This window comes from Polyergus mexicanus, unplaced genomic scaffold (assembly GCF_030449975.1).
Source record: "Polyergus mexicanus isolate NDT 795.1 unplaced genomic scaffold, iyPolMexi1.0 SCAF_2, whole genome shotgun sequence".
NCBI lineage: Eukaryota > Metazoa > Arthropoda > Insecta > Hymenoptera > Formicidae > Polyergus > Polyergus mexicanus.
In genome coordinates, this window is record NW_027223322.1 from 10,748,371 (window position 1) to 10,891,592 (window position 143,222).

The 143,222-nt window shown below is 35.0% G+C and overlaps 16 protein-coding genes and 1 long non-coding RNA gene across 35 annotated transcripts in view; 13 read left to right on the forward strand and 4 right to left on the reverse strand.

Moving 5' to 3' along the window:
- The first annotated feature begins 2,004 nt into the window (after positions 1-2,004).
- Positions 2,005-11,037, forward strand: Mtp (microsomal triacylglycerol transfer protein). Of its 2 annotated transcripts, XR_011447867.1 has the most exons (6): positions 2,005-2,168; positions 2,958-2,981; positions 3,720-3,913; positions 5,340-5,993; positions 6,838-10,411; positions 10,639-11,036. XR_011447867.1 is itself a non-coding variant. In XM_070307430.1 (5 exons), the coding sequence occupies exons 1-5, from the start codon at positions 2,093-2,095 to the stop codon at positions 8,581-8,583; spliced, it is 2,694 nt and encodes an 897-aa protein (XP_070163531.1). In that variant the 5' UTR covers positions 2,005-2,092; the 3' UTR covers positions 8,584-11,037. The 2 variants fall into 2 exon arrangements, 1 of the variants encoding a protein (XP_070163531.1); XM_070307430.1 differs by having other exon boundaries at positions 6,838-11,037.
- Positions 9,114-10,492, reverse strand: LOC138939568 (bone morphogenetic protein 10). The gene has a single exon (XM_070307446.1). The coding sequence runs from the start codon at positions 10,302-10,304 to the stop codon at positions 9,237-9,239; it is 1,068 nt and encodes a 355-aa protein (XP_070163547.1). The 5' UTR covers positions 10,305-10,492; the 3' UTR covers positions 9,114-9,236.
- Positions 11,038-12,103: 1,066 nt separating the features above from the next.
- LOC138939575 (long-chain-fatty-acid--CoA ligase 1) lies at positions 12,104-33,564 on the forward strand. 3 transcript variants are annotated; one of them, XM_070307459.1, is made up of 9 exons: positions 12,104-12,189; positions 12,848-12,993; positions 20,968-21,091; positions 22,698-23,034; positions 23,987-24,455; positions 27,476-27,766; positions 29,980-30,201; positions 30,492-30,809; positions 31,385-33,563. In XM_070307459.1, coding segments are annotated over exons 1-9 (2,046 nt in total). In that variant the 5' UTR covers positions 12,104-12,188; the 3' UTR covers positions 31,523-33,563. The 3 variants fall into 3 exon arrangements, with proteins under 3 accessions (XP_070163560.1, XP_070163570.1, XP_070163580.1); XM_070307469.1 differs by lacking the exon at positions 12,104-12,189 and adding an exon at positions 12,251-12,772 and having other exon boundaries at positions 12,856-12,993; XM_070307479.1 differs by lacking the exons at positions 12,104-12,189; positions 12,848-12,993 and adding an exon at positions 19,050-19,263 and having other exon boundaries at positions 31,385-33,564.
- Vti1a (Vesicle transport through interaction with t-SNAREs 1a) lies at positions 31,681-34,470 on the reverse strand. The gene is made up of 4 exons (XM_070307506.1): positions 34,356-34,470; positions 34,165-34,223; positions 32,987-33,334; positions 31,681-32,878 (listed from the first exon to the last, which is right to left on the reverse strand). Exons 1-4 carry the CDS (start codon positions 34,447-34,449, stop codon positions 32,720-32,722), a joined length of 660 nt encoding a protein of 219 aa, XP_070163607.1. The 5' UTR covers positions 34,450-34,470; the 3' UTR covers positions 31,681-32,719.
- Positions 34,471-35,218: 748 nt separating this feature from the next.
- Ergic53 (protein ERGIC-53) lies at positions 35,219-39,384 on the forward strand. Its single transcript, XM_070307493.1, has 10 exons — positions 35,219-35,443; positions 36,178-36,234; positions 36,545-36,815; positions 36,902-37,001; positions 37,081-37,192; positions 37,291-37,462; positions 37,534-37,733; positions 37,823-38,019; positions 38,106-38,287; positions 38,363-39,384. The coding sequence occupies exons 1-10, from the start codon at positions 35,275-35,277 to the stop codon at positions 38,397-38,399; spliced, it is 1,497 nt and encodes a 498-aa protein (XP_070163594.1). The 5' UTR covers positions 35,219-35,274; the 3' UTR covers positions 38,400-39,384.
- Positions 39,385-40,281: 897 nt separating this feature from the next.
- Positions 40,282-42,126, forward strand: Rpl6 (ribosomal protein L6). The gene is made up of 4 exons (XM_070312435.1): positions 40,282-40,353; positions 40,946-41,146; positions 41,326-41,599; positions 41,735-42,126. The coding sequence occupies exons 2-4, from the start codon at positions 40,946-40,948 to the stop codon at positions 42,079-42,081; spliced, it is 822 nt and encodes a 273-aa protein (XP_070168536.1). The 5' UTR covers positions 40,282-40,353; the 3' UTR covers positions 42,082-42,126.
- A 1,948-nt stretch (positions 42,127-44,074) lies between these two features.
- LOC138941819 (glucose dehydrogenase [FAD, quinone]-like) lies at positions 44,075-45,671 on the forward strand. Its single transcript, XM_070311698.1, has 3 exons — positions 44,075-44,141; positions 44,733-45,097; positions 45,207-45,671. Exons 1-3 carry the CDS (start codon positions 44,075-44,077, stop codon positions 45,357-45,359), a joined length of 585 nt encoding a protein of 194 aa, XP_070167799.1. The 3' UTR covers positions 45,360-45,671.
- Positions 45,672-46,799: 1,128 nt separating this feature from the next.
- Positions 46,800-51,127, forward strand: LOC138940704 (glucose dehydrogenase [FAD, quinone]-like). Its single transcript, XM_070309829.1, has 2 exons — positions 46,800-47,319; positions 49,839-51,127. Exons 1-2 carry the CDS (start codon positions 46,800-46,802, stop codon positions 51,125-51,127), a joined length of 1,809 nt encoding a protein of 602 aa, XP_070165930.1.
- Positions 51,128-67,024: 15,897 nt separating this feature from the next.
- Rhea (Talin_middle and talin-RS domain-containing protein rhea) lies at positions 67,025-111,199 on the forward strand. 10 transcript variants are annotated; one of them, XM_070307565.1, is made up of 15 exons: positions 67,025-67,138; positions 76,864-76,981; positions 93,839-94,031; positions 94,485-94,886; positions 95,228-95,498; positions 95,574-96,077; positions 96,415-96,512; positions 97,502-97,590; positions 98,453-98,911; positions 99,036-99,068; positions 99,305-101,118; positions 101,269-103,171; positions 103,249-103,995; positions 106,030-106,668; positions 106,979-111,199. In XM_070307565.1, the coding sequence occupies exons 3-15, from the start codon at positions 93,893-93,895 to the stop codon at positions 108,548-108,550; spliced, it is 8,670 nt and encodes a 2,889-aa protein (XP_070163666.1). In that variant the 5' UTR covers positions 67,025-67,138; positions 76,864-76,981; positions 93,839-93,892; the 3' UTR covers positions 108,551-111,199. The 10 variants fall into 10 exon arrangements, with proteins under 10 accessions (XP_070163666.1, XP_070163676.1, XP_070163683.1 ...); XM_070307575.1 differs by lacking the exon at positions 67,025-67,138 and adding an exon at positions 67,549-67,596; XM_070307548.1 differs by lacking the exons at positions 67,025-67,138; positions 76,864-76,981 and adding exons at positions 86,763-86,948; positions 88,144-88,419.
- A 974-nt stretch (positions 111,200-112,173) lies between these two features.
- Akirin (akirin) lies at positions 112,174-116,686 on the forward strand. Its single transcript, XM_070307615.1, has 5 exons — positions 112,174-112,850; positions 113,890-114,077; positions 114,236-114,398; positions 114,492-114,548; positions 114,670-116,686. The coding sequence occupies exons 1-4, from the start codon at positions 112,661-112,663 to the stop codon at positions 114,500-114,502; spliced, it is 552 nt and encodes a 183-aa protein (XP_070163716.1). The 5' UTR covers positions 112,174-112,660; the 3' UTR covers positions 114,503-114,548; positions 114,670-116,686.
- Positions 116,687-117,126: 440 nt separating this feature from the next.
- Positions 117,127-119,791, forward strand: Arr2 (arrestin 2). The gene is given in 8 exon segments (XM_070307683.1): positions 117,127-117,185; positions 117,187-117,347; positions 117,435-117,556; positions 117,705-118,004; positions 118,178-118,405; positions 118,468-118,656; positions 118,831-118,999; positions 119,215-119,791. Coding segments are annotated over 8 exon segments (1,359 nt in total). The 5' UTR covers positions 117,127-117,141; the 3' UTR covers positions 119,361-119,791.
- Positions 119,542-122,769, reverse strand: Tfiiealpha (transcription factor IIEalpha). Its single transcript, XM_070307749.1, has 7 exons — positions 122,259-122,769; positions 122,008-122,174; positions 121,778-121,906; positions 121,297-121,523; positions 121,017-121,224; positions 120,701-120,929; positions 119,542-120,541 (listed from the first exon to the last, which is right to left on the reverse strand). Exons 1-7 carry the CDS (start codon positions 122,383-122,385, stop codon positions 120,366-120,368), a joined length of 1,263 nt encoding a protein of 420 aa, XP_070163850.1. The 5' UTR covers positions 122,386-122,769; the 3' UTR covers positions 119,542-120,365.
- Positions 122,684-124,420, forward strand: LOC138939711 (rab-like protein 3). Of its 2 annotated transcripts, XM_070307796.1 has the most exons (5): positions 122,684-122,906; positions 123,210-123,419; positions 123,517-123,665; positions 123,754-123,876; positions 123,935-124,420. In XM_070307796.1, the coding sequence occupies exons 1-5, from the start codon at positions 122,861-122,863 to the stop codon at positions 124,112-124,114; spliced, it is 708 nt and encodes a 235-aa protein (XP_070163897.1). In that variant the 5' UTR covers positions 122,684-122,860; the 3' UTR covers positions 124,115-124,420. The 2 variants fall into 2 exon arrangements, with proteins under 2 accessions (XP_070163897.1, XP_070163906.1); XM_070307805.1 differs by lacking the exon at positions 123,754-123,876 and having other exon boundaries at positions 122,685-122,906.
- LOC138939722 (uncharacterized) lies at positions 123,934-131,859 on the reverse strand. Its single transcript, XR_011447892.1, has 2 exons — positions 131,464-131,859; positions 123,934-124,293 (listed from the first exon to the last, which is right to left on the reverse strand). It is a non-coding gene; the product is annotated as an uncharacterized lncRNA (long non-coding RNA).
- LOC138939670 (putative ATPase N2B) lies at positions 124,747-127,838 on the forward strand. Of its 5 annotated transcripts, none has more exons than XM_070307727.1 (8): positions 124,747-124,795; positions 125,177-125,570; positions 126,010-126,195; positions 126,272-126,513; positions 126,653-126,821; positions 126,918-127,058; positions 127,225-127,344; positions 127,422-127,838. In XM_070307727.1, exons 2-8 carry the CDS (start codon positions 125,193-125,195, stop codon positions 127,542-127,544), a joined length of 1,359 nt encoding a protein of 452 aa, XP_070163828.1. In that variant the 5' UTR covers positions 124,747-124,795; positions 125,177-125,192; the 3' UTR covers positions 127,545-127,838. The 5 variants fall into 5 exon arrangements, with proteins under 5 accessions (XP_070163828.1, XP_070163818.1, XP_070163797.1 ...); XM_070307717.1 differs by having other exon boundaries at positions 124,760-124,951; XM_070307696.1 differs by having other exon boundaries at positions 124,761-124,947.
- Positions 128,192-130,149, forward strand: Dera (deoxyribose-phosphate aldolase). 2 transcript variants are annotated; one of them, XM_070307770.1, is made up of 6 exons: positions 128,192-128,271; positions 128,429-128,577; positions 128,727-128,920; positions 128,983-129,127; positions 129,300-129,688; positions 129,747-130,149. In XM_070307770.1, the coding sequence occupies exons 2-6, from the start codon at positions 128,532-128,534 to the stop codon at positions 130,017-130,019; spliced, it is 1,047 nt and encodes a 348-aa protein (XP_070163871.1). In that variant the 5' UTR covers positions 128,192-128,271; positions 128,429-128,531; the 3' UTR covers positions 130,020-130,149. The 2 variants fall into 2 exon arrangements, with proteins under 2 accessions (XP_070163871.1, XP_070163863.1); XM_070307762.1 differs by having other exon boundaries at positions 128,213-128,317.
- A 1,110-nt stretch (positions 131,860-132,969) lies between the features above and the next one.
- Positions 132,970-143,222, forward strand: part of LOC138941826 (uncharacterized) — a 10,273-nt gene continuing 20 nt past the window's right edge. Inside the window, exons 1-12 of the mRNA XM_070311707.1 lie at positions 132,970-133,080; positions 133,377-133,528; positions 135,087-135,157; positions 135,844-136,072; positions 136,303-138,609; positions 139,434-139,437; positions 139,865-140,336; positions 140,981-141,310; positions 141,532-141,590; positions 141,990-142,162; positions 142,280-142,442; positions 142,936-143,222. The exon at positions 142,936-143,222 is cut by the window's right edge and continues 20 nt beyond it. Of these exons, the coding sequence (XP_070167808.1) occupies positions 132,982-133,080; positions 133,377-133,528; positions 135,087-135,157; positions 135,844-136,072; positions 136,303-138,609; positions 139,434-139,437; positions 139,865-140,336; positions 140,981-141,310; positions 141,532-141,590; positions 141,990-142,162; positions 142,280-142,442; positions 142,936-142,992 (4,116 nt within the window). The 5' untranslated portion in view covers positions 132,970-132,981 and the 3' untranslated portion in view covers positions 142,993-143,222. The remainder of the gene's footprint in view (positions 133,081-133,376; positions 133,529-135,086; positions 135,158-135,843; positions 136,073-136,302; positions 138,610-139,433; positions 139,438-139,864; positions 140,337-140,980; positions 141,311-141,531; positions 141,591-141,989; positions 142,163-142,279; positions 142,443-142,935) is intronic.

Below are 143,222 nucleotides of genomic sequence, written 5' to 3' on the forward strand. Positions count from 1 at the left end.
ACCAATGTTATTTTATCGATCTCTGATGGAGTAGCTCGCAATTCTAATGTAATAGTTAACGTCATTTTCTGTGTCCGCATCTATTTCAGTTCAATTTTTTATTTTGAAACAGAGTTTCATTTTTTACAAAATTTTGTAAATTTAAATTGATTTGTAGGGTAAAAATTATATGAAAAATATTTAAAAAAAAACGCTTTGTTATCAAAATAAGATATTGTATCTCTTTAGGAAATACATTGCTGTGCCATCTCAAGGAAGACTCTCTAAACTGGACACTCTATATATCGACGCAAACATTAAGCGCTTATAAAGCTTCAAATATACAAGTCGAAGATTCGCAAAAAATCTGTATGCATGTATGGAACGTAAATTATTAATATCCAATTATTGAAAAAAAAAAAAAAACGTGATTAAAATATGCATATTAATTAAATTAATTTAACGATTAGGTATGTCAAATATAATAAAAAGAAGTAATTAATAAATCATCGTTACGTAATCTATTTTTATATTAATTATTATACTATATTCATATATTATTATACGAAAAAATGATAAAACGTTTATTAACATAAATTAAAAATTAAACATTTGAATTTCATATAAAATGTGCGTTTATCCGTATAACTTATCATGCTTTGCCTTCAAAGGTCATTTTGCATAAATTAATCGACAATATTTGAATTGATATCTTATTGATATTTTGTTGGCTTTATCACATCGTAAGCAGATCAACGAAAGAACTAGTATGGAAATTAGCAGATCGACTGAATGATGATGTCGACGGGGTCATTCAGGGGCCACTGCTGATTGATAAGAACCGCTTCCAGGGACTGAAACTTGATTGTTCGCTCCGAACGGACACGAGACAATCCGGATTCCGTTCTGCCATTGTAGTCGCTTTTGGTCTCACGACAGTTGGTTTCGTAAATTCATGACGTGCATTATATGTTATAGCTCGTACTTGTGCGTGTCATTTCGTTCGACGCTTCCGTGCTCACGAGCCACGAATTTGCTCGAATTACTCGTCAATTTCTAACTTGCCTGAAAGCTATACTTTAACAAAATATATTATTTTAAGATTGCAAAAGCCGTTAAGTTATACATCAACAACGTACTTAAGAATTTGAAAGTTTTCATATACCAATTGTTTGAATACCGTCGCGTTGACATCAGCTAATTTTATTAACAATAAATTTGTTTTGCGACTTTAATTGCGCCCTTTATATGTTCGTCGATAAACAAAATAAGCTTTTTCGCCAAACAGCGATTAAAAATATTTTGAAGACAGGACATATATTTAGGATATATTAAACTTGTACTAAAATCCACGCTTGCGTACTTGAAAGTAAGTGAATTTTTTTTTCTCTTCTCTGTCGATATTATATAGATAATTTAAAAAAAGACGGTAAAGACAGTGTCTAGAATCTTTCTCCTCAAAAAACAACATTGATGCACAATCGGCTTGTAATTACATAGACAGATCTAGGAAACTGAAAAATGAATTTAAGAATTTTTCCTCGCAGCTGAAGAAAGATCGATTTTAAATAAACCAAAGAAAATGCTAAGAACCTGGCGCACACTCAGTATAGCATTCATCAGTCCGGATCGGACAAATTGGCTGGCTTCCGCAGTGGACTCCTTTCTCAGTTTTCGTCTGCGCATTTCGTTCTTTACACGATGATCGCCACTTATCGCCGCTTATTATTATCAAGCTCTCGCGGACGCATATATTACACGTGCCGCGCACACGCGCGCCTGTCATGATTTATATTTCATAGCAGAGTCCAAGTTTGCGGTATCAAAGAGTACTCGTCTCTTCTTCTGTATCGGTCTGAGTAGGGGGAACGACGAGCAAGGGATCTTGCTAGTCCCCGATGGTAGAGGAATGGGCGATGGTAGGGAGCTATGGGGCGAGAGGGGAAGAGAGTTCCTGAGTCTCGCGATAACGCAGGCCTCTATGCCGTCTAATTATTCTTGTTTATCCGCAGAGGGACGAGAGAAGGAGAGCGGACGTGGAACGGGACGGCACGACCGGCGTTCGCGATACGACGACGGCGCAGTGCAGGACGACAGTAGGAGTGAGGAAAGGATGGCCGGTCGTCTTCTTCGGGGCACGCCAGTCAGGATGCTCGCCGTCTGTCTAGTCTATCTTTTCACGCTCCTCGGTGAGTTATCCGCCAGTCGTTGTTACCCCCCTGTTTTTTTTTTTTTTTTTTTTCCTTTGCCCCGTCCGCTCTCACCCTTTCCTACATGAGATTTTCCTCCTCCCGCCCGCACCCTCCCCCCCGCCCGCCCGCCACCCCCCTCCAGTCTCTCAGTATCGCATTCGGATTTTATCGTTCCCTTTGTAGCGCCCCGGTTCCCCTCTCACGTTACCCCAGACCGAGAGTCATTCATTAAAAAATACAACGTACGAGCCGGCGGAAAAAGTGCTACTCTTTCCAGTAAAATTGCAGTACGATTATATAAGAATTTTTCTCTCTTTGTAAAAGTATAAAATAAATGACATACAAAACGATGAATCTTTTCGATTATAATATGCGTGCTACGTGCGTATAATTATCTATATATACACGTATATCGAGCCTGTTTTTTTATGAAAATATATCATTGCGTATTAACGATGACCTCTTCTCATCGTATTAAGAAAACAGCGGAAATTAACTGTGACATTAAATATTATACTAATCATGGCAATAATATTATATGAAAAAATTCTAAGATCATGCATGATATATACATAGTGAAATACTTGAATACTTGATAGTGAAATAATTCTCTCTCTACATTATTTCAATATGCAAAATTATTTTTCTCTGTATGTAGAACCGAGATATGTTTAATAAAAAGACTTATATTTTCTATTTTCTTCTTTCTCACGGGAAGTTATTTTTATACATCAATCCATCTTTCATCGATATATACGTTTATAGAACAGAATTTTTTTTTTACAGGTTCGTACTGTCAGATGGCACCAGGTAATTGTTTATTGAAGAATCATAATAAAAAAAAAAAAAAAAACGAAAAAAGAAAAAAAATATCCAAAGCGATATTATAAAAATTCATTAAATTATTTGAAATATTAACCGGTCGATTTTGTCGAGACGTTAAACGAGAATTACACGCAACGCCCATTCTTGCCCATCGTGTAACATGGACTCCTCATGAATTAACGGTATTCGGTACGACTCACATATACATACGTAGACACACTATTGCATGCGTGCGCACACACGCCCAAGCGTATCCGGCATGGCGTGCGTTCTCTCCTGGATTGCGTTCGGAAACATCATCCGTATAGCACACGGGTGTCGTTCTATCTTTGTTCAACTTTTAGTAAATAACATAGATAGAACGACGCTCGTGTGCAGACCGGTGATGTTTCCGAACGCGGCCCTGAATCTGTTTCGGTAGGAGCGCCGATTCTCGGTCGTCTAGTGCGCTTGTCGGTTGTCGGTTTGTCAGATTGTCAGACGTGGTCAGTCGACGCGCCGCGTCTAGTGCGCTTGTCGGTTGTCGGCTTGTCAGATTGTCAGACGTGGTCAGTCGACGCGCGACGCGACTCGCGATCGGTCACGTAACGTGATTCACGTTGTCGAGCGTTCGATTCACAAATATACAAACGTATAACTACCTCACTATTATCAGCTACCGCGTGAATCGCGCAATCTGCGCGATGACGAGTACCTGCTGGAAATTGTGCGTGATACTTGCAGCCGTAGCCGGTGCCAGCAGAGGCTGGGAAATGGGAAGAGGTCACAAGTATAGATTAACGAACACTCTGATCTTCAGAGAGGCCGGATCACCGAAATCCAGAGGTGACGTCGGCTTTCGGCTGACCGGCGAGCTGGACATCACCGTTGTATGGCAAGATTCCAATGATCCCAATAGCTTCCTACTTAAATTCAAGGTATGAATTTTCTGGGTTTTTTTTTTTTTTTAATTATTTATTTTATAATCTTTAATTTGAATGTTTCCGATCTCGACGGAAGATTTATATCGCTGGCATTGTTATCGTATATCTGTATATTTCTCATTAAAATTTTATGATCGCGTGCGAATTCGTGTCCTTGAAATTTTTTATGGATCGTAATCCTTTAATCTTTGCCAAACAATCGACATTTTTTTTATATCAAGTTTATTTTATTGTACAGCTTAACGTGTTAATAAATAAAATGTTCTCGCGATTTAATAATCTTTTATTTCTTTTAGAAAATTATTTTAGTATAGATAAAGAGTTATCTACAAATAATTGTATAGTCATATTATGTTTCAGATATGAATCTCATGTTTACGCATTGTAATCGTGTAATTGTTTCAATATACATAACACACATTTACTTTTGTCATTTCTAAACTTAACTCAAATAATTCAGATATCCCATATATGTATATATGGATTATCTAAATATACTTAATAAAATATTTAATAAAATATTTAATAAAATATTTAATAAAAATATTTATCCATGAATTCTTATAAACATCAATACGCATGAGATTTGCGCCATGTGTAGATTTCTAAATTTTATATAAGTTACGAAGCTTTGTCTAAAGTTGTACATTTGCTTCACACATGTCCTATATTTTCTGTCTTTCTTATTGTTCCTCAGAATGAACAGATTGTAAGAGACTGCAGTGTATAACAAAAAAAGAATCTTCAAAAGCTTTTATACCAAGGATAGAATATCTACTTTCAATCGAGAAGATCACAGTGCTGTAAAAAACATATTAAGTTTTTTGATAGTCGAAAAAATTATGTCGAGATTGTAAAGAGATTTACTGGATACTGATAAAGTACCCCCGTCTGATAAAGTGATAAAATATTTCTTTGAACTACACTTTTCGGGTGTGCTTTAAATCAAACTCGTTACTATATTATAGTTATTTATAACTTGTTGTTTGATAATATCAGTATCAGGAAAAAATTGAAAAAAAAAAAAAAAGAAAATTATAAATCTTTTTTGCGTAGCATTTATCACACATATACGCACACGAAAAAAAATTCAAATAAATTATTGAATGGATTAATATAAAATAATTAATATGCCGAAATTAATGAAATATAATATTACAATTCATACACAAGTGATATTGCTTTAAATAATTGCTAGAATAATTGTTTATCATTTTATTTATTTATAAATGAAGAGTAAAATATTTTACGCGATACCAATTTCATTCACGGAGCAACTCGCGAGTTGTTTTAAATCGAATAGAGATTTTGATATAAATAATTTTCCCATATCTCAACTTTCGTGATCTTTTTGATTTTTTGCCACTTCAAACTTTCATATGATAAACATATATTTACAGAATATTTAACATTCTTTCAGCTGTTATCGCCGCAGTTATGGATCAAATCCCGCCGAGCTCCGAAGCCGGAGGGCTTCGTGGAGCATTCGTCCAGGGTGGAGGAGATCGCCGAGAAGCCCTTCTTCGTGCTCTGGCGATACGGCGACGTCGAGGCTATTTACATAGACTCGACCGAGACCGCATCGTCCGCAAATCTGAAACGTGGTCTAGCAAGTATCTTTCAATATCGAACGCTCGACGATGAGGTGCGTCAACGTGACGCTTCGGGTATCTGCGACGTGGTCTACGTGTCCGCCGGAGAGAACATCATCAAGAAACGAAAGACTGCTTGTTCATATGATACATTACCGCCGTCTAGACGACACCCGAGTCCGCTTTTCGCCGTCAAGCTCGAAAGTTATCGCAATTCCACGTACGTGCTGACGCAATCGCTACTGCCGGAGCGCGTGGTCGACCATGAGGCGCATAGGATGACATTGGCGTCCAAGCTGGACATCGGCACGAACGTTGTATCGGAAAGAACACTGGAACAGGCGCCGGAAATTCTGAGCGCGAGCGTTATTGAAGCGGATTCCGCAAAACATGCCGTGATGATCCTCGAACCCGGATACAGAGAAATCAGTATCGAGCTACAATCAGAATCCGTTACGTGTCCTGACACCGGATGTCCCACGGTAAAACTTTCATTTCGAACCAAAGTTCATACTCACTGATATCGAGCGATAAGATATAAGAGAGAGGGACAGATTATATACAATATATATATTTTAACTTTAGTGACACGAGAATGTTTTTTAAAAGTACTTCGAACATTGAGAGCGATAGCAAAATTGAAAAATTCCTATAATTATTTGTTTTGGAGAATTAGTAATGTGAAAATTTAATATTGCAAACATACATAATTACGCGTTCAAAATTATTACAGTATAAAGTAAATAATAATATGAATTGTAAATCATTTCAATATTTATCTAAAATACCAATTTGCAATACATTTTTTTATATTTAGTTATTACTCTATAAATCTTTTTATCAATATAAAAAGTAAATAGTTAAACCAAATAATATCGTAGAAAGAAAAAGATAAATGGAGAAAAGATGAATTATATTTTCAAAATTATAGATTGAAAATTTAAGATTGTAGATAACTTCTGAGAAACAATTGCCAAAAATTGTTAATAATATAATAGATGTTAATAAAATTCTAAATATTTATTTTTGGACATATATTTTATTGAGTTGAACGGAAAGTTTGTTCCGTTTTTTTGCTAACAGATGAAGACCGAAAAAAAGGTAGATATAAATAGTGCTTTTTCTGTTTACTATATAGTATATTATACAAGTTGACAAGTTCTTAAAATTCTAATTCTAGTTTATCCTAAAGCCCATCTATCTATCTCCTTATGAAATTATCCTTCATACTATAAAAATCATATTATATTAGTTTTTAGATAAATATTTCGATACTTTAATGTTTTACATTTTATCGTAGAGACTTAAATATATATCTTATTGCAGCTCGATCAGACGATTGAGGAATATCGCGAGGCGCTTACTTCTTCCGCGCTGGGTACAGCGAAATCCGCATCGGCCTTCCTCAAGCTTCTTCCTCTAGTCAAAAACGCCTTACCTGAAGAACTGCACAAAATCTTGAAAATGCCGCGCTATCGCCAGATGAAGATGCAGCTCTTGGATGTATTCGGTTCCGCGTCTACGTTGCCTGCTCATCAAGCGGCTATGAAGATCCTTCGGCAGGATGAGATCGGTGACGAGACCGAGAGGTATCTATGGGCTCTATCTCTCTCACCGACGCCGAATGCCGATGTCACCAAGGACATTCTTAGACGCTCCGAGGAGACAATGCAGAACGACAAAGTATCCGAGACCTATGCACTTTCCGCGGGCGCGATGGCGCGGCATTATGGTTCACCTGCGCTGATAGAGAAGGCGAGGGTTAGTTTAAAACTAGGTCTGGATACTTGCAGCGGTGAAGAGTGCAAGCTCAAGTTTCTGCGGGCTCTACGAAACCTGAAGAGTTCAGCGGCAATTCCCACGTTATTGTCGCACGCACTAAGCAACAGTAAAGCCATCAGCGTCGCCGCTTGGCGAGCTTTGACGGCTCTTCCTCGCGAAGCTGTGACCGATGAGTTGAAGGCCGCGGCTCATAAGGTCTTCTACCAGACCGGAGGACCGCGAAGAGATAGTAGCGCGCGAACGCTCGCGTTAGATATCATCCTCGAGAGCGAGCCTTCCGAAGAAATCCTGCATGATCTCGTTAAATATTTGAGCAGCAATGATCCGGCCTATGAAGTCCGTAAGTATTTGAGTCAACGATTGGAGCAAATCGCCGAGAAGAACGAACAATTCGCCGGATACCTAAGGAATATATATGCGACCAGTGGTGCGACGGTTAACAATTATCACGTACGAGCACAGAGGGGCCTCAGTACCGCCTTTACGAGGAACTTTTTGCGTTCACCCGAGAGCAATGGCTCCTTGGTGACTATTCAAGAGGTAAATTCCGGTTTGCTGAAGCGCGGCATTGTAGATGTCGTGCTGGAGACTAACAAAGAACGGCAAGCGATGTTCTCGCTGGGATTATTCGCGGGTGGTCTCGGCAGCTTCGTCTCGAGCCAGGACGATGGAGCGGAAGCCGACGATGAAGTGGCTACTGCCGGTATGGAAATAGATTTTCTCGGCGTCGGCGTGCGGCCGTTCGTCTTCTTTTCTGGCCAGGGTGAGCTGATGGGCCACGTCTGGTCCGGCACGGCGTCCGAGAGGACCCCTGCTTTCCAGGCTCTCGCTTCCCTTTATAATCACAACGAGTACGTGCCATTGGGATCCGGTTTTGTCGCCGAGATCGACGTTCAGGGCGCCGTGAGCTTTGATCTGGCCGGTCAGATCCAGCTAAGTCTGTGGTCCAAAAACGCACAGTCCTTGGTGGAAATGAATGCCGGTGTGATGATCCACGGTGGCACCAAGGTGCACTCGAGTTTTGTACAAAGTAAGGCGGAGTTCTCGATGGCGATGGAGCCCAAGCTCGAACTGTCCACCGACGTAGACTTTTCTGGGCCGGTGTCGTTGTGTATGAGGCTCAGTCAGCCAATCACCACGGTGAAGCAGCAAGTCTACAAGATCGAGAGAATACCTGGCAATCGGCACAAATTGAGGAAAACACGCCGGATAAAAATTCATTCGCCCGGCAGATCTTACAAGCTCAACCAAAAGAATAATGAAATGTGTGCAAAATTCGCGTTCAGTTAACGGCACCTTAAAGATTGCTCAGTAACTTTTTTAAATATTAGGTGCGATATAAAACTGGTTTTTTTTTTTTTTTTTTATACCATTATGAACCTCTATAGTGTAAGGATAGTTTAAAGATAGAATCTAAGTACGATAATATGGTAGCGTTTATACATATGAAATCGATGGACAATTGAATTATGGATCAATAGATAACATTACACTTGGACCTCAATATAATACTCTAAGTTAATTGAAGTTACTCGAAAAATGCACCCATCGATAGAGGGACGAAATTAATATTGCCATAATAATTTTAGAACAAGAAAATGCAATCTCTGCAAATTTCTGCGATATTTATTTTTTACTTGATATGATTAATATGAGGAAATAATGATAAATTCATCAAGATCTCATTCTATGTGATTACTTTAAAATATAACTTATCTCTTTCATTCGTTATCCCTATTACTTCACATTCTCTTATTTTTATTAACATTACATACAATGAAGAGATAGCGCATTTATTCTCTTCGAGATTTATTATATCGAGGCTCAAATGTATTTATATTTTATATTTTGTACATTCACATTTCTATGACGTTTCGCTGTTAATAAAAAAGGAAAAAAATGCGCACTTTCTTCGCACGGCATACAACTCCGCATGCTATTTATTAGCGACAACCACATTCAGAGACAACCATGTCTTCGTAGCCGTATTCGTAGGTTAAAGTGCCGCTGGCGTCTAGATAGAGCAGACTCGTAGGTGCCAATCTGGTGGGTACGCAGCAAGCTCTGCCAACGAATTTGTTACCGCCGAGATCCTCGCTAGCTTGAAGAGCCCCGTGTATCAATGTCTGCACTATCGCATGCTTGGTCGGACTAAGATGATCGCCGAACGGAAAGTAACACTTGCCGGAGCATTGATAAGCCTCATATCCGGGTGGCGCGACCACCCAGTCATCGTACGCGATCAGGGCGAAATCCACGTACATCGGACGTCGACGGCAGCCGTTCCGACGTCGTCTACGCGGCGTCTCCTCGTCCCAATGATCCTGCTCTTCCTGTTGATCCTCCGCGGATCGACGACGGCGCTGGATTCCACCCGTTTTGCTGTAATTCAGCAGGAGAATCGGACTATCGCCGTAAGGGCGATAGCTCAGTCTGCCATGAACGTGGAGACGGACAATATCATCGCTATTCCTGCCAGCGACGGCGGACGTGACGTCAAAGGCACGCCAGGTATCGTCCTTTCTCGATCTTAAGATCTCGCTTCCGTTCCTTGCCGGCAGATCATTCAATGATCGCACCCGAATTATCGCACCGGCTATTCCAAGCAACTCCGCGGCCTCCAGCGTCTCGTCGATGTCGACCGATGGAATCGCGAACTCCAGGATCTTGCCACCGTCGCGGAGCGGCCCGGAAGTATGCACCGGCTGAATCGCACGGACGACATCGGCGTCCGGACGCTGATGGTACAGTTGTAGCATGTATTTAGACAGAGTGCCCCGATGTTTCCGACGAGCGGACAGTCTTGCGTCGATCCTGTCAAAGAGGGGACGACGCGGAGTGGTCCATAACGACGACGACGAAGATGATGATGACGGGATCGATAGATCGAAGTGGATCAAAGCTTTTGCGCGCATACTCCAACGACTGATCGATCCGGTCTTCCATAAGCAGCAGATGAAGAACGTTCCCGCGACTAGTAGCAACCAATAGTATCCGGGGGTAAATCGCATTGTCCCCGACGTATCGCGGACGGAGGAAGAATGGCGGATAGATCTTACAGGGGAAACCCCAATGAGATATAACGAAATTTAACGAATATTGCACCTTCACCGTAAATGTACTTGAAATCGTTCTAATACATATATATTTTTTTTTATTAAATTTGAGTGAAATTTGTAAAAATCGCGACAGTCGTAAAGACGTGAGAATGTAATTATTTCCACTTCACGAGACTTCCGTTTTAATTTTTTTTTTTCAATAAAATAGAAATCGTACATTCAAACTTCTTCCTTCCACCGTTCTATTTTTCTTTTGCCAATTCGTCTTTCCGACATCGATTTCTAGAGGAGGAACGATCGAACGATTACCGATGCCATCTCACTTTGAACTGCGGACGTCCAATCCTTCGGAGATGAGTAGCCCGGTTGAAGGACCGTTCTCTCTCCAAATAGCCACCAATGAAGACGTTCGAAGTTACCGCCTGGAATCCTCTTATCAACCGCAGACTACCACTCGACCGAGCGACCCTACATACTTACCCTGCCAGGTACAGTATTCTGTACTGTGTTAATCATATTAATCTCTATCTTTATCGCTTTCGATAATAAGAAATTATTTTGTTACCTTGAAGAATCTTGTTAGCTTTATATCATGTAAGCACGAGAGATTTTTAATTCATTACGGGCTATATTTATAATATTATTATATATATAATTTTAAGCACATAATGTATATTGTTCTTCTTTTTTGCACTACACAAATATAGTATATTAGATATATACAATATATACTTGCTTATGTTAGTTTATAAAATTATTAAATATAGATAGTTCAAAAAGATTTTAATACATGATTTTAATACTCTGAAAAGTTTAAACAAAAATTGTATATTATTGACTGTATATACTAATTATTTTATTTAAAAAAAAAAATGCTTTTTTTATTCCACAGATGAACATTAACTGTTAATATAAAATATTTGCTGTATTTTCTACACACACACACACACACACATATATATATGGTATATATATATATATATATATATATATATATATATATATATATATATATATATATATACACACACACATAAAATATAATTTATATATTTTCATTTTTACTATATATAACATATATATCTCTTTTATAGTGGCATAACATTTATATCATATATTTTATAGCATTCAACATGTCCGATAAATCTCCATAAATCACACTTACAGTTGCCTTTATCAACAAGAAATTTATTTAACTTAAGTGAAAATCTTTATAAATTGCGATTTATGGGCTGTCGCGTGATTGTTCTTGAAAGAGGACAAGATATCTAATGAAGATATAGGGGCCAGATACACTAATATGGTAATGCAGAGATGTATACCATACGTCTCTCGTCAGCCGGCGTATTGCAACGATAGCGGCACGCGCGCGCGTGCGCCGCGTGCGGGGGCGATTATCGTTTCGTCAGGGTGGCTGCCGTCGCGGTGACGAAGAAGGGTGGTCGTCGCAGCGCCCGACATCGATTCGCGCCGTCCTCGCCGCCGCGCGTTATGCGCGGGGTGACGTCATGGCGCCACGTTTACGCCAGCAGTGAGGGTCCGTATCGCGTAACGTACATTGAGCCCTACCTGACGCGAGCGAACGAGGAGGGAAATTTTTGTTTGCGAAGAAAAGGTAGTGTCATGACTGTCATGCCGTGGCCCTGACCCTAGGCATCCCTCCCGGCCAGTCAAGCCGACCAGTCCCTGGGGTGCGCCATCCGCTCCGGTTCCCTTCTCGTTTATCGCCGTTCGCGCGATTCCTCAAATCGCGCTCTCGTATTCGGGGCTCGTTCGACTGGTTCGAGTTTTCTTCGCGGCGGAGGAGCTTCATCCCTACTTATTATTCTTTACGCCAGTGAGTACGCAGCTATCATTATATCGACTTGCGTAGAATGGTGCGAGATGCGAGGGGCGCGTGCGAAGAATGAGACGTATCTCACACGCTCGTTCATCCTCTATCTTACACTTTTTCCCTCTTTCTCTCTTTTTTCATTTGAAATTATCATATTTGCATTATTAAGTCGCTCAGAATACGAATATGATTTTGTCCATTACAAGTGTTGTGCAATAGCTGAATCTCAGCGATCTGTATATGTATATGTATATGTATGTGTGTGTTTATAATGTATTCGCTACGTAAGTCACTACACGCTTTAACTCGTGCGATAACAGGTATGTAGATATCCGGGAACAAGTAGACACACAGGATAATGAGATTCGGACTTGGGACTCGGATACATTCAAATCCGAAGCTCACTTCGTTCAGAATATTCGAAGAGCTCAGTTCGTAAGCTGCGCGCACATTGATACTCTCGCCAATCGTTAGCAAAGTCGTCCGACGACTCTCGTGAGAGTAGCACAGTAGTAGATCTCTCATTGTCGGTAGAAATCTCGCATCTCTGCACCTGTCTACCTGCACCCGTACCATCGTTATGCAGGTAATAGTAGCGAGGGCCAAATTACGTAAGTTCGAGCAATATAATCTCGAACGGTTCAAACGATCTTAAACGAAGTGTTACAGTCTCAATTCGAGGACTACCTGCCGTATCTGGGCGGTGTGGCCGGCGCTCTCTTCGTCACCGGGGTGGCTTACTGGGCTTCCAGACCGAAGGCCGAAAGACCGCTCTTTCCGCTCGATGACCAGGCGTTGATACTACCGGTAAGTAAGGAACAGAAACACGTGTCGGTCGCTATTTCCTTTTTTCGCGAGATTGAAAATGCTTTTTCTTCTCGCTCTAACTAGGACGTTTGTGATTCAAACAAAAATAGATCCGCTACTATTTTGAAAATAGATTTAATCTATTAGCCATCCTTCTTACATTGTCTAATGTTTCTTTTTCTCCATTTTTTTTTTCGCCTGAATATGTATCTGTTTAATTGCGAGAAATGGATTACAAATAAAAATTAAAAGGAATAGATCAATTTTCGTGCCATTTCGAAATTTTAAGTAACATCAAATACGTGTTTTCGATTGTAAATTGCAACACTGACTCATATCTCCAGCCTTATCTAATAAATCGCTATCGAAAGTTTTTTTATCTAAAAATCGAAAGATGTCGGAGAAACGCGAATATTTTAATGCGACAGTTCTCAGTGATTTAGTGAATTGATTTATGTATTGCACATTATTAATCAATTCAAAAATCGAGAGATTTTTACTGAAGAACAGAGAATATTTCAACCCGATAGCTTTTTATGGGCGGTTTGAAGCTACCTATTTAAATGACACGAGTGTCATTATAAATATGCGATTAATAGTAACGAAAAAACGACGAAGGTTCTCGTGTGATACATAACAATAAAACATACAAAATATATATAGAGTGATCCGTAATTCATGGTACAACTGGCAAGAGGCGGATTCTTTATGAAAAAATAAATCGAAATTGCGGAATGAAATTTTTTCATATAGAGTTTCGTTTCTAATAAAATCGACTTTAAATATTAGTTGAGTACGCGTAGACTTGAGTAAGACGCGATTGAGCGGATCTCGATACAAACCGATTATTTACTTTTTTGTTTACAGTATACAGTATTTTCTTTAACATAGGATATGTAAATTAAAATGGAGAACACGATATTTCCTTTACAAAACCTCCTAAAAAAAAAAAAAAATTTAATTGAAAAAACAAAATTTAAAAATTTTATTCTCTGCTATTTCGATTTATTTTGTCATAAAGAATCAACCTCTTGCCGGTTGTACCATGAATTATAGACCATCCTATACATATATATGTTGTTGACATTGAATTGACACGAAAGAATTATGACAGATAAAAATATTATTGCATATGCAACGCGCGCTGCGAATAAATAAAAAAAAAAAGATAAAGCAGCATTCATTTATTTGCGTATCTGTCTGTATATCCTCGCTTTTTGAACTCTATTTATTTGTCGATGGAAAATAACGTGATGATTGATAATGACGTTTTATCTCTCAATTGAACAATACTATAGATAATAACAATAATATAGATATAGATAATTTAATGCTACAATCGCATATTGATATTACTATAAATATCGCGTTGAAAACACATCAAGCAGATGATATCAGAACTATTATAATGGTTCAAATTATTCATATATTAGGTTAAATGCTTTTGATCGTGTTTACGATAACGTTTGACGCGAAATAATTTAAAATAATGTAGTTTCTTTCGATAACGATAGCGCTATTTGCTTTGTCATTGCATAGAATACATAATACACTGTGCGTTAATGCGACTAAACATAAAGCTGATTGCCATATACGTACGAAAAATGTCCAATAAGACATACGTGACTTATAAAAAAAATATTCTTTATAAAAAAAAAATACTCTTCAAAACATCAGTTATTATTAATGATAATATACTATCTATGCATTTATGAGAGACATACATATATATACACACATGCAAGCATGGTTATATAAATTAAGATTTTTAATTATATATCAATATATATCTGGCATTAAATCTAGAATTTATAAAGAAAAAAACTATCATATGAATTAATAGTAGATATGTTTAATGGCAATAAATTATTTATACTCTAGTTTTTAATGGACAGTTTAAAGTGGGCTACTTATTTATATGACATGTGTGTTAAGCGAAAAATGTTATTATAAATATTATAGTAATAACGAAAATATGACGAAAAGATTCTTATGTGATACATAACAATAAAGCATGCAACACATATTTATGTGTTGATGTTAAATTAATACGAAGAGATTATGGTTAATTGATAATAAATTAAAGAATATAATCAAAGAGTATTTTTTGTTTTCCGCTTTTATTTAACACACGCTATAACGTGACATTCAAGTATTACTTAACATGATGTAATGTTTATTCAGACAGCATGTGTCTTTAAAAGGTGTCTAAAAAACAAGGTAAAAATGTTTTATCGTCATCTTGGCCTTTCCGTGCTGTCTAGAGGTAAAAATATTGATAGACATATTATGATTTCTTTTCTGATTTTTTAATTTAAATTTATTAGAGAAATCTTTATTTCTAAAATCTTTATTTCTTTATTTCTATTTAAAATCCATTACTTGTGCGACATATAAATCAATGACGTTCATTAATGTGCAAACAAAGATACGCAGTGCATTAGAGATTATTTAATTTTTCGTCGAATACGGAAATAACTTTTAAAAAGTATATATTAATGTGCGTCACACACAGCGTAAGAAGAGCATTTCTATAACATATTTTTTATATTATAACAAAATATAATCTAAATGACATATACATATATAATATTTCTTTTATTTTGTACGCGGATTCTAGATATACATATATCCTAAAGAGTATTAATCTATGATTAGTTAAGTATCGCGATCTGCATAATTTTTGAAAAACAAAGATACATCTTCAAGCTAAATTTTTTTCAAAATAAAAAGAAAAACGTGCGCGATTTATACATTTCCGAATAGAAAGCATTTATGAGATTTAATATAGTAAATGCGAAGCTAAAATGAACAATCGAGAAGTGTGATAATATGCAAAATGAGAGTTCAATTAATATGCAAGAATAAAAATATATCCACCGCACATTATACACGAACATTTTACATAGATGTTAGGGTCACGCGGTTTTACAGAATCCTTTAATATAATATTTCAAGTGTTAAACGCCTTTCGCTAAAGATATTTTCTGACTACATATATACATATACATAGATAATGAGCTTTCCAGATTAACTTTATCAATCGGCTCGCGCAACGACCCTCGTCTCGGTTTACATAGGCTTTCCTTCAAACCCTGACTATCGTCATGACGGATACGATATCGATTTCAGTGAACCCAATGTACGCTTTTTCACCGTATATGTTTACACATAAATATTTGCAAGTGTTTTATATTGATGTTTCGCACATCGTCAATTATTTTTATAAGATTCATAAACTTACAAGTTTTAACGTTTTGAAAGGGCTAATCATTGCATTTTATATGTATTAATGGATATTAAATTATATATCAATGGTTTATATTGTTTCTTTAGAATGATGTATAACTATAGAATTCATTCTTTCATTGAATGATTCAATTAAATATTAGATTGCGAAAAGTCGACACTTGACTCTATCCTCTATATGATCTTTTTATATAGAGTGTTCTGAAATATCTAATAGAATATCTTTCACGATTCTTTTACAAGACAATAAAAATGAAAATAGATTTTAATTAGGCTCAAATTTTTTTGAGAAATCCAAGGGAGACGAAATGGTTAAAGAATCCAAAGAAGAAAATAAACAAATACGTCAAGTATAAACGCTCTGCGTATTATACGTAATATGTACTGCGTTATTTTTGAACGGATATCATCACTACTGATAAGACAATCTTCATTTTCTTTTAATACTAACTGTTTATTCAAACATTTCTAATTTTTGAATGTTTTATTACTCTTCATTTGCATCGATTGATCAAACTAAAATCTGATCAATTTATTGTTGTTCTAATAAATGTTCTCTTAAGAAAGGCATCGCAGTAGAAATCCACAATAATATAATATAATCGATATGACAGCTAAATTATTTCGAAAAAAAATTCGCTTAGAATTCTGTATCATCTTCGAAGGCAATTTTTTTTTTAAAGATACGTACAACAGTTGACAATATTTCGGAGCGATATAACATTTTGCGTTACCTGCTCTATATGTATTATCTTTCGTCCAGATTTTTTTCACGTTACACAGCGAATGATCCATGAAACAAGCTCTCGGTCTTCCAGCTCGACGTATTTATCACATCTCTCGGCGTAATAACATCTCGCCTTGAACATTTTAAAAATTACCTGCTCACGCGACGAGATACGATACGCGAAAAGGGAATGAACGCCGCGAAAAACAGAGTTCCATCACTCGACTCGTGACCGACGCTGATCTGTCGGCCAAACTCTCGCTGGTATGCTGGCAATCGTCCAAACTCCTCGAGGACGACGACGCACTATATTTAAACGCATAGTCGAGGATCTTCGCGAGGCCGGTTGGCGTTAGCACTGTCAATACGGATATTGCGGTTTAAATTGTGCGTTTTCCATTTTTACGCGATCTATCAGATCGAAAATCGGGTGAATGTTCAGAATAGGGGATTATATTTCGGATTTTTTTTTTAACGCTACTGTTTCGATCCATTCCATTCAATTTTGCTTGTTAATGTACCTGATATTTGCATGATAGAAAAAAAAAATTAGTACTTGAATATATATGTCCGAGTACTTTCAACATCTCTGTCTACGTGAACTATATCTAAAAGAAATCTCAAGGTTCGACGAAAAAGTTCGCATTGTAGAGTTCGATATTTGACCTAGGTTTGTGGAAACCTAGTTTGTACATTCCTTGTTTCTTTATATTATCTTTCAACGAGAGCCCTCGAAAACTTTTTTCCTACATGTTTTTGGCGAATTACATAATCTAAATAATGATGATAAATTATATTTTTTTTTAATAATGTTTTGTTATTTTATATATCTTTGTAGGATTTAAATCTATTTTATCTTTGCTTTTAAATTTTCTACAATTTTTTCCACGTTTGTATACATATATATTAGGTATACAACTTTGCTTCCGCCGTTTTCCTATAGATAGCTTTAGCGGTAAGTAGTGGTCGAAATAAATAGATCATAGACGTCATGCAATAAACTTGGGCATCTGTCAACATAACCCCATAGAAACATTAGTCGATTTGTATCTGCATCATAAAGTTATTCTCGATTGAAAATATCAGTTTACGAGTCAAATTCTCGTCATTTGCGGGAGGTTTTAATTTTCTGCTTCAATATGAAGAAATTTGCGGCTGAGGCTCATCGAATGCTCTCAAATACTTATGGTGAAGCCGCTATTAGTGAAAGAACGTGTCCTGAGTGGTTTCAACGCTTCAAGAACGGTGATTTTCACGTCGAAGATCGGCATAGCGGTGGAAGAGAGAAGGTTTTCGAAGATGCAGAATTGGAGGCATTACTTAATGAAGACTCGAGTCAAAGTCAAAAAGAATTGGCACGATCATTGGAAGTGACTCAACAAGCAATTTCAAAACGAATCATAAATGTATAACCAGTTTTTTACAATAAAGCCTCGAATTTCGGAAAAAAAAACGGCGGAAGCAAAGTTGTACACCTAATAATTTTTGAGTATAACGATTTTTGGGATTAATTTCTTAGGTTTCGTTCGGTTTGAAAAATGGCCATCTACTTCTTTAAAAATTCGAAACGATGATCCAATCTCATCAAGACGTAATACGATCAGAGAGAAAGCAGTCACTAGTAAATATCTGAGGATTTTAATTTTTATTTCGAACTTTTTCAGCCAAGAACTAGAACCAATATAATAAGCCTCCGCAACTCTTTTCTACATTCTTCTTGAGAAATTTGAAAAGATTATCACTTTCCATCATTAAAAAAGAGAAATCAGATATTTCAACTCGATTTACTACCGTAATTTCGCTTTGATATCACATAACGATCCATCAGTTTCTCCGTATAATTATAAGCATTGATCATATATGGTATACTCGAACGTCCGGATATTCCCGGTAATTTCGGAATATTATCTTTACCGGGATATACCTGTTGAAATGACTGATGACAATATTGACAGTACGACAGGCAACTTTTCCGCGGAGATCAGCGCCGAGCAGCATCATCCGCGTGATATTCGCGCCGCGAGCCAAAAGCTCGGACCGCAAGCTCGGTCGTAAGCTCGATTTGAATTCAGTGAACGCGGGCGCGTTGGTCCGGTTGGACCAATTCGTTTTTATACCCGCCAGTGTGTCGGAGTAACCGATTTCTCTTGAGAAGAGGGCTCCCGACGGCGTGTGCGCGCCCGTCAAAAGTGTGCGTGTTACGTGTGCCGTCAAGCAGCATGTCGTCAGGCTGTTTCCTTCCCGAGCCGATCCACCCACCGATAGATCTCGGCGATCAGTCTGACACGATCAAGGTGAAGATCAAGGCTTCCGTGGAAAAAGAATGATTTAAAATACGCGCTATTTCGATTATTGAGCTGATAACTTTTACAATAAAATCATCTCACATCTCTCTTCGGCACAAGAGAGAGCTATTTAAAATAAAGAAAATTGAACTCTTTTGCGACTAAATATTGTTGATCGATTTATGAGCTCGCAAAATACGTGCACCCCACAAAAAGTATTAAATTTCTGCCCAGTGTGACGAGCTCAATATTTTTAATTTGCGGGATATAAAAGCTCGCATAAATAGCTCATAAATTATACGCAATTCGTTTTCGCAAAGTGGGAAGCCAGCTCGACAGAGATACGCGCAACGCGGTTTATCTTCTCGTTTACTTACGACGATCAAAGTCGTGCTTTGAAGCTTTATTTTACGACGAGACGCGTAATTTCGCAAAATATAAACCTTCACACAGATACATTTAACTATAATTAAATATGCTGTGTTAAATAAATGTATAATTAAACGAAATTCATTATAAGTTAAGGATGATATCTTGTTTGTATGCAAAATTAGATACAATTTATCATAAAGAAATGTAAATTTTTTGTCATACTATTTGAGTGATAGATGACTCTATCAAAGCTCTCTCGTTTACCATCCTATAAGCTTAAATCATTAGTGAGTTATTTCGTAATTACTGAACACATATATATCATGCGAAGACATATGATAATAAAACTATTATAATTACCATAATAAATCGTAATATACATATGTAACTATTAATACATTATGCATTGTATTTATAATTTATTTGATTTATTGTTAATGCTAAATATTTCATATACAATATAATCAAAAATTAAAATTTTTTTCTAAACGCGGATCTCTTCGTAAATTTAAATTTAAATGGCAAACAGATTTGCCTTGTTTATTAGATCAAGAAAAAAGAAATGCCATTTTTAAAATTTTGTTAAATGCATAAAAAAGAGATCCAATGCTTTTTTTTTAAACGATTAAATTTATTCATGATAATAATTGCATTATTTTTCATCGTGAGAGACTATATCGTTAGTTCTTGTTTGCTTGTAAACGAAATTCTTCAAGTTTCGATAAAAAAAAAAAAAATCTATTTTTAACGACGTTACACTTTTTTTCCGACTCAATATTTGCGTATGGAAAGCTCAGTTTCGAAAAAGCGTTTTATTTTCCGTTGATTATAATAATAATAATAATAATAATAAATAAAAAAAAAAAAAAAAAAAAGAGAGAGATTTTTCGCAAAGAAATCCGCAAATTACTACAAGGATAGATCATTTTAACCTTGTATACGAAACACTTTGCCGATGCATCGAGAACGTGGGTGGTGCGTAGTTGTCGTTACACAAGCATGTCGATGAGGCTGAAAAAAGCGGACGTCCGCGTCAGTCTGGGTGGCAGAGATCGATATAGAGGAAATGGGCGAATATGTGTGCCGTTGTGAAATAAACATTCGTCCCTTTACCTGCACCCTTCGCCCCATATCGCGTAATCAACTGCTCCGTACGCGTTGATGTGTAAGCGGGGCCGCGTGCGTCGCCCGGCTAAATTTAGTATTGCACTTGCCGCATGTCCGGTTACGTAATGATCGACCGGACCTCGTGTGTGCCGGCTCTCTCTCTCTCTCTCTCTCTCTCTCTCTCTCTCTCTCTCTCTCGCGTGTTTTATTTGACTTCTCGTCTCTTCTTCGCAGGGCAACGAGTATATCCGGGTGTCTAAGTTCTACAAGGAGGGCAGAGAAGGCAAATTCATTACCTTCTTATACGAAGATACGCTCACTCTCTATGACAGCTTCCGTCGCGGCGCCAAGGAATCCAGTGAGTCATTATTTTCAGAAGCAACATAATTCTCCTTCCCTCATTTCAATCTTTGAAAATGAAAATAGTGATTCCCCGATTAAATTTAATTAAAGTTGAGTGGCGTTTAATTGATTCCTTGTATACATTATTTTCAACTGAAGTCTAATGTCACGTTTACTTAATGTCAACTGATGATATTAAGTGACAGAATAACTCAAGAAGCGATGTAGGATGGAAAATCGCATAAATCTCTACAATATTCGTATTTGAAGTTTACGGAAGCGACACATTCAATGTTCACGCATACATTTTGCGCATCCGCATGCAATTACGTACGTCGATTTAGCTGGTGACTCGTTTGGCAGCGACACGGCACCGAAGATCGCGCTATAAAACGAATAAACAAGCGGTTTCTTAACGAGCGCGGATTTAACGGCACGAATTATCGGCCGGCGATACGCGCCTCGTCGAGATTCGACGACCTTTCCGACGAAGGTTGACAGTTATTTCGGGCACGTGTAAAGCATCTCTTATTTTCGCCTCGCTGCGCGAAACCTACGCTCCGGCAGCCGACACCTGTCGCAGCTTTATGCGACCTATAACGATGACGACGTTAACGATGACGGCGAGCGTGTCCGAAGAATCGATAATCTTGCCGAGGTGCCGTTCGTTTAGCAATCGTATGACATACAAGAAAATCTTGCGCGACTAGTAGTCCATCACGTGAGCTATTATTTATTCATCGGATCATCCTGCATTTGTATTTTATTGTATTTGTATTATTAATTTTTTTCGACTAGAACATTCAGAAATTTATGAAACTTTAAAAACACAAGTACTAGACTTTTAGCATTTTTAATATAGCTAGTAATTGTTTAAATAATGATGAATAATGTATAAATAATTAATCATTTAAATAACTGATCATTATATTAGATAACTATATTAGATAACTATATTAGATTATAAAGACATCTTGCGTTTCCTTGAAGAAAGTACTTTTTCTTTATTAAATTATATCTCCTATCTTCTTTCCTATATTATATCTTCTTTCTTTTGAAGAATTTTTCTGAAGAGAATAAATAAAAAATGATCCAATTCCTAGATTTGATTTACCTTCTTAAAATTGGGCGGCAAACGAAAATAATGCATTACTTATTAAAACACTCTCTATATTTTCTAAAAATTCATAATTTCATGAATTTTTGAATTGAATAATATTCATCAGTAATCAAATAAAATACTGTTTTAAATATTGTAACAATAGCGAAAAGAACAAAAATAGTAATGTTATTCCTTCCATAAATCGATTTTATTAAATAATACGTAATGTCGTAATAAAGAGAGCATACTTTAGTTAATTTTCAATTATACCACAAATTATATATATATATATATCTTAGTTACAATATAGAATAGATTTACATTAATTCTTTTATTATCAAACTTTTTTATTCGAGTTTTGTTTTAATAAGAAATCTATCTTTCTCCAACGTTATTTTTCAAGCATAATCTTAATCATTTCATTATGATATATCAAAGAATATATCTTAAACAAGATTTGTCAATTTTGCTTTGAATTAATTATTCCCTTTGATCAATATAATATTCTTTTCATTCGCAGATAATGGTCCCTGCCTCGGGTGGAGGGACGGGCCCAACAAACCCTACCAATGGCTTCATTACAACGAGACGCTGCTCAGGGCGAAGAATTTTGGTTCCGGCCTAGTGTCCCTGGGGCTGGCCCCTGGTCCACAAACTTTAATAGGCCTGTACAGTCAGAATTGCCCCGAGTGGATTCTCACCGAGCAGGCATGTTATACGTATTCACTCGTGGTGGTACCATTGTACGACACCTTGGGCCCGGACGCTTGCGCGTACATAATCAATCAGGCTGAGATTAATCTGGTGGTATGCGAAGATGACCAAAAGTGCAATTTACTCCTCGACAAAGCACCGAGGTACGTGACAACGTTGACAATTCTCCGTATTAATAAAATATTTCTAGAAGCTCTAAATTATTCTTTAATTCTTCCAACAATGTCATAACTCTATTAAATTTTCTTGATTTTAAGATGTCTTCATTTTTTTCTACTTATTACTCCGTTAACTGGATAATTATCGATTATCAATAATTGCTTTAATTATCAATTATTCAAAATTCATTAGCAGCAAATACATATAGCAATTGGCATACATTCCCATGGAAAATTTATTTTGCGTAACTATATGTAATCTGAGAATATTATCAATGCTATTCATTATGGATGGAGTTATACGTTTAAAAATTAAACAGCGCTTAATTTAGCATACCGATGGAAAAATCGTACATAATTTAATCTCCGTTATATATCGATTGTATACTAGATACCGAATAATTTATGTATAAATATGTAATTAGATTACGAGAAATAACTTCTTTTTAAGCGGCGAATGTTGAGAGAAAACTATTACATACACACACACAAACACACAGATTATAATATTCATGCGAAATAATATCTAGAAAAAAGAAAACCAATTTCTTAAAACTCATCTATGTTTAAAAATGTATACAAAGTGTCTCTATCGTTGCAATATTAATAACAAAATATATTGATGACACTTTAATCGCACGCTCCTCGACATATTCCATATAAGAGATATAGATCTATATTTTACTAATATTTTATAAAAAATTTTCGTCTATGACGCAATGTCACGCGACCTCACGAGATGTGGTCACACGTTCGAAGCACGTTGGTTTTCTCAAAGAAAATGTTTTCAAAAACAGCGATGTTGAAAGTGTTAATTTGTAACGCTGCCAAGAGCTCACAGGAGCTTAGAAATTAGACGAGCGGCTTCCCCGGCTGAGGAAGACTCCATCTTCCGTTGTGCCTGTCATATTTCAACGTTTCCTCGGTATTACGACAGGTGTTTAAGGAAGCTGATAGTGATGAAGGAGACGCGGCCGGCGACGAATCAGCGGGCAAAGAACCGCGGCGTCGAGCTGTACAGATTCGACGACATCGAGCGTCTTGGCGCCCAGAAGAATCATCCGGAGCTGCCGCCGAAGCCGTCCGACCTCTGTACGATATGTTACACGTCCGGCACCACGGGCAATCCGAAGGGCGTCATGTTGACTCATCAGAATATCATGGCGGCCAATTGTTCGGTGATATTGCAACTGGGCGATCATGGGCTTACGAGCAAGGACACGCTGATCAGCTTTTTGCCATTGGCGCATATGCTGGAGCGCTGCTGCGAGAATTCCTTGTACATGATGGGCGGCGCGGTTGGCTTTTACAGCGGTGACATCAAAAAGCTACCCGAGGACATGAGGGCCCTCAGACCTACCGTCATGCCGGCCGTGCCTAGGCTGCTGAATCGGATTTACGACAAGGTGAGCGATTATTGAGATACCTTTATTCCATTTCGTTGTTCTAATGTCATCCGGAATGAAGAAATTTTCTATAAACGAACGTGATGATGAAATAACCATTTACCAGTCGAGTGATTGATAATTTATTCATATTAAAATTTTTTAATATGTCATTCTTATTGTTCTCAAGAGAGCGAAAAGATAACAGGACGTTTTATATATATATAGTCGTAAAAGTGAAAGAGGCGAGAAGGCGGGCGGGGGCAGGGAAGGAAAGCGAAAATTGTAATTATTCAGGATAAATAGGCTTCATGGCTTTTTATGAAAGAGACATTTGACATTTGTACTCGCGCTGTTTATGTCTAAATATATCTACTATTTGATAATTATATTCTGAAATATTGCGTAATTGAGTTCTCTTTATCGTGGCTTGTTTCAAATAATTTATTGCTGTTGTCTATCTACGTTTTGCGTCGATACATAGCATTTTATTTTTAGTTTGCGCTTTTGTGTAATACACGCATACACGCACTTGGAAAAAAAAAAAAAAAAAAAAAACTCATATAAAAAAATATGAAAACTCATTCCAAATAATCATTTTAGAATCATATTTATGGCATTTCTAATTTGAGTGAGATTATCAATGCAAATAAGATTTGATTAGCCCTATTATATAAAGGATAATAATTCATTAACAAGATACAGATAATTCACACACATTAACAAGATACAGAAATTTATGAATACGTACATTTATTTACATCTTATTAATGAACCATCAAAATCAAAACAATAGATTCAATATGTTGAAAGATCTCTTGTTTTGATTAGATAATTCATGTTTACATGTAGCATCACGTTCATTTATTTTTAGAAGTCATTGACATAACGCAAGCTGTGTATCTTTTTTAATGTTATAAGAATGATGTTATAAGAATTGCCTGTAAATATCGGTTCTGATATTGTTGTGTATTTAATTAATCTAGTAAAAAAGGTCAGTAGCGTTGTAAGTTTTCGCGAAAAGCAACGATATCTTTTGTACGGCAATTGTGGGAATTGCCTTGATGTTTTTCTTCAAGTTAAAAGAGTTCAGAGTTTCCTGGCATTTCATTTAGCGAACAATTGCTATTACTAGCATATGGTCCATTGTGTTAAACGGAATTTGTCTGTTCTTGGACATTGCTCAATATTTTTACGGCGCGACGAGGCCGTAAAAATATTGAACAACGACAATTGTACAATTTGTACAACGACATTAAACATTAATAAATTTGCTTTTCATAGCCTGTATTCATATGCAATGATACAATCTTGATATAATCTTATAATTCATCCGATATGTTTCTTTATGTATCGAATTATAAATGTATATCTTACTTTCAACTTATATAATATATTAATCTTTTTATAAGAATATAATAGAAATATTCTGTCTCTTCCTTTCTTTCTTTTCAAATTTTCTAAAATTAATCCTCAAACGAAGCATTATTGGGCATCGTTATTGCAATCCTCAATCGCTAATAGCGCTTTTGGCCCGTTTCACGAATTTTCTCGTAGCTACGCAATAATTCATTACGTGCCAACGCTGTATCATGCAAATGAGGGTAACAGGTGCGGGATCAACTCTGCGACGTGATTCTGACGTTCGTCTGAATGGGGCACACACGAACGAACGTATTATTGAATTACGTTACGCGTCGTATCTTTTATTGCACGCGTCGATGACTCTCTTCTGCGGCTATTCCATCCGAGCTTCGAAAAGTAGGCGCGAGGAAAAAAGCCAACGGAAATGCGGTCACGCATTTTTCTACATACGCATATACCTGTAGATACCGTCGCTGATAGATGCCGAGTTTGCTGACAAGGAGTAAAATTTAATAGATAAATCATATAACGCACATATACTCGATTAAGGACTTGTCTATCTTCCACAATTATCGTATACTGATCTTTTCTGCTTCATGTAAAAATGTTCGAGACAAAATAAATGTTCTTCTTTTTCCTATGTGTGTGAGGCTTTATTCCAGATATATTATTTTTCATATCTAACAGTAAGTAGATATTTTTTTAAGGAAAAGTTGAAAAATTTGTGTTAAATTTAACAGATATCAAACGCTCTCAAACGGTCCACACAAATTTTTGTGTTAAATTGACATAATATTGTATGTTAAATGGTGACAATAATACTATGTTAATATTTTAACACAAAATAAATGCAAATCTCTCAAAGTAATTTGAAATAAATTTTATGTAAAAAATCAACATAATAACGAAGCGAATAAATTTGAATGTTATTTTGTTATCATTATTGAGAATGTTTAATTTTTTTCACAAGTCTTTTGTTAAGATATTCACGTGCGCTTATTATTAGATTATTTATTTTTTGTTATATTCGCGTCTTTTGTGACCATTATTCATATTAAAATGTTTAATTTTACAAATTATCTGTTAAGACATTCGCGAATTGTACAATTTTCATGACCTCAATATATTGTACGGGCATCCGGGTATCGTTCCTTGAGCCTATTTATTACTTATTTCTTTATTTTGATTTCGTAGGAGCTATTTCGTTATTTTAAATTTGGATATTCTTAAACCTCTTTGTTTCCTGCTACCGAATTCGCGAATGATAAATTCATTTATCATGGTTTATCCATTGACAAGATGTGACATTGAACTCGATCGCAGCTGTCCAAATAGATTTTCATCTTCTTCGTTTTATAATAACTCGCTAATAATAACAAAAATATCCAATCAAAATTGATGGCAATCAAAATTTATGGCCAACCAAAATTGTCGAGATGAAATAACGCACGTCTTGATGACGCGGAGGAAAATATTATCGCTTGTAAGTAGGAAAAATATATGAGAGATATTAATATAGCTGATTGTGACGCATCTCATATAACAGATTTACTATAAAAGCTGATAGAAAATATAATCTAAAAATATAATATGGACGGAAAATGCGTGCGTCATGCCCTTTATTGCATCGTGCCTTCTTTTTTTATCATTATCTTATTTTTGATTTGTGTCTGCAGGTGCACACCGAGATTCGCAGCTCGTTCTTGAAGAGGATGATCTTTAACATGGGTATGCGGGCGAAAGAGTCGGAGATCAAGAAGAGCATCGTCAGGATAAACAGCGTATGGGACAAGATCGTATTCAGGAAGATCCAGGAATCGATGGGCGGCAGATTGAGACTGATGCTCGTGGGTTCCGCGCCGCTTGCGGCGAATGTGCTTACATTCACCAGGTGTGCTTTGGGCTGTGTAGTGGTCGAAGGTTACGGTCAAACAGAATGCAGCGCACCAATAACGCTTACTATTCAGGTTTGTATCTTTGTATCTTCGTATGACGATAGTGCCAGTCGTCCAAGTCTCGTTTTCGCAGCTTTACGCTCGACAGTTGTAAATTTATTATGCTGATCTCCATGAAATTGTCGAAGAATAAATTTAAAGAGATAACGCGGTGTCGAAATGTTGTAACGTGGATCTTTGTACACTGCATTGCTCTATGTGTTATCTTATACATGAGTATTAAAAATGTTTTATTTATATTTTTCCTTAATATTTTATTATTTTATTTATTTTATTATTATTCATTTTATTTATTTTATTGTTATTCGTTTTCTCTCTCTCTCTCTCTCTCTCTCTTTCTTTTATATATATTTTACTTATACCATGTATTTTGTTTCCTTAATATTTTTTTTTCTTTCTCTCTCTCTCTCTCTCTCTCTGAACCTGTATTTTTTCACTGAAGAATACAATTTTGCCAATTTTGTTATAATGTTCGAAGAAAGAATAGAGAAAGCGTTTGATGATAGATGTACGTCTGTAAGACCGTTAACATTCTACACGGTAATGTTTAAAGAAAAAGTACGTAAATATTGTATATACGTGTATATGTATTGTATTATAGAGACCTTTCGATTATACATAACAACGGTTATGCAAGCGATCGATAAATGCTCCATGAATACATTTTTTATAAAACTAAGTTTGACAAATTCTAATGTAAGCATGCATGGCAGTATAGATAAGTAAACTTTGGAATAGGAAGTAAAGTTATTTCTTATATAATGTACATTCAATTGTACGTGTACATACATGTATACATATATACATATACTATTTATTTATTTATTTATTTATTGTAAAGTATCTCTATCGCCCATATAAATGCGCGAAACTATCTTGAAAGAAATACAAAGCCTCGAGACAAGTTTATCATTTTACCGATAAAATATAGAGAATTTTGTCGCTTCTTTACCAATGTCAAACTCAAAACCAAGTTCGAGTATCGTGAAAAGCGAATATCGTTCCCCATCGACCGTTTGGCATAGCGACAAAAACAGCATTATAGCGGAAAATTTAATAGAGCTATAGATCTCCGTTATACGTGTGCGAAATACCGTAAATTCTTTACACATGCTCGAATATTCATTCGATAATCGATTCACGCGATTATTGAGTTTTTCGTAAATAAACAAATCGCGACGTTCGACTTAGATCGTTCATTGCATCATCATTTAATTCCATCTTCAATTACGAAGATAAAATAATTCTAACGAAGTCAAATAATTCTAACAAGATCATTTCTAAACATATCGATTGCAGATTATATATATTTTGCATAACGAACACAAGACGAAATCAATTCTCCATTTAATTATATAAATAAATTTATAGTACTTTTTTTATTATAATCTATGCAAAAGTTTGGATAAGCATCGCATAAATGCTTCTTGAGAAGCATTTCGAAAATGTTGTTTTATAAATATTCTAATCACTTAGGCATAAATTAATGTCATTTTCCGATCTTTCTTCACTACATATTTGTGAAAATGCGCAGTTACATACTAACTCCTTATTATATAATCTCTTAACATATTACAAAAAGTTAATATTGTAAAATATCTGTACATACGACATTCTTTTGTAGATACTTTGACTGTAATTCGATACTCGTTCATCCCTTCCTTCTCTTTGTAATCGATAATTTATTTTAAAAAAGATCTCTAGAGAGAGAGAGAGAGAGAGGGGGGGGGGAGAACGCGCCAGGAGAATATTTATTGCTGACAAATTGATGGCATTCAAAAATGTTTTTATTGAATACTGACTAATAATCAAGTAATACGTGTCCTCTCTATTCTTGGCGCATCTGCGAGATATCGACATAGCTATATAACCGCGCGCGCGCGGTCGCAGATATTTCTGTCATCGAATCGAAGCTTTAGAGCCATGTGCCAGGACACGCCACCTCTATCACAAGACCATTAGCTGCTACGTTATTGAATGCACCTCGTATTCCATCGTAGAATTCATCGATCCATTGGTTTATACGTGTGTAACATGTCTTATAGTATACATATTTGTAGCACATGCGTTGGCAAAAGTATTCGCTGATAGATTCATTTTTGGCGAATAAATTAATAGATTTTCTATGAAAAGTAGAAATGATTTTTTTTTTTTTTTTTTTTTTTTTTTTTTTTTTTAATTCAATCCGCAGATTTAATTCACGTGTTTCTCATCTCTAAATACAGGGCGATCACGTACCGGGACATGTGGGACCACCAGTGGCTTGTTGTTGCGTCAAACTCGTCGATGTTCCGGAAATGGAATATTATGCGGTGAATAATCAGGGTGAGGTGTGCGTCAAGGGCACCAATATCTTCGTAGGATATTACAAAGATCCCGAAAAGACTGCCGATGTGATCGATGAACAGGGATGGCATCACACGGGCGATATAGGCATGTGGCAGCCTGTGAGTAATTATACATTTCGCTCACAACCATATTGGCGCGAATTTTTATTGATGAAAATGTTCACAACCGAGCTACCGATCAATCCTTATTCTCTCTTATAGATTTTTACAATATATGTATATTTTTTTATATAAAATAAATATGAAATTATGTTTTTTTTTTTTTTTTTTTTTTTTTTTTTTTTTTTTTTTTTAAGGGAAGAAGTATAATTTTGATTTTAATATTTATATTTAATATAAAAGATCTCTCTATTTTTTTTTAAATTATATTTCTTTCAAATTCCTTCCAGAACGGAACGTTAAAAATAATCGACCGGAAGAAGCATATCTTCAAGTTATCGCAGGGAGAATATATCGTGCCGGAGAAGATCGAAAATATCTATGCACGCAGCCAATATGTACAACAAATATTCGTCCATGGAGAGTCATTGAAATCTTGTATTATAGCTATAGTAGTACCGGACGTAGATGTAATCAAGTGTTGGGCGGTAGAGAATGGCATACCCGGCACGTTCAGCGTCTTGTGCGCTAATCCGGAAGTCAAAAAACTAATCATGGATGATATGCTAACGTGGGGAAAAGAAGCTGGTCTCAAGTCCTTCGAACAGGTAAATTATCGTTATTTATTCTTTCCTGTTGAAATTTTTTTAGTCGGATTCTATTTTAAATTTTTGAAGATTTTATATATATAATTATTTTCCTCAAAAATCTTGTAAAGCCAAGAATAGAGAGGACGCCGATCACTTCATTATTAGTCAGTATTCAATAAAAACAATATTTTTGAATGCCGTTAATCTGTCAGCAATAATTCTCTCTCTCTCTCTCTCTCTCTTTCTCTAGAGATCTTTTTAAAAATAAATTATTGATTATAAGAAGAGGGAAAGATATTTCTATCATAGCTCCAATCAATAAAAATAAAACAAAGAGTAGAACAATCAAATAAATTTTAGGAATAGAAGATTAGAGATATAAAAGCGTAAATAAGTATCGAATTACGGTTAAAGTATTTACAAAAGAATGTTGTGTATATACGGATATACACAATATTAATTATATTAATTATATGTACATATATAAAATTAAAAATAAGAGTCAAGATTTGAAAAGTTTAAATATGAAATTTGAAAATATGACGATAATTGGGAAAAATTTAATGAGAAATTTTTTTAATATTTTCATGTAGGTGAAAGATATTTATCTCCATCCAGACCCGTTCTCCGTGCAAAATGGGCTTTTAACACCAACGTTAAAATCGAAACGGCCTCAACTAAAAGCGTATTTCAAGCCACAGATAGAAGATCTCTATCAACAATTGGACTGACCAGATTGAGCAATCTCAGCGTACTATCGCTCGCCCACATCAGCACTGACCGTAAAAAAAAAAAAAAAACGATGATAGAGAAGGAAGCAAAGTCTTTCCTCGCCGCCGCTGCCTCTCTCATCAAACTATTGTCATCAAAAATATTCGTTAACCCTCGATACTTTTATTATATATCATTTTCACAGGTACATTAGAGGGTCGCAGACAAAAGCACCGTTTAGGCTAATTAAGATAAATAATAACATTAAAAATAATAAAAGGAGTTATTATTAGGCGCGTCTAGTTTCTCTCCTTCTTTCTCTCTCTTTCTCAATTACAAGCATCCTTTGATACTTGCGGTGATGGATGTATGTACAGCTCGATCCTTATCTACGTAACATACTTGGCGACTATTGTTATTCTTATATAAGAAATAAATTATAGAATGCATTTTTTAATTAATAGAGTCCGTCAGTGAATTCGCTCGATTATGGCTCAAATCAAAGTTACAACAATTACAAGTAGTTGTTAATTCAAAGGGATAATATTTAAATATGTTCAATAGAATCGGCGCGTCGAAAAAAACTTTGAATATTACTTAATAAATACATTTCTTGTTGGATATATATTTTGTGGTTCGGAGTATCTCTCGAAACATGAATGCAGAACAAGTGTTTACCATTGATCTTCCAGATATGACGTTAACGAGATAACAACGAAGCGGTTTTACGATTCTTTCCGTTATACGAAAATAATGCATTTGATAATTGTTTCATTGATGCTAATTGTCTTTGTGTCGCGCAGATAGGAAAGAATAATGAAACCGCTTTATAAGATTTATCTTCCTAGGAGAGAATGGGTCAATATTTTTTTATATAAGACTTTAAATAACACTAAATGGAATTTTTTGTTCTTGTTTGATGACATTTTGCCAGTTTTGTACTCGTTTGCTATGTCGATTTTCGTCTAAGAGATCAAGGTTATCATTCAGTCATCCAATGTTGATTGGATGAATTGATGAGAAAATATGTACATATAGCAAAGATCGTGTCTTGTAGCAAAATGTAACAAACAAGTACAAGATAGACGATATATATGATACATAGTTACTTAACCTCGCAATTTGATAGAAATAACATTGAAGTCTCTGATTTCAAATAAATATGACTTCCAAATCACATCTGGTGAATCTGGCCGAAGATATATATCTGTTTTTTTTTAACTCTTAGACTTAAAGCTATAATATATCACAATGCAAGCAACAATTATGAGAACTAATGCTACTGCTGCTAAGATAATTCTCTGTTGAAGGCTCCGAAAGATCATTCCTGATAATAATCGAGACCCACGCCCTAACTCCGCATCCGTTTCGCGTAACTTGAAAACAAGGGACAACATTATTATGGACTAACACACATCATTTCGCACTTTCTTTCATTGGCGCGATTTCATGCTTTATATATGCTTTATAATTAACAAACTTACCCTCCCTCTGCTTCGTTGTATCGTTTCTCGCTGCTCGTGAAGTTCCTTTAATACCTGAGAGCCGATTTCCTCTGTTTCCAACGCCATGCGGTAACCATTTTGTAATGTGCGTCCCGATCGTTCTATCCTCTCGGATGCATCCAACAATCTTTTTCTTTGGTCTTCTGTTACATTGTTGTCCCATGATTCATCCACCGTGATCTCTGTAATGTCCTCTTTTGGTTTTCTCGCCATTTGAAACTCTTGCGTTAAGCGTTTCAATTCTGCTCTGTGACTCTCTACACGACCGCGCAGGCGATCGCGAGCAGTTCCATTTATCCCACGAACCTCCAGCTCCATTTGCTCCAGCTGCAAATTAAATAGGCTCTGATCTGGCAAATATTTTGTAATAAAATATTGCAAATGAAAATATGAAAAAGAGATAAAACATATTTAGACATATAATTGTTCCTGATTTTATTAGTCTATTTATAGCCTATCCTAATTTTTATCTTAATTTTGTTACTTCAATTAAAATTGATTTTTCTTTAATCCAAATTTAATTAATTAAATCCCATACTTTTTTCATATTTTTATAATTTCTAACATTTATATAAAAATTTATCTATAGGTAGAATTCTCTATAAGTTTATTTATAAAATGGAGAATGAAGTTTTGTCAATTTATATATATTTTAAAAGCTGAAAATTCCAAGGTTTCAATCAATAAACTCATAAACAATTCAATATATTTTTGTTAAGAAAAAATAGATTTCCAAATTGAAGACATACATATAAAATGAAATGTAAAGTAACACAATTATAAAGTTTTTGCACACCCTGCTGAAAAATTCTTTTAACTACTCTGTGTATCATATATGAGAAATAACACTTGTAATCTTATTTAGAATTTAAATGATTCATACAGAATATATTATATTTACATTATCTCTTCAATCATAAACATTATGTAAATCAGCTTTTCAATAATGCATAGTGCATCTACTGTTATATATATACATACTTTTTATTATGTATCACGTCAATTCCTTATGAAAAAAAGTATATGTAAATTATAAAATATAAATAATTTTCTAACCCTACACAATACAGTATACATCTTTCGATAATTGGCAAAATGAGATCGCCAAGGGCCTCGCCTCAACATTGTAATGTAATAGAAAACGTAAATTCAATTACCAGTTCTTGAGCTTCTTCAATTTGCCGATCGACATCCTGAATAAAGGCCCTTTTCTCACCTGTAAATTACGTCACGTGTATCGATTATCGTTCTTAAAGACCGATTTTTCGTAATGATTGTTTTGCGCGTCGAACACGTAATAAAGCGCAATCGTTATAACGCATTTAATCGCGTTCCGACGAATTCTTACCGCCACTCTGGATTCTAATCCGACCGATTTTTGCGGTAACGTCAGCTGTCAGAACGGCGTACTGCTGTTCGTAGTTGTCGATGAGCGACGCCATCTTGGACACGAGTGTGTGTCATCGACTACCAACGCGAATTAGATGGCGATTCCGACTACGCGACAAAGGCAATATCGCAACGGAGAAGACCGATTAAAATAGGGATAATAATCTTTTGTCCGTGTATCTCGATTTCTTGCACGGAACTCATTAATACGTAAGAAATATTTTAATCTATTTTTTCAGAACATATTTACGCGCAAACAGGGTATTAAATCAGATCACTCTGGAAATCGATAAAAAGTAAAAAAGGTTAAACGTCAAGATCGTGAAATGTATTTCCTAGCTTATATATTTCTTGTGCGAGCTTGTTTTTCTAATCTATAATCTATTTCTAAATTTCTGATCTATATCTTAATTACAGTTTAATAAAATAAAGATAACTTTTGTTTCGCGAATACAAAAGAGATTCTCACACAAACCATCCAAAATAAATTTCTTTTTTAAGAACCGAAAATCCTAGTAATATACATATTTAATTTTAATTGCAACTTCTCTAATATGTCATATACAATAAAAATTTATTTTTATGCACATTGATCTCGAAAACGAAGTTAACGCGCGAAAGCGGGATTAAAGAGAACAAATTTATCTGGATTTCAAAAGGGCGGAGGGTAGGGGAAGAGTAATTGAATATCGCTTGCGGAATTTGAGAAATTTGGCCACGACAGCGACACGTCGAATGATTTGCGCACCAATCGCGGCCGAAATCTCGCGCGTTCGGCCAATCGTCGAAGATTGAACCGGCGTGCGCCGACCGGCTTCCGCCGGATCTACGAGCAGTCGGCTGACAACCACCGACCACCACGATCGTCGATAATCGCGATGAAGATGGCTGCCGAGGTGAGGTGGCTTTTGGCATTTCTAGTATCGTTCGCCGTCCCGTCCACCCGTGGCGAGACGCCGCATCGGAAATTCGAATACAAGTACTCGTTCAAGCCACCGTATCTCGCGCAAAAGGATGGCAGCGTACCGTTCTGGGAATATGGCGGAAGTGAGTACGCGATCGTCGTATAATATAACCTAATCAAGACCGACACCTGTCGCTCCGACGACGCTCCGTATGTTGTACTCGTGCGACGTCAATTTACGTCAAGGAGATACGTCGCGTTCTTTTCTTCTTTTTTTCTCGAGCTCCGAGGTGAGCGCCGCTTTGATCTCGATCTCCTTGATACTTAACAAGGAACGCACCGATTACTCCGAAAGAGATCAAAACATTGATGACGTGTGTACACGTTTCTCTCGCGTGTGTACAAAAAAAAGAGTATAAAAATAATATTTAATGACTGATCCATATGTATAATTAAATGTTTTTGAGGAGAAGATACACGTTAATAATGAACGACAGTTTACTTAATAGTTTTTCAATTGGATAATAATGAAACTGGAATTTTTTGTTATAAAAAAGATTACTCTAAATGAAAGAAATGAAAAAAAAAATATATATATATATTATAAAGCATCGTTTAATGTTAAGACAGATATATTTTCTTATATATCTAAAAAGATATTTATTATCGAAAAATTGCTAAATATATTGAATTTAATTCAACATATGTTTTACTTGTTTTATCAAAACCACTTATTACTTATATGTAATTTTAAATACAATATACATCTGTATATTAAAAACAAAGATATATATAATATATTTTACGTAAATGTATGTAATATATTTAATCAATAATTAAAAAAAAGAGATACATGTATTTATATTTTAAATTACAGATACTATTGCTAGTGCAGAAAATGTCAGAGTAGCACCCTCACTTAAAAGTCAAAAAGGTTTGTATATATATATATATATATATATATATATATATATATATATATATATATATATATTTATATATATATTTATATATTACAAATTTGTTAATATTAATTTAAAATTTTTTATGAGGATACAAACATTATTAAGAAAAGCTTTAACATTATTGTATGAGAAAAAATCTTAAATTTTAGTACCATAAAGAAGCTTAAATACTTTAAATATAATGATTTTAATTTTTAATATATATAATTAAATTTAACTTCAAATTAAAATTGATATTTATAACAATCTTGTAAGCAATTTAAAAAATACTGCATTTAGGTGCAATATGGTCGAAGCAGCCAACAACTTTTGACTGGTGGGAGGTAGACTTGATATTTCGTATAAGTGGACGGTCAAGAATAGGAGCGGATGGTTTAGCATTTTGGTACACAACTGCCAAAGGCGCCTACAACGGCACCGTTTTCGGCAGTTCGGATCTTTGGGCAGGCCTGGGAATTTTCTTTGATTCATTTGATAATGACAATAAGCACAATAATCCATATATCATGGCTATTATCAACGATGGCACAAAGATCTTTGATCATCAAAAGTGAATTATATTTTATTTAATTAAGCTTGCACACATGGCATGTTCAAAATTTATTTTGTATAATTCTGTTTTATCTTGTTAAATAGTGATGGTTCTACGCAACAATCGGCAGGCTGTTTACGAGATTTCCGCAATAAACCTTACGCCACGCGTGCACGGATAGAATATTATAAGAATACATTAACAGTGAGTATACTCGAAAATTTTTTAATAGTTTTTACATTTTATTTCAACTATGTGTTTGATTTGTGTATTTTTGTTCTAGTTAATGTTCCATAATGGCTTGACAAACAATGATCAAGATTATGAAATGTGTTTTCGAATTGATAACATTGTATTACCGAAAAATGGATACTTTGGAATTTCCGCTGCTACTGGTATGTTATATAAAAAAATGTTGACCTGCGAGCGAGCGAGAATACATATAGTTATTTTATACTGTATCCTTTTCATGCATTTCTATTTATCTATCTAGGTGGCCTGGCCGATGATCATGATATCTTACATTTCCTAACCCTCTCTTTATATCCTCCCGGACAGTTACCAGTAGATGATCATAAAGTTTCTTTAGAGGAACAGGCCAAACTTCAACAGGAATATTTGGACTACCAAAAGAAACTAGATGAACAGAAAGAGGAATATCGCAAGTAGGTATACACTTACTTCTATGATACAATATCGTATTGCATAAATCTCAACATTGATGTTATTTTAATAGAGAACATCCAGATAAATTTCGGAAACAAGAATATGAAGAATATTATGAAACAGAAAGTCAGAAAGAATTACGGCAGATATTTAATGGACAGAGTCAGATGTTTGATGCCTTACGTGAACTTAACAGAAAATTAGATGAAATTGTTGGAAGACAAGAGAGAGCATTGAGTTTGATATCACAAGTTCAAGCGGGTCAAGCGGGTAAATCGCTTATTATAATTACATTGTTACTATAATTTAGATCAATACATAACATATATTAATAAATTTGATTTAAATTTATTGATTAGGTATACAGGTTGTGAATGGCCAACCAGGACAGCAGCCTGTATTGGTTGATACCATACGTCGACACGAGGTTGATTCTGTGCTAAATAATCAAAATATTATATTGAATACGGCCAAGGAAATTAAATCCTTTATGGGAGAACTTCATAGCAAGACTGAAACCATTCTTAATAATCAAGCACGTGCTCCGACGGCACAGGTTCATATTGTTTATTTGTATTCTAAAAATAACGATAAAATGCCACAAAGAACTCTCTTATGATATTAATAAAAATAATCGTACAGGTGCAGCCAATGGGATATGATCATCAGTCATTCATGTCGGAGATACGAGACGGACTGAACACATTGAAAAAAGATATTAAAACCACGGGAAGCGCGGATTGCCCTAATTGTCTATCAGTCGGCATGTTCTTGCTATTCATCGCAATACAAATGATAATATTATTGGTGTATAGTATTTACCGGTAATTACATATTATAGAGTCTTATTGCATGCAAAGAGATAGATACATAATATTAATTCTATTTCTGCTCTACAGGGACAATAAAGAAGCGCAGATGAAGAAACTGTACTAATGTACATATCGTTTGTCGTCGAACTTTACAATACATTCTTGTTTGTGAATTATGTAACTCAATATTTTTATTACTCATTATTCATATCCGCGACATGTCTCGATATTTGTAATAAATACATCCTTCGTCTTTGTCAGATTAATCTGAAATTATATGCAATAGGATATTGATTATCAATGAGAGACACTGTTTTAAATAGTTACATTTAAACGGGAAGCCATCACCCGCACATATAACAATAATGTATATTGTGATCATTATATTTTGGCAGAATGCGTTTAAATGAATAGAGGAATAATTACAGAGCTAAAAGCTATTTATAAGTAGATCTTACAAGAGTTATTAAAGATGTTTCATGAGATTTTTTTTCTTGTATATCATTAAATATATATATTTTTTTACTGTCGAGATCGCATCGTCAGCATGTTTCTCATTACGCATACATCGCTTTCAAATTTCATTCATAATAGTTGTATCAATTATTGGTCTCTTGTGCAACTTCTTGCATGTAAATCTTTGTACGATATTTTATATTACGCATTAGTACTTGAATATATGATTTATGATTTATGTTATTTATAAGAACTGTTTAAGATTGATATTTGGCTGCGCTATTTGTTGCAGTGAAGAATTATATGGCAAATCTTGCAACCATTATACAGTAATGTGATTGTTCGATTATTCCATCAGAGGTTGTAGAATGACATTGTGCATATGAATGTGTATCTGTGTATACTCTACAATTTATGTTGTCACGTCGTAAGGTTGATCGTATACGACGGTTGCGTTTTTGAAGCTACAATAAGAACTCTGAATACTGTATGTATTGTATGTGTGCAAGATGCATGAATAGTAGTAGTAGTAATAGTATACAGGAAAATGGGAATTTATAAGTTTGTTATTCTCCTCACATCATTGTATTTGTAAAAGTTTATTGAATATTGTAAAGATGATTTATCATTTATCTAATAATGAAAATACAAAGATACAAAAACGAGAAAATCTTTTAAAATATTATGTAAATATATATTAAAATATTTCTATTCTCTTATATGCGTGTAGACAATCTGATTTTTAATATAACTAAAAAGTTGTTATTAACATTACTTATTTATTTAATTACATTTATATTTGCTCTGCTTTTTGATTTAATTTAATATGTAATTTAATAACTATAATTGAACTTCTCTCTTTATATCATTATGTGTTAGATTGTTATTATTTAAATAATTACAATTAATATTTACTATAACTTTTTTAACTTTATCTAAGATAAAATATTTTAAAATAGAAGATTTAGTTTAGAAAAGTTCAACACACACACACACACTATACTCTCAAAAAATTATTAAAAGGCATTAAGAGCATATATTAGAACATTCTAATCCAGACAGCATACAATATTTATAATAAATATTCATAAATATTTTTCATTTAACATTCTACTAATATTTGAAATATTATATAAAGATTTGATACATATTTTGTATACATTAAGAGAAAACATCATAAAAACTTTATTCGATATATTATTAAAATATAGACTAAATATTTTATATAATATTTATGATAAGTAAAAAATAAATATTTTGTATATATTTTATAAATATTGTGCTGTCTCTGGGAATTAGTATTAATTTATTCTAGCATTTCTTTATTTTTTATTTTCTATTGTAACGTTATTAGACGTAATAACTATAAAAATTATAGAAAAAAGCTTTTCTTTATATTATATATATTTTGCAAAAAACTTAAAAAAACCGAGATATCTGTTTATTCTAGTCAATTATTGATTCAAAAATAAAAACGAAGAAAGCGTTTGCAGCGGGAACTGGACCATTCCCATGCCTATTTGTAATTCGCATTTCTTCCAATAGATGCGCTTACCGGAATAACACGTGGCTCCGTCTAGGAAACGATATTCATCAACCTTTACGCTGCCGTTCGCTTCACGGTAAGATTCCAATGTGATGAACAATTTAATATAATCGAGAAAATCCGATTAATATAACAAAAATTAATTGAATTTCATATACAAATATCATATAATGTAAGCTTAATTTGTAAGGCCAACTCTGTATTTTCATGATATCAAACGTTAATTTTATTTTATTATCAAATATATGTATGGTTTCGAAATCTTGGTTCAACATACAAAACTTATCTTTTTCGAATTTTGTAGAAATTAATTTATATAGAGATTTTATTTTTTTAAATAAATTATAACTACGTCTTATATTCTACTTTTATATACTTATATTTTCAACGTAAAAAAAAGCATATGATATAACCTCTAAATCGTAACGTTACTATCCATGGTTAGATTTTTTATGGTAGCATTATTGCTATTGTCTCGTTTTTTACATGCGTCAATCGAGAGATTCTATTTTAGATAATATTTTAATTACTCTTATTTTCACTCTCAATAAAGCTATTAATATATAAGCATGAAAAAAGAAATATATATATCCAGTTTACATGTACTTAAGTGCATTATACTTATATTATATTGTTTTTATAAATTAAATCTAAAAAAAATTTTACAGATGGCAGATACAAAAGTGCAAACTCCAGAGAAAAAGGCTGAACCTGCTGCGGCCAAAAAGGATGCAAAGAGCAAGGGAAAGCCTTCAAGAGGAAAACCAAGAAATTATGATTTAGGAAATGGTGTTTATAGATTCAGTCGTACACGTATGTACCACAAAAAGGCAATCTATAAATTCCTGGGTAAGAAGAGTGCGAAAAAGGTACATGATTTTATTTATTATTTATTATTTATTATTTCATCATTAAGTTAAAAGAAATCTTTTAGTTAATCTTTTAGAATTATTTTTTAATAAATTTGATTAAAGATTAAAGATTTTATTTTAATTTCAAATAATTAAATACAAATATAGTTTGTATGTTGATAAATGTATTGTTGCAGCCCAAGCCATCAACACCATTGACTATCGAAAAGAAGATTGGCGGTGATAAAAACGGAGAGAAACGTATCGTACTTTTGAAGAAGAGGCGTGCAAGCTATCCTACTGCTGACCCAGTTACTGTGCACCATTCTAAAAAATGTTTCCATGAACATCGTCGTTATTTACGGCCTACTTTGACTCCTGGAACAGTGTGCATTCTGTTAGCTGGACTTCATAAAGGAAAAAGGGTTGTCTTCTTAAAACAACTGAAGAGTGGTTTACTTTTGGTTACAGGTATGTTAGGTTATAAACTTTTAAATCTTACAACATTTGATAGTGCTTGATCTATTCAATATTTAATATAGTTTAATCTGTTAATAAAAGCTATTAAGACAAACTTAATTATAATTTGTAATTGTTAATAAACAGGACCATTCCTGATCAATGCCTGCCCTTTGCGAAGAGTCAGCCAGAATTATGTGATTGCCACCTCTACAAAGTTGGATTTCTCTGGCATTCAGTTACCCAAGCGTATAAATGATGATTACTTTAAGAGGAAACGTGACAAGCGTGCCAAGAAAGAGGAGGGTGATATTTTCAGCAAAAAGAAGGAGGAGTACAAACCAAGTGATCAAAGGAAAGCTGATCAGAAAATAGTTGACAAGCTAGTAATTGATGCCATCAAGAAGCATCCAGATAAAAAATTGTTGTTTACTTATTTGTCAGCAATGTTTGGTTTGCGAAGCAGTCAGTATCCACACCGAATGAAATTTTAATTCACAGCTTTGAACTTTTCAAAGAAATAAAAATAAAATCTCAAATGTTCATCTTTTATTTTTCCTCCTTTTTGCTTTACAATATATAATATCCTATGTTTTAATTTTTTTTGAATCATGGAGATTATTCTACATAATATCATATCTTGATAGTTTTAGCTTTAAAAATCGATTGTAGCTTGAGACTTGAGATTACAATGCAAATGAATTAAAGAAATAAATTTTGTTAATTGTAACTGGCGAGAAACTTCTAAAAGATAAAGGTTAATTTAATTGAAGTTGTATAATGCATAATATAGAAACAGTTTATTTTTGTTTTTCTAAACTTTTATTATAATCAGGTATCTTGGTAATTGCCAATATCATATACATTCTATACTAGACTAAGTATGATCTTGAACAATTTATTCAAAATTAGAAGTTAAATTCTCAAACTTAATTAATCTGCATAAATATATACATGATTTTCTGCTTATCAAAAGCTTTTTAATATTATCGAAATTAAATTTGGATTCCGCTATTTTTTTTCTTTTGATTTCTTAAGAAATTAAGAAAAATTTTCTTAACTTATGTGCTAAATTATCATGTTCATATTTCTGTTTTTTATTATGGTTTTGCTGGTTTTCCGATAAAATGTTCTTTAGTTGATAATCGTGAGAGAACAGCTTATGTTAGTTTTTACTTGTTATATATACACAGATTCTTTTTTATTTAATTATTATTTTTAAAATGCATAATATAGAAACAGTTTATTTTTATTTTTCTAAACTTTTATTATAATGAGATATCTCGGTAATAACTAATATCATATATTATTAATATAGTATATTGGCAATATCATAATATTATTAATATATATATATATATATATATATATATATATATATATATATATATACATATACATACACAGGGTGTAACAGAGCGCCCGTATCAGCAGTTTTTTGAGGAAACAACGCATTTTTGTGAAAAATGTTTCATGTAAAAGTTGTAGAGCTCTAAGTGGCGTATTATATAATAATATTAGTATAACCTTGAATAGTACCGTCAAAGTTATATAAAAATCACTTTGAATTCTTTAAATGGAACCCCCTATTTTTTATTACATATTCTTGTAGCTTACCTCAAGAGCTTTCCAAAACACTATAATAAAGTATTTTTTCATTAAGTACTTATATTTATTTTATATTTTAATCTGACATATTCTGATATAAAAAATTAAATACCTCGTAAAATATTTAGTTTTCGATAATCCTATCGTAATACTTTTATGTAGAGAATAATGAGACAAATCAATTAGTATAAAAAAATAATTGTTTTTAAGAAAATTATTTACAATGTATTTTTTAAAACAATTATTTTTTTTTGCACTAATTGATTTGTCTCATTATTCTGTACATAAAAGTATTACGGTAAGATTATCAAAAACTGAATATTTTATTTTTTATATCAAAATATGTCAGATTAAAATATAAAATAACTCAAAAAATACTTAATGAAAATATATTGTATTTTATTATAGTGTTTTGGAAAGCTCTCGAGATAAGCTACAAGAATATGTAATGAATAGAGCTCTACAACTTTTGCATGAAACATTTTTCACGAAAATGCGTTGTTTCCTCAAAAAACTGCCGATACACTGGCACTCTGTTACATCCTGTATAACCGTGAAATATAACAATATTATTTGTTAAATATTGGTTTGCTGAATAAGTAGAAATTCTCAATCTAAATATATTATTCAAGTTCGATGAGTATTATGTAAACGAAAAAAAAAATGTCAATTTCGAGTAAATTTCGAAGAATATTGTAGTTGGCCATATCTTTCCGAAGCGAAAAAAATCATTATTCTTATTGGAGACAACATATCTTGATGATCGGAGCAACGAAAAAAAAACCGTAAAAAACAACTTCTCTGCGGTTCGTTAATGGTACGTATTACCGAATTACAAAAGAATTATGTAAGTTTATGATATCAAAGAAATGTCAAAGAATGATCGAGGAGATATGTATATCTAAAAAGAATGTGAGAAAATTGACAACAAGAGTATATTGTGCAGGTATTATGTACGTTTTAGAAACAGCATTACGGTACATAATATTCATCTATATATATATTTGCTGCAAATTTGACTTTGGAAATTATATATAATTACCGGCAATTATACGTAATAATAAATTTTGGTAAATTTAATTAAATATTGTGTTATATATAAATATAATATATAATTATATAAATATAACATATAATTATAATTTTTTAAATAAACTTTAATGTAAAATTATTGGTAAAAATAATTATTTCAATAAAATTAATCACATTAATTATCTGTATTGGTAATTATATATAATTGCTGCTAATTATGCACAATAATCAAAATTAATATTTACTGTAGCATATATATTTTTCATAATTTAAATTATTTTTGTGAACAAAAGTACGACTGTTTCATATGATTCTGAAGAAATATTTGTTAGAAGACGAGAAATCATGTATATTCATCTAAAAGTCTACGACGAAGAATGAATGCGGAGGTGTGTTTTAGAATTTAGAATATTACATGTACATAGGTATATATGCTATTTACACTAAAGAGAGCCAACTTTTTTTCTGTAATATTTAAGTATATCTTCCAGTTAATAACTTAAAGACAGCTGGACCATACTGCCGGTACTGTTAAAACCAAAAAGTCGTGGACGGATAAGATTATTAGCTAATGATGTTAATGTTAAACCTGAGATAGTGCCCAATTATTTCAATGATGTGGAAGACCTTAAGACGATGATCGCCGGTATTAAAGCTGCGATAAAGATCGGTCAAACGAAGGCGATGCAGATGTTCGATTCACAATTCTATAATGATACTATTCCCGAATGTGAAAATTACAATTATGATTCCTTTGCTTATTGGGATTGTATGATCAGAACGCTTACTTATACTTCCTATCATTACTCCGGTACTTGCAAGATGGGACTGAAGAAGGACCCAACTGCTATTGTCGATCCCAAATTAAAGGTATTTGAAAGATACACTAAAGTATTTTCAAAGGATACAGTAGATATTATATGCTTTAGAATATGTTTATATATATATTTATGAATTTACATAGCAATATTTTGTACAGGTAATCGATATTCAAGGACTGAGAGTAGCAGACGCATCCGTCATGCCCGACATTGTATCAGCACATATAAATATACCTGTTTATATGATAGCTGAAAAACTAGCAGATATGATTAAGGAAGAATGGGGATACTTGAAGAAGTCACTATCATAATATTTTACGAAGTAATTATACCACATTATAACACGCGTAATATTTTGTAGACAATTAAAATTGCAAACAAAATGAGTGCATTCAATCAATAACGGAAACAACGAATATAAAAAATATTAAAAAGAAAACAAGTTTTATTTAAATTATTTCTTTTGTTATTTTTATTTATTTTCTTTATACTATATTTAAATTAAAACAATTATTTTATTATTCGTTGTTGTATTAAGTATGTTACAAGAAAAAATACGCACACACAGAAATTAGAGTTACAAAAATCATTATTTTCAAAAAAATATGTTTAAAGTTTAAAGAGTCGTGCAATTAAATATTTATACAAAATATTTGTTTATTATAAATATTAAGAAGAAAAGAAAAAAAAGAAAAAAAGATACATATAAATAATATAACTATATATAAAATAAAGAATAACTATATATAAAATGTTATTTTAAAGAAATATAATAAAAGTTTTTATAAAAGAAAGAAAAAATAATACTTTAATTTTTTAACTCTGATTACTTTTGTGTACTATATTTGTTCCTTATTTTACTAAATAATTTACATTCAGTAAGTTATAAGAGTATTCCTATCTTCTCAATCATTAACTTTAGATAATTGATATTTTTTAAGAAAAATAATATTACACAATGTACATTAAAATTATGCTTTTATTAATATAAACTTTATCAAAAAATGACGATTTGATGTAAAAAGATATATAAATATAAATAAATGATTTAATAAACTAATACATATTACAAAAGTACCTATATTTCCACAGTCGATACCAAATAATTATCGATTTTATTATTAATATTTTGTTGAATTGTCTTTATAGATTTGAGAATATTGTTTAAACATAAACTTTGTTTTAAGCCAAATATAATATGTATACTCGTATATGCATAGATGGCTGAGAGGATGGATGGGTAAATTGATGAATGGAGACTGTGTGGTTATTTGATTATGATTGGATGTGTAATTGTGTGTTTTTCTCTTCAAAATTTATTAAAATAAGTACTCAATAATGTCGCATTGTAATGATTTGCACACGAGCATGTGACAATTGTGCAAAGCAGAGATATCTGTTACGAGATTCTGTTATGAGATTTGCCTTTTCATTTTTCCTATTACTGTCAGTAGATTTTAATAAATATATTTATATTTTCAAGTTAAATTTGTTTCAATAATAATAAATTGAAGATTTTTAAAGGTTTCCGTTATGTTCAAATGCATAGTATATGTTATCTAATCAAATCGTGTGTATCTTCTTTTTTACTCTCTGTTTTCATGTTATACGTGCTTATTATATTCTTTTTTATTTTCTGTTTTCATTTCATACGTGCTTATTATATTAAACATATATGCGTGTATAAAAGATACGTTTCAATATAAAAGACATTTTTAAAAATCATAATTTTGCTTAATTATAATTATACAATGAAGATCTTAATACCGTTCATCATCATCGCATCAACCTATGGCGCTAATATTAACTTCCTAAATCTCGTCAAGAGCTACGGTAATTCATCTAGAGAAGATATCGAATTCGTAACCAACGCCAGGTACGACTTTATCGTTGTGGGAGCTGGATCGGCAGGTTCTGTACTAGCTAATCGTCTGTCAGAGAACAAAAGATGGAAAGTTCTCCTACTAGAAGTCGGATATGCGCAAAGCGTACTCAATGAGGTTCCGGTACTGGTCAGTTATTTCCAATTGACTGATTATAACTGGAGATATAAAGTGGAACCTCAGAAGAACGCTTGTTTGGGGATGATAAATCACCAATGTTCCTGGCCGCGAGGTAAAGCTTTGGGCGGTACGAGCACTTTAAACTATATGATTCATACACGTGGGAACAAGTTGGATTACGACAAATGGGCTAGTTTGGGCAACGTGGGCTGGTCCTACGCGGATGTTCTTCCGTATTTCAAAAAAAGTGAAAAATTTAATATACCAGGTAAGTTCATTCTTTTTATCTCTCTAATAACATAGTGTAAAATTTAGCCAATAAAAAAATGCTTTCTCTCTATCTCGCTGCTATTTCTTATTATATAAAAGTAATTAATTTTTGCTATTGAAATTAATCAATAGAAGTATTTGATATTATAGCAAAACCTGTATTGTTGATAAAATACAATAATTAAATTTATTCGCAGAGATATATTAATTTGTTGCTAATAATAATTAAAAACATAAGGAACAACAAAATTTATTCCTGCGATGATTAACTCTGTATTCAAACTCGAGAAATAATATCTTGAGAATATAAAAACTAATTATTGTATTCTGATATTATCATTTTGTTTTATTTTCCCGAATCATCTTGATATTATTCAATATTATTTTTGTATAAATTTACTTTAGTAATAAAAATCTTTAAAAAAATTACTTTAAAAAATAAAAAATAACATGTTTGCGCCTATGAAAAATTGTTCAATAAAAAATTTATTTTTCCTACAATAATAGTAAAATATAAAAAACGTACGCCAACTAAAAATAAAGTATTATAGATACGCTACATTATTTAATTTTTTTCATATAATATTATCATATAATATTATCATACCAATATAAAAGATTTTATATGCGATATAATTGTGTCATGTATTTTGTTTAATTATTTGCGAATATATGCATATTTTAATATAGTTATAAAATCTATAAGCATTTTCATATAAAAAAATTTTAAAAGTGCATTATAATAAAACTATATATATGCATATCAATAAAATAATATAGAGTTAACTTAATGACACAATTTAATGCAAATAAAATTTAGCGCTGCTATGCAATAATTTTTCTGTATTATAGTATTGTATTTATTGTAATTATTGATATATATTTTTTCTTTTTCTTTCTCTCTCTCTCTCTCTCTCTCTCTCTCTCTCTCTTTCTTGTTCTCTTATTAATTCGCTCTTAAAAAAGACATGTTAAATGGATACTCGCGTATAAGTATTGTTGCTTCTTTTCCGCGATGCTGATTGGTTATTTCGATACTGCGCTATGCATTACTTTATATCAATAAAAGGCTGTTATGGCTGAGCCAGGCATTCAACAGTTCAAATATTAAATGTGTGTATAATTTTTATTTATTAGATTTTGAAAAGACAGGTGAATATAAAGTTAATATCTAAATAATTTTATAAATATGTGTCTGTATGTGAAAGAATTAAGTAACGCTGTTAATGATTAAAACTCCTTCGAATTTGAAAGAACAAAATTAAAAGTATAGGAAATAATAATAATTGTAATAGAATAGACTATCGCGGAAATCACAATCTTTCTATATTATATTCTATATTGTATAAAGATATATTCTAGTATTGGAAGGAGTAGATTTTTTTGGAATAGCCCACAAGATATAAAAGAAACTTTTAATTTTGTTTAACCAATATTGCAAGAGATATCTGAATTTTTTTGTATGATATTTTGCGAAAACCTGACAGTATAGCTATTATCGAGCGATCATATGAATGTGAAAGAATTAATTGATACTGCTAATGATTAAAACTCTTTAAAAAATGAAAGATTACGGACAAAACTATAGGAAAATTATAATAAGATAAACTTTTATTTCTCAGAAATCAATTCTTTTTATGTCGTATCACGTATCAAGATATTTCTAAGTTCCAAGGAGGATATGAAAATATTTTGGAGCCCCTTCTTCTCTATTCTTTCGATTACTATCTTCTTTGCTTCCATTTTATTCAAAAATATTAATATAATAAATATATAATAATTACGGTATCTCTCTTAGTTTGACTTTTCCCTTTCGACCTGTTCGGTATAGGTAACCCGGTAACTATTAGCGTGAATTATTGTGAATCATATTGTTTTATTAATACATATATAATTTTGTTATACCTTTAGAAATTATTTGTATCTAAAAATATATCTTGTAAATTCACACCATCATGTAAAATACATATGCAAATAAAATATTCGAGTAAAATCTAATACATAATTATTTTTATTACAAATTTATATCTTTACAATATAATGCGATATGAAATAATGTGGTGATATAAAATAATAAATTATATATATGCATAAATTAATTATTATATGTACATAACATTTTATTATAAATTTCTATAATTATCTACTTTTTTAGAAAGAATTGGTTTTTCTTATAAAAGAATGTAAACAATATTTTTCGACAAGCGTATGACTTTTGACGCTAATTCTTGAAAAAGTAATTTTTTGACGATTGTATCAGGCTTTTTTTAAGTATAAGTAAAGATTAATAAGAATTATATTTTGACTATGTATATTTTTTTTTATTTTTTGCGCTTGAATTTCAGATTGATTTATTTGAATAAAATTATTTTAAAATATACAGAAAATGTATAATATTTCTATATAAGAGAAACGAGTCGCGATATTTTGTCTTGCTAAATTGAAAAAAAAAAAATATTACGAACACCATATGAAACTGAAACTTATGATACTATAAAATGTTATTTTTATGCTCAGGTATCAAGAACTCTTCATATCACAATGAAAACGGTTACTTGTGTGTGGAACGCGTGCCATATCATACGAAGCTGGCGACGGCGTACTTAGAAGCTGGTCAAGAATTGGGATATGAAATTGTGGATTACAATGGCCAGGATCAGATAGGCTTTTCGTATCTTCAGGTAAATATGGATCATGGAAAGCGATGCAGCGCTGCTAAGGCTTATCTTCAGCTAAATCGGCCGAACTTGGAAATTATCACCGGTGCTAGAGTAATCAAAGTATTGATCAATGCGGACAAACGTGCGTACGGTGTTGAATATGTCAAATACAATGTGTCGAAGAAGGTTATTTGTTCGAAGGAAGTTTTATTATCTGCCGGTACAATTGATTCAGCCAAATTGCTAATGTTGTCAGGAATTGGACCTAGAGACCATCTGGAAGAATTAAATATTCCAGTGATTCAGGATTCCAAGGTCGGTTACAACATGTATGAACATATTGGTTTTTTGGGGCTGACTTTTATGGTGAATCGAAGCGTGTCATTACTGCAGAACAAAGTCCTAAATCCTAGCGTATTGTTGGAATACGTCCTGCATAAGGAAGGATTAATGACGATTCCAGGAGGTGCCGAAGCACTGGCATTCATCAGAACTAAGTACGCTCCTGACGAGAAACCGGATGTCGAGCTTCTCTTTGTATCTGGTTCTCTGCATTCGGACAATGGTAACGTCGTGAGAAAGGCTTTAAGAATCTCAGACAATGTGTACAATACTGTTTTTAAGCCTATCGAAAATCAAGAAGCTTGGTCGATCTGGCCCATTATTCAATATCCTAAAAGCGTCGGTCGTGTTACATTGAAATCGAAGAATCCGTTCGAACCACCCAATATGAATCCAAATTTTCTCAGTCATCCAGATGATACAGAAATCATCCTAGAGGGAGTAAAACACAGTATCAACATAGCAAAGACTGAAGCCTTTCAAGCTTATGGCAGTCGATTACACGATATAAAGATACCAGGCTGCGAATCATTTAAGTTTGCTTCTGATGATTACTGGCGTTGTGCAATTAAACATCTACCATCCATGATGAATCACGAGATCGGAACCGTCAAAATGGGACCCCACACGGATGCTTACGCAGTTGTTGATCCACAGCTAAGAGTGTATGGTATTAAGGGACTGAGAGTAGTAGACGCTGCGATTATGCCCACGATACCTTCTGGTCATGCAAATGCAATAATTTATATGATCGGCGAGAAAGCCGCGGATATGATCAAAGAAACTTGGAAAAATAAATTATAAAAAAAATACGCTAAGTACATAAAAAATATTCCAACAAATGCTATGCAACAAAAAATTTGAAAAAATAAAAACAGATCAATGCAATTAGTGCCAAGTATAGTAAATTATGCTTAATTATTTATGATTTTTTTATGATATTTCAATAAACATTAGTTAAAGTTAAGTATCATTTATAAGACATTCTCTATTTCTCATCACAAATAAAAGAGTCATGAAAGTAACATGAGTTCAACCCAGTTTTAACTAATGTTTCTAAGAAACATTTCTAGATTCCATTTAAAATCAAAAAGACGATGCTTATCTCTCTCTTGTTTTACTTTTTCGATGTCGTCTCTATTTCGCGCAAATGTGACGCAAGCGTGTTCCCATTTTCTGCTTCTTATATGTATTTTCTGAGATTTACATGCGAATTTGAAATGCGTCATTGAACAACATCCTACGTTTTTGCGATATCATCTTCGCATGGAGCGGTTTCTCGTAAATCTATATATCAATTAAAAAAGTGTACATGACCAAAAATATATATATATATATATATATATATATATATATATATATATATATATTCTCTATGTCCAAGAAAACTCCATTATGTGTATGTCTCAGCAATATATCGGCAACAAAAGTCGCCGTTTTTTAACACAAAATCTCATCCCCGCTATACTTGAAGTGTCCATATCTGTAAGGTTTCGTCCCGATAAAACGTTACAACCCCCTTGGCCAAGACAAGACCAATAGAATCACGGTCTCGATGGCGCAGAATCCGCGAAATTCATCCCTCGATTGCCTCATCCAAGCCCGATTGGCCAGGGCCGAGTCCAATCGGGTTTCATCCGTTATTGATCTCGGTGGTGGAATTGTTGAAAGTTTTTTTATTGGCCGGAGTTGTAAAGTGTTTTATGGCCAACGTAAAACGACCCGCCGCGTTATACGGATTACCGTGGTGAGTTATTAAAATTGCCCGGGACGCCTCGATGCGTCCACGAATTAATGGACGTGACATCTCGAGACGATCGATTAAGATCGCCTGAATTACCCCGTTCACGGATATTATTCTTTCTGTCGCTGATACAAAAAAAATGCGTCTTCTTGAAAAATATCTGATGAAATCTTATATTTGACTCCTTGAAGAAAGAGATCGGTTAAATATCGTACTTCAGAATTAATCGCGTAGAAATCGCACTTTCAAAGAATATTTGATCATAAAATGTATGAAGGGATTTGAAGAAGCTTTGAGAAACTAAAACACATCTATCTACGTATTTCAATTTCAATACCGGTTATTCTTTGGAATATCGTTATATAATATCATCTCATTCTCTCTTTCAATAATATTCTGAACAAAGTGTCACTAATATAAATTCGTTGTAACTTCTTTACGAGAGGATAGCGTATATGTTTGCGTACGATGATGGTTGCCATTGTAACGAAATGGTTTTACGTGGCAAGGGTAGAAGCGGGATATTTCCCTTGAAATAACAGTTTACAGAAAAATTAGCGGCACTTCACTATGCAAACAAGCGTCAATCGTGTTCCCCCTCGTGAAACTAATGGCGCAAAGTTCCCTTTTATGTAACAGTATAAAAAAATCTACGCAAACACTTCTATTGTTCATGGAAAATGATACGATAATTTTTTTAATGGCCGCAAAGTGCAGATGTGCGTTCTCATACTTGAACAAACACCATACCACCATTTTGACGCCTTATTTCGGAATTAAATCATACACGTAAATGCGATATTTTTAAACAAATTTTACAATTAATAAAAGTATTTATTTTAATAAACATACAAAATAAAATAGCATTATTACATTACAGAGACATTACATTTCGTAACATTTTATAAATGTAAATTATTATACACATTTATATCTTTTCGCTAAAATATTACATCTAATAAATTTTATATTCAATTTTACGCAAAATTTTTTTGTCATTATTATAAGTAATTATTTATGTATCCTTCGATTTAATTTATGTGTAAAATGCCGGGATGAAACTAAAAATCTGCGAGAACTACAATTTCAAAGATATACAAGGTGCATAAATGTTTTTATTGGGATTCTCACGTTGATAAAACCGCTTACGTATCGCGTAAGCATAACGTATTCAATCGTGGATAGTGCGTATCGCGCGCACACCTACTGTGACAAATCAAAATATATTTCGTATTCGCGAAGATGGGGTCCGCGATTATCCTCTAATAGATTCTTTTGAGTATACACGCGCGTGTGCACGAGCATATCCCGGTTACGCGTGATTTATATAACGGGGGCGCACGATATGATTTAGGGGGCACGAGACATAGTCCGAACGAGAACGCAATACCACGAGCGATTTGCTTGATCGAATCGCCGCCGTTCGAGTATACGTATCGTATATGTATCGATTCGATTGATTAAAAGCCCTCGGTCCGATTGGAAGTCATACACGCTCGATGGGGTTCATTGCCCTTCGTCGAACTTACTACTTTGTCGACCCCCGCCGCGAGCGACAAGTAATTTCATTCATATACGACTGGCATGATTTTTGTAAATGAGATGTATGTAATGATACAGATATAGATGTGCGATATGTATGTGATGTAGTATTTTATATATGTATATATTCATAAATTTATTAACTTTAAAATCAGTGAGGAATTGGTTTAGAGATCTTTAAATCTTATCTGTAATCTTTTTCATTTATATTTGTATTTTTGAATACAAAGTTTTAAGTAATTAAAATTTATTATAATACATTTGTTTCTAGTCGATACTTTACTTTTAAAATCATAAATCAAGAGCAGATTTATAATTTATATTTTTATATTTTTTATTTTTTTGTATAATATATACTTATTTTTAACACATAAAATCCTATTCTCTTAAATTGAATCAGAAAAAATGTCACTAATTAAAGTAATGACACAAAATTTTATCAAAGATTAATGAGAGCATTTCATTGATCTTTAATAAACACACATTTAGTTCCTCCACTATATTTCACTAATTATGATAATAAGATTTTATTGAAAAATTAGTAATAATTGTATATATTTGCAAGATGTAGCTTTCAAAACTTTTCTTATTTATGTTGTTATGTATTTTTGAGAAAAGCTTCCATACCCACATATCTAAAATGACACATATGTAACAATAACTAATATTTAAATTTAAATTTATATAGAATTATATTTTATTTTTTTATTCTTAAGATGTGATAAATCCATAAAAAATAAACAGAACTCTTGATCAAACTTAGATTTATTTCTTTAACACATCATATTGCTATGAATTTATATCTCATATATAATATAATATAAAAAAATATATTTTAAAATATTATTAAAATAACCACTACCACACTAATTGATACTTTCAGTGAAATTTCACTAATTCGCTATAGTCTCTCTTTTTTTCTCTCATAACTGAAAACATTAGTAACTATTTAATAATAATATAAAACATCGATTTTATTTGAGAGAGTACTTTTCTCTTCTTTTCGTATATTTTTTATAAATTTATTCTATTAACAAATTCATGCAAATGTGCATTCGATGATGGCTTCTCTAAATATAATTGATGTTTCTCGACACCGTGCTTTTCTTTTGATTTTTTTGACATGCCAAATTCTTCCTTCATGAATTTTTCCACGCATAATGCGCACTTGATGAGTCGGCTGTCTCGCAATGATGTCGCGAATTTTCTTAGAGATTATCGAACAGCTTTATTCCAAATTGCAAGAACAAAGAGCTCGAATGATCCCCCCCGCGCGAAAAGAGGAAGCCGCGCGATACTCTCTCGCGTCAAGGTTCGCCACGCAAAGAGTGAGAGAACAAAGGAAAATATATATTATGTAAAAAAAAGACCTACGCGCGCGGATGAGATGACATTTATAATCTTACGCGGGCGAGAACATAGATCAACGATGTTTTTGCTCGGCTGAGAGGGGATCTCCCTTGCGGAAAGATGCTGAATTCGAATTTAATTATTATTAATTGTTTTTCGTGGATGACTGCAGGGGCGATGTTTCCGCATAATTGTTCTTACGACTTTTGCAAACAAAATTAACTAACAGTGCTAAGAATTTTATTGCAATTTGTGTATGATTATAAAATGTAAATTTTTTTAAAAATATTTCTAAAACCATATAAAGAGTTATTAAGTATAGAGTTTAAAAAAACTTGAAACTTTATATTTAATATTGTATAATAATTAAGATATGTAATTAAAATGTAGATTTAAATATATAGTTTGATTTTTTTTTGTACATTTATTATAATGTCAAAATATTTAAAATAAAGCAGATATTTGCATCTATACAGTCTCAAAAAACTTGAAACCCTATCATTTTAATTACAAAGAAAAGATACACGCGTAACACATAGAAGTTGACGTAGCATTTAGTTTTTAAGTTCTTATTTCTAACTAAAAATTTAAAATGTATAATATATTTATATTTTATATAAAAATGTGCTTTCTTTCTCTAACAAACTGCATAACAATCATTATAATATTATTTCCTTATCTTTCGAGTAAACGGACTTCTTTTAACCGGACAAAATTTTAAGTCTGGAGACAATTAGTCTCCAAATTTATTGGAAACTACAAAAGCGTGATGAAAATATTTCAAAAAATATTACAATAAATGATTGTATATTATACAAATATTTAAAATAAAAAATTCCGCTTTTTATTTATTTATATAAAAATATTTTTATGAGAAATTTCTTCAAATGATAAAATATAGACTATAGATCAGCCAATTTGCTAATATTTTGAATTAACTTTTTAAAAGTTAAATGATTAATTGATGTACAAATTTCACACGCATAAAATACCCTACTCTTATCTTTCAAGCTGCAAGAACTGTGAGAAAAGCAACGAAATAAACGTAAAAACGAAACAGATGTACAAATCTACAAGCATGTAGAATACTGTAATACTATGAAAAAAGACATCATATCAACTCTTTGATAAAGTGCAACGCTTGATTATAGGAAATGTTGATTTAAGAGACTTATATCGATTTCTTTAAACGACACTATCAAGATTAATTTCCATCTTCTGCAATCCAACATAATACGAGTGCACAAGGGTTAAATATAAGCAGCGCGATGCGACAGCAGAACAAAATTAAGCCACCACTTAAGGGAAGAGTATCGAGCCACTTAAGCGGTAATCTGACATGTACGGTGGATTCCTTGGTCCGAGACGATATCAGGGGTAGTATGTGTACTTTAGCTACGGTGGACCCTCGATTGGGCGTATCCAGCTATGTCGCTTGCGTAACTTCAGGGGGATAAGTAACTTTTGTCTAGGCTGACGCGTACAGATCTCTCAGCGGGAGGGTTGTCTGCGAAAGGACGCGAATGCATCGCGAGTACTCAGAATGGTCAGTTTATGTGGTTTCTCGAGATATTTATGGGGTGCGCGCGGCTAGCGAGCCTAGAGGGTAACTCCGTATAGAGCCATATATTGTACAAATTGGACGCGGGTCTCGTGAAAATGCGAGGCAATGGTGTGATAGAATTTCCGCCATTTGTATATGCAACTTACCGTCCTCGAATTCTCGAGTATTCGCGGCCGATTTAATCGAGAATGTCATCCCTCCGTCATAATGACGTTTTAATTCAGTTGCTTTATATATACCATATATATATATATATATGTTGTATTATCAAATTTAATTCAATGATATGTCAATTGTATTATTAATTAAATTATTAACCGTCCTATTCTTCAAAATATTCGATTGATATAGTATTTTTAATTATTTTGTAGTTATTAAATGATTTCTAGTTCCCAATAAATTTTTATTGCTTTCGATGGTATTACGCCAATAGCAATCATAAATTATTATAACTAATAATAAAATAAAATTATTTAGTATATAGTTTTTTTAGACTTTATTTTAAATTAACAAGTTATGAAATTGATAAGATTCTAAAATGAAATTTACAACTTCGAAATTTCATGGGCAGTTAAGAGCCAAATACAGATGATAGTAAGTCTTTTTTAATTGCGTTATTTCAATTATATATTAATACTCTTTCAATACTTTCTTTATATTTTATTCTATAAAACAACCAAGAGATTAAATTTTAATCTAAATTTAAATTATATATTTCTTGAATTTATTTCGGTTTTTAAATTTAATTACACATTTCTTGTGAATTACATATTTTTTTAGCATCCCCCAGTATTTTCTACTGATACTATTTTTTTATATTTAATTCACATATACATACGCGCGCGCAAACACACACACATATACAAAACAATTCATAAAAGCTAGATATTTCGTACGTTCTGTATATTTTTGTTATCCTTTTTTGAAATTGTAAATCAACGAGATCGAGAGCTTCCGCTGCAAATACGACGACAACAGGCGCACAAGTGCATGCAGGCGTTTTGTAATTTAATATTCGCATCCCCCTTGTGCGACGTGTTCATTACTTAAGTCCGCACCCAGTATACGCGCGCATCCCTTCGATCTCGTCGCACATATATCCATGATCATTCTACCAGGACTAATGCACCGCGCGGCCAAATGTTCGGTGCGATTTAAATGTTAGGGGGAACAGTTAAGTATCCCGATAGTTAACGCACCGCCGTCGTAACTTTCGCGCAGATCGTTAACTCCTCTTTTAGGTCCCGGGAGGCTTGTTACCTAACACGTTATTATCATCGCGGTTGAGTGATGTTCGACTCTATGCAAACGTTAATGCATGCGTAAAAATTTATATTACATTCTCGCACCCTTTGCAAATATGAAACAATTTTGGGTATGTGTATACAGGTTGCATGTTGTGAACCTTGAAAAAAAAGGAAAAAATCTGTCTCTGTGTGACCTAAAATATTATTAAATAAAAATGAAAAATATTACACAATTTAATATGTTAGCACTGAGTAAAATAAATTATTTTTAAAACCCTAAAAAATTTATATTACTCAATCTATATAAATTCTATATATGTATTATTACAAGATTTAATTAACTGTATCTAAAAATATTGGATAACTTTTAGTATTGTTTGCGTTAAATTTATAATTACAAAATTAATTATTTATTGTTAGTTGTAGAAAATACAGATTAATTTTGATTAATTCTTTTGTTATAGTAAAAGAATTTACGAATTCATGTTTTAAAACGGGTTACACTTATTCTAGCACTTACTCTACATTCTTCATACGCGTGTTAATTCAACGAGGAAAATTATGGGAGACACGTGTGTTAAATTGAGACTGTAATTTTAATGGCACGGGACGAGTGGCGGCAGACCGATTATCGCTGATTTAATTAACCCCGGGGGTTCCATTTCGCGCAAAATGAATGGAGCACCGTGTATTTCGTCACTGATATATATTACCAGTAGGTTGATTCGCTAATACCTCCACATTTAATATCTTGTTTCGTTATGAATATTAGTAACAGAATAATCGTATCTTAACAATTTTCCCTGTAATAATTAAAATAATACAGCAAAGCGTTGATGTAATTGTTGGGAAATTAAATTTGTCATTCATAAAACTAACATAAAATATATTTTTCAAGGAGATAAAATATATATTTTTTTTTAATTTGATAGAAAATAGAAATAAATATATGTTTTAAATCGTGCATGCATAAATAATTTTAATATATTAATTTATATATATAAAATATAAACCTAATATAATCTTTATATATTTAAGTACTGATATAAACACTTATCTTTTCCTATTTATGAAGTAAAAAAGAGTTAGAAAATAAGAGATTAGATTTATCTTTAAATTAAAAAAAAATATTTAATTATATGTTATATATATAAGCACGTCAATATTAAAAAATACCATTAGCTAATGTCATTAGCCAACTAAACGTAATCAAAATATTATAGACATAAACAATCGTTATATACTAAATAAGAAATATAATATTTTATGTTCTTTATTAGTGTATTCCTTTTGCATTTATAATTTTAAAAGCAACAGCATCTATTATGAATTTATCTCAAGTTTTTGGTCAGAAAAGATCACAAAATGGCGATTCTTCGAATCTTCGGGATTCGCATCACCGATTCTGCTCAACAAACGAGTTTCCGGCGAAATCTCATGCGAACATCACGTGCGCCTTCGCTGATAAATGACACTCTGATTCTTGGTTTGCTCGAGCGGGCGGATGCGACGACGTATCGTTTCGGCGGTTCCTCTTTCCAGCCCTTCTTCCACGCACAATAACTGTTTTTCTTCCCTTTCTGGTGGCATCGGGGCCAACCCTCTTTGTGCGTGCTTCGCCGTTTACGCTCGACTGACTTTTCAGATTCTGTGGAATCATCGCTCGTCTCTGTTCTTCCCCTACGCGAGCGCTCGCATAAAAATCGCTACCGGAACCGGATGCCGGAAGCGTCGACAGGGGCGTCGTCGGGATCGAGAAATGGGCCTTCGTGTACCCTCGAACATCCGTCGTTTGTATCATTCGTCTTCTAGAGCGAAATCACATCGTAGCTTAATTAATTTCTTCGTTCGGTACGAGTATCGAATAATATTGTACGTAGAAATCGACTATTAGAATATTGGAGTATAGAAACATTAAAAAATAAAATTCAACATATATCATTTCTTCCGCATATCTGTTTAAGATTGTGCGTGTTTCATAAAATTTTGTATATGTTAAAATATTTTTATAACATTTAAAATTTCTGGTAGCGTTCTGGAGAGAAAATGATAAAATATAGAGAGTACGATAAGGAAAGTTGCATACATTAACATTAATTTTCAATTTCTAAATACAAAATTTTTATTTGCTTATAAAAAGAAAATAAATTGAAAATATAAAATTTGCATATAACACATAAGTTATACTAATAAACATTCATCTTGACTATAAATTGAAATTCATCTATAGAAATTATGCATCGGAATTAAGCGTTGAGAAAATATATAGAGGACTATTCAAATAATATAAAAATAAAAAAAACGCACAAAACGTAGACACATATTTAGAAACAAAAACAAAAAAAAAACTCTTCTTGTCACATCAATATTTACCGATAATAAAATATTTCTCGTAACCAATAGATATGCGATAAATTTTAATATAATAAAATCATAACCAATAAATCATCACTATTCAAATTATTTCCGGCATCCAAACTTATCCGCCATTTTTTTTAAATCTTTATTCATTTATTGCTATCTCTATAATAAATTTTTTATTTAAAAATTATTTTTTCGTTTTAATTTCTAAAATCTCTCAAAATTCCTTGCATCTCTATTTCACGAAATCTTGTGTTTCGTATTCGAAATGATTACTTCTCACATATCGTCGAAACATGAAGCGACGATAAAACAGACAGAGATCACGCACCACGCGATTTAATTCCCTCCGAATGCCCGCTCCTACTATCCGTGTATTAGATACGGACGATTTTTTATGGTGATTTCGATGCACGTACGCGCTATCTCTTATATCTTTTGTCGAACAATCCTCGCATACTCTGGCCGAGAGTTTGTCAAATCATCCTCGGCTCTGCACTCGCGTAAGGGCTCGTTCTATTGTCCTCTCTTTAGAGGGGTTTACGATGTATCCACGCCCGTTCCCTTTCTTCTCCGCGGGGAGGACAGCTATAAACTATATGAGGTAGAAACATCTAAATACGAGCCGAGTCAGTGCTGCACGAGTGAACGTCATTGGCGAATGCAGCTATTTACATGAAGATTGGTGCTTTATTCGTCTTACGTCTAAACGACGTTAAATAAACAGATCGTATTTATGGATCTTATTTAATGAAGCGATGCGTTTCTCACATACGCATTATTAATACAATATTAATAAAAATCAGACTATATAATAAAATTTGTTCCAATCAACTTAAAGTCGGGACTGAATGCAATCGTGGCAGATAAGTTTTAATACTTCCAAAATTGATAAAAGTTTCTGTAATTTTTTTTCCTCCGATAGAAGCAACGAAGCTAGTATACTTCTCGAGGAAGATACGACTAGATTTATGGATAATATCCACGATATGACACGTCCCCATAGAGTTATTTCTAAAACAAAAATATTTGCTTCCCATCCCCCCATGAAACTCATTTCTCTCTCGGAATACTTGGAGGAATAGATATCATCAGGGTAACCGCAACTACGAACGATCGAAACCTCTCACAGAAATGAATTTATTCCAGAATTTATTCCCGCGGGTTGACGTCAGCTCGACCATAAATCATCTCAGCGGAGAATGATTCCGCTTCCGTCGTTCTATGAGCAAAGTGATCCTCGTTCGCGAGACTTCTAGCATGTCTTCTTGGTCTGAAGCCGCAATTTGAAATCTTATTTGACGCGCCACCCGTCATACACTGATGCATATTTGCATATCAATGGCGAGAGAAACTGACATCTTATTTCGTGCAAATTATTTATATCTATATTACATTGATAGACAATAATTCAATATTAATTTTCCAATTACATAGTTCAATATATTATTAGTTAACTAATAATAATTAATTATTACCGTTATTAAAACAATTTTGTGATATATATATATATATATATATATATATATATATATATATATATATCTGCTTATAAGAAATTAAATGATACAAGATAATAATTTTCCCTAGAAACTCTTTAATATAATTAATTATAATTAATTTGTCTAGCGATCCATTTACAATGTATCACGCTTACGTGACAAACATAATTAGTACAATTTTCTAGCGTATTAAGAGTTAATTTATCTCTGTTCCGCGAATCTTTCAGCCACGTGTTCATTTTGTTTAACCGTGAACGACGTAATCAGCGCACGAGGACGACGAAATGTTGGCGTGGTCGCCGAAGACTATCATGGCGGACCAGTTTTCGGAAGGGCGAGTTTCCCGGGGATGAGAAGTCGCCCGGAATTGACAGAAATCGGAAGAGGGAGAGGGAGACGATAAAGGGAGGAAGGGAGAGAGAAGGAGAGAGAGAGAGAGAGAGAGAGAGTCCGGGACATTGGCTCCAGACCTTCTGGCGCCGTCGCGACGCTTCCCAGCTTTTGGCAAAACACATCTTATCCCGTCGCATCCCGGTCCTACGGGCGCCTAGTTTTTTTTTACGGCTATCGCTGCTGGTTTCAGTACCCGGGGATCCCCCATAAAATCTCGTCTTCTCCTCGTTCGCCATCCCGACGATCCTCTCTCTCTCTCTCCCCCACGTCCCTCTTCCTTTCCTTCAGAGGCAATGCTATCGTCTTAATAGTAGAGACATAACTACTTCCAATATAAAGAAGTCGTCTCGAAGTTTATTTTCTCGCGAGCCTCATTACTCGCACGCTATCGATTATTACGTCCGGAGAGAAGTATTAATAAAAAAAGACGAATTTTTTCGCGTAAGACGATAGATTTGACGATGGATAAAAAAAATTTATAATTGCGAAGAAGGTTTCAGAATTTTTAAATTTATATTCAGTTATATGTATATATAACTTCGACTATTAGATGTTTCGAATCTTTTTGTCAATCTCTTTATGCTTCACTTACTTTGATGCTTGAGTAAACTGAGAGACACTGATCCTCCATACGAGAACGACAATAAATATGAAAGTAGACAGTCACGACAATCTCGATTCTTCCTTCTAGATGAGTCTATCGCCCCTTCTTCCCCCGATTTGCTATTCGCATTGCGTGCTATTGCTACGGCGTACGAAATACAGAAAACTTTTCCCCATTGTTTCCCTCCCCGAGAAATTTTATCTTCCACCGAGTAGATTTCATGCTGTCTCTTCTTGAGGAATTATTTCTATTTTGCGGGAATGAATTGTCGCGAGTTCCGTATTACTTAATAGAGAAAAAAAAAATAAATAGATACAACTTCCAGCGTTTTATTACACGAGCGGGCAATAATATAAAGTGACACGTAAATATAATTTTAGAGGCCGATGCCGTATAAGCAATTTTGAATAAAAAAAATTACACGTGAAGTAAAAGATATCGAAAGCAATCGCTTCATTTAGATATGTGTATCTTTTCTGAAACGAAAATAATAGCTATATATTAATTGTATCAAAAAAATAATAATTACTACTAAAAATACTACTATATATATCAAAAAAGATTACTCTCTATTTCGACTATAATTAAAAATAAAAGACTTAAAATACAAAGAGAGAGAAATATAATTCATACATTCAGCTTTTCTGAATAAATTTTTTTATTCAGAGATACAATCTTTAATTATTTATTTTATTTTGAAAAAAAAAAAAAAAGAATATTTAAATATGTCGAAATTTTCGGCCAACACGTCACAGTTCTATTTCCTGTATCATCTTACAGGTAGCACCACGTGGAAAGCACCATCGTTAAAAGTCGGTCGGTAAAGTAGCGTAAAGTAGTTATGGCGGGACATTGAAAATCTTCGCCTCGTGTGCGGTAAAACCCCCGTAAACGGATGAAATTCGGATTACAAGATGTGATTCTGGCAATTGTCCAGCTTCATCTACAATATATCGTCGCACTCTCCTGGCATCGAAACTACTAAGACGATAAAGGAAATTTATTACTTATCCCGTATACGGGGCATGTGCGTCACGCATTGTTTTACGTGGGTATGCTCCCTTGTTCTATTTCTGCAAAGGGGTTCTTCTATTCCGCGCTGATCTCAAAAGGAAAAAACTTTTCTCCGTATTCTGTATTATATGCAACAGGATATTATTTAAACGAGGAATCATAGGATTTAGAAAAAGTATGATACAAAATTAAACGGAGATAATTCATAATCAATATAGATTAAAAAATTAATTTCTCATTATAATTAGAAACGATTTTCAAAAAACGGGGAAGGATCAATCTATTATATATTTTTGCTCCGATGTATCCGAGATACACCGCAGTCTTCTTATTGTACGTGCACATCGTCGTCAGTCACAGGTGCATAAGAAGTCGAACGGGCCGCCTACGCGCGAGAGGGAAACGACATCTGGAGGGCCAGCCTTGTGTTGACGCCGACGCGCGTCAAGCACGCGCGGAATGCGCGAGCGAGCGCATTACGTTAACGTAGGCGGCCGCCGAGTAGCGTAACGAGTTTGTCCGTTGCATTCTTTTCTCCTTTTTTAGCGCTTACTCCTTCCGACACACGGTGTATGTGACGTATCGTTGCCGCATCGTTATGCCGTCTGGGAATCGGGACTGTAGTAATATACATATGTATCTTTGCATTGATGCGTCCCACTCATTCGATCTCTCTCCCTCTCTCCCTCTCTCTCTCCCTCTCTCTCTCTCTCTCTCTCTCTCTCTCTCTCTCTCTCTCTTCGCTGTAGTATATTTCTAGGAAATCCTTAACGTACTCCCTTCTCCATAATGAATAAAAGTAATAAAAGGAAGGGGGCTAGTTTTTAAATAAAATTCTCTTTGAAACCAATGCATGTATTACGATCGTTGTTTGTATTCATCTTTAATTCTTATACCGGAAATCAAGGATTAATTAAATGTTTTTTAATAAAAGAGGACCAAGATTTTTGGATTTTCTTTCCGTGTATACATATATATATAGATATTTCATTATATTATGTTTGTTAAATGTTTTTCTTGTTCTGTTTTACATATACAAAGTTTTTGATATGTATTATTTCGCAGATAAGAATTAATGAAATTATTATTATTGATAATTATCATGTCTGTGTGTTCATGATACGCGTGTAAGAATGACGATGACAATTGTTTGAAGGTTTGTCTATCCGCAAAGCGAGAGGAGGAAGTGCACGGCCACTTCCTCGAGATAACTCTCAAATGATAACGTGTCAGTTTTTGTTTGTCATCTTTTTGCATAATAATGGTTTAACCGTACGTTCTTATAATTATCGCGCAACACGTTCGTCAATTTTAACATTTACTAACAATATAAGTAAAGTTTCCCGCGAAAAGATTCTTCCCTGAATATGCTTTTCAACGCGTATTAAACTATCCGAAGAATTTATTTTCGTCGACCTCGCGATCGCGATACTATAAATCTGCAAATCGTAAAGTCATTTCTCTCTCTCTCTCTCTCTCTTTTTTTTTTTTTATACATATATAGTTTCTTAGCAGCAGCCAGCTGGAATAAGAGAGCGAGACCGAAAGCGTTATCGCCGCGAAGCTTAATACGCGATAAAAAACGCGAGAAAGAGAGAGAGAGAGAGAGAGAGAGAGCATGTCGCTCCGCAGCTGTAACATATACGTATTATACGATTACGAAAGCACGTACTACGAAAGCCTACGGGGGCTCTCTGGAAGGAGACTGGCATGACCAAATTTGGTGCGGTCTCGCTCTCTTGTTCCAGACTCGCCGGAGGAAGTTTGACGTTTTTAACCCTCCGCACGTGCACAGCGTGATGCCGCAGATAGAGTGCATCCACAGGACTTGACGTATCTAAGACGTACCGCGACGTTTTTATTCGTGACAAAATTGTATTACGGATATATTAATATAACGTAGAACGTTGTACCTGCACGAATGATGTTTTATTTATCGAGAGAGAGAGAGAGAGAGAGAGAGAGAGAGAGAGAGAGAGAAATAGAAAAAGAATGGGGAGAGAGGGAGCTATATTTTTAATTACTAAACGAATGTTTTATGTGCGTGTGTGTGTGTGTGTGTGTGTGTGTGAGGAAATCGTTATTTTTACGGAAGAACGACAGTCAAGTGTATTTAATGCCATATGCAAACGGATTCATTTGTATGCTGTATATTTAGAACAGTCGCTTTCCGTGGTTATGGATTTTAGAGATGATATTTTTAGAGAAGCACGTTTGTTTGAATCGGTTATTTGCATCAAAGTAGGGACGTGCATATTGCACGCGATGCCACTTGCATCATTATATTCTTTCTATATTACGCAAATTAAAATCAGAAAATAAGATTTTAGATTAATCGACTTTTCAAATAATTTTCAGGCAAAAAGAAGTTTATTCATCGCATAATTTTATGTTTTATATAATATCTGACAATATAAAAAAAAAATATATATATTACAGTAATAATTTGACAACCTATCTTTTATTCTATTTTTTAATTTTTATTTATTATTAGAACTACTAATCTTTCTTATAACGGTTCGACTCAGCAGTTTTTGAAATTTTTATTTATTATTAGAACTACTAATCTTTCTTATAACGGTTCGACTCAGCAGTTTTTGAATATTAAAGATTCTACCGTAATAGGATTTTTAAATATGTAACTTATGTATATCATGTAAACTTTGCGTTTAAACGCGTTTAATTATTTAAAAGAAAATTAAAAAGAAACATACTGCACGTTTAATCTCGTTCCTGTTTATATAGAATGGAAATGACCTATTTCTTTCAATCAGCGAAAAAAAAAAAAACATACTGGAATTCAAACCGAAATCAACCCAAAATATTATCTCACTGAAATATTGGAAAATACTGAAAGCCCCAAACAAGTACAATTCGAAATCAATATAGGAGAAGAGGGCAACGTTCCGAAAACTCTACAATTTTCCTGAAATATTCGAAATACATAAACAAAGTCGCGTGAGAGAAACATATTTAGAATATAAATTTCAGAGAGAGAGAGAGAGAGAGAGAGAGAGAGAGAGAGAGAGAGAGAGAGCGACTACCGTATGTACAACTCTCTCGTCATCTCCGAAGCTTCCTTTGATTATTCGAATATCCTGTTATCCGCGGATTGTATTTTATCCTAAGATAAAAGATAAAACATTTCCTAATCTCGTTATACACATCCCTATCTCCCTTTCCAGCCTATATACACTATATAAAAACGTAAATTCTTTGAACCACACAATTATCGGGATTCTTTGAAAGACAGGGCGCCGCAGCGCCACCGCGTTCCCGCGTCACGGTCGGCCCTGCCGCCGCTACCGCCGCGCTCACGTTCCATCCGCTGGACGATGGGAACGGCGGAACCGTGGAACGTCGGGACGGGACGGGAGAGTCGCAAGAGTGTTGTCGGACGTGGTGCCTGTGTGCGGCCCCCGTAGTGTAGATAAATTGCTTGCTCGTGCGACGGGAGACGCGTGTCCGGCGCGCATCTATGGATATTCCTCGTGGTGAGTAGTACATGCACGTGGATGGACACTCGGACCGAATTTCGCGTGGCCGGCGTGCGATTAAAACCGCGCGGCCACGCGGCCGTCCGATTATGTTATTGATTTTTCCGCCGCGCGATTCCCGACGCGACGGGAATGGGCGTGCTGGCCTCTCGGATCGACGCTCCGGATGCCGCGCTTCTCGGAGCTTCTCTTTCGCCGCGAACGAGATTTTCCCCCCACGTCGATCGCTCCATCGTCCCTCTGTCATCGCGCGACCTCCGTGTCCCTTTGACGTTTCGCGGTCCGTCGCGGCGATCGCGAGCAAAGCTAACCTCAAAAGTCTCTTGAGCCTCTTAAACACGTACGTAGCCAACATGATGGGCCAACGAGTGGCGTTTTTCCCGAAATAAAGATGATTCAGAACGATTGACAGATCGCCGCGGTTTCGCGGCCATGACGACGTTTTACATACATACGTACGTACGATATGTGCGTGTACGTGCGTGCGTGCGTGCGTACATGTCAAATGCATGCATGCGTGTTCTTAGAAATACACAAGTGTGTGCAATGAGGGGTAACGGGAGGCGAGAAGCGTCTTCTTATTCATACCCATACTTCGGCGGTTTTCGTTTAGTTAAATGCGAGACGTGCCAAAACAATAGGTCCCCGGAAAATCAATAGATAGGCCGTGCGAGAGGTTAAATAGGACGTTGTCGTGTTGCTGGGAGATGTCTTGGCTTCCCTGGCCGATGCCAGGATCTCCTCTGTCTCGCGTCACGGTTTGTTTTGTTTTGTTTTCTCTCTTTTTTTTTTTTTCGTTCTCTCTACCTACACGTCGACGTCGAAGTCGAAGTCGTAGAGTCCCCGCTTGTATCTCTCAATTCGATTGATCCTTTTGATCGACTTTCCTGTTGATCTTGATGATTATTCTCGATGTTTACTAATCTGTCCTCTCTTTTTTTTCTCTCTCTCGCGACAGATAAAATTCGTTAATATGTCAAGGATTTATTTTCGGGGGATTGGAATAATAAATAAAATGATTTTGGCACGTGCTGTCTTTCCTTAAATCGGCATTTAATTTTAAGTTATTAATTATGTCTAATCGTTTATTTTTCACAAATCTCAGATTTTTGAAAAATAAAATATATAGTATTTAACTGACATTATTATATTATTTTTATTTGATGTAAATTTAAAACGTCGCTTATAAATTTCTTTGACTATATTTGTTATTTATTGTGTTTAATGAGCTGTTTTAAATTTTGAAATTGTTTGTGTATATATTATTCATAGAATAAAAGCATATAATATATAAAATTACAGAGATTTAATTGAAATGAGACGATCAGAATTTGAGGTAGATTAGTCAATCGGTTTCCAGAAACAAGGACTCATTTGATTCGACAATTACCGATGAATCACTTTATACGTAATGTCTTATACATAGGTATACCGTAATAGAATTTTTTTTTTTTTTTTTTTTTTTCAGAAACTAAATCACTCTGCATATATGTAGCTTTAATTATACATTAGGTATTGTTGCATTTTTATTATGGTAATGTCAAACATTAGTTTCTCAGTATTTCCATTCTAACGCGATGATTTTTAAAAGCAATTCTTTTTATCGCGTTGATTAATAATTGTTACTGTCGTCGTTGAAATATAATATAATAATAATAATAATAATAATAAGAATGGCTATTTTATTGATATGTATTTTTTAACAATAGACAATAAATGAATTATTATCTGCATTGTACTTTCCTGACCCGCGATGCGATTTAATTGGAAGCGAGGCTAATCAAAATGATAGCAGTCACAAATCCCAATTTACGAATTCATCACGCGTGACATCCAAACACTCAATTATCCAAATATCGGCTCCCGATATGGAACACGTTTTCGTGTCTTAATGGCATACTGGGAGTAAGGCTAATCAAAATTATACCTCTCGCAATCAGAGTGCTAATCAATCTATGATTGCAGCGAGTGAATTATTCTCGATGAATATATGAGGATCATCGGATTACGGAAGGGAAGATTTTTGAAATATAAAACAAATGTAGACCATACGGAGCTTGTTGTCGAAATCAAATTTAAGGTGACACTGTACGAAAAGAGAAAGGAAGGAAGAGGGTCTTGATAATTAACGCACATCTCACGAAATTCTCTCGATTGATATACTATGTAATTAGAATTAACATTTCCGTATATTTGCCCTTTTGTCACTTAAAACTAATATATTCGTGGATTGCAATTATTAACGATATCTTGCATATAAATTAGGATATGCAGTTATTAAATGTGTAGGTTCGCCGTTTATTAGACATGTATACATGTATCGTCTAATAACGTAGAAATGTGATAAACATATATGAAATCCTCTGCATGATCCATCGAAATATGTTAATAACGGCAAGTTTTCTCATCAACTCATGCAAAGCTATATCGAACTTTACATAAGTTGCGAGCAAAGTATTATCCTTTATAAGCCTCCTTTTGTTGCTTCCTTTTTTTTTAAACGGTGTTTAAGTTGTATCGGCAATATATATGTACTGAAATTAACTTTCTTCTCGACACGCATCCTCGATCATTCGCGAATGGTTACTAAAAACATGATTGATGATCGGAATATCATTTGATTTTTTTTTCTTTTTTTTTTTTTTTATGAACGAAGAACGGAAATATTTTGTTCCGATTTAAAAAAATTGTTATATTCTGAAAATTTCTTGATTCACACGATTTCTTCTTTCTCCCGAGTAATTCGGAAACTGTCAAAAAGAATTGCAACATTTTGATTGAAGAAAATTCTCGATTCGATATTGTTCAAAAAACTTGTAATAAAAGTTAGGATCTGAGAGATTTCAGCAGCAATATAATCTGTGTGAAACGATTTTTCTGCTAAATGTTGAAGTAATTGCTTTTTATTTTGTTAACGATTTTCCACTCGGCGTTTTATCTAATCGTTAGACATGTCGATGATGAGAAAAAGCGTGACGTAGAGCAGTGAAATTCCGCCGATACTCGGATTACGTGTTACCATTTACGACAAAGCCCGGACAAAAAACGGAAAGTATAGTTCCGGTATACGAGCTGCGTGTGTGTATAAATAGCCGAGGAGCGCGTACGTCCGGTGCGTGTGTATGGCGTTACAGTCCGTATGCTGGATGATTCAAAATTAGTAACACGGCCGTCACACGCATGTATTGTATACACACGTGTGTGCCGTGCATAGCGTACGCGTGTTGGTCGAGATGCGCGCGTGTTTCCTTGAAGATTGTAATGAAGCTCGAAGGAGACGACCAACTTATGTGACGATGACGCATAATCGCGCCAATCCGTGGCGTCATAGCCGCCGAAGATTATGCATTTGTATCTCGTGGATGCCCGCGCTTCGTAGAGCGTACCGTATGGGAACACAGTAATAACAAAATAGCTTTTTCATAAAAGAAAGGGAGTAATCAATTTCCGTAGGTTTTTTTTTTTTACGCTAAATATGATTTTGATTTTTGCTTCATCACAATTTGAACAAATTTTACGATTAAAGATTGCAAAAAGGATTATTTCCATATATCTTATCGCGTTACGGCTATGAAAGAAATTTTGTTGTAATCAAAGTTAAAGTTATGTCATTAGAACTTTTAGTTCTCAAAAGAAATTTCTTATATATCAATTATAATATACTATATACTGTTATACATTATGTGTATATTATAATCGATATAACATAATTAAATATATAGTAGTTAAATATATTAGATTTACTGCAGAGAAGTTGTGCAAATTAAATCATCGATGATATACGAAATAGTTTTCAATTATATTTATATTCAAGTTTAAGAATTTTTTAAGTCGCTGAATACGAATCTGATGTAAAAATTGATAAACTCAAAATGTATATGTTGCAGGCATAATATAAAACCAGGCATTTTATAAAATACCTAGATACTTTACAATAAGCCGGCATAACGAGAGTTTTTTATAGTTTTATAATTAAAGTACTATTCACTTTTTATAATACATACATATATATATATATATATATATATATATATATATATATTGTGTGTATGTGTACACTTCTTAATATTAATGTGGAGAAAGGGCGAGAAAGACCTAAAACTCTCGTTATGCTGGCTTATTATAAAATGCCTAGGCATTTTATATAATGCCTGATTTTGTATTATGCCTGCAACATATACATATATTTTTCTATGCACAAATCCAATGAAACATTAAATTTTGACATTATTTTGAATTTAATTATAACATAAAATACATTAAAATTATTTATTTTTGCAACTTTTACAACCACGATTTTCTCAAAAATGTGACGTGATGGAGCAATCTGGAAAATAGAAATGTATTCAACGTCAAAAAATGTTACGAGAAATGGTTATTCTCTTTCTTGTGCATTTTTGTTAAACTATATAATAGTTGATCTGAAAATCGCGTACTATGTACATACGTACTTTCATACGTAGATTTCAAATGGATAATATGTATACGTATACATATAATATTAAAACGTTGATATAATAACGGCGCAGATCATATTTTTCAGAAAATGACAAAAGCAAGAAGAGACAAATTATATAGAGATGCATATCATTTATAATTTATATAAAAAGAATCCTATAAATTAAAAATCCTTTTGCAATTAATGGCGATACAAAATTTTTATTTAACTTAAAAAAGGCACTTTTTACTAAAATACGAAGCATCCTTTTTTTATTAAGATAGTGGTTCAATAATTGGAAAGGCGACACTAATAATGCATTTTTTTTTTTTTTTTTTTTTTTTTAAATCAGAAGACCTATATAAAATTTCTTAATATTATCCTTATTCGTTAAATATCTGTTCTATAATTTTTCGTTATATTCGCGCTGATCATCATCATCGATCTGTCTCTCCCCGTTTGAATCCAGATGTAGCACGGATTGACGGGAGAGAAAACTGCGGGCATCAATTGCCTGTCTAGAGTGGATTCTCTATAGAAAAGTATCTGCTATTTGTCCCACGTTAGGGTTGCACTCCTTCAGCACGTACATCTTTCGCTACAGCTCGACAGTGTCATTAAATTTTCGCGTTAAAGCGGTGTCTACAATAAGACTTTCAGCCCTAAGCCTTACACTCTCAGAAAGGATTTCTGATAACGAGACAAAAATTATTCTTGACATATTTAATCGTATCACAACCTTACGCGGTATAAAAATAAAACAATTTTAAAATTAAATCAATAATTCCTTTTCTTCTCTCTCGAATTAAATAAGATTGTCTTACTATCTTGAGACAAGAGTAACATATACAAATCTAAGCTTATATATTCTTGCATTTAGAATAACTTGATGTTAGATTGCTACAAATTTCCATCTTCATCTTTGTGAGAAAATTAACGGGATAGCACCAAGAACATTTTATTCTAGATTTAAGAATTTTCCATTTAAGATTAAAATATTCCTTTTTCAATAATAAATATGATTGTCGCTATATCGATCCTCTTTTATGATAGATTGAAGAGTAATAGCATTAGATTCGGAAATCTTTTCTGTGGGTGTAAGAAATTGACTAATCACAGTCGAGTATTCTTCTCATACTTGATTGTGATTGGTCAATTTCTTAAAGCTTAGGGCTTAAAATCTCTATTGTAGACGCCGCATAACATATGAAACGTATTTAAGCAGAATCAATATTTAGAAGATGAAAAACAACATTATCGATATTATTAATCGATAAAAAAAAAAACATCTTGTTAATCGACGGCGAAAACTGTTGAGATAAACGGATAGCTGTGTTGTATATATTCGTAAAACGATTTCTCTCAGCACTTTGCCCCGTTTATCAGCAGATTCGCTGATTCGCCAATTCAGCGTCACAATGGTCGAACTTTCCGATGTTTCGCGCCATCGTAAATTCACCGAGACGTTACATTACGCGCGTTTAGTATCGTTATTGCACGAACCTGTTCTCTTCGATACGTCTTATTCCCATCTTTTTCCCGATGGATCGTTCAGCGAGTCGAGAGAGAGAGAGAGAGAGATAGAGAGAGAGAGCTGATATCACCCCATCCCCACGTTTATCCGTCACATTTAATCCAAGACCGCCCTTGTTTGCGCGGTTTTGGGTTACAACGCATCTAATGGATTATCCTTACATTCTGCTCTGAGACACCTTCTATATCGTGTCATCGATTCCAATGGTTCGCGCACGCGCGAGATATAAAAATAACGACGATTCCGATATTTGTCGAACTTATTAAGAGATTTCACCGCGACCGGTCGGCGCGAACGAAGATCGACGGGGGATATTATAGCGATGTATATCGACAGCATAGCCATTTTGCCCTTTTGCTTAGCGTGTAAACGTGTTCCCAGATGATATTACGGGGATCGTCTTGTTGCAGGATTAATTCGATAATTCTTCAGTTCCGATATCCGCGGCATATGTTGGTTTAGTGAATTCGTAAATTTTTAATTCAATAGCTCCTCAAATTTATCCCTCACACTTTCGTGTAATATGATTAAATTATTCTCGATTAATCGCGATAGATTTTTTTTACGATTTGTTAATCAAGTGTCAATTCAAATTAATTTTGTCAAGACGAGAGGGATATGTACTTTATTGTTGTGTATAATGCTAAAGATCAAACTGAGAAAGGGGATATTTAATAAACTCTTTTACGGGATTTTGGATCGTAATAAAGATCGCGCGTTACGTTATTCGCGATAATCGTTCATTGAGAGCGTGTCGGGTCGTTACAGCAAATGAGGATCTTTCACGAATCGATGCGCGAGACGGGACAGGACAATTCATTGGATTTATGGCCGTTATGATCCTCGCGTAACCTACGTGTGCGACAACCCCATTACAGGATTATACGTTTATGACTGGCACAATGCGCACTTTATTAGTTGTCTCCTGTCACCATTTTTACGACGATATTTTATTGCGCGTTATCCACGTATAGTGTATATTGCGCAAAATCGTTCATTAGGTAACGAACATGCCGAAGGACATTCATTTTCCTCTTATTTCTGTTATTTTTTATTTGTACGTCTTCTCCATATTACATAATTTCTTCAAATTCGCTAAAAAAAAGATATTTACACTCGAACTTGTATTTTACTTTGTATTTTTAATCTACGATTTACGAACAGACAGAAATGTGTATTGATACCGTAATTTATGTCGCTTTTTTTACAACAACTGTCTTGAGATAAAAATATTAAAAGTATTATCAAAAATATTGCACGTAAATAGATATATTTATTTTAAATGAATTATACTACAGTTGCAGTTTTAATCTGAATATGACACGATGTGAGAAATATTATGTCGGTAGTCTAACATTTTGATTCGTATATAACGATGACATTCGTATATAATATTATATCTTGAAAACATTTACATTGTATATACATACTCTACGTTCAGTCGATTTCCGCAAGGAAATTCGGCCGACATTGAATTTCGTCGACGAAACAATTTGTATTACGCCGAGATTAATGGATTAACAGCGAGATACGCGTAACTAATAAAGAAAATACAGTTTTCAAAGCAAGTTTCCCGACGAACGAGATTAGGAGTGATACAATAAATTCATAACAAGCCGCAATTCAATTTCATGTTTGCCACTCTTCTTATTATATCTCCTTCTCGTTGACGTAATGCGATATCTTTATTCTGTCGTCGTGTATCGTTCGTACCGCATATCATAATTTAAGACGGCGACTGCATATATATATATATTTGTCTCGTTATTTTGTACATAAAAGTATTACGGTAAGATTATCGAAAACTGAATATTTTACGAAATATTTTATTTTTTATATCAAAATATGTCAGATTAAAATATAAAATAACTCAAAAAGTACTTTGTTTGTAATAATTAATTTTGAACGAGTAATTTCTCTCGATTACGCATGGCGTTGCAAGAATTTCGCAACAAAGAAATCCCGTTGCATTAATTTGGCTTTGTTAATTAACAGTCATCGTATACTCGTAGATACAATCAAGATGGTTTAATTTCGGCGAGGTTTGGTTGTTTCGAAAAATTGTAGAATTGGCTGTTGTTGGCAGTGTATCATGATTATTGACAAGTCGTTCTCGTTCTATTTTGTAATTTTAAACGTTATAAATGCACACGAAGCCAGTAGAACAATGAGTCATCGAATAGAAAATTTGCATAAATGTTTTATATCGGAATTGAGATTAAATATTAAAAAATTATTTATAATGCGCACACATGATCTCGTTATAAAAGATCACATCTTTTGTTTTTATCGATATCATTAGCGACATTCCAAGCAAATGCAAAGATCACTTCGATTTATCTTCATATGAGACTTTTTAATTAAAGAAGCAACGCGATTGAAAGCACGTTGCACGAGTCGCTCTTAAGATGTCAACAACGATCCATCTTATCCTTCTATGTGGGACGTGATAAGTTCCATCGGCGAATACGGTCCAGATAGTCGGTTCGGACCCACTTGACGCATGCCACACCCTCAAATCGTCGTCTTCGACGACGAGTGACCTCGCCCTTCCGCAGCCCGAGTTCGAGAATGAATTCCAGTTCCGCTCCTGGTCGCGCACCTAACAGAACACCCCTTCCCTTCTTACCGCAAGCTCATCCATCTCTCCATCCCCTTCCGCATAGTGTTCGCGTATGCACGACGAGGTGACGAGAGAGCGAGGCAGAGGCGGCATGTACGCGTGAGCGAAATAGAATCTCGAACTCTCATTGTACCGCGTATATATGTGTGTATTACGGGCCGGTCTAGAGTAACGCCGGGGGTTAGAGGGGGAGGATACGAGGGAGGTCGAAGTCGGAACGAGAGGGTGCACGTGCGGACGTGTGCGTAGGTACATGCAGCCAGCATCAGTGGAGCGTCTCGGCGTCGGAGGCGCCAAAGCGTCGCGGCGCCACCCTCGGCGCCCGCCATAACGCCGCCAGCACTCACCCCCTTTTGGCTCTCTCTCTCTCTCTCTCTCTCTCTCTCTCTCTCTCTCTCTCTCTCTCTCTCTCTCTTTCCTCCTCTCTCCGTGTATGTCTCTTTTTGCCTCTACCTCTCTCCGCTTTTCGGCTTCCCCTCCGTCTTCGCTACCGATTCTATCCCCTTCTCTTCTTCTCCATCCGGCGCAGCCGAAATTTACGAAAATCTTCGAGGCCCAGGCTCCGAATCCATTCCCCCTCTTTTCTCTCTCTCTCTTTTCTCCGTCCGTCATATCTTTTGAAGAGGAAAAATCGTCGAGAATTTTTCTGTCAACACGACACCATTCTCTCAGAACTTTTATTTCTCTTCTTCTCCCGATTCGCGACGACACGTGCCGGGCACGTTTTATATTGTTGATGTCGCGTGGTTTCGCGACGAATAGGGTTATCTCGGCATTGTTTTGCGTGAACTTTTGCGTGACATAGAGGTTTTTATGAGGAGACTTGAAAGCAAAAAGAAAGAAAGAGTTTGTGATCTTTTAAATTAAAGACAATCGTTTTGTCCGAATAATCAAATAATTTTTTTTTTTTTTTTTTTTAATAAAGAAACAGCTTATTTATCATATAATATATACTCTTGAAAATAAATTGTAACAATAATCTATCTATCTATCTGCTTGTCTTTCTCTCTCCCTCTTTTTAGTGTGACTACTGTATCATATGATAATTAAGATCTCCGCTTTGAAAGAGTCCGTTTATGTATGTGTATATATATATATATAATTTTGTTATCTTTGTTAATTTCCAGATACGCGTGACTGACGAGAACCGAGAACGAACAAACGTAGATTTTCGGATTGCGTATACACGGCCAAGGGGAAAGGAACAGGAACGACGAAAGAAAAAGAAGCGACAACGAAGCAACGGTAAGTAACGAAGCGGCCGCTTCCGATTCGCAAATCGTATTCACGTTCGCGCTTTCTCGTTTGGAGAACCTCGTAAAAGAGAGATCCCTTCTTCGTAGCATGCTTCTTCGGCGCTTCTTCGGCGTGAGTCAGACGAATCGTGAAAGTGCCCTCGCAAGTGCCATAAACTCGCTCTCCTCTTCCTTCCCCCGCAGGTCCCCGAATTTATCTTTATTCCGCGTTTTACGGAGACGAGGAGGCTCGTCCCTCGCTTCAATATGGAATATTTCTGGGCCATAAGCCCGAAAACATAATACTTAATTGCGAGAAATATGGCCCGTAAAATTTGAATAGGCATTTTGGGATCGGGAGGAGAAAAGGGCGCAGTGTCGAAGGATGAAGATGCACTTCTCCTTGCCAAGGATATGCGAGCAATTAGAGGATGTGCGAATACGTAACGTTTGAATTTGATCGAAACACCAGAGATCTCGATAAATATTAAGTTCATAGTCCATTCTTATATTTAAGATCATCTCAAGTACGATCTTAAGATGCCATTTCATTGGTTGAATGGGATCTTAAGATCAGCCAAAATCATACTTAAGACGATCTTAAATATAAGAACGGATTATGAATACCGATCTAAATTCTAAAATTTTGCTCGAGTATTCATTTTGTCGCGTTTAATTTGATTTAATTTAACTGATAATGTGCGAGCACTTTCTCCTACAATTTTACGTCCCCTTCTGTAGCTTAGCAAAGTTTCATGCGCTTTTGGGGCGCAATGAAGATAAGGAGAAGCTTTTTCCTTGTGCCGGACAGTGTTCTACGTTCGTGTGTGTATCACACGTGTCCGGGCATAGATAAAAGATACCTTCTAATAAGAATATGAGCAAATGGCCCGTTGCAAATGGCGTTAAACGTCGATGGTCTCCGTTGACCAATTCTCGCTCGTATCTCCCCGCATTATCTTTAATCTCCATTCTGCGGTTCGTACGATCTGCGCATCTGTCCACCGATTCGAACGCAGCGGTTACAGTTGTCGTGTTTGCAACTACGCTTGGACGGATCACAAACGTTGCTTATTGCTGCATGGTTTTCGATAATACCGCAATATAGCAAGCTTCAACACAAGGAGAAGCGAAGGCTCGAAAAGCAAAATAGAATGTATCCCTCTCGTCTTATTACCATTAGAAATCTTTCCCAATTTTTGGTTTACAATTATTTTTCTTCTTACTTTCCTTATTTTTTCATAGAAAATTCTGTCAACCAATTTTCAAATATTTGTATTGCATGAAATTCGGAAAAACCACATCTCTCTCGAAATTCGAAGCGATGCATGATATAGGTAATCCGTTTCGATGGAAATTTCCTTACACGATTAAGTATAATATTATGCGACACGCGAGAAATTCTTTATCCAGGACATTTTGGAATATTCGTATTTCGTGCGATATATGTATATCTATGTTCGGAGTAATACGAGCATCGATGGACAGCGAAACGTTATGGTCCAGACATTTTGGCGCCGAACTTACAGCTGTCTACATACTGCGAGCTGCAAACAAGCAACGAGTTTGACAATACTTGTTCCATTTGCACGGTAGATTTATATGAGTTGAACGGATGACATTCGTTGCCACTTTTGATCATAACTTTTGCAGCCATTTTATATTTTTTCCCATGTACGAACGTGTAATTTTTTTCATACATATGCTTTCAAACACTTTATTCCCTATTTTACTACAAATATACAATAAATCGTAGCTCTTTTGCGGATATTGATTTTCGTAAATCTTGTTTATTACGAATATTATCTTGTTTATTACGTATATTATTTATTTATCTAATTTTTTTCGCGTTGTTGAATGCGTTAATTGCATAATTACACGCATTTGATAACAAGGGCTCCTTTTAATACTTCGTATTTTAACGCTTTTAAAGGCTTTTACGACAACTGGGATAGCGCTCTAATAGTTTATGTCTTTATGTTTTCACTCGCTTATAATTTTCACGAGAGAGAAACACTCCACTGTATAATTGGCAGCCATAAAACTTCTCCGGCCGTAAATCGTTGTCGGATGAGCGTTGCTGCATTTTCGGAGACTGACCACACGCGCGCGAATCCGTGAGGGAATGGGGTGGGGGACGGGGACGAGAGGGTAACTCGAATCGACAGGCGCATTGTCAGGCCGATTAATCGAACGATAAGTTTCATCGTGTATGGAAGAGAGTGATTGACGCTACCGCGATAAGGGTCGATGGCCGGAGAGAGAAAGAGAGAGAGAGAGAGAGAGAGAGAGGGGGGGGGGTCTAGAGATGACGAACAAAAAGAAAAGCAGAGGCATACTTGGGGATCCTTAATTCATCTCGAACGAAAGCCATCTTCTGTTTTCCATCCCCTGTCGATGCTCGCTTTTCGTCATTTCCTCCGTCACGATTGGTGAAGCAAGGAAACACAAGATACACATGAACACCCTTCCGGAGCTTCGTTTCTAGGGAAAATAAATTTTGATTAATATATTAATACGAGTTTATATATATTGTCACGTCTCAGTGGGAATATCAGGCGTGAAAAAATTTTATTTGAAGGTAAGCGGTTACTTCTCATTCTTTTTTTTTTTTTTTATTCTTAGTATGAACTATTTTTATTGTTGTTTATTACAGCCAGATTGCATTTATACCTAAACATTTTTCTTAGTATCGTATAATTCTATTAAAATGCCCGATGACACATTTATATGACAATATGCATGTTTACGAAAAAAAAAAATAGCTTACTATAATATATTTATATATAATATATTTTATACATATAAAGAGAATTTCTGAAAGTCGCGTTACACAAAATGAGCCGCGATCGAGAGTAATGGGGAACAAACACTTTATTCGCAATACAATTATTATATAAATTGATGACACGAGACGCCGCGAACGTTGACGAAGATATCGTATCAGCTGTGCGTAGAAAATTCGGCTACTCGTGCTCGGTTTTTTTTTTTTTCCCCGGGAAAAAAGCTCAGTCATGTTTTACAGGCGGTTTATGATCAACAGTCACTCGCTGACTTATGGACGAGAGTGAGGCTCTCTCTCTCTCTCTCTCTCTCTCTCTCTCTCTCTCTCTCTCTCTCTCTATCTTGCTGCATAAATTGTCTGTACATCTCAATTCACCCCCTGGGACGATGACCATTCTCTTACACGTCGTGCTCCTGAGTGACACTCCCCATCCTCTCCCGCAGGAGACCTCCCGCCTTGCAGACTCGCATTATCATCCCTTCGCGTCTCCTTTTCGCTACAGGGGTGGGCCTGCTTCGAATCTTTTGTATAGTTCGTAATCCGTGTCTGCATTTAAGAAAATTATCGGATCCGATCTTACACCGTGTTTTTTGTCACGCTCGGTGCGCGATCAAAGTTTTATTTTTTTAATATTTTTTTTTATTGGATTATTGTGTAAGAGGTATTCGAATGAATGCTGTTAGATGTGTGAACTTTGATTCGCTAATGAAATTTTGTGGAACGATCAATCATATAATGTGTGCATAATTCTCTAAAATAGGATATATACAAAATTGTTCTGTCTATTTGTACAGATATATTTTAATCTCGATTATATTTATAGTTAATTCAAATAAATTGACCTGAGATTTAGAAGAATTCTCAGAAATTTTATATAAATATATTTATATAAAAAAAATCTATAAATATACCTAGGTTCATATATATTTTTATACAATCTCACGAGAATAAAAAACATACAAATGTATTTTTCTGCAAAAAAATATAATTAAATTGATATATTTAATAGAAACAGATTACACAAGTATTTTTTTTTTTTTATTATCTTATGTGTTCGCGGGTCATAATAGGATGTTTTTCACAATATTACGAATACGGTAAACGCTAATGTTCCACATTCGAAGAAAGTTGACACGGTAATCTTCTTCTAAGACTCGCATTACTATTTCTTGCTTTCGCTGTACATATTACATGAGATAATGTTGTTATGTTTATTATGGAGATCGCGCGTCCATGTCCTCTTAGCGCATAATTTATTTTCATAACTTAAATGATAGATATGTCAAGCCAGATAACATAAATAAATTTGATTTGCACATCAATTCACGTGCGAACTTAATTTTCTTATAGTATGCTATATGAGAGAAACGTCGAAACGAAAATGTTGCATACTACAATATGTGGAGAATAATTAGTGTCATCTTTATTTTATCCATCTTTTAAGATGGAAATTTCAAAATTGAACTTTCTTGCGCTAAAGAGGGAAAAGAAATTATTCTGTATATCTGTATATTTATGAAAAAATTATTTGTGTCTTTGTTTTTATTCTTAAGAAGGACGATTATAGTAAACGGAATTTTTAAATTCTTAATTTCTTTGCGAAATTAAATTTTTATTTGTGTACATCTTAAGCTTCTTCATATATATTATAAAGCTAAAATTCAATAACAATTGTCTTCTTAAATCGAATGATTACTTGACACAGGTAATAAATAATGCTATGGATAATGACAAGCGGAGTCCTTTAGCGTCATCATTAGACTAATTACAACTGCATTCTCATAATATAAATTTTCGGTGCGGTGTCATTCCGATTACTGCAATTTACTGCCGAATTTGTTCCCCTCCCCTTGTGTACCCGCTACATCTTGGCGTAAAGTCGCGGCGCAAATATCGCTCGCCCTTTCGCGCGCGAAAGGGCGAAAAAGGGCCAGCGACGTTTCGAATATAGCGCAATACGACACTCGAATTTCGGAGGGGTCGCCACCGCGTTGCGCCCCCCCTCGCGGAATCTTCCCGTAGGATAGGAAGGGGCTCCGGCGGGGGACGACTCACCCCCTCGCGAATTGGCGGAACGCGAGGAAGCGGGGCAACATCGAACAATCGCCGCCAATCGCCGTTGTCCTCGTTCGCTGATGAACCCTCGCGTCTGCGCCCTCGGACGACGTCGGTTCCCTTTTCGTCGCCCTCGTCGTTCGGGTACCGCGCGCGAGGCCGCAGACCTATCACTTCTTTGGCGACAGCCGTCGGGGTAACATCCTCGTCCTCGCTCTCTTTTCCCATCCCTTCGCAACGCCGTCAGAAACCAACGACTTCCATTTCCCAAATTCCGTTTCTCGAGCATCCCGATCTTCGCAAGCTCTTCCGTTTTTACTCCGTTTTCCTTTAAACATTTCGTTTTAATTGACTCTTACGCGCGCATCCCGATTATTTACATAGTTCTCTTTTTTTCTTTTCTCTTTCTCTCACTTTTTTTTTTTTGTATTCGGAGAGTTCACGAAGATAGAGTCTGATCGGCGGCCGACCGTTTCTACTTTGCTTCAGAGTGAAAGAGATCTCGCGATTGTTACGACTTTCGTACGTGCAAGCGGTACCTAGTCTGGTTTCTAATGTTCCTCGCTGGTCTCTCAGGTAAAACATACTTGTGTTTTCATTCGATTTTTAGTTCCCTTCGAGTATTAAGTGACATTTATGATTTTAAAAGTTCTTGTTATTATTTCCGTTATATATTTTCATTACACAAAATTATATAGTTTAGTTAGTTTTTTTTTTTTTTTTTCCAGAAAACATTCGTGCGGTTTTACGTGCAATTTTCGGAAAATACACTTGCGGTTTTCGCTTGCTTTTGACGTTTATTATTTTTCGCCGTTCGCGGTCGTTTTAAAGGAATATAGCCGATCGAAAAGTACCGCAACTCACGTCGCCTTCGCTTTTATTAATTTCGCAATCGGTGGTGCATCGGTGGTGCATCATGACGTAGCGTACGGCTGTCACGCTCCGAAACTATTTCGTGCCTTAAAATCACCGTCCAGATCGTGACAATAAATCGTCCTCTTTTTTGAGATCATTTTTTGACGAGATTTTTCGAGATTTTCTTGTTATTCCCGACGAACATAATTTTTTTCGCAAAAAAATCAAATTATGTTCGTCGGCATTCGCGCGACGAACATTATTGCAACGAGCTTATTTTCCCCTCCGTGTCGATTATTGATCTAGCCACGAGATTGCCTTACCGAGATTCAAGATCACGTTCGGGTTCGGTTCTTTTTTCGAAAGTCTCCTTCTTTATTTCACTCGATCGCGAGTTTCAACGAGAATCAGCTCCGTCCTTCCCTTGTGCCTTCTCCCAATTTACTACTCCTATTATTGTGATTGGGGCGAACGTTCGTGATCCCTCGAAGAACACGATCCAGCAGTCAAGGAGGACCGACTTCGTAATCTCTTCGCAGATATAGGAGTCTCTATCTCTTTCTCCGTTTCCCTCTTCTTCTCTTTCTGTGCTGTTTTGCTTGAATTCGCGCTGAACGTCCATGAGCGCGAGCAACCCGTCCGAGCAAGAGGGAATCCTACGAGCGCAGTCGAGTGACACCATGATGACAGTAGCGCGGTGAGTAAGAACTGTTGAGCTGTGTGATGCAAGAGTTCAACTAGTTTGTGTGCCCGTAGCTTCAGCAATTGTTAGCAAAGTAGGATAACGTCTTCGCGCGCGGCTTCATTTTCTCGCTGTCGCGCTGCTTTTAGCGCAAATCTTTCGCCGCAAGCATGAGAAATCTAGATTTTTATATAAATAGCTATTATATATTTTCTTTATATTTCTGTATATGGTAATTTTCTGTAAATGTTTAATTAAATAAACTATCGGCTCCATTTGACGTTGAGAGCGCCACATGGTCGCTCTCAACATTGTCAAAATATATCTGCCCCGAAAGGATCGTGGCAAGCATTTATTTTTTCTCACACAAATCAAAATAAGATATAGGATAAGATTAAAAGAAATTCAACCGCAACTTGTCGATCGAAATCTAAAGAGATTTCATCTCTTAATCCTTTCTTAATTATTTATTTTTTGTGTAGTATTTTTATTTTAATTTGAATGAGTTTGACTGCGATGAATATTATAAATGAGAACAATTTTTGAGATATTTTTTTTCTCTTTCTAGTAAAAAAATATTTTTTGATTTTTATATATATTGAAATATCAAAAAATCCCATGTGTCTTTTCAAATTTAATGAGCAAACGAGGAAACAAATTAAGGGGTGTAAAATTGATTGCCGTAGAGCATTCAAGATAATATACTTAATTATTAAGATCAAATCGTGACGAAACAACCCTCTGCGATTTCGAAATCAGATAGTATAATGTGAGGGTCGACTTTCCGAGGTCTCAGAATTGTTCGAGGGTGACTCTAATAATGACAATCAGTGTCGTTCGCATTAGCTTCTTTACGTAAAACTTGACCATCCATCCCTTCGAATCGCTTTAAATGTGTTATACAGATTTTTATATTATTAATTATATGAGTTCTTATAAAGTTGTTTATATGAATATAGAATCATATGTAGCCGGGGCAAGTAAACATACGTAAACCGTTTAAATTCGTCGAAGGGATCAAGAGTTAAATTCATTTTGCGATATATGTAGATTGCCGAATAGGATATGCAGCCAAAAGTTCCGAAATAATTATTTGAAGAAAAAAATGAAAGGTTCATAATGTAATACGAGCAAACGTTATTCTGAGTTTGACGTTTTGCCGATAGAAATACGTTATTGACAATATTAGTTTTCAGCTGTACAATCTCCCTCTTTATACATTCAAGTATTATTAATCATTTTCCAATATAGAGTTACACGAAGTTACACGTAACTGTTCGGGTTTATTGGTAACGTGAACGTGTTGAAAGTATACCAAATCTAGCAGATACGATTTTATATAGCGACATACTCGTTTGACGTTTGACAATAAAAGACATAAATTCACGTGTAGAAACGTTTCTTCCCTTTATTAAAGTATTCAAGCAATATTAATGATTAGAGCAATTCTTTATCAATATAGTCATCGTTATCAAATTAATGTGAGAAATGATTTCTCTATCACTGTTTCCAATATCACTGGAAAAACTGTTCTTCCTAAAGCTTGGTGGAATTTAATTACAAATAGATTACAATTTTTTTTTATACACTCGTCTTTACTCGTTTCGTGGAAAACTGGCGCGACACAGAAGTACGTAGCACGTCTTATTTTAATCCCTTTCCGATGTCGTGGAAGAATCGATGATTTCCGTCACAAGCTCGGTTACAAGTGTTCAGACGTTAAAACAGACTCAACCAGACACACGATCGTACGTTTATTTGAAATCCCAGCGGACTATATTTCCTGTGACTCGATAATAACGCTAGGTACCCTATTAACGTTGGCTCTGATCCTCGTGAAAACTCTCGTATCAGTATTAAATCTGACGTATTATTCGAGTAAAGATTCACCGAAACATCGCAATTCATTATTACTGAAAACGTCAAAAAAGAAATCGGAATATGTAATTGGAAAAGTATGTGTCGAGATATTTGTTGTAAGACTAAAGTAATAGAATTATTCGCCGTGTTTGAGATAGAAAAATGAGATAAGATATTGATCAATATTTCAATATTATCTATATCATTATATGAAAATAGAAAATAGTACAATAAAAAATATATATATATATATTTTTACTTCAAAACCTTATTTTATTATTAGTTAAATTATTATGCGCTTTAGCTGCAGGGTTTCAGTTTGCAAAGATTGAGGAACGAAAGAGAGAGAGAGAGAGAGAAAATCTAGGTCGAGAAAATCGTGGGGAATCGAGACAACCGGGGATGACGCGACTTGTTTGCGCTCGCACGACACTCGAGGTTTCCCCATCCGGTATACACGGGGGTGTGTTACTGGGGCACTAGTGCGCAGAAGCCCCGAACATGCCCGATGTGGATCCCAGAGAGATCGTCGTAACGATGCCCCCTCTCGTCCCCCGTTCGTTCGCCGTCCACATCCCCCGTCCTGGAGTTCTGCATCCCTTTGGAGAGAATGAGAGAAATAGAAAGAGAGCCAATGAGCAAGGGGTGGCTCCCCCGACTCTCGACTATATTTCGAGCCTTAGTAGCTCGAACCGCGCCACATTCAGTTTCTGACCGGCGATCGAAGTGACGCGCGGTTCCTGGTCGGGTTCGCGCATCTCTCTTTCTCTCTCTCAGGGAGTCCCTCGGGATTCCACCTCTGTCTCGGATCTCGGATCCCCAGAGGATCGCGGATCTCCCATTGTCTCGCGGTTTCGTAATAGGGATGGTGAGGAAGAGAAGGGCAACGTAGCCGTGGAGATCGCGACGCGTTATATACGTACACGCGGTCATCGAGGATGCTGCGAGACTCGTGTTCGCTCGAAGCCATTGATCCTCCAATCGAAGCGATTCAGTGACGTTTGTGCGGGACTCGCGCGACGATAAGGCTAATCGGGATAAGTGGAGATAAATAACACAATCTAACGATCTGTCTGTACAATTAATTCTCTTCTTGTCGATCTTGAGTATTCGGTTTGTGTATCGTAGTGCGATTGTGTTTTAGAAATAATAACATTTCAATCTTCTTGTAATCGATCAGCGAATTAAAATTTTCCCGCAAATCTTATCTATATATATTTTACGTATAATTCTCTCTTTTTACATTAAATGTAAAAATTATACGTATATATAATTGTATATATAATTGTAAAATTATCTTTTTGAATCTTAAATCAATTCGAATTGCTCTATAATCTATTAATATTATTATTAATTCTTACTACTGTTAATTTTGCTTCGTCAAGCGTCAATGGATGACAATCTCGTTCATCGAGGATAGCCGATTGTTCGATTAATGGGAATGTCGATGTAAATAGCGAGAATTTACGAGGTTACCGAAGCTCGTCGTCGACGGAAATCGTTCGCAATCTCGAGTAAATATAATAGAAATGGAGCTGAACCCGTGCTGCAGCTTCGTAGGGATAGTAAATTATCTTTACACGAGAAGCTTGCATCGGAAACGGCGACGATCGGCGCCCAGCATTCCACGATCCTGGGTATTAAAGGAGTCCGTCAAGTAGCCAAAATTTAAATGTATAGACGTAGTTGCGCTACGCTAGATCGCTAACAATAAGAGCCAATACAATGCATCGCCCCGAGGTAAATATCTCATCATTCATATACTTTCGGATCTCATATCACGTCATTGATGTTCATCATCATTGCTCGTTAGCCAGCCATGTGGCACTCGCCTGTCTCTAGCAATCCAAGAAACATCGCGCCCCGTTTCATAAGACTTATATTTAATATTGTAGAACAAATTTGGAATAAATTGAAATTTTACATTTTTTTTTTTTTTTTTTTTATCGAAATTAACTATTATTTACTTACAACATTTCTCTCTTATAATATGTGGTTTATAAAATGAGGCTCTGATCGTTTCTCGCAAGAAAAATGTTGTTTTGACGATATCTCGTAGATTAGAGTAGCGTGGTAGACTTAGAATGAATGCAAATTCTCGTGTATTAAAAAAAAAAAAAAAAAAAAAAAAACTTTTTCTTCCACGAAATTGTTTAATATGTGACGTTACTTCGCGAGAAGCTGTGTATGGCTTTATTTGTTCAGTTCGATGAAATATTCATTTAATTTAAACCGTTAACAGCATTTACTATTTCACACTTTTTACAAGTGAATTTATTAAAACTTTTGTTGCATCGGTGGAAGTTACTTTACAAATATTTATTCAATCGATCTATATTGTTGAACGTAGGTGAATGCATTCGTGCTTCATTTTATAATATGTTTGTAAGCGAGAGTATGCGTGTTATATTTGTGTCTACAGACATAGTTAAACGTTACTAATGCATCCATTTAAAGTAGTATAATAAAAGTAAAGTGTCATGAGAATACAACTGCGTCGCTTCCTCGTCATCTTTTTATCGTTAAAGTGACGCAACATGATAAAGACGCTAAAGAGTATAATTATAAACATATAACAGCGTTACAATATTATGAAGTTTACATTAATATATATATAATATTATAATAAATTCGTGCGCGTATAATCGTCGTAATTAAAAGGAACCGAAATTTTTATTTAATTATCTAATTTAGTCTTTATATCGATTTTAAACGTAGATGTATAAAATTTCTATAAATATAATTATATAATCTCCCATAAATACAATATATAAAATATAATCAAATTTTTTATTCTCTCACAAGACAGAAATAGAATTTAAAAAATTTCAAATTAACAATAAAATATAACGTAGCGTAGATATTCTCGTACGGTCGTCAAATTATTGTAAAGATTATAATAAGTTACTTGGACGCGAGCTCTAAAACTCTAAAGGGTTACAGGCGCGTTTGATACGTTCCTACGATTTCACTGGGGTAGGGACGCGCAGAAAAATGTGACGACATCCGCGAAGGGTGGCAACGATATGGGGAGAAAGAGAGAGAAGAGAGAGGGACAAAGCGTTCACAGGGTAGATGCGGTATGAGAACCGACCAACCGCCACCACTCTTCGCGAGGCGGCGATGAAGTTAAAAAAGCTGACGACGACGCTATAACTCGCCCCGAGAATGGAGCATGGTAACTACTATATAGCGGCGAAAGTAAATGGCAGTAAGTGTTTCGTACTTGCACACCGATATAATAGCTCCTTCGACCCGTGTAAATTTCGTTAGACAGATTGCACGGATTTATTTCGACATTAGCCCCGTGCCTTCTCTTTCTCTCTTTTACAGTAATTAATTATTTTTGTGAATGCAATAAATTATAGTAATTTATTATACAATTGATTTATATTATATTGTTATATTTGTATATTTATAAACGGTTAATATTATGCAAATCCATATATTTATATTATATAAATAATTATAAAGTAATTATCGATCATAAATAATTATATGAGATTAATTTATTAATCAGAGATTATATATATATAATCTCTGATTAATAAATTTATCTCATATAATTATTTATGATAGATAATTATTATATATATATTCGAAATTTATAATCAATAATCGCGGTAATTATCAAAGGGTATATTGCTGTCATCTTTATTAAATATGTCAGCGTTAATTCATCGAATCAACTGCAATCAAAAGTTCAATTGTTTTCCATTAATAATCGATAATCCAATCATTACTTAATGATTACACAATAATAATTAATTAGTAATTCAATCAGACGGTTGTTATATCTGATCATTAATCCGTTTTTGCCTAATGTTTGCATAACTGATCAATTAATGAGTGTTTAAATCGACTTGGGAAGCGCTGAGCTTCGAGAAAGGGGTAACGGAAGTAGTCCATGTAATCAAAGCGATATTGATAAGGGAAATAGGAAATTATGTTATCAGTGTTAATCGTGCGGAGTGGATATGAAGTATATTCTAATGCATAGAGAAAATGTAATTTGCGATGAATATATGCATCAGTCTTGTCGTGAACAGCAACGCGTGTGGGCCTGGCTAACATTCGCACGAACGCGGTTCTTCCGAGTAAAAACACTGATTATAGATATGTTGTAACAGCACGTCTGAACGGTAATAGGCATAATTATTATCGTAAATATTTTGTTTGAAATAACTACAGTGAAGTGATTTTTTTTTTTCTTCTTAATTATAAGAGGGTAGAGGGAGGAAATCATTTATAAATCTTAATTCATCCAAATTAATGCTTACGAAAATGATGTAGATGCTGCATAGAATTGGCATAAAAATTAATCCAAAAAGATAATGAAAGAGAGAAAGAGCGAGTATTTATTCTTTATTTACCCATTAAAAATTTTTGTTATTCTTTAATAATAATAAATATTTTAATTCTGGATTATTCCTGCTATTAATGCTAATTAAACATAAAGCAATATTACATTAGCGTATACACACATTATCATATTAATTTGTCACGAAAATTGCTATCTAATTTCCAGAAGCTATTAAATTTGTTTCTTTCTCTTTCCTTCTCGGCGCGAATAAAATTAATATTCGTGAATTAACGTGGGATTTAGAGACAGAGAGCGCGCGACAAATAACGTTCGAACTATTCAATCGCGCGCGCTGCACCGTGATGATAAATGACGGAGAGAGCCTGGACGAGAGACAGATTAACACGTTTCCACTATAGATTCGCCGTTTCCGCGATAATCGACGGGAGCCTCTCAACTGATTGGCGCGTATGCGCGGCGCCCGATCCATTAGGGAGAGGATCCGAGAGACCGGTAGGATTAGCCGATTTTGTAGAGCGCCAGCCGCATAATCGCGTCTTCGTTATCCTGTTAGCTCCTTCCGCTTGCCCCCGGTCTCAATTTTCCTGGACCCGCGCCGCCGAATCCGCTACCCTCAATTAGTTCGCGTCAAGTGTCATCACGGCGGATACTATACGTGATGTCTAATTTTAGAAACGGCGCTTTTGATTAACGCGAATCGTCCTCCCTCTCTCCTCTCCTCTCTTTATCCGCTCCTCCCGTATCTCGCGCTTCCCGTTTTCGAATTGCCGTTAAATACCGCGCTCATCGCGTTAATAATAGCGCGCGTTTCACGTTCGACAATCAACCGTGCATCGGAATGGAAGATCTGCGGGAAATTTAATATTGGACTGCATCATGTGTATGTATGTAAGAGCGAATAATGCACCGAGAACGCTGCACCGAGAGAGGAAGATTGCCAGATAAAGAAGCGATTTTATTATGTTACGTAAACAAATTTTTCTTTCCCGCTCCTAACGGCTTGTTCCTTTCTTTTATCACGTATTTTTTTTTTCCAGGCCATTATAAAGATGTTTCTCATTTTTTGTACGATATATATACATCTCGTAAAATATATACTATATATTATTATCTATTTTTAATTTGAGTAAAAGAAAGATGCAATATTCTTTTACGAGATATTATTATATCTTTTCCATTAAAAAAAATTATTTTTATTTGTATTCTCTCAATTATATGTTTAATTTCATACTTTTAATCAAATTTATTTATGTAAGTAAAAATTGCGTTTAACGCATGCTCGAAACACGAAGACTTCGCTACTTTATCATCAGTCTTTTATGATAAAATGTTGCGAAACGTTGCTCTCGTAAGAATATTCAATTTCCAGTAATATCAATGCCAGAGCATTGTCGAGAAGTGGCTCCATTGGCAATATGCATGGAGCTGATGATCCAGTTGTATGTAATGAGGTCATTCCCTCTGAATCGAGTTCGTGAGCGTAGGAAGGTGACGTATTGCGAATCGAACGAAGTAACTTTGTAGCCAACGGTGGTTTCAATTTCGCAGTAAAATGCTCGTGGCTCTGCGAGCGATTGCCTGGTGGCGATCTTTTTTTTCTACATTTCGCTATTCCAATATTCACTTTTTGTTTTGTTTGTTTGTTTGTAAAAAGAAAGCTCTGGCTATTTCGCGCATGATACTCGCAGCAAAAAGTATCGGTTCGCTTTTCTGATGAAGGCTGAAATGCGCGTCTAACCAGGCATATGAGCATAACGAACAATTGATCACATTGTATTAATGTAAATAAAGTTTTACTCTATATATGCTGTTTTCTATGCAAAATAGTAAATCCTTCTGAAAAGAAAAAACGGATATATAAATATTTGACAATTATTTAATGAGTGAATTAATAATGACGGAATTTAATCCTGGTTTTACGTATTATATGCAAATCATATCGAATTAAGATGTCAGAAGAGATAAATCATGTGAGTGTTTTTTCCTTTGCGGAATAAATTAAAAATGTTTTTTTTTTTTTTTTATGAATTGAAATAAATTAATTCTTAATGTCATCATTTACGTTTGATAGATATACATTGGTAAAATATAGCGAAAATTCTCTCTTCGATTAACAAATAGCTGTAATTCTTGTCACGCGAGATTCATTTGGAAATATAGGTCTTACGTAACGATAATATATGAATAGAAAAAGAAAATTAATTTATTTTGATAAACTACATTCATTTTCGGAAATATTCACATGATGTCTCGTATCCGATATCGCGTAATTATAATAAATATAGGAAGGTGCAGTGAAAAAAGTAGAAAAGCTTTATAAATTATAATATGTTATATAATATATTTAAATTACTAACAATCTCCAATTGCTCTTCTTCTGTCATTATAAAAATTTATTAATGACGAAAAATTTCATCAACTGTGCAAATTTGTAGTTTACATTATTAAATTATAAAATATTTAATAATTAAAGAGAGATATGTGTGTGCATTGTTTCTAGCAATTTTCTTAATATGCTTTCATAATCACATTCAGACTCGAATCAGAAATTTAATATGCGCGATGAACTCAAAATCATACGTTAATTGGGTGAAAATTGTCGGCGAAAAGAAACGAAGAGCGGAGGGAGGAGCGGGTTGAAACAGGGGAGAGTTAGAAGGGAACGAAAGAGAGGAAGAGAGAGAGAGAGAGAGAGAGAGAGAGAGAGAGAGAGAGAGAGAGAGAGAGAGAGAGAGAGAGAGAGAGAGATCGTAAGAAAGGATAGCCACGGATACAACGGGGGGGAGGGAGGGGGGTTACGGTCGGAGTTTGACACAGTGAGAGACCGGCGTTGCTTGGCAACCTCTAAGGGTGGGAAACCCACATTGGCGTAGGGTATATACTTGCGACGAATTTATGCACCATTACCATTCCTTATACCGGCCCACCCCGTGAGAACACGTGGAAAAACGCGTCAATGAACCCTAGCTGTACAATCCGGTCCGGGATGAATACAACGAAATTGGCTGTTTATTCTCGTGACGTCCAATGATGCGCGTATTATCTCGAGAAATATGCGTTGCATGCACCACAAATTAGCTGAGAAGGATAGCAATCTTCTCGGATGAAGTAACCGAAGGCTATACCTCGAGCCGTGTTCCACGTCACCCTTTATACGTTTTATATATCTGAGTAATGAGACACTTCATTTAAATTTAATCTATTCATATCTCAGAGAATACGTTTCTCTTTCTACGATTATCCCGAGTAAAATATATCCTCTAGATAATCTTTATTAAAGATAATCAAGTGTGTAATTAGGATGAAAAATCTATGTTTCTTTCATCTTTTCCTTTCTATTAGAATGGCTACTTATTTTGATATTGTATCAGAAAGTTTTATACATTTATCAGTTGATAAGCTGTATCGGACACTGTATATCATGTGATAATTTAATTAGAATTAATCGTCAAATATTTTTAGATATTTTATCGAGAGATATATAATTGATTTAATTATCTCGCTCAAGTTGGAAAGCGAAGAGGAATATACAATATATTTCCCACACACCTCAATGAATTCTACCGTTGTTTCTATACGCCCGTGGAAGATTGCATCCTGTGACAAATTCTATGGCAAATGCGATATGTTCCAGAAGATCGATATATAGACAGAGGTCCCACCAGTGGCTTTCTCTTTCAGTTCAACGCATCCGGGGCATTTTTAATCCGTCACCGCGCTCGCCCCCACGAATCCGTTCGAAATATTTTCACGGTCCTTTTTCCAAACGGATCACGGTAGGATAATATGTGCCGGGGTAAGGCTTTACAAGCCGGAAGCAATTTTTAAGCAACACGATTACATTCTAAATTGCATTATAAATAAATAATTGCGATTCTTCCATCAATAATGATTACTAATGTAGATCGTGTAATCGAATGGCATTATATCAACGACCTTGTCGTTAGATTGTATCGCGTTCTAGTGGACACATACACAATAATCGATCTTTGCAACTTGTTGCGTTCAATTTCGTCGTAAAGGAGAAATTTCATGCTCGTGCATAATTCTTTAGATTATCGTCCACGTAATACCGGGGAATGATCATATGTTGTTACGAGGACGTTTTACACGCGAAGAAATGATCTAAGATGATTACGTGCAAAACTCTTTGCGACTCAGGAATAAATATCCAATTTTGATCGTGCTGGTCGATAAAGTATTACGTGAATTAATATCCGCTAATTAATATTAATAATTAATGAAATATTGGCCTTATTATAATAAATTCTATCGTAATTTTATTTTATGCCATTGTCTTTTTTAGTCAAGCGATTCTGGAGGTTTTCGCGCACGTAGAAGATCGCCCCAGGCAATTGCGATGGCCACGCTATCTTTGCGCATCTCCATACCGGAGAAAAATGCCACCAAGATGATGCAGTTTGATCCCAGCACATCGGTTTACGATGCCTGTCGCATTATCAGAGAAAAACTCGCCGAAGCCAGCAACATGGGTCAACGTAAGTATTCCACAGCCGAATCATTTATATTGTTGAAATATTTTATTAACGCTTTTTGCGGTGTATACATTTTTTTTTTTAAATAAGCATATATTTTTTGCATGGAGATATACGTTTTATTCCAAATTTTAGTCAAATTCTTTTAATATCATCAATATAATATGACAACAGAGAGTAGTGCAAATAAAATAAAATTCCGAAAATATGTCGGAATATCTCATTTACTAATTCATACAATAAAAGGAGAATTAAAGAATCATACATTGAAATTTAATCTATTTTCATGAGAGTAATGGAAATTTTTAATTTATCTAAAATGTTCATGTTCTTTTATTTATATATAAATGTATTAAAAATATTAAATACATACGATAAAATTATATATCTATCGTGCATCGAAAATCATAAAGGATACTGTTCCAAGATACGTTATCTGGTTGTTACTTTTTATAGCGAAAGACTACGGCCTGTTTCTCGCTGATGAGGACGTGAAGAAGGGAGTTTGGCTGGAACCCGGGCGGAATCTCGACTATTACATCCTAAGAAACGGGGATCTGCTCGAATACCGTCGTAAGCTCCGTACTCTTCGAGTTCGCATGCTGGACGGAACGCTGAAGACCATGCTGGTGGATGACAGTCAACCCGTGGCAAATCTCATGGTGGTGATATGTACGAAGATAGGTATCACGAATCACGACGAGTATTCCTTAGTACGCGAGCTAGTAGACGAGGAAAACGAAAATCAGAAAGCCGGAAATTTTGGCACTCTTACGTTGAAGCGAAAAAAGGAGGAGAAAGGCGAAAGAGACGCTAAGATGGAACAATTGAGGAAGAAGTTAAAAACCGATGATGAAGGTAATAAGTTTTCGAGCTTTTAATTATATTTAAACTTAGATCTAATATTTCATCAATACATACAGGGCAGTAGATCCAGAAACAGCGCAATAAAAAAAGAGATGGTTATACAATAAAAGAGACAGCCTTTTTATTTAAAAATAAAGTTTATCTTGATATTTTACTTATATGTATATATATATATATATATATATATATATATATATATATATTTTAGTAATATCATTTTATAAATTATTTTAAATTGTTTTATTTTTTAAACGAAATATTGTGTTTCTATAATATCAAATGCTAATCATGTTTTCGACGTGTATTTAAATTTCGTGTTTCTTATTTCACAGTTAATTGGATAGATCCAAGTAAGACTTTGCGCGAACAAGGCATAGATGAATCCGAAACGGTTCTGTTGAGGAGGAAATTTTTCTTTTCGGATCAAAACATCGACAGTCGCGATCCTGTACAATTGTCGCTATTATACGTACAAGCGCGAGATGCGATTCTAGATGGTACACATCCGGTTACGCAGGAAAAGGCTTGTGTTTTCGCCGGGATCCAGTGTCAAATTCAGTTTGGCGATCATAAGGAGGAGAAGCATAAACCAGGTTTTCTTGAGTGAGTTGCAATCAGATGTGATTTCTCAACTCCTATCATTATCAACATTTCACTTAAAATACATTTTTTTCTTAGTCTTAAGGAATTTCTGCCGCAATCGTATGTGAAAGTCAAGGGAATAGAGAAGAAGATCTACGCAGAGCATAAGAAACACATCGGGCTCTCGGAACTGGATGCCAAAGTCATATACACCAAGACCGCCAGATCGCTGAACACGTACGGTGTCACGTTCTTCTTGGTAAAGGAGAAAATGAAGGGCAAGAACAAGTTGGTGCCGCGTTTGCTCGGCGTAACAAAGGACTCAGTCCTGCGACTCGACGAGAAAACGAAAGAGATTCTGAAGACATGGCCGTTAACGACTGTGCGACGGTGGGGCGCCTCACCGAACACTTTTACCCTCGACTTTGGCGACTACTCCGATCAATATTACAGTGTGCAGACTACCGAAGCGGAACAGATACTTCAACTGATCTCCGGTTATATCGATATTATTCTGAAAAAGCAAAAAGCGAAGGATCACTTCGGTATCGAGGGAGATGAGGGATCTACCATGGTGGAGGACAGCGTGTCGCCTCTAAAGTGAGTGTCTTTCACACTATCGATAGGTGTTAGCTCCTTTGGTGAACACTTGGAGGCGAGCGTGGATCGAAGTAATAATCGTCATTATAGAATATTAGAGCAATTATCAGTTCTCGACGAGTCAGACTCGCCGCAAAGCAATCGACTTACGCGTTCAGTGCACGTTCATGTCTCGAGAATATTTCGCGTTAGTTTGATACAATCATGGAGGAGTTTCTGAGACGCCATGCAAATAAACATATTCGACCAATTTCCAATTCTAACGGGTATTACTCAGTTTAAATAAGAACATTAAGCTAAATGACTTGATACGCTTTACATATATTTCATTTGACAGGGCCACCATCATGCAACACGAGACCAGCAATGTCGGTAAAGGAAACGTAGAAGCTGTCTCGGTTGCCATACCAGCTGTCATAAGGGCCGGAGTAGATGGTGAGTGTCTCACTGAAAATTTTAACTTTATTCTTGTATAATGTAATATAGAGTAATGAAGTTTATTTCTAAAGATAGTATTTGATTATGTTATTCAATCAAGGAATTATACATAATTATTAGAATCTCAAAGCCCATAATGTAAAATATGTACAAAAGTTTGGTCTTCTTTTGCTAAAAATTCCAAAGAATTTTTGCAACTTTTATTTACACAAATTTGGATGTATACAAGCTGTTTCGTAATTTGCGTTCAATTACATAGTATTATTCCTCGATGAAAAATGAATCGAAAAAACCTAAATCATTTTTTTTGCGATGCTTAACGAAACAGGGATTATCAAATAAAATTCACTTAATCAGCGCTATTCGTTAGTCAGATATATATATGTCGCCTATTTTCTAGTGTGCCTAACTACATACTATCCGGTGCGCAGTTCACGGATCGCGGATAGTATGTCTGTTAAAGGACAGCTAATTTAATGGATTTTATTTTATAACTTTTTTTTATTGAACATTGATGCAGAAAAAAAATGATTTACGATTTTTTTATTCATTTTTCCTTAAGGAATAATTACTAGATGGAACCTCTTGCATATATGGAAGCTTTTAAAAATTTTATTAGTTTTGTAAATTAAAAGACTTGACTTCATAAATTATTATATGTATACCTGCTTTTTCTCTCTTAATATATTCAGAGACAGAAATCGATTAGCGGATATTCTTTGCACGATTGAATCCTCGGATCTTAGTTATTGATATATGTTGTACATACATACACCTTTTCACTTTGTAAATACACATTCAACAAGCTTCAACCATTTGTCAAAGTATCGCTTATAACAAAACAAAATAATTAAACTCGCCTTTAGCTTTCGACGGAAAATTACTACATCTGAACGAACAGATTTGTGGTATCGAGGACTCGATCGGAACATTCGATAATTGTAAATAAAACCATCAGGTTAGAGCGTGCATGGTGTGATTTGTAGGGGCCCGACCATACGGAACCGGTCACATCGGTGGTGCCCAGTACACGACCGTCAGCGGACAGGTGAACATCGCTCATGCCCCGCCTATGGTAAGCTCAATTAAAAATCGCCCAAGTTGCTCTTAAGCTCACTTTGGATGTCGGTGTTTTTTAGTTGCTTGTTATAAATATATATCGCGCCTCGAAATGTTGTAAAAAATTGGTACTTCAGGAACTTTGACGGTAATAATGGCAAGAGCGAACCCTGTCGTACTACTGTGTAATTATTGATGATTAATAATATATGTATATGTGTGTCTGTATATACATATATATATATATATATATATATATATATATATATATATATATACATACACATATATATTTAGTATAGTATTATGCACTTTTTGCAAATATCTAAAGTCGCACCGATGGAATCATTGTGTTGCACGTCAAAAAGAGCGAAATTTTTTGAAACTAACAGAGGGTTAAATTTATTTTCATGCTAGGCGCCTTCTATTGCGGACACAGAGTAGGTACATTAACGATAACATTTTCAGTTATCTGTTACTCTTGAGTTTATAGATTTCTTCCGTTTTAATTCTTTTGTCTGATTCGTTTGCGTTTCATGTTTCTCTCTCGGTACAGTGCTTACTGGTAAGATAAAATCTCTATATACGTCATTAGCATGATTTAAAGAGATGCTCTTTTACGATAGAGAATATTCGTATTACTTGATCGATCAGTAAACTCTGTATCGCCGCAACTATCTGTTGCAGTTTATGTACGCTTCGTTATGTGCGCAAATCACTTATATTATATTTTGGTTGATTACCGTAAGCAAAATGTTGCATTCTCAAACTTGTTTTTTACGGCATTTTTTACAGCAAAAAATATTATTTTTTACGATAAAATCAGCCGATGATTGACTACAGATCGATTTCTTTAATGTAAAAATGTTCAAAACTAGGTCCAGCAAACTAAAGTGACATCCGTCCTATCCGAACCGCAACGTGCCTTACTGTCGACCATCAGCGCCGGTCACGAGGTGATCCATATCGCTGAGATGGAACTGTCTACGAAGGCTCAGCTGCCCGAATTAGGGACAGATCCAGCATCCTTGAGATGGATCGAGCAGACAATCGACACCCACAAACAGAACGTAGGCTCGCAGATCGCGGCGATGAACGCCGCGACCGCACAGGTGGTTACGTTGACCTCGGGACCAGCGGATGATGTCGATCATACCGCGGTGGGAGCTGCGATTACTACGATCGCTACGAATCTACCGGAGATGACGAAAGGCGTGCGAATGATAGCTGCTCTCATGGATGATGACTCGTCTGGTGAGCGTTTATTAGATGCCGCCAGAAAACTTTGTTCGGCCTTCTCGGACTTGCTGAAGGCCACGGAGCCGGAGACCAAGGAGGTGAGTTTATCGTGACGATAAAAAAACTGCATAAAACAATATTATGTAGAATAAAAAAAGCCTGTTTAATCTGTGATGGTAAAGTTAAATGTTAAAGTTTCAAATTCTTCCTTTTTTCCTGCAGCCTTTCCACATAACAACGATCTACGAACAATATGTAAGCACTAACATGTCAAAACTTTATAGCGCGGATAATGTTATATCTGCTTTTTTACAGATACATTAGTTTTTTTCGAACCCTCGATCAATAAAATTGCTTCTGATCACTTTATAATAGGATTTATCAAATTACTAGTTTTAAAATTTCTTTTATTAATTTTCTTCCTCTCTATTTCTGCTTATATACTTATGTACATATATAAACATATAAATTATTTTTTGTTTACATTTTAGCCACGTCAGAATCTTCTAAATGCTGCATCGCGAGTGGGCGAGGCATCACATCAAGTATTGACAACCATTGGCGAAGAGGATGATTCGAATCGTGAACTGCAAGATATGTTGCTTGCGCTTGCCAAGGCCGTCGCTAATACCACCGCTGCTTTGGTACTAAAGGCAAAGAACATAGCGGCCACGTGCGAAGACTCAGCTATACAGAACAGGGTGATATCAGCCGCGACGCAATGCGCACTGGCCACATCGCAGCTCGTAGCCTGTGCCAAAGTGGTGGCGCCGACTTTACACTCGCCTGCCTGTCAGACGCAATTGATGAACGCCGTGCGCGAGGTAACCAAAGCCGTAGAGCGTCTGGTTCAAGTCTGTAACGAGACATGTAACGATGAGAATCTACTGAAGGAATTGAGTATCGCTGCCAGTGAGGTCAGCCGCACTCTGAACGATCTTCTCAATCACATCAAGACTGCGACTAGAGGAGAACGCGCTAAGGAATCTATTCAGGAAGGCGCAGTAGAAACTATTTTAGTTGCAACAGACAAACTCTTTGCCAGTACCGGTGATGCCGGTGAAATGGTGCGGCAGGCGCGAGTGGTTGGTCAAGCTACCGCGCAGTTGATTCAGAGTATTAAAGGGGAGGCGGAGAGACAAACAGATTCAGAGCAACAGCAACGGCTTCTTGCGGCAGCAAAACTGCTCGCTGACGCCACAGCCAAGATGGTGGAGGCGGCGCGGCAGTGCGCTAGTAGTCCGCATGATGCAAGGATGCAGGATCAACTTCGCCAGGCAGCAGAGGAATTACGAGCCGCGACTACAGTGGCAGCGACTCCAGCGTTACGCAGAAAGCTCATCACGCGTCTGGAAGCGTGCGCCAAACAGGCCGCGTCTACGGCCACGCAGTGCATCGCGGCGTCTTCCGGTGTCGGACATCACAACACAAATCCGGCCAGCCAAGAGGAACTCAACATGGAGTGCCGCACGATAGCGCAACATATTCCTCATTTGGTATCGGGAGTAAAAGGCACGCAGGCACAGCCGGACAATCCTACGGCGCAACTAAATCTGATAAACGCTTCCGAACAGTTTCTGCAACCAGGTACTTCCGTGGTGAAGGCAGCCAGAGCCGTTTTGCCAACGGTTACAGATCAGGCATCCGCCATGCAGCTGAACAATACCTCGCAACAGTTGGGATCCTCATTGGCGGATCTAAGATCAGCGGTGACGCGTGCCAGAGAAACTTGTGGTGGATTGGAGCTCGATGCCGCAGAGGAATTGATAAATAGTTTGAAAGACGAGCTGGGCGAGTTTTATCGCGCCGTTGAGGCTGCCTCATTGAGACCACTACCGGAAGAGACAACAGAATCTACTGCTTTGCGACTCGGCGCCACATCGAAGAATGTTGGATTTGCTATGGCGCAGCTATTATCCGCCGCCAAGCAAGGTAATGAAAATTACACCGGAAGCGCTGCTAGAGAGACTGCATCGGCCTTGAAAGATCTCACTTACGCCGTGCGCGGCGTAGCCGCCACATCTAATCAACCGGAGACGCAGAAAAAAGTGCTAATGACCGCCGATGATGTGATTCTGCGATCGTTGCGTTTGGTCAAGGAAGCACGACGCGTACTGAAAAATCCCGATGATCCTAAGAACGAGGCCAATTTAGCCGTAGTCGCTAAAGATGTTTCCAATTCTTTGAACAAGTGCGTGTCCTGTTTGCCCGGACAGAGAGATGTAGACGAAGCAATACACAATATTGACGATATGGCTCAAGTGCTCAACATGGACGAGTTTCCGCAAACGAGCAAGAGTTACGGGTAAATAGCTTTTTTCGTTACCTATTTTTTCTATTCTTTAGTTTTTCTTTATTACCTTACTTATTCTTATCGCTTACTTAGAATAATTGGCATACGAGAGATACATACTATTTCGGTTTCGTTATACACTTCGCGATTTTTACTTTGCAGACGATTACAGAGCGACCTCAATAACGCGGCTGCCAATCTAAACGACGCATCTTCAAACATAGTGTCGTCCGTGCGTTCACCCGTGCAGCTAGCAAATTCATCCAAACAATTTACCAATGCGTTCGGCGATCTGTTGGGCGTGGGTATGGAAATGGCGGGTCAGACAACAATCGAGACTCGTAGCCAAGTAGTGGTATCGCTGAAAAACGTTACTATGACGTCCGGCAAACTCCTCGTGACCGCTAAATCAGTGGCGGCCGATCCAACCGCGCCGAATGCAAAGAATCAGCTTTCGGCAGCAGCACGCGCGGTCACCGACTCCATCAACTATTTAGTAGACGTGTGCACTTCGGCAGCGCCTGGACAGAACGAATGCGACAACGCTATCAGGAATATTCAGTCTATGCGATCTCTATTGGACAATCCGAGCGAGCCTATCTCCGATGCGTCATATTTTGAGTGCTTAGAAACTGTCATGGAGAAGAGTAAGAGCCTCGGTGACGGTATGACCGGCATCGCGAACTACGCGAAAAAGTCGGAACACGAGAACTTCTCCGTAGCGGTCCGCGGAGTTTCTTCTTCGATCTGCGGTCTGATCGAAGCCGCAGCTCAAGCTGCTTACCTTGCGGGAGTGAGCGATTCTACATCGGTAGCAGGTAAACCGGGTTTGGTGGATCAAGCGCAATTTCTAAGAGCAGCGCAAGCCATACACAGTGGCTGCCAGAGTCTTGGCAATCCGACTACTACACAAGAGCAAGTACTTTCGGCCGCTACCATAATCGCCAAGCACACAAGTGCGCTTTGTAACGCCTGTAGACTCGCTTCCAGTAAGACCAGCAATCCAGTAGCCAAGCGACATTTTGTCCAATCCGCCAAGGACGTCGCCAATTCGACGGCATGCCTCGTTAAGGAGATTAAAGCGCTTGACAAGAATTATTCCGATACTAATCGCGAGAAATGTGCGGAAGCTACAAAACCATTGCTCGAGGCAGTCGACAATCTCTGCACATTTGCAAGCTCTCCCGAATTTGCGAGCCAGCCGGCCAAGATATCTATCGCGGCTAGAGCCGCCCAAGAACCGATCACTTACGCCGGAAAATCCATCATTGATGGTTCGTGCGCCATGGTGCAGGCGGCCAAAAGTCTCGCGATCAGTCCAAAAGATCCGCCGACTTGGCAGTTATTGGCTAATCACAGTAAGAGCGTGAGCGACTCGATCAAGTCGTTAGTGGCATCGATTCGCGACAAAGCGCCCGGTCAGAAAGAGTGCGATGCGGCGATCGAGAAGCTGTCAGCACGTATACGTGAACTCGATGCTGCTTCGCTGAGTGCAGTTTCGCAGGCTCTAGTGCCGCGCCGCGAGAATACTGTGCAGGGATTCACTGACCAAATGGAGAGCAGCGCGAGCGAATTGCGCGAGAAATTGGAACCCTTGCGCACTGCCGCCAAGTATGAGGCGGAGAACGTTGGTCATGCCGTCAATCAGATCGCCCTTTATTCGGAACCGCTTGTCTGTGGTGCGATCGGTGCCGCATCCAACATGGTGCACTCTAAACAGCAAATGGTGCTACTGGACCAGACGAAAACTGTGGCTGAATCAGCATTGCAACTGATCTACGTTACGAAAGAGTCCGCTGGTAATCCGAAAGCCGTCGCGCTGCACTCCGAAGTGGATGAAACTGTCGAATCCACCAAAGATGCGCTTCAGGAATTACAAAATACCCTCGAAACTATATCTACGTCTGCGGGTATTGTTACCGGTCTGATCGACACAATTTCTCGCGCGATGGTTAGACTAGAAGATCATCGAATGTCCACTATCGACACCGTGGATTCTTACGTGGATTATCAGACAAGGATGGTCGAAGCTGCTAAAGAGATTGCTCGTTTGGCACAAGAAATGGTAAACTTGCATCTATAATTATAAAATATATAGTATATACAATGCTTTTAAATTATACACTCTTCTTTTATTTACAGTCGACCAAATCTAGCACAGATGTGGCCAGATTAGGTCCGTTAGCGGTCGACATATCGCACAAATATACTCAGCTTGCTCGCGATACTTCTGGAGCATCCGCGGCCGCATCCAATGCTGATGTATCCGCCAAACTTCGTACCGGTGTCCAGGAACTTGGCCGGGCTTGCGCAGATATCGTTCGCGCTGCTGGCACATGTCAGATGTCACCCGGTGATGCTTATGCCCAACGGGAAGTCGCGGAACAGAGCAAGATTGTGACCGAGAAAGTGTCGCAGGTATTGGCCGCTTTACAGGCGGGTTCGCGCGGCACTCAGGCATGCATCAATGCTGCCAGCACTGTTTCCGGCATTATTGGCGATTTGGACACCACCATCATGTTCGCCACTGCTGGCACACTGCACGCCGAGAATGAAAACGATACATTTGCCGATCATCGCGAGAATATACTGCAAACCGCTAAGGCACTGGTAGAAGATACGAAGACATTAGTCGCTGGAGCAGCATCCTCGCAGGAACAGCTAGCTGTTGCGGCGCAGAACGCGGTGTCAACCATCGTCCAACTCGCCGAGGTCGTCAAGTACGGAGCGGCTAGTCTGGGCAGTCAGAATCCAGAGGCCCAAGTGATGTTGATCAACGCCGTGAAAGACGTCGCTTCTGCACTCGGTGACCTCATACATGCTACTAAGGCTGCCAGCGGCAAGCCCATCAATGATCCCAGTATGGCGCATTTGAAGGATTCCGCTAAGGTAATTTGTTTTCATGCGAAATCTCTTCCGTTTTGCTTTTGTGATAAACTGTTGGTCATACTTCTAACAATGAGAATGCAGCTTGTTGCGCGTTGTCGCTTGAGATTAACCATCTGGCTGAACTGGAAAAATCTTGTTTATAATGAAATGAGAAGATAAATCTTTATGATAATTTTCAACGCAATAATGTGCTTAAACAATTAATCACGTTGTGATTTATTTATTTAACAATGAAGCATCTCTTGAAGACTAATAAAACATGATGCATATTCTAACGAAATCCGTATAATGAGAAATTCTCTAATCGATTAATTTATCGAAATCTAATATTTTTATCGTAATCGTAGAACATATATTTATAATTTTCACAGAAATCTTGTGAGATGAAATTATAATTATATCTCCTATAAAAATGAATGTGAAGACTAATAACAAATTTGTACAATTTCGATTAATTTGCCGAGTTTTAATAATGTTTTATTTTAAACACAATTATTGCATATCCTTTTTAGATATTTTCTTTGGGTGGACTTTAATCGACTCATTTTGACGAACATGTCCGTATTTACCTCTCTAACTGATTTCGTTTTCATTCTACTAAAATCTCATTTACATAAAAAAACAATAGCATTCATCATCACCGTTCTCGACCATACGAAATTGTAGATACATAGGGCAAGAATATCTCCAGACCAAAATATATATACGACTGGCGCTATTAAAGTCCACCTTGAACCGCTCTTCCCACGCTCAGCTTCGTATTTCCATCTTTCTATATGTATAACATATGCGGCGGATGCGTTTTATCTGGCGGAAAGTGGCATTTTTGTAAAGAATATGTTGTTTGTTTAACGATTCTCCGCCTGTTTTGGACACGCTTCTTCTCACCCCTTTTCGAGGGATTCGAGCGATGTATAATGATAGCAGTAGTAGTAGCGTAACTTATCTGTATCTTGAATGTTTCGACGATGCAAATGGTGGACTTTAATACTGCGAGTCTCACATTGACGATTTTGGTCTGGCCGATCCCGGATAGGTTTTAGAGCGACAGCTACAGCAGCAGTTTGTGCATCTGAGCGACATCGGCGGCTCAGAATCGGAATGGTTCGTGTCCGATCAAGAGGAGGAACTAATCCGTCTGCTCTCCACTTCCGAGAGCTCTCAGCCGGCACAACGGACGTCCGACTTAGTGTTGTTCATGTAGCCGTATTTTCCATTCTCCCTTCGTTTTTTTCATCGCAGTTTTGTATAAGATATATAGCATGTAGCCAGAATAATTTGCGTGTTTGATATTTTTTACATAAAGAATACGATATGGTTGCTAAAAATCATGTAAGGCATCAGCGAGAGATATCGAGTAATCGGCATTAACCATTAATGAGATTTTTTGTTAAAATAGTTATCATTTCTAACACATTTATTGATATAAAGAGAGCGATTATAGCTTAATATTTTCAAATAAATTGTAAAGTATTTAGGACCACACAGAACCATATCGACATTAACACACTTTATGTAAATATTATGACGATCAGAATATATATCTTTCTGCTCTTCTTTTTGAAAATGGTACATTAAAATAATTTTATGTCAAGTGAAATTACTTTCTTGATTAGCGACCTATTCCTTTCGCCGAAGACTATCTTAATTCAGTTTATATCGTTTTATCGGGCGAATCATCCTTAGGTATGTACGTTCTATTCACAGCGATGTGTTTGGATTATTAACAATCTTCTAGTTGATGCTTCCTTATAATCTTTTGCTTATTGTTTTACCATCAGATCATTAGATAGGCTCATGTAACTACGATACGCGCATCGGCCACTAATCTTACGTATGTGTTAACACGCTACGGTAGTAGTATTATTTGCTAGTATTATTAGTTTTATTTCATTGTATTTATGCTCATTATTTTAAGATTATCACTAAAAATCTAATACTACTAACTGTATTATTCTCTCGTGGATATTAACAAGTGTAAAAACGATTTGTATATACCTAATATACTTACACTATATTCTAATCTTCGTTCAGGTAATGGTGACAAATGTGACATCGCTGCTGAAGACAGTGAAGGCTGTAGAAGATGAACACACGCGCGGCACCAGAGCGCTGGAGTCTACCATCGAGGCTATAGCACAGGAGATTCGAGCGCTCAACAGCTCGGAGAACCAAAAGAGCCACGTGACGCCAGAAGATCTTGTACGCTGCACAAAGAGCATTACTTTATCGACCGCAAAGGCGGTCTCCGCTGGAAACAGTTGCAAACAGGACGATATAATCGCCGCCGCCAACATGGGCAGAAAGTCCATCAGCGATATGTTGACGATCTGCAAAAGTGCGGCCTACAATTGCGCCGAAACCGCTGAGCTGCGCGACCGTACTCTTCAAGCGGGTCATGATGTTGCCATCAATTATCGAGAGTTGCTTCAGGCAATTCTGCAGATATCGTCCAGATCGGGTGACGCCAAACATACTCTACCGGTGATCTCGCGCAAAATTGCGCAGAGTGTAACGGAGTTGGTGGCAGTGGCAGAGTTGTTGAAAGGCAACGATTGGGTCGATCCCGACGATCCTACGGTGATCGCAGAGAATGAATTGCTCGGTGCGGCCGCCAGTATTGACGCGGCCGCCAAGAAATTGGCCAGTCTGAGACCGAGGAGAAGCATTCAGGTGAGTTTTCGATTATTACATCGTGATAATTTGTAATGTAACAAGTACGAACGGACATAATCCTTTTTCCGTGAGATATGTTTGATTTTCTTGGTCGTTATGAATGATCGACCGAGAATCGAACATATTATTACGGCGATTGGAAACATCAGCGTTTACAGCGAATGAGTTAATTAAGAACATTCTACAGTATTATTGATTATTTGGACAAAAATAAAAATTACTTTCCAAGACTGTATAATTCAATTCTTGAAAAGATTATTAAATTACATCTTATTTTTCAATATATGCATTATTTCGTTTTCAATAGGAGACCAACGAAGACATGAATTTCGATGAAATGATTCTGGAAGCCGCCAAGTCGATTGCCGCTGCTACCTCGGCCCTGATAAAAGCCGCCAGTGCCGCTCAACGGGAACTCATCGCGACCGGCAAAGTGTCGCGTACGCCGTTGACCAGTTCCGACGATGGTCAGTGGTCCGAGGGTCTCATTTCGGCCGCTCGAATGGTGGCGGCTGCCACTCATAGTCTCGTGGAATCCGCAAACGCTCTCGTTCAAGGCGTAAGCTCCGAAGAGAAGTTGATCTCCAGCGCTAAGCAGGTTGCCAGCAGCACGGCGCAACTGTTGGTCGCTTGCAAGGTCAAAGCCGATCCTGACAGCGAGAGCACAAAGCGCCTACAGGCAGCTGGTAACGCCGTGAAACGTGCTACCGATAATCTCGTACGCGCTGCGCAACAGGCTATCCAACAGGAGGAGGACAGATCATTGGTCCTGAACCGCCGTATGGTGGGCGGTATTGCGCAAGAGATCGACGCACGCTCGGAGGTATTACGAATTGAGCGCGAGCTAGAGGAGGCCCGAGGCAGACTTACCGCCATTCGTCTGGCCAAGTACAAGAACCGGTCGGATTTGGCCGACGGCGATGGCGACATAGCGAACGAACAAAGCGGTTACCAGAGTTACACCACCCGATATGAGACGAGAGCGTACGAGCCGCAAACTACGCCCTCGCCTATTCAAACAATGAATCACACTCTAGACCAACTGCAGTCCACCACGCAGCACATCAGTCATCAATTCGGTGATCGACAAAATCTGATCAGCCCAGAGAAGGTACACTCGACACAAAGCACGCTCGAGAGGAAGATGAAGGACAGTCAATATCACCGATCCACTGTGGATAATCAGTACGGATCCCTGGATAGAAAATACATCGATGGTCATCAAGAGAGAAGTCCGTACATTGTTACCGAGAAAAAGATTATAACAGACAATTCTCCCGGCCAATACAGCTCGATAGAACGGAAGATCAATCAGGAGAGCTACATCGCAGAGAGGAGGCACGCAGACGGGATCGCTTCGTATGCGCCGCCGCAACCGCCTCAACACATCTTGTACTCACCGAAACCTCCCTCGACCATCCCCAAAATCGTTCAAGAACAAACTTTGAATGATCCGAAGTCTCCGCAAGATCAGCAGAAATATTCGACCGATCGGTTCTCAGGCATGAGCCCGATGAGCACGTTCCGTTCCGAACAGCAAATGGATACTCAACGATTCGGTAGCGGCGTTCCGCAGCATCAAACTTTCAAGAATGTTGAGAGCAAGGTCATCCCCGGCGGCAGAATTGAGACTATCACGACGAAAATGTACACGTCCACGCCCGGCAAGAGCAGCAGCTCCAATTACGAGGCTACAGAGGAGACTAAGGAGTACACAACATCCGGTAATGATCTATCGACATTCAAGGGCTTCGACAACGATACCGTCGAAGAACGCAAGTCGATGCACAAAGTCACGGAGAAAAAAACCGTCACTATGACAATGTCAAGTCGGCAAGAATCCAACACGAAAACCTTCCGTTACGAGGATAAGCAATGAAATTGAAAATAACGAAACGACGAAGTCCGTTTGCGCGGTAATTCTGGCGAGAAATAATTTTAAGAAAAGTGATCCGTCTAATTCATATGGTTTAAAAGAACGCCCTATATATGGAAACACGATAAGGTATAACGCAAAATTGTTTTAACAAAATAGTCTGTCAATTAAAATCAGTAGTATATCCAGCTTTTGTACCGAGATCGGAACGAGAATAATTCGGCAGTGATATTTGACATATTTCATAGCAAAAATGTCCAATTTTATTGAACATATTGTGCGTTATACGTCAAGAACGTACATTCAATTTATCGTTTCGATGCCTCGAAGCGAAGAGAAACGACGAATTATTTATACGTAAAAACAAATATAGAAAGTGCCCTTAGATAGAAGTAACACTCGTGCTTTCGATCTGTAGCCTTACGAACGTATTTCGATAGCCGTATATAAACAACGATCTTACGACGAGTTGAGATTGCATGTAATATTACATATTTCTGAAATATAAGAGAACAACTATAACTGTTCACCTCTGTATTCGCGCAGTAAGGTTTCTATTCTTGCTTATCGTACTTCTCAAAGATATTTAAACATATGGTAATCGCGCTTGATTTAATATAGAATTTAATTTTATGTTTACTCATTTACGGGTTAAGAAAAACCACGAATTAACAAGAGAAGCAACATATCATTTAATTTTATTAATTTTTCCGATGCCGCACGGCGCCAACGGCCCGGCGAAGCACCACTATTATTAACACTTTCCGCTTTCTCGATTAACTTTTTCTCCCTTTCTACCCCGACGTCTCTATTTATTCCGAGTATCTTCCGCTATCGCAAAACTCTCTTTCTATCTGTCTTAATCCGACTCTTATTATATTTCTTCCAATGCGCGATCTAGATGCCTGCAGGCGGTGGCTCGTTTTCGTGATAAGTTTATTAATAGAACTCATTCACGCGAGCCTAGTTAGACTGCCGTGAATGATCGATTAGTGCAATTGTTAGTCTCCTTTTCTGCGAATAGACATAGGTTACTGTTATATAAATATTCCATAATATACGAAATTCGGGAAAAATCTCCGACATTCTCGTCTTCAACGAGAAAAGTGCCTAAGTTTAATGAGCTGCCGCTTTCTCTTTTAACGTAACGATCCTATAGGGAGTTTCTAATATTACCAAAAATCGAATGCTTTATTAATGTGTTTAATGGGATAGACGTGCCGAGCAAACGGCTGATATCAAAGCTCTTCTTTCAAAGCGATACGCGTGCTCGTTTTCTTTTTTCTTCTACCACCGTGTATCTTTTAAGAGCATCAACCGCTGATCGCGAGTTTGTTTTCAGATTCGCACAAACCGACGTTTCAATAATAGCGAGACACTTGATTATCATCGATTCTGTCAATCAGTCTTATCAATTATGTGTTTACATTGTCATCGTATTATAAAGCGACACGGAAGAATTATCATTTTTACTGGATAATTGTTGGATTTAGGCAAGCATTGTGGAATTAGAGATGCGAAGAAATGGAATATAAATAACGTACGTCGCGATCGGTTTGTGCGGATCTTTGTATCTAAAGGAATGTGCCATGATATATTACGAATGTACCGGAAGAGATAACGCGAATTACATAATAATGTAATAGATTTTATATATATATATATATATTACATATGAAAGACGTTCGCATATATACAAGATAACACAGCAAGATCTTTGCAATTAAAATGTTTTTCATATATCGTTTTAACGGTTTATATATTGACTACGTAGAGGGTATTTTTATATGTAGTATATAGAGGCTGCACGCGCACGAGATATCTAGTTCTAATCCTAGCATCGGTGTTTTCTAGTGTCTTCATAGTGTCTAATATCAGCGGAATGCAGATATTCTTTTATAAAATTAATAACGAATCTCTCGGAAGGAACCGTCTCTTTAAAAAAAAGGCTTGTATCTCTTTGCGTTTCTCAGGATCATCCGCTCTCTCATTTTGGTTTCCGTTCGTCGCTGTTTTTGATTGCATTACTGTAATCGTTCGGTAAATGATGTACTGGATTCAATTTATTTAAATAATTATCGTCGCGAAAATAGGACCAAAATGAGATCATCGTAAAAAAAGAAAAAAAAAATTTAAAAACATAGATATTTTTTTCACTGTTTATGATTGAAAATATATGAATCCAATAGCTTTATAAATGATTATATCACCGCGTAAAAATATACAAGCATCTCTTTGTGTAAATAGAAATTTTAAATCGGATGCTTCCAAATATCTGCATTCACACATCATTGAATTTAAATCCAAACAATTTATTCATTCGCTTGAACGCATACACAACGTTAGCTTTCTTTAAATAAATTCTGTAATTTTTTAAAATTCTATATATATATATATATCTTGCAAATCAATATTTATGAAATGTTACGAGCTATGACGTTTGTTGACGTTTTTACATTGCCTTTTTGCCTATTATTATTAATCTTGATTATATACTATGAAAGATATTATTGTTATTATTATTATTATTATGGTTTGTATTATTAATCTTTTTATCGCCCCATTATTATTGACTCTAAATGTTTATACTCACATACAGAAGTAATCAATAAAAAATTTCTAACATTTGTTGCTTGTTCTTTTTCCCGAAATTTATGAAAGAAATCCTGTGATATAAACGTTAATTATTTATAGAAGAACAGCTTATTTCGACGAATTGATTGAAACTTTTTTATAACAACGATAGTTGCTTCTATTAGTTGTGTAATACTTTTGTTAGATTGGTTTACAGTGTTTTTTATTGAATGAAAAGATACACAAAGAGATGAGCCTAATGCGTATACTGTTACTACTTGCATAATACTTGTTGGATTAATTTATTTAATTTTTTTTTTATTAGGGAAGATATACAAAGAGATAAGCTAATACATTATTCTAAAAATACTATTGGCACATATATAAGGACTAACGCAAGGTTAAAAGGACATCAATAAGAAACATATGAACAAATTTGATAATTGAAATTACAAGATATGATAAAAAGAAATTATATATATATATATATAAAAGACCTTAGATCAATAGCATCGAATAATTTCATATAATAATTTGTATTGTAATATCCTATTAGTTTTATGCATATTTGTATAAAATAATACAATATATTATTCCAGAAGTCCTGTTTCCTTACTAATTGCCATACATTTGCCATATAACTTTAAAATGAAAAACAAAACAATAAACTATAGTTTTATTTTACATATATGTTATTAAAATAAAAGTGCAAAATAAGAAGAAATTCTACAATTAATACTGTAAGACTGTAAGACATTTAAATCCGTCGAGTTCACGGATATTCGATCATATATATAGAATAACATTCTCTGCAGAGAATAACAATTCGCATTGGCGTATCTCTAGTATTGGAATTTTCTGCTTCCATTTCTATCGCTATCGCTATCGCCTATCGTTATCGCTATCGCCTAGTATTGTGCAAGGGCCTTTAATTCTAAGACTCTAGAATATTCCTAGGAGGCACACACTCCTATTGGAGATCGAAATGTCATGATTAGGCGCAGTGCGAGTTCTCCATCATGCATACATATACTTCGTGTCCCTAGTCAACTGACGAAAAACGTAGAGGAACGAAAGCGAACAGCGAGACGAGTTGTTTCAGCCGACAGAGAGAGGAGGAGCTCGCTGCGCGTAGCGATCGGCGGCCATATTGTTCCAGCGCAGTGTTTGTTTTGTCGGTGCAAGCTGCGCGTTGGCCCCACGCACGCCTACGAATCCGTTCCCGTCGTCGGGAGGAGAGAAACTCCCGGCCTAAGTTTCAACCGTTGTGCAAAAATATTCTCGCGTCTCTCGATCTCTCGTATCGTTAATCTCTCGCGTGGTGCCGCTCCCCGTATCGTTCTGCGCCAGGTCGTCGCGCCGCTCCCCATTATCCCCGTTGGCTCTCCCTCCGTCTTGTTCCCTCTCTCCCCTCCCGCCCCGCCCCCCCCCCCCTTCCTTTCGGGGCCGCGGCCCGAACGAGCGAACGACTGGGTGTCAGTCGTAGACGGCGCACAGTGAGCCCAGGAACATTGCGCCACCACCGTCAGCAGTAGCACCATGGCGTGCGCCACACTGAAGAGGTCCTTGGAGTTCGACCCGGTGCACAGCCATAGCCGGCCCAGTAAGCGACGGAGGTGCATGCCCATGTCGTGCGCGTCGCCCGGCGCGTCCGCGTCGTCGCCGCGCGGCGGACCGCTGCCGCAGAAACCGTCGCCGTTCGGCGACATAGCCAGCAAATTGACGCCTGGTAATTACACCGCAGGCTGCGGCCATTTTTTTCCCCTCTCGCTCTTATCGGCGTTTCTCCGTGTTTATCTCTGTCTCAATTTCTCATCATCTCTCTTTCTCTCCTTCCCTCTTGTACGTACTGGTTTTCTTGCATACAGAGCGGAAAAGAAACAGAGCGAGGGAAGGAATGAATGTGGGAGAGAGATGGCGAGCAGGGGCGGCTAAGCTCTAGCGATTTAAAACCCGTAATTCACAGACTCCTTACGGAGAGAAGGGGGCGACACGCGTAAATCATATGGTAATGTAGTAACGGACGCGCTCGGAGTTTCGGCTTTTTACGTTCCATTCTTGTTTTTCTACAATGTTAAAGAAAGAGCGTAGAGGCGCGTCCAGAAATGATGTATTTTCTATTTTTTTACACGTGACAAGATTGTGATGATACGTAGTAATGACACAAAAAGATGTTATATATATATATATATATATGTTGAAAATATTTCATTTTTGAAGGAAACTCTTTTGTTGATATTTGTCTTGTCAGCAAAGATGTCGGAAATATGATTGGATAATTAATAAATATATTTGGATTGAAAGAGGTAGAGAGAGGAGAGAGAGAGAGAGAGGGGGGAGACAATAGAATATTATTCAGATATATACTTTGCATATTGAATTTTAAACTATAAACTAATGTATAAAGAATACAAGAAATAAGATATATAAAGAATATAAGAAATAAGATTAAAAAAATAGAAATGAAAAGAAAAATAGATATTAGGGAATACACAAACTTGAAATTGAGACTTGAGATATAATATAATTACATGCATAATTTTTCTATAAAAGCAGTTTTTTTCTTTTTTCATTCTAATTTCCTTTTTATTTCTTTGTATTTCTTTATCATATTTCTTGTATTCTTTATACATTCTACACATGAGTTTATAGTTTAAAATTCAAGATACAAAGTATATATCTGAATAATATTCTATTGTCTACTTCTATATGTGTAGATATATATTATTTTTATTTGAAACAATATTATTTTATATTTTCTTATACAGAAAAAATGGCTGCCAACATCAGAGAAGAAATTCGCAGATTACAACGGCGTAAGCAATTACACTTTCATCCTCAGACCAATGGTGGCGATTCATCAGATATGGAAGGCCCTTCCAGTCCTGGCTCTTCTTTGACTCCTTTTAGTCATAGCTCTAGCGGAAAAGAAAAACCCCTATTCACATTTAGACAGGTAGAGTTCTTTGATTAGTTGCGTGTTTTTCAATAAGAAAATTGTATCCAATAGGAAAAATTTATTTTGTGAAATATGACATTTTATAGATAAAAATATTTGCTACTACAGCAGATAAGTATTGATTTGTAGATATGCCCATAAGAATGGTTTTGTAGGTTGGCTTGATCTGTGAGCGAATGCTCAAGGAGCAAGAAACGCAAATTCGAGAAGAATATGATCAGATCTTACATTTAAAACTGTCCGAACAGTATGATGCTTTTGTCAAATTCACATATGATCAGATACAAAAAAGATTCGAATCTGCGGCTGCACCTAGTTGTAAGTATTAATTTATTCTTAGAATAAAATTTGCACGTTTGTCTATGCTTTTTATTCTTTATATATTACAACTTATAATTTTTTTATTTTCAGATCTGTCATAAGAAAAGAGTCTTATTTATAAGAAGATATTTCTGTGAAGAACATTAGGTAAATTTTATAAACATGCATTTTTTTTAAGCATGAAATCTCAAATTAGAGATATTATAAAGAAGAGATCACTTTAGAAATTAATCCAGAAATTTTTTTATAACATTTTGTCGTACTGCAGATTTCTACTGTGTGAGACAAATTTTGTTTGCGCCGAGATTCGCAGCATCGCTTTGTTGCGGAAATCATCTTTAAAAGAATAAAAAACGATGTTTTTATCAAAATGTCGTATGGAAAGAAAAAAAGGGCTAAAAAAGAAGCGGAAGAAAAAAAAATTAATGATGTAAGTTCATAGAAGGAAAAAAGAAGAATCGCGTCGAATTACAACTATGAAAATTTACCATATATACTTTCAAGACTAACATATTTGTACTGTTCAACATTAGAAGTACGCTGGTATCAGGGAACTGATTCTACTTATGTACAAATGTTATTACCGTTAAAAATATAATACATGTACAGTGCAAAGCTTAATCCGGCTGAAAGAGGAAAAGAAAAAGAGCTCAGAGATTTTTCTCCTAGCTTGTCACAAATATATTTTTCTCTTATCTCGTTTGAGAGAGATTATAAAATGCGGAGAGAAATTCTTTTCATATATGTTGTGCAGATAAAGCATTGTGTCGAATGCTAAATAATGTATTTCATATAATTTTTCGTTTACTTGTCTTGATGCTATGATAATTTAAATATTGCTCAAGTATATATGGCAAGCAATGCTCTAAGTATCTTAAAACAAACGTGTATCATACATTTCGCGAATTTCGAGGCAGAAAATAATGTGCGTGATTAAAAGGACTGTCTTTCCTGAGCTTCAACGGCTCTGTGAGAAGCGAAATGGTGTTTAGAATTCAATGTATGATTGCGTAAATTAAGGGATTATATAGTTCTATGAATTATTTGTAAATCGAAATCTATATACACGAAAGATACATTAGCATAACTTGTTAAATGGATAGTAAATTTATTTCGACTGATTCGCGAGTTGTAATGGACTCGCATCAAGAAGATTCTAAGATATTTTTGTTTGGGTAGAAAATTAGCCGTTTTATGTAAAAATACGATTGTAAAATTGTAAAACTTAATATTTTGCAGTTATTTTTATTGCAGTTGTTACATTTGTTTCATCATTTATTAAAAATTTTTATTAAAAAAAAGGAAAACACGATCTCATTTAAGATATAAACGTTTACAAGAATCGCAAAAGTATCAGATTAATATTGTAGATTGTAGTAGGCATTGTATGAAGGCATTGTGAAGCATAAGTATTTGGAATAAAGATTTCATAAAATCTCGTCACATACAGTATTTCTGTTCCCTGGTAGCAACGAATTTCTGTGTAGTTGTAATAAAAAAGTGCTGAATAATGAATATAATTATATACCATACTCTTTAACTGTGCCTATTATTATATAAAAATATTTATCACGATTATTACTATTAGTATTGTTATTTACTATTGTCGTTTCGTAAAAAATTTTTCTTAGTGTACAGTGAGATTCTTATTATGTTGCAATAATGAATTTTTCACGCAAAGATTTTTTCTTTTCTTATTTAAGAAAAATATGAGCTTGCGGTCCTTGGTGGCTGCGTGTATTTTGACGAAAATTTTTATTTTGCCAAAAATTAAGAAAAGTTATAGGGTACCAAGGGAAACTCGGATAAGAGTTCTCCTTATTTAATATTCTCTAAGCATAATATATTAAAATAATCTTCGACCGATTAAGCTTTTTACGGTCGTGATTACCGAATAAAGGACATCTCGTACAATTTCGAGCGGCATTCGAATTACTACTGCCTTTTTTATATTGCGCGAAAGAAAAGAAAGAAAGTGTTTCTCAGTTACCATGGTATTTATGGAAGCATCGTACGTCGATGAGTGCTCATGCTCATACACACATAACATATATATGCATATAAACAAGCAACACATGAAAAAAAAACCTTATATTATATCGATTGTCTATTAATTACTGAATGTGAGAAAACAAAAAAAAGAAATTATAAAGAAATATAAGCGAGAAATATAATTTTTAATAGTTAACATACTAAGTAATATCTATCTATTTGAAGTTCGCGATAGGTACTATTATCATTAAGAAAATTCGTGAAAACACATAAGCGATCGTGTGAAATTTCAGGGGATTTTATTTCGATTACAAGAGATATACCTCTGTATTATATTGTATATATACATACATACATATATATATATATATATATATATATATATATATGTATATATATATATATAAACATTCTATTATCGAAATAAAGATCAACTTAAGACTGAATAAAGAAGGGTTTCCTTATTTCCATCAAGTAAAATATGTGTATATATATATATATATATATAATTTTACTTTATATATATATATATATACATACTTACTTGATAGTTGTAAGTTTTACAGGAGAACATCTCTTACATAGAGAGATATACTTTGTACCAAATTTATTGCAATATTAATAGTGTTATTAAAATGTACATGACTTACTGGACGCATAGCGATCGTACATCGATTCTCTTTTTCTGTGTAATAATTTGCAATCCTCTTAAATCAATTCTATAACAAAGTAATCCCATTAGTATACTATGGCTTCGAAGCGAAAGAAGCCCCAGTGGGACTATATGAAGATCTACTTGTTACTCGAGACATGTCACTTCTGGGCGGGAAACAAATTTCTCTGCTAAATCACTCGTTCGTTTAGAAAAAAAAAAGAAACAACGCCAAATGTTTCCTCTATTATTTTTGGCCTACGTTGTAGCCATTAAGGTATTTAAGAAGACCACCCCAAATGGTGAGTTTACTTAACTGTCAAATTTCTTTTTTGAAATCTTATCCTTCTTGAGTGTTTAATAATGTTATGTGAGAATATTTTATTCAGGCAAAGTTACGGTATATCTGGGCAAGAGAGACTTCATCGACCATTTAGATCACATTGATCCCATCGATGGTGTTCTTGTGGTGGAGAATGACTACCTTCAAGGGCGCAAAATTTTTGGTCAGGTGAATAAAATTTTGACTTTTAGTATGTATATATACATAATACATATTCCTATGGGATTATATTCTCATGATTTTTGAAACATATCCAAAATTTTTTCTCTAATAAATAATGTAACATTATATCATATATATATATATATATTATTAGGTCACGACAACCTACCGATATGGCCGCGAAGAGGACGAAGTTATGGGAGTCAAGTTCAGCAAAGAGTTGATATTGTGTCGCGATCAGATAGTACCGTCGAAAAAAGAGAAGCAGGAGACTACACAAATTCAGGAGCGTTTGTTGAAACGTTTGGGTTCGAATGCATATCCGTTTACATTCCACTTTCCGCAGACGGCTCCATGCTCGGTCACTCTTCAACCCGGCGATGATGATCAGGGAAAACCCTTGGGAGTCGAATATATTGTAAAAGTATACGTTGGAGACAACGAAGAGGATAAGGTATCGAAATAATAGAAAAGTAAATATTCGATTATAAGAAATTATAAAATACAAGATAGAAAAAAAGTTAAAAAGAAATTAATAAGCATAAATATATAAGCACTAATATATATGTATAAAACTTTAAAGTAGAATTTATGCAAAAACGCGCTTATTTTTTTACTTTCTTTCAGGGACACAAAAGGTCCTCCGTATCATTAGCCATCAAGAAATTACAATACGCTCCGCCGACACGAGGTCGCCGACTTCCCAGCTCTTTGGTATTCAAGGGATTCACTTTCTCCCAGGGAAAACTGAACTTGGAAGTCACACTGGATAGAGAGATTTATTACCATGGCGAGAAAGTTGCAGCAAACGTAACCATTACGAACAATTCGCGAAAGGCGGTGAAAAACATCAAGGTGAATATTATGAAATTAAATTTTAAACACATTTTACCGCTATCGTCTTTTTTTTGCCGCAGATGTACGTGGTTCAACATTGCGAGGTGACCATGGTAAATGCTCAATTTTCACGGCACGTAGCTAGCTTGGAAACTCGCGAGGGTTGTCCTGTCACACCAGGCGCTTCCTTCACGAAACAGTTCTATCTTGTGCCTTTGGCCAGCAGCAACAAGGATCGTCGTGGCATCGCTCTTGATGGATATCTGAAAGTGCGTAAAGTAACAACAACCTCTTCACTGTATTAAAGCTATTAAAATATATAAAATATTATATATTATGCAATTTTTTTTTAACAATTCTATATATGTATACATATAAAACCTACAGTAACATTCCTAAAAATTTTAACATTTATGGCATTTCTTTTTGTCTCTACCGTTTAGGATGACGACGTAAATCTGGCATCCTCAACTTTGGTCGCCGAGGGCAAATGCCCGGCTGAAGCCTTGGGTATTGTGATTTCTTATTCTGTCCGAGTCAAGCTGAATTGCGGTACTCTGGGTGGCGAGCTGGTTACCGATGTTCCATTCAAACTGATGCATCCAGCTCCTGGTATATAGCTTTCGTTATTTTAACATACCTATATATTCGTACATAACACAAACATTTTGAATTTAGCTAAAAAAAATTTTCATTTATATATTTAAACTGATACACACGCAACATACACACACACACACACACACACACACACACACATAAAATATTTTATTTAAAGATTAAATTTCCTAGTTTATCGATTCGTTTAAACGTTTTCTTTTATGCAGGCACCGTTGAAAGAGAAAAGGCCATACTAAAGAAGAGCAAGAGCATCGAGAGGGCACGATACGAGAACTCTTGCTATGCCACCGATGATGATGATAATATTGTATTTGAAGATTTTGCTCGTTTGCGCTTAAACGAACCAGAGTAAATCAAAGATCGGCGCTTTTTGTTGCGACCGGTTTCTTCAAAAGAATCCTGGGTTTTCCGCTCATAGTAGATTATTCTCCCGCGTTTAAAATTGACTTTTATCTTTGAATTCAAATAGCAATATTAAAATAAATAAGTAGAAAAATATTCCGTCTTATAAAGTTTAATTATTTTATATAGACTTTGTGTTTGAAATGAGTTTCTTCGGATTCTTTTGATCTGATTTTTAGTAAACGAGCAATATTAAATAAATGTAGGTAAAAAAACATTAACTATATATTATGAAATTGTTATTGAGAGAAGAAAATGACAACAAAATACAAAAAAAAGAGAAAAGATAACTAATTAATAAAAATCATCTCGGAATTTCCGTGCGATGGTGGTGATCGGACAGAAATTCACTACGAGAACAAAAAAAAAAAAAGAAGAAAATATCAAGTAAGCTTAATGAATAATCCGTGTTTGATTCAGTTTGAAAACTTCCCGTTTTACCAGAAGTGACATGATATGTTATTCATCTTAATTATTTTCTTACGTTTTACAGAGTATTACTCTCCCCACATTCAACTGTTTATTTATTATTAAAACAACTGTTGTAATAGTATTGTTCAGTTGCGATTACATTAGAAATATATGAAATTGTAAAAATACATCTTTTTTTGTCTTCTCTTTTTATATCAATTAATTCTCCAATGTGAAAAATATAGCAAATATATGTATTTGCTATATTTATCAATATAAAGAATATGCAAACTGATCCATCAGAGTTCTTACATTATTATGAAAAGATCACTATATTATATTCTCAAAAATTATACATTTTATGACTACATATAAAATATTACAGGAAACAACGATGTATATATATATGTGTGTGCGTGTGTGTGTGTGTGTGCGTGCGTGCGTGCGTGCTGTGTGTGTGTATATATATACACACACATATACATATATATATCAAATCAATATCAGTCTTGTATTGATTATGAAGATGCTCATTGTTCTTCGCCTAATCATACATATGTGAATAATATTCTTGATACGTCTGAATGTAAGCCTCCTTCTCTATTGATGTCATTTCTGCGATTAGAGTATCGTTAACATCAGTGATCGCGACGGTTTTACCGCCAACACTAACGGTTGGTACGAGCTCATCTTCTTCGGAATCCATCATCTCCACTTCACCTATAAATCAATTTAATAATCGTAAAATTCAAGGAAATACAGATTAATTGTTAATAATTTTTCGCTTTGCGTTTCGAGACTTTTCATTTTATGTCGTTACATTTAAATGACTACAACTACCCTAATGTTAAAATTTGTTATTTAATAAATTTTTCGTACCAGTATCAACAGTTTGCATTTCCACATCTTCCTCATTATCGCTACTGTCGCTGGATTCCTGTGGAAGTACTGCTTTAATGGATGCTACGGAATTAGTGCCACCCTTCTTCTCGTGAGCCAACAATACCGACATGATATCATCTCCCTGCTTATTATTCATCGTATTTGTGTTTGTGGCAGTGGTTGCAGCTTTGTCCAAGATATTTTCTTGTGTATTTACACCATCAGGCTATAAGATAATTAAACGAATCAAGACAGAATATATATATATAACAAAAAATAAAACACACACAAAAGATATAATAAAATAATATACCTGTGAACCATCAGAATTGATAACTGTGCTTTCCATCATCCATATGGGTCTCTCCTTTCGATGATTCGCCGCATTGTCATCTGGAGACTCATCTCCAATAGTAATGTCCACTCTAGTTTCTTCCACCATGAAACCTGACATTCTAGTAGCTTCACCTGACCATTGTTCGCTAGGTGCTCTAAGACTACTTGGTTTTCTCGTGTCAGTACTGTAGAATATAATTTGTTTTAACAGATTGGAAATTTTTAATATACATAAATATATTTTCAAAAGTACATACCCTCGAATAATATTAATATCAACAGGCTCTGGTTCTAATATTTCGGGCGCCAATTTAATTCCTTCTACTTCCCTCAATAGTATATACAATGGTTCCAGTTGTTCGTTAAACTTTGCTAATAATAATCTGGAATCTTTCTTTGGAAGAGCAGATTGATCTTCTTCTACTATCTCCCGACAATATGTACACCTAAATTCACCAGTTCTCATGTCGAAAAGTTGATCCGCCTATACAAGAGTTTAATGAAGTTTCATCTGTGTTATAATAATTGCCTTAGATTAATATTATAACAATATAATAGTATTATAATATAATAATTTCATATGTCATTTATTATTTATATTATTATTATAAGAATTATATGTAAAACATTTTGATTAGTATGTTATCTTATCTTATTGTAATATAACAATGTAGTAATAAAATAAAATTTGATTCTAATTATTAAGATTCTAAACTTATATTGCATTGTCATACTTACTTCAAGATCTGTAAATGTTTTTAAACAACTTGGACATTTAAAGCTAGCCCTACTGGTTGCATCTCTCTCTTCGGTTTCCATCCTTTTCCTCATTAAGTCGAGTTTATACTTTACTACATTTACAAACGTCTAAAATAAAGATATTTATTTTTAACAACTATATATTTCATTAGTCTCATTAATCCCTATACATTTACTGTAAAATTAAAAAAAATCACAATCATTCATACTTTATAATTAATAAAGTAGTAGTTAACTTTCTGTGCTTTGCCATCCGATCCTGTTTCCATCTTTAATCTCACTTGAATAAACTTATCATTTCGTAATGTAGATATCCTGGCTCTCAACATTTTGCGTTCAAACTTCAGCAATTCACAAATGTCATCTTCTTTCATACCTGTACAAGTATGCAATCTTTTTTTATATTAATAGAATTATTTTAATTGATGGATTTTGCATAACAGAGTATATAATCACTTACACGGATTTCTAACCAGCATATCCACAATTAAAGCATCCTCTATTGTGTAAAATCCACGTACAACAAGGCGCGCCAGTTGTTTTAAACTACTGGGTACCTCAGTCACCAATCTCTCCTCAGTACTCATGTTTCACAAATACTTGGCATATAAATAACGATAAATAAAACACATAACTGCACACAACCAAGGACCACTAAAGATACTTGAAGATCCTGAAATGCTGAAAATTGAGAATAGAGTTGGACTGTTGGTTGGACGTTGGACTGAAAATTGAGAGCGTCTGCTAACAGTTATGTTACTGCGCATACGTGGATTTTCTTTCCCTGATTGCGTTCGAAAATCCTACTTAAACACCAATTTACCAATTAAAACAAAAGGAACAAAGATTTCTTTGTTTTGATTGGTCGAACAAAATTTTACTTTATCCCACGGATAGAATCTTAGAACGCATCCTTTGGAGCACTACAAGCAGATTGGTATAATAGTGTCAACAGGATTCATTTTAGAAAAAAATGACAAATTGTCAAATAATAATCTGTCAAATGTTAAAATTATCGCAAGTGTAATTCATGAAACATATATAATTTAATACGATTTATTAATGGCAGCGATTGATAAAGTTAAAATTATTGTAGTAGGCGATTCAGGTAAATATAAGAAAAATATGTAATATTACACTTTACTATTTTTTATCCAGAATATTTTCGATGTTTGTAAATATAATATTTTATTCTAATAAAAAATGACACAAACTTTGCTCGAATTATTATAATAAAAAATCTCTTATTATTGATATTGCATACTAATTAATATATCAAAATTACAATTTTAAAGTATTTAGGTTATATATAATTGTGTCATATCATACCGCATTATAAACATTGGTTGTCATTGATATTATTTTTATGAAAAAATATATGATTTGATTAATGATGTTTGCATTATTGCAGGTGTTGGTAAAACATCATTGACACATTTAATATGCCAACAACAACCTATTGGCAATCCTTCCTGGACTGTAGGTTGTTCCGTGGAAGTAAAACTTCACGAATACAAAGAAGGAACACCCAATCAGAGAAGATACTTTATCGAACTATGGGATATCGGTGGCAGCCAAAATCACAAAAACACAAGATCTGTATTTTATAATCCCACAAATGGTACATATATATTTTATAGTAATTAAATATCATGTTATATCTAATTTGAACACATAATTGTGACATGATTGCAAATATATATCATTTACACAACCAGGCATAATATTAGTACACGATTTAACAAATCGTAAATCACAGCAGAATCTGCAGAAATGGTTAGAGGAAGTCTTAAGTAAAGATGGGACCTCATTAAAGTCCAAGTCATTTGATGATTTTGATCCTGAGAAATTTGTGGGCTCAACACAGGTGATAAAAACTTTTCAAATTGCTAATTATATATAATTAATTGTGTATGTGTTTATGATAAATATATAGACAACATTTATTAATCTAGATTCCAATCTTAGTTATTGGTACAAAGTTTGATTTAATCTCAGAATCCAATTTCGTAAAACCCAATGTACATAGACGTTCTGCAACCATTGCAGAAGAATGTGGTGCTGATGAAATATTTTTGGTGAATATTACTCATTTGATAAACTCACTGAACATGCTTGACTCATTTATTTTAACAGGATTGTCGCCAGATAAGATCTTTAGCAGCAGGCTCTAGTTCATCTGTAAAGCTTAGCAGATTCTTTGATAAAGTTATTGAAAGACGTTACTATTCCTCCAGAGAAGCAATTAGTCCTGACAAACGAAGGCCGCCACTCTACACTTCCTCGCTGTATCCAAAGTTTTATCATAATGACTGAATGGAAAGAATATAATATCTCGAGGAAAATATTTTTATTCCATAGAATAATCAGTTCTTGTGATATGAGAGATTGTAGGATTGCCTGGATTAAGTATTGCAAGGCTATTGATCTCGCACTTCTTATCCACATTCCTAATCTTCCTATGGAAGCATTTTGCCAGATGTGCTCAAAGATGACTGTGAACAGCATAGATAAAAATATATTAGATTCATAATATTTTTCATCTATATTGTAAAAATATCATGTTATATGCACAATCATTTTGTAATGTAACATAATAAATAATAATATATAATCTATTCAATATATGAAAGTGCGTTTATTATTAAATTATTTTGTCAACTATATAAAAAAAAATTATTTTTTATATATTCTATTATGTTTGCTATTCCTTTCTTTTTCTCTTAAATTCATTCATATCGTATGTGAGTCTAAACTTTTAAACAGAATGAAACGTATTTGTGCAAAAGATGAGATTAAAATAATTGCAATTTAATCCGAGAAAAAGTGAAAACTTTCTCGCACCTAGCACCTAGCTGGTAATGGATTAACAAGATTGCAATTAGAGCACATCTAGTTATTTTGTAACTTCTAGTTATTGGTAACTTCTTGAAGCCCTTTCGTCATATGACGGCGCGCGGCAAACGATCTTTCAAAACGCACGTCCCTACCGGATAGGTGAGATAGGTGTATGCGACATCCACACGTATATTTAGATTGACAAATGCAACGGTTTTTTTTTCTTTTGTATATGTATCTTGTGAATTATCACGAAATCTTGTCACACAATCCTTATCATAAAATCGAGACACACCTTTCTAGTTTTCTACGTGAGTGAGTTAAATTTGGAATATGCATCATGTCATATCTAGTATCAAGGTTATCGTATCTATATTTCATTAATGACATGTCAGATAATATGTTAATGATTATTTATACGTTAATCTCCTTAATTGATGACTGTTCTAATTCGATTTTTGCTATTAAATGATCAATCTTACATCATAAATGTGATAGATAAATTATAGTTTTTAATAAGGATGGGCTTTTGCTTTCCAGGTAATATTCTGCAGTCATGACTTCCTATCTTGTAAAGAGGTGTATTAGCGTGAATTATTTCTCCCATATGCTGACTCGTGTTCAACCAGTATTTTGTATCCAAAGATGTGGCTATGCTCACAATATAGATATAAACTTAAATGATGGACCAATTAGTATTTTGAAGCAAAAAATAACGAAAGGCGAGTTGATGAACGATGCGCATCAGATGAAAGTAGCACAGATTCTGCAGAGAATTTACCAAGAGGTACACAATTACAAGCCACAACAATTAAATTTGTTGGAAAAATGGTTTGGTGGAAAAAGGAAAGATGTACCGAAAGGATTGTACATTCATGGAGCAGTGGGTGGAGGTAAAACAATGTTGATGGATCTATTTTACAATTGTTGCCAGGTATCTCTTGGATTGCTGTTTCCATAAATATTGCGCATGAGAAGCTAAGATAAAATGTCTTAATCATTTGATAGTAATAAATTTTTTTTTTTTCATATAGAGTATATCTGTAAATAAAATTGAAAAAGAAAGAATATAACAGTTGTAGATAAGTAGCAAATAAATATCAAAACAAAATATCACAGGAAAATTTTTAAAAAGTTTAAAAAATTAAAATAAATAAAGAGATACAAAAAAAATTATATAATATGCAATATATAATAAATAATTAAATGTGTCTAGTTGTATATAATATATTAAATTACATAATATATATAATTATATAATAATTATATAAATAAATGGATGAAATCATGGCTTTCCATGTGCAGTATGGAACGAAAGTGTAATATTTTGTAATGTTAATATAATGTATATAAAGAAAAACATTTTATTTCAGATTGAAAACAAGAAAAGAGTTCATTTTCATTCCTTCATGTTGGATGTACATAGTAGAGTGCATAAAGTGAAAAAGACGATTGTACGAGATACTACAAGTACCAAACTACAACCTTTTGATCCAATACCTCCAATTGCATCCAGTATCGCTGAAGAGACTTGGCTATTATGCTTTGACGAATTTCAGGTTGATATTCACATAGCATTTTCAAGAAAAGAAGCACCAATTGTGAAATACATAAATAAAAACAATTATATTGCAGGTGACGGATATCGCGGACGCTATGATATTGAAACGGCTATTCACAGAACTTTTTGATAATGGCATTATAGTAGTCGCGACTAGTAACAGATCGCCCGATGATTTGTACAAGAATGGACTACAACGGGGAAACTTTGTGCCATTTATAAAAGTGCTGAAGGATCATTGTTACATTAGTAATTTGGATTCTGGAATAGATTACAGATTGAAATCGGGGCCTGGAAACAAAAAACTATACTTCATGTATGTGAAAATCATTAAATTGTCATTATATAATAATCGTCTATATATGTGTGTATATATATATATATATATATATATATATATATATATATATATATATATGTCATCACCATATTTAACGAGCCGTATAAATTAATAGAAAAGGCAAGGATGCGACAAACGACGTGGACAAAGTTTTCAAATATTTATGCTCTATGGAGAACGATGTTATACGACCACGAACAATTTGCATAAGAGGACGAAATGTCACTTTCCGGAAAACCTGCGGGCAGGTGCTGGATTCTACATTTGGAGAATTGTGTGACAGAGTGAGATGGATATTTTTTGCTCATAAAGCTAATTATGTGCTAGACGAAATGTATTATAGATGAAAGTTGTATAATACGGCTATTATCTCTGCACAGCCTCTTGGAGCAAGTGATTATTTGGAATTGAGTCAAGTGTTCCATACAATCATAATAAGAGATATACCCCAATTAAATCTACGACTTAAGTCTCAAGCAAGGCGATTTATTACTCTTATTGATACGCTGTATGATAATAGGGTAAAGAACATTTCTATGTACAAATTACAACCCTTGATATTTGATTTAATCTGGCAGTTTGAGACATATTTAACTATGTAATTAATATTAGAGCAGATAAACGACGTTATTAGCCGCTTTAATAGATTAATACGAAACTAACGGAAGTTTATATAATAACTTGCAGGTACGGGTAGTTATGTCAGCGGCTGTACCACATACACAATTATTTTTACCAGAAAGTGAGTCCGAATATACTGACGAGAAAAGAATGCTGATGGATGACTTGAAGATATCACATGGCTCGGTATAAATTATTAATATTCTAAACAAAAAGCGAATTTTTATTGAATTATTTGCTAATTATGTTAATTTTACATTCAGGAAGATCACAAAGCAAATATCTTTACTGGTGAAGAAGAACTCTTTGCATTTGAGCGCACTGTATCACGTTTGGCTGAGATGCAAACTTCACAGTATTGGGAACAATGGGAATATCATAAATAATGATAATTTTAACTAGTGCAAGTAGATTTATATAGTTCTACATGAATTCATTTATACTTGTAACATTTTGACAATAGAATTTTGATAAGATAATTTCACAAACCAAATTATTTACACTTTGTCAAATGTGCAGTTTGCTTAGAGTGTAATTTTTATGTTTGGTCAATATTTTATTTTATTTAAATTGTATTTTGGAAAGAAAAGTTTGTTTTCGAAATCTGACATTAAATTATTTATATGATTATTTATGAATATTAAACCTTAATTTTAGGACTAAGATAGATATGTATATTTATATCTATGTACATATGTAAATTCTCAATAATATGAAATGTTATTTAGTTGGCTTATGTGTTGGTTACTCACTCCTATGTAGCATTGATAGCATGCGTATCTCAAAGATATTAGTTTGCAAAAATTTTCTATCGTAGTGATATTGTATATTTAGACATCGACAATCAGCCAGATTAGAATTCAATTGTGACACAATAAAAGAAAAAATGAGTTTTTTTATATATATTTTTTTAATTATTTTTTCAAATATTATTTTTTTGTAATAAAGATACAAATTAAAATTTTTTCCTCGAAGTCGATAGATATAACACAATATTAAATAAAAAAATTCTTATATGCTATTATCTTATGCGCTGTTTGAAGCCCGATTGTGTTATCTCTAACCCTATAAATATAACATGTGACAAGCTTGTGTATACTTTATACTGCGAATGTATAGCTTCATTTTATTTCTATAATTCTTATCATCTCATAATAATGTAATATATAACTGTCTTACTTCGAAAAACAAGTTTTGGCAGAAAACAGATTAATATTTTTCACATTTATTTACAAATTTGTATTAACGGTTTTGTGTTTATTTTGAATAGGCATGAACAGACATAGATAGGACAGAGGTGGCAAATATAAAATCACATTATTCAGCAGCTTATAGTGGTTTGTACATTTATTTAAAATTTTTCTTTTGAAATTATGGACAATATTCCGATAATTCCTAAAGTGGCCGATTCAGTTAAACGTAAGTAACGCAACATGTAATTTTAACGTTACATCATATATATATTGCCAAATGGACATTTTTTTATATATAAAACTAAATATATATATATATATATATATATATATATATATATATATGTATTAAATTTAAATTTGCAATTTTTTTAGCTTGGTTAAAATTCTTGGAAGTGTACATTAATGAGCCAGCAATAAACAAAAATGTGCGTCAGATACGTTACTTAGCTAGCACGTTAACAGGGGACAATAGAATAGCTTGGTTATTAAAAGTGATAAGTTTCATTGATTTGACCTCTTTGAGCGGTGATGATACAAGCAACAATGTGGAGAATCTATGTAAAAAGGTACATTAAAAAGGTAAAATTATTTTTTGATATAAGTATTTGATTAATGATTAATATTACAGGCTGCAACAATTGTAGAGGAGCTTCCATTTGAATGGGGTAAGCTGCTTCATCCAGCGGGTATTTGCGTTTATCCCTCTAGAGTAAAGGATGTACTGATCAATTTAAAGAAACTAAAAAAGTCGGGTACGATTAAGATCGCTAGCGGTAAGCAAACATTTTTTTTCTGACCCAATGTGAACGTAACAATGGTCGTGTTCCAAAATTCACGGCCAGTATTGAAAATCTATAGTTCAGGTAACGTATATTATAGATTTCCAGTATTGGCAGTGAATTTTGGAACACGACCAATATTGTCTAATTGTGGTTTTTATATCAGTGGCTGCTGGATTTCCTTCTGGACAATATCCTTTAGAGACTCGGCTGCAGGAAGTGCGTTGTGCCATAGAATATGGAGCACAGGAAATAGATGTTGCGATCGACCGATCATTAGTCTTGAATCATGAATGGATAGAACTATATAATGAACTGCTTGCTATTCGTAATGCTTGTAACGAGAAGGATAAAAAAATATGTTTAAAAGTTATACTATCAACAGGAGAACTATTTAGCTTGAAAAATGTGTATAAAGCGTCCATGATAGCAATGTTTGCTGGTGCTAATTTTATTAAGACATCTACAGGAAAAGAGGATGTTAATGCAACTTTGCCTGTGGGTATTGTCATGTGTAGAGCGATAAAGGAATATGAGAGACTGACCTCTGCAAAGGTAATGCAATTTGGTTCTGTTGTGAATCATAGCTCTATAATATATCTTTTGTTTATAGGTTGGCTTTAAACCTGCTGGAGGCATAAAAACTGCGCAAGAAGCTCTTGAATGGATGGTTTTGATCAAGGAAGAATTAGGATCAGATTGGTTGACAAATTGCCGTTTCAGAATTGGTGCATCCAGTTTGCTGAGTGATATTATCGATGATATTAATGTAACATATAGCACAGGTGCAACTGGTGCAACAAACGATATCATACAAATCGAAGATTCTAAGAATGAAAATAAAGAAAAAACTGAAAAAAAATCTAAATCTAAAAAAGATGGTTAGATCAGGCTAGAACAATCGAAAGAAATATTTTTATATTATTTTTATATACGATTTGAAATGATTCTTAGATTGTATTAATCTGAATTAATAAATTTAAGTAGCTTTTATCTTGTAGCTAATTGATTTTATTACTTTGTTCTTTCCATTCAATTGTAATTTCTCTTGCTTAGATACTTTACTATCGATTTGATCTAGAAATAATATTAAAACAAACGTACTCGCGCATTTTTGGTATTAGTAACCAAATTATAATACAAATATATTAATTGATATGTTAGAAAGAGTTGATATGTTTAATTGACTTTTTTAACTTAATAAAGTAATAACATTATATATAATGATTTGATAATTACATAAAGTAATATAACAATTTCTTTTTCACGTTTTGTATAATTACTCATATGTTTGCTGTAGGATCGAGAAATATAAACATATTTATTCTTTGATACATATCAATATCTGTCGGAATGATTAGTCGTTTTTTCTTTTTTTTTTTTTTCAGCATTGTATATGCTGAATGTATTCCAACAAAAAAAAAGAGAATTCATATATAAAAGATTATCTACAAAAAAATTTTTCACAGATCTTATTAATATACCTTATGAGCTTTAACGAGACATTTATTATATATATAAATAATAAAAATAAGTTTGTTATTTTTAAAAAGCAATTATCCATGGTTAGAATGAATATATAATACAATTAAAACAGATTTTCTCAAATGGAAAAATAAAACGCTACATCAAAATAATTGATATCGCGACGCCCATGTGTCTAAATATACCTATCAGCAAATAGATTCTGCAAAATCAACATAATAAATTAGTACATCGTTCCAGGCACGTAAATATAAACATCTGTCTCAAATGTCTTTAAGATTATTTGAATTTTATTCAGTCATTCTTTTTTGTTTTAATAAGTGATCATATAGTCAATGTAGCAAAATCGAGATGCAAAAGTTGCAGATCACAAAGCGCTTAGCTTTAAAAAAATCTATTTGAATGAATGTCATTATAGAGTTAGAAATAAGAAAAATATTTTATATTAAAACATATATCTAATTATAAATAACGCAGTTATAATCTAATGCAGAAAAAGTAAAACGAAGATTATGATGCAAAAATTCTCCATCCTTATTAAAGTTTCGTCATAATGTTTCCTAATCATTTATCTAATAACATTTAAAGTCTCGATTATTAAAAAATTTATAATCGAGAAGGACATTTGAATTATGCGATATAGAACTTTTCTATGACTTTATTATCGGCTTAAGATTGATTCAACTTGCGATTTCGCTTTTGCTAGGCGGAGACGGGCATTCGCTACCGGAAATCGAGGCTCAAATCCAATATAGATCGCGCGATCAATAAATAGATCTCGAGCCGGTACGAGAGTCGCGTCACAGAGTCGGCTGCTCTGTAGTATTTGCAGCTTGCAAGCCTACCGCATTTTGCCTTCTGGCAAAGCTTATTGTGACACCGTTTCGGCCGCATTACGCCGGGCAACGGCCGGGGCGAGCCCCCGTTGTCTCCGTTCTTCCGTCGTCAGAGTTTTATTTTGCTTTAGTCGTCGCTTGGCTTGCCGATTCCAGTTGCCGTATCGCGGATTTCGGCCACATCGTAGCAGCGGATGCAGTGAGTCCTCCGCATCCTCTCTGCGCCACGCGCAGCAGTTAATCAACCACCACCCCTCCCCGACTTGCTTGGGAAATTTATATCCTCGCTATATAAGCTTGGCTCGGCAAGTAATATACGATACTACCACCTCCCTCGTCCTCCCTATAATCATATATCGCCACTTCCGAATATATAATGCAAATTCGTGGACCTGCGAGATGCTGTTGAAAATAAAGCGGAAGGGGAGAAATCGCGCTCCATCCCCTATACTTTCCCTGCCATAAAGGGAATACACCGGTAAATTTCTTTCAATAAACTTGCAAAAAATATGATTTATTAAAAAATAAAGTTGTTATATGTATAAAAATTAAGTATTTATAAAAAGTTATATACATATATATATATATGGCAAAGAAAAAAAATAGCGTTTTATTCGATAAACATATTAAAGTGATGCTAGTTAAAAAAAAAAAAAAAAAGTTAATTTAAAAATACAGATGTTTTATATACATTCGCAATTTGAGTTTTATTTCATATTTCAATAGCATCGTCATGATGAGATTAATATAAAATTAACACTGATTATTTAATCATAATGTGAGATCTCATCACACTTTGCATGCTTAATAATTAAAATTTATTTATTGACTTGAAAATTGTATTGATTATACTTTTTATATTATAATTGATTATTTTTAGATATAGATTACCTTGACATTTCGCATAATAAATCGTTAAGTTTTTTTCTTCTTCTAAATGACGCATGTTTTTATTATTCGAGATGATATATTTATGTTACTTCCGTAAACAAGATTATTTGCATCTGTAAACAACTTGAAAATAGCACTAGAAATTACAAAAAAGCCGTATCCGACAACATCGTGTTGTCATATTACATTGCCAAAATCTCTTTTTAAATCTTTAACGTAATTATACCCAACAAAGTTTGAAATATTGAGTCGATTGAGAATATCTGTAATAAATGAAAAGAATAAGAAGATGAATAATGTGCGATAACATAAAAATTTGGCAATTAATTTGTTTAATTATAGAAAAAGAATGACAGATCTTCAAGAATGATCCATGACGGGCTGATATAATCATTTCCAATGTCATATAGCTGTATAACAATTTCAATTTAAAATATTTATTTAAACGTAAAAAAGTTTTCTAAATCAAAATATTACACATATTATACTTAATTAGCCAGTTTTATTAACGATAACTTCCGGGATCATAAAAAGAAAAAAATCTTGTTGAAATATGATTAGTATAAATATAGATCTTTCAAACGATTGCAAAACGTTATGAAGCGTAATTCTGTATAATTTCAGGTGTAGAACGTCATGGCAATCAGCATAAAATTCACAAAATTTGACAACACACCATGGGGCTTTCGACTAGCAGGTGGCAGCGATTTTCCGCAGCCGCTTACTGTTATCAGAGTGAGTTTTTTATTTAGCAGAATAAATTTCTTTTATTTAGTAACGGAAATGTCAAGATTAGGAAATTATGATTACAATATTATCCACCATTCTCTTAGATATCAAAAATAGAATAAAGAATGTAGCATAATAATCCATGTTTAAATTCATTTTTGTTTAAAATGTCATTGATTTCATTATATTTCTGTGATGAAGTCAAAAAACTAAGGAAAAATAAAATTAGATCTAAAAAATCGGACGAAAGTAAAGATTTTCAAAAAAAAATAGGATATAAAAAATATGGAAATAATCTACAGATCATAGAAGGAAGTCTGGCCGAATGTATGGGTTTAAAGGTTGGCGATATCGTAGTAAGATTAAATGATCAGCCGATTAGCAGCTTAACTCACGGACAAGCACACGAGGCACTCATGCATGCTGGCAACAATTTTATTCTAGCTGTACAAAGGTAAGTCTATCGCAAGGGTCGTATTATAAATGTATACAAAAATCAAGGATTTAAAGATTCATTTTTTAAACAAATCTTTTTCCTTTGGGAGAGTCGTATATAAAACGTTGTAAGAAAAGTTATAATATATAGTTAAGACATATATCATATCTCGAATTTCTTGAAATACAATATTAAATATTTTTTTAATAAATAATATTTTTTTGATCAATTAAATAATATAATCTTTGTGTGATATTTCATAAACAGTTTTATATTTATGCTTGAATTTATTATTCAAAAAATATTATTTAGCATTATTTTACATTATTCGATTTCTTAGGAATATAATGTATGATTAGATGCTCAGCGTATATAATTAATATCGAGAGAATAGGAAATGGAGATAAATGACGCTCGCCCATGCCGGTTGCATCGGAGCCAAAGTGAATAAATAAGTACGTAAATATGTGTAATAGCTAAGTCGACCACGTCTCTTCGCATAAATTAAGCTCTTGTCCCATTTGGTCCCAGGAGAAATCGTTCTTCAATATTAGCCTTTCCGAATTTATTGACACTGAAATTGCGTTATCGGAGATTTTGGCCAAAGATACTTTCTATATTAAATCTTATGTACAATTTGTTATAATAAAAATTCCAATTACCTATTTTTTTTTCTTGCTGCTGAAAAATATTATATCTAGTGTTAAAGTATATTAAAAAAAAACAAACATGATAAGATGAAAAGAGAAAAAATAGAATAGAATAATAAAATAATAAAAACATATATTTATTACGCATTAAATATCGCGTTCGGGCTCCACAATATTTCCCTCTTGTATTTTTTGATAGAAAAAAATAAAATATCTCTCTGTAAATACATTATAAAAATATATAATAGCATACGAATAATTAATTACTGATTCGTTATGCGAATAATGACTATTTTATTTGAAAAGCAATTATAACGTCTTAAAGAAGTAACGAATAGTTACTCATGTTTATTATATGTAACTGAAGAAACTAACCGCAAGTAAAAAAGTACGGAAAAATTGTCGAGCTGGCCAATTTTTTCGATCATCTCATACCTTTATCAAGATCAAGTTTAATTTTGGAGCGGTAACGGTCGAAGGCTATAATCAAATTTAATGAGTCCTCAAAGATCTCGTGCCTAACGGAGTGCGTCAGCCGGCTGCCGCGCGTCATTCATCGCCGGCATACTCTTCGATAATAATTTCGGCGACGGCAAGAATATCCCGGTGTGCGTATGAGCTATGTGGCAATGTATTGCGACACCTATAAATAGGTGACCCAGAATGAGAGATCTGTTTATCATTGGTCGGCGATTTTATTGCTGGTCCCTGTCGCGCCCCGTTTCTTGCCGTTTGTCGCATTCGTGGGATTCGCTGCATATAGAGAGTAGAGAGCGAGAGGGTAAATCTCATCAGACACACACGCCGGAATCCGTGCGTTCGGTGCATTCGGTGCATATTCGCGTCCGCGAGCCGGTCGCTCGACGCATCCACTGCGAGCCGGAGAAAGTCTATTTTCTTGGTTGCTGTGTTTGTTGCTTGCGCAGAGAGGAAGAGGCACGAAAGGCCGTCGAGGCGATATCGGAAGAGAACATCGTCCCATATAAGATCGCCGTGAGTATATATCTGTGAGATGAAAGGCAAACAGCATCCCTGGCTATACTCTTAACTGGTGACGAGGTCTTTACGCGAACTCTATTTTAATGTTCTCATTTTCTTTTTGGAACAATTGGCTCTACTTCGCGGATTTACTTTTTCGCGTCAATTTTTTGAAACTCAAAAATTTCTAAAAAGAAAAATTACTCTACTCCCAGAATATATTTAAAAAATACGATATTAGGGAGAGAAAAGATGATTATTTATGTCGCCAAGTAAGAGTTGAATGAATTGATACAATCATATTTCTTTCTCTTATATTGAGAGATAAAAAAATATTTAAAATATTGTTTGATTTAAAATTCTCAGATGTTTTTATAAGAAAATTTATATCGTATCAAAGTTATTAAATATCACGATTCTTAGAATGTGTATGGAACTTATTATAGACTCAAGAGTATACTAATTTAAATATAATGCTGTAACAAGAATATTTGATTTTTATAAGTCCTCTGTAATTCAAACAATTTCAATGAGCATTTGAATTAAGAATCCATTTTATCGAAAATTAATCTCATTCTTTCGTCGGGGAAAATCTTTGATCTTTACTTGACATTTAGAAAGATATGATATACCAGAGAAAGTGGCAGCGAGATGATGACATCTAGTTTGCTTATTAGCTTTCAGGCTTACCGCCAGTCTTCCCAGAACAGATCTTAAAGGAGGAGACAGTGATCGAGCGATACGAGGAAGAGAAGATCGTCGTCGAACCGTTGTCCGCCGAAGAAGAGGTCAGGCGAGAGGAGGAAAAGCTCGTGGAGGAGAAACCGGTGGACGTCAACAGCGAGATCGTGCCCAACAAAAATCTCACGGATGACGAGATCGCACAGCTGATCCTCGAGGAGGAGGAGCTCTTGTCCGATAAAGGATTACTGGGGTACATTTTCACGATTGTCGAGTTGATCGATGATGACATTCTGTGCAATAATAAAGATTATCAGTATCCCCTTGTCATCCTTCTTATTTATAAAAACAATGTTATAATAATATTAATATATATTAAAAATAATATCACAATTAATTTAAATAAGTTTTTAAATTTAAAAAATGTGAGTTTTTTAATGATATTAATAACGATAGCTTCCATTTTTTCCATGCAATCGACAGGGTGAACTTTAAAAAGCTACGACCGCGTGCCCCGATCCTGAAAGATTCGAAGGTTTTGGAGGAACTGCAACACATTGCAACAGCCGAGCCCGAGCGGACGCAAGAGCTGAAACGCACCTCCACTTTCTTACAGAAACCACAGCGACCGGTACCAAAGCCTAAGCGTGAACAGAAGGTGGAAGAGGACGACGGCGAGAGCTACAAGGTTGTAATAAAAAAACAGGACAAAAAGACGGTGATCACGCGTCTTGTAGAAAAGGGTTTGCTGCCGCCAGGATCAGAGACGAGCATCGCCGGGACACCGGAGCCGCCGGAACCATCCGAGGTAAAGATGCATGAAACGGAGAACAAGCTCGAGGAAGATCGTCCCCCCGTCGTGTCTGACCCGAATCCCTCGTGTTTAATTTCCTCTCTTGATACCATCGACGATTCACTGTCGCCCTCGCAACTCGATTCGAACGTAACTCGTCCTTCCGAGAATCAGCTAGGTCCCGCGACATATAAATGCAAATCGAAGCTGTTCGATGTAAAGCCAAATCATTATCGAAGATACAGTTCCAACAGATACAACGAAGTCGGAATGAGGTCGCCCTTCAAGGGTCACTATCTGGAAAATGTCCTCTGCGGTTATGCTCACTCCTGCGTTTCCCGTGATCGACAGATTGATGATCAATTCGAGTTTGGAAAGACGGGAAGCTTTTACTCTAAAAAATACTGGCCGAGAAGTATTGGTTTCGATTGTTTCTCATCAAGCGGGACCATTTCCAGAAGAAGGACAAGCAGATGCCCGCGAGCGCATTACGCAGAGAGGATTCTTCTACGAAATGTCAGTGCTATCACTCGGCATTTTTGTTCAAAGCCGAAGACAACTCGCATTGTCGCTTCTAAAACGAAACGTAGCAGAACGAAAGGAAGATATCTGGCGACATATTTGAGACGCGAGAGCACTCGCCTAGTATCCTTGATGACGACGTTATTTCAGTTTTTATTGCAAAGATCAAGTGTCTCCGAAGCATCGAATATATCAGAGATTCGTAAGCGACGTTTGAGTTTCAAAGGTCGCTACCTTAAACACGTTCTCCAGAAAAACGTCACTTCTGTTCTTCAACTCGTCAAAAAGACACACTTGATTGATTATCCAAACATAATCGAAAAGAAAGGAGACGAGCCAAAATCTACAAGGACAAAGGGACATTACGTGGAAAAATGTCTTCATCGGCAGAATCTTTACCTGAAATCCGCGTTAGCGAATCTTCTCGGTTCCGCGAAAAATAGCTTCGACAATCTCTTCGCTATCACCTCTTCGTCAAGAATGAAACGGGCAACGAGAGGTCGATATTTTGAGCGATTCATCCGTAGAAATCTGGAAATTTTCGAGCTATTCGCGGAATATGTTTGTATAAAGATCTCCGAATGGCTCGAGGAAAGTCCGTCATGCATATCGCAACAGGATTTTTCTGTCATGACTTCAAATTATATTGCTAATGATTCAATCCTAGATGAGCAGAGAATTGACGAAGATGTCTGCGACATAAAAATCTCCGGATGGCATGAAGATGGTCCATCATGTTCATTGCAACAGGAATCTATCGTTATCGTTAATACTCCTGAAAATCTGGAGCTAAACAAAGAAGAAACGGAGGAGAACGATATTCTCGAGTGCAACAACAATCCGATTTTGCCTGAAGAAATCGACGAGCTCTCTGTCTCATCTAAAATCCCAGAGAAAGAGGATACTATTTCGAAATTCTTGCAGTCGACTGAGAATTATATTTCCACCGAAGTCTTCCATCGTGGCAGTAGACGACTCTCGAAGTCGCGTAAATCCATAGATGTCATCTCCGAACAAGATGATACATTCTCAAAATTCCTGCATTCGGCTGAGAATTACGTTTCTACCGAAGTTTTCCATCGCGGTAGCCGAAGACTCTCAAGATCGTTCAAGGACACGGAACAGGAAACGGGTATTTTGTCGAATCTCTTCAATTCGACCGGCGATTACGTCTCTAGCGAGGTTTTTCACCGCGGTAGCAGAAGATTATCAAAATCATCCAGGAGGGAATCGGTTTCTCTCATGACTCCCGAAAGCATGCATTTCAATCTCCCTTGGTTCTCATTAAAAGTCACCGATAAAAGCTGCGGGGATTGCAAGGAGAAGATCGATTGCGACATCGAACGAGACAACCGAAGATTGTCATTCGTGCCTACGATCCTCTATCAAAGTATCACGAATCATATTGGTGTTGATTTCACGAAGCTGGTGGCTTACGCTTTTGTGCCTTGTACCTCGATCATCCTTTTGTATATGTATAAGTAATCATTCTCATCTGACGATATTTGTATGTTGTTATGGATCGGCTGATATAATTAAACAGCAAATGATTATAATCGACTCTAAATTCGTTTTAAAATTAAGTATCGAGGATGAGGAATCAAACTTGTTAATTTAGATTATTATAATTACGCGCATATCTATCCTATGTTTGTGTATTTTAGATTTAAACAGATATCACTTGTCTTAAAATGATTCTAACCGTTTTACTAAGTGTATACTTGTTTTATAGAGACTCTTACTAGATTATCGTGGATAAAGTGTTGATCCGTATAAAAATATTTCGTAAATAATATGTGCTCGAATTTTATTACAATTATAGTGCGTTTTGTTTTTCTTGTCACTAGAATGCGCACTAAAATGTGTTAAACTGATTTTATCCTATAAAATAAATAACCAGAATGTAAAGATACTTTATGTGAAAATCGATCCAATTTGTGTATGAGCGAAGATATAATTAATTTTTTCCCCTTATCTACGTGAAATAATTACTAAGTAATTAAACTGTTGAAATTTGTGTTGTTTGTATTTGAACTTACTTGCATATCGTTATATACGTTATATGATTTTTTTTTTCTATAATAATAATACGCGAGTGACAATAAGAAGAAATTGAAAATTTTATATTCATTATATATGTATCATTACTATCGTTATTTATTTTTTATTGCTATCGTAATTATTTAAAATTACTTAAATTTTTATCACCTAATCGATTATTAAACTGTAATTAAATCATATATTATAACTCAATTCGATATGGTATATTCTATAAGAGATATTCAATTTGATTATTCAGAAAAGTAAGTATATATTCAATATCGATTTTTTAAACAGCTTTTTCCAAGATTTTTTTGGCGATTAAAGATTGTCGTAATTCTTAAATATTTTGTCTGCGAATTTTGTCAACGAAAAAATTTGTTAGTTAAAAGTACGTATTTTTGAAAATTAATAGTTGATAATCAATTGACAGTTTATAACATTATCCATTGACAAAGCAAAAATAAATTTATTAATTTCCTATGCCATTGATCTTTTAGATCTGTAAATTTTTAATACACATATTATTCTTTACAAGCTAAAAATTATTGTATAACAAGCAAAATAGTTTTTGGTAAATTAAGATTTTTTTTGCAACGAATAATCATTTCTAGACAAAAATCGATAAGATATCCAATAATCTTTTGAGAAATTCAGACTTCGTTCAGTGCATTCGCAATTTTGATTTAGACAAAAACACCAGTTGCAACACCAACATTCACATGTAGAGCGGAGCAAGAAGGAAGATCTGAGTCACGTTCCGCGTCAAAGGCAGAAGGTGAGGAGAAAAGCGACGAGACCGACGAATTCAAGACGAAGGGGAGATCCGAGTCCAAGGAGGAAAATTATCGTTCTGAGTCCCGTGCGGCCGGATCCAGCCAGGACGAGACAGCAGCACTCGAGGAAGATTCTAGTGTCTCAACAACGGATCGAGCGGTAACGAAAGCCGATAGTGAAAGAATCAAGGAACTGGTGACCACAGAGTTCAGCCTCGAGCAACAGCTGGAAAACGTGCAGCGTCAACTGCTCGCTCTGAAACAGCTACCAAGCGAGATTGAGAATCACCTAAAGATCGTATCCGAGCAACTCTACAAGATCATGGAACTGAGTGGCATGCAGCGGTCCTTCGATAACGGAAGTGGCGGCCATCACGGATCACCAGGTGACCAAGATTCGTAGTCATAGTCGAAATAGCCAAAATAGCGCATCCTGATTACTCTCTTACAAGAGAATCTCGCGAATCCGAAAATTCTGATTTTGATGAAACTTTACAGACATGTGGCGGGGGGCGGGGGGGAGAGAGGGGGAGTCAATAGAGAAATTTAGAAATTTTCAGTTGTGGCCCAAAAATGTTTCTAACGGGTGAAAACACCTCTTATATGTAGAACAATTTTTTGTTTTCCTCGATATATCTCAAAAACGATCGAGGTATCGAAAAAATGTTTCATACAAAAATTTTATGGTAAAAAAAGCTTTATTTAACCATATTAATAAAAATTTAAAAAAATAATTCTTTCAAAAAAAATTTTTATTTTTTTTTTAATAAATTATTTTTATTTACAGAATTTTTGGGTTCGCACGGTTCCCTTGTTAGTGAATTTTCAAGTTCTGTCAAGATTTCAATTTCGAACGGATGCCAGTTCGCACTCGTCAGTATTAAATTGAAAAAAATATGAAAAAAAATTTGCTAAAAATGTAGCTTATAAATTGGATCCCCAGATATTTTAAATTTTTACATTTAAATTTAAAATAATTCTTAAGATAGTTTTACGAATGGCACGTTAATTACGATTCGTTGTTATTCAGAAGAGAATCCTTTCGCGCAGCGAAAGGATGAAGAGAGATTGAAGGAACAGGAAGAGGACACTGATGAAGAGGATGAAGAATTTACGGAAACTTACGATTACATCGAAGAGATTGCATGTTTGGAGCGAAAGACGTCATCGAGGTCAACACCGCAAGTAATCGAGCCCAGTGATGACGAAGGAGAGATGGAGGAAGAGGAAGCAGAGATGAAGGAACTAGATGGTACGATTTCTGTGAAGAGCGCAGATGAGGAAGGAAGTAGAGTAAAGAAGTTCATCGTTTCTTACGAGACTAAAGTTCTGAAATCGCCCAGTCCGGCACCATCGCACGGTAAGCATCGATATTATTTTGCGTATTGATTCTATTAATCACGAATTTGTTTCGCAAAAAAAAAAGCAATGGACTATAATGCCATGAATTCGATCTAATAATATCGTGTGGATGTGAAATTTTCTCTCTATAATATTAAAATATATTACATTTCTAAAGTGTATTTTAAATAAATATAAGAGACACTGTGTGATCTAAAGTATAATAATGCTATCATATAGGAAGTTTCGAACCAGATCCTAAACTATCACCAAAAGACCAAGTTATACAGGAACTGCAGGTATCTCGATAAATGGAATGAACAGTCTTGCGTTTTACCTGGAAAATGATTATTGTTTTGTTCTCTCTCCTACCATCCATTATTCATGTTCAAAAATTATACACTGTTTAAATGTTAACAGATAAAGTCAATTCTCTAAAAATCCTTAATTATACATATAAATTAATTACATGAATGCACGATGAATCGAATCAAATGCATTTTTCTTGTAGTTAATATCAATCAAACATCTATTTTGTAAATCCATTGTTTCTATCTTGTTATTTTAATCCTATTTTATTGATGTCAACAGAATTTTTATATCTATCCATGAAACCCGTCAATTTTATGCACTTGATGCATGATGAGTGTTCGAATTTAAATGTAAAGTCAATAACTCGTCGCGTTGTGTTTTTTCAGCGAAGAGTGCACAAGAAAGGCAAAAAACATTCGCAAGATCTCTGGCCCCAGGCTAAGCAGCTTGAACTTACGCAAGGTCGCAGATGGAGATGCCCGAATGATTTCTTCAATGACGAGATGATTGCTGAGGTATTGTCTTGTCAGGCGGAAGTCATTCGTGGTAAAACAATGGGGTAAGAATAATGATTGTAATAAAAAAAATTAAATTTAAATGTAAAAATCCGGTAAAGATCTCTTTAAAATTAATTCAATTCTGATTTTTCAAAGATTTTCTAATTGATTTATTACAGAGTAAATTTCAAGAAGTACGAAAAAACAAATTTACCAAACTACGACTACCTGATGAACTCGAGTGTCTATAAGATGATTCATAAAATGGAACGAGAACCGAAAAAGGGCATCCCTGCGAGACCCGCTAAAGTCAATGCAGCTGAAGACATAATAGAGAGAATTGTAAGCTATTCTTTGTAATTTTTCACGATCGTCAGTATAAATCGTTTAGAGAAAATGAAGATGACGATAATTAATCGTGAATCGACAATCAAAGAATTTACTCTTAAACATTTGTAATCGTTTATGATTGAAACTTTTTTAATAAAGTTTTTTGACGACGTGTATTGACGATTAATTATCATCATTCTCACACTGCAAAAAAAAAAAAAAAGAAATTTTGTATTATATTATATTATTCTCATAAATAATAAATTAACAGTCATTTACCTTGAAACCTAAAGTTAACTTTAAGCTTAAAACTAAAAATAAGTAAACAATATAATCTATCTAAATATATTGATATTTTTTAATAAAAAAAAAAATAAATAAATAATTTTATCAAATTTAAAATTAAACGAGACATCTCTCTCTGTAAATTAATCAGATTATTATCATGTTTTAATTATGTAGATTAAAAAACAAATCTGAATTCTCATAACGATGTTTCTTTCAGAAATCACCGGCATTGAGCATTGTAGATGACAGAAGCACTCGAAGTGTCAGTCATTAATGCAACAGCAACTATAATATCATATAGATTATATGTGAAAAATTTATGTATTTGAGGGACGTGCTACAAAATGGAATTGATATATTCGAGCAGTTCAAAAAAATTGCTCAGAATTATTAGGAACGTAATTATCCGATTCGCTGATCTGAAAAATACTTATCGTACGATTATTGATACAACACGATTGTAATAATTAATGTAATACATTACACGTATTAATAAAAGAAAAT

Excerpts from the sequence above, each read along its gene's own strand:
- Mtp (XM_070307430.1), top strand. The coding sequence starts at position 2,093 with ATGGCCGGTCGTCTTCTTCGGGGCACGCCAGTCAGGATGCTCGCCGTC. Across the intron at positions 2,169-2,957 it reads CTATCTTTTCACGCTCCTCG|GTTCGTACTGTCAGATGGCA; the intron begins GTGAGTTATCCG and ends TTTTTTTTACAG. Across the intron at positions 3,914-5,339 it reads GCTTCCTACTTAAATTCAAG|CTGTTATCGCCGCAGTTATG; the intron begins GTATGAATTTTC and ends ACATTCTTTCAG.
- LOC138939568 (XM_070307446.1), bottom strand. The coding sequence starts at position 10,304 with ATGCGATTTACCCCCGGATACTATTGGTTGCTACTAGTCGCGGGAACG.
- LOC138939575 (XM_070307459.1), top strand. Across the intron at positions 21,092-22,697 it reads TCGCGGCGCCAAGGAATCCA|ATAATGGTCCCTGCCTCGGG; the intron begins GTGAGTCATTAT and ends TTTCATTCGCAG. Across the intron at positions 27,767-29,979 it reads CAATAACGCTTACTATTCAG|GGCGATCACGTACCGGGACA; the intron begins GTTTGTATCTTT and ends CTCTAAATACAG.
- Vti1a (XM_070307506.1), bottom strand. The coding sequence starts at position 34,449 with ATGGCGTCGCTCATCGACAACTACGAACAGCAGTACGCCGTTCTGACA. Across the intron at positions 34,224-34,355 it reads GATTAGAATCCAGAGTGGCG|GTGAGAAAAGGGCCTTTATT; the intron begins GTAAGAATTCGT and ends CGTAATTTACAG. Across the intron at positions 32,879-32,986 it reads TACAACGAAGCAGAGGGAGG|TTACGCGAAACGGATGCGGA; the intron begins GTAAGTTTGTTA and ends CTTGTTTTCAAG.
- Ergic53 (XM_070307493.1), top strand. The coding sequence starts at position 35,275 with ATGAAGATGGCTGCCGAGGTGAGGTGGCTTTTGGCATTTCTAGTATCG. Across the intron at positions 37,002-37,080 it reads ATTATAAGAATACATTAACA|TTAATGTTCCATAATGGCTT; the intron begins GTGAGTATACTC and ends TTTTTGTTCTAG. Across the intron at positions 37,193-37,290 it reads TGGAATTTCCGCTGCTACTG|GTGGCCTGGCCGATGATCAT; the intron begins GTATGTTATATA and ends TTATCTATCTAG.
- Rpl6 (XM_070312435.1), top strand. The coding sequence starts at position 40,946 with ATGGCAGATACAAAAGTGCAAACTCCAGAGAAAAAGGCTGAACCTGCT. Across the intron at positions 41,147-41,325 it reads GTAAGAAGAGTGCGAAAAAG|CCCAAGCCATCAACACCATT; the intron begins GTACATGATTTT and ends GTATTGTTGCAG. Across the intron at positions 41,600-41,734 it reads TGGTTTACTTTTGGTTACAG|GACCATTCCTGATCAATGCC; the intron begins GTATGTTAGGTT and ends GTTAATAAACAG.
- LOC138941819 (XM_070311698.1), top strand. The coding sequence starts at position 44,075 with ATGATCGAGGAGATATGTATATCTAAAAAGAATGTGAGAAAATTGACA. Across the intron at positions 44,142-44,732 it reads AACAAGAGTATATTGTGCAG|ACAGCTGGACCATACTGCCG; the intron begins GTATTATGTACG and ends AATAACTTAAAG. Across the intron at positions 45,098-45,206 it reads TTGTCGATCCCAAATTAAAG|GTAATCGATATTCAAGGACT; the intron begins GTATTTGAAAGA and ends TATTTTGTACAG.
- LOC138940704 (XM_070309829.1), top strand. The coding sequence starts at position 46,800 with ATGAAGATCTTAATACCGTTCATCATCATCGCATCAACCTATGGCGCT. Across the intron at positions 47,320-49,838 it reads TGAAAAATTTAATATACCAG|GTATCAAGAACTCTTCATAT; the intron begins GTAAGTTCATTC and ends TTTTATGCTCAG.
- Rhea (XM_070307520.1), top strand. The coding sequence starts at position 86,738 with ATGGAGCTGAACCCGTGCTGCAGCTTCGTAGGGATAGTAAATTATCTT. Across the intron at positions 94,887-95,227 it reads GTTAAAAACCGATGATGAAG|TTAATTGGATAGATCCAAGT; the intron begins GTAATAAGTTTT and ends CTTATTTCACAG. Across the intron at positions 95,499-95,573 it reads CATAAACCAGGTTTTCTTGA|TCTTAAGGAATTTCTGCCGC; the intron begins GTGAGTTGCAAT and ends TTTTTTTCTTAG.
- Akirin (XM_070307615.1), top strand. The coding sequence starts at position 112,661 with ATGGCGTGCGCCACACTGAAGAGGTCCTTGGAGTTCGACCCGGTGCAC. Across the intron at positions 112,851-113,889 it reads AGCCAGCAAATTGACGCCTG|AAAAAATGGCTGCCAACATC; the intron begins GTAATTACACCG and ends TTTCTTATACAG. Across the intron at positions 114,078-114,235 it reads CCCTATTCACATTTAGACAG|GTTGGCTTGATCTGTGAGCG; the intron begins GTAGAGTTCTTT and ends ATGGTTTTGTAG.
- Tfiiealpha (XM_070307749.1), bottom strand. The coding sequence starts at position 122,385 with ATGAGTACTGAGGAGAGATTGGTGACTGAGGTACCCAGTAGTTTAAAA. Across the intron at positions 121,524-121,777 it reads AAACATTTACAGATCTTGAA|GCGGATCAACTTTTCGACAT; the intron begins GTAAGTATGACA and ends ACTCTTGTATAG. Across the intron at positions 120,542-120,700 it reads AATGCAAACTGTTGATACTG|GTGAAGTGGAGATGATGGAT; the intron begins GTACGAAAAATT and ends ATTGATTTATAG.
- LOC138939711 (XM_070307796.1), top strand. The coding sequence starts at position 122,861 with ATGGCAGCGATTGATAAAGTTAAAATTATTGTAGTAGGCGATTCAG. Across the intron at positions 122,907-123,209 it reads TATTGTAGTAGGCGATTCAG|GTGTTGGTAAAACATCATTG; the intron begins GTAAATATAAGA and ends GCATTATTGCAG. Across the intron at positions 123,877-123,934 it reads GTGCTGATGAAATATTTTTG|GATTGTCGCCAGATAAGATC; the intron begins GTGAATATTACT and ends TTATTTTAACAG.
- LOC138939670 (XM_070307727.1), top strand. The coding sequence starts at position 125,193 with ATGACTTCCTATCTTGTAAAGAGGTGTATTAGCGTGAATTATTTCTCC. Across the intron at positions 125,571-126,009 it reads TATTTTACAATTGTTGCCAG|ATTGAAAACAAGAAAAGAGT; the intron begins GTATCTCTTGGA and ends ATTTTATTTCAG. Across the intron at positions 126,822-126,917 it reads TTGGAGAATTGTGTGACAGA|CCTCTTGGAGCAAGTGATTA; the intron begins GTGAGATGGATA and ends ATCTCTGCACAG.
- Dera (XM_070307770.1), top strand. The coding sequence starts at position 128,532 with ATGGACAATATTCCGATAATTCCTAAAGTGGCCGATTCAGTTAAAC. Across the intron at positions 128,578-128,726 it reads AGTGGCCGATTCAGTTAAAC|CTTGGTTAAAATTCTTGGAA; the intron begins GTAAGTAACGCA and ends CAATTTTTTTAG. Across the intron at positions 129,689-129,746 it reads AGAGACTGACCTCTGCAAAG|GTTGGCTTTAAACCTGCTGG; the intron begins GTAATGCAATTT and ends TTTTGTTTATAG.